This window comes from Mytilus edulis, chromosome 4 (assembly GCF_963676685.1).
Source record: "Mytilus edulis chromosome 4, xbMytEdul2.2, whole genome shotgun sequence".
Classification (NCBI taxonomy): Eukaryota; Metazoa; Mollusca; class Bivalvia; order Mytilida; family Mytilidae; genus Mytilus; species Mytilus edulis.
The window spans coordinates 88,759,360-88,886,484 of record NC_092347.1 but is presented as its reverse complement, the minus strand read 5'-3'; the positions used below and the strand labels follow the sequence as shown (position 1 = coordinate 88,886,484).

General features: G+C 31.6%; 3 protein-coding genes across 4 annotated transcripts; 2 read left to right on the top strand and 1 right to left on the bottom strand.

Moving 5' to 3' along the window:
- Positions 1-9,785: 9,785 nt before the first annotated feature.
- Positions 9,786-56,075, bottom strand: LOC139520933 (alpha-1,6-mannosyl-glycoprotein 2-beta-N-acetylglucosaminyltransferase-like). The gene is made up of 9 exons (XM_071314034.1): positions 55,990-56,075; positions 38,945-39,859; positions 33,224-33,321; positions 32,351-32,450; positions 23,602-23,732; positions 18,954-19,029; positions 17,419-17,508; positions 16,222-16,346; positions 9,786-15,660 (listed from the first exon to the last, which is right to left on the bottom strand). The coding sequence occupies exons 2-9, from the start codon at positions 39,521-39,523 to the stop codon at positions 15,447-15,449; spliced, it is 1,413 nt and encodes a 470-aa protein (XP_071170135.1). The 5' UTR covers positions 39,524-39,859; positions 55,990-56,075; the 3' UTR covers positions 9,786-15,446.
- Positions 56,076-59,250: 3,175 nt separating this feature from the next.
- On the top strand, positions 59,251-59,751 carry LOC139521595 (small proline-rich protein 3-like). The gene has a single exon (XM_071315073.1). It carries the CDS (start codon positions 59,251-59,253, stop codon positions 59,749-59,751), a length of 501 nt encoding a protein of 166 aa, XP_071171174.1.
- A 9,028-nt stretch (positions 59,752-68,779) lies between these two features.
- LOC139520934 (uroporphyrinogen-III synthase-like) lies at positions 68,780-120,249 on the top strand. Of its 2 annotated transcripts, none has more exons than XM_071314036.1 (9): positions 68,780-68,858; positions 71,469-71,585; positions 74,383-74,554; positions 78,277-78,345; positions 80,026-80,100; positions 81,703-81,789; positions 82,863-82,948; positions 83,554-83,643; positions 120,098-120,249. In XM_071314036.1, exons 2-9 carry the CDS (start codon positions 71,502-71,504, stop codon positions 120,209-120,211), a joined length of 777 nt encoding a protein of 258 aa, XP_071170137.1. In that variant the 5' UTR covers positions 68,780-68,858; positions 71,469-71,501; the 3' UTR covers positions 120,212-120,249. The 2 variants fall into 2 exon arrangements, with proteins under 2 accessions (XP_071170137.1, XP_071170136.1); XM_071314035.1 differs by having other exon boundaries at positions 68,794-68,946.
- Positions 120,250-127,125: the final 6,876 nt, after the last annotated feature.

The following is a 127,125-nucleotide window of genomic DNA, read 5'->3' as shown; positions in this document are numbered from 1 at the left end:
GTTTTGGGGTTTTATTCATTAAAAAGGGGGATTTTCCAGTTTTCTGACAATAACTCATAAATAATTTGAACAGTTTTCATGAAATATGCTGAATTGATCTGTTATCTATTGATATAAGCTGCCTTTTGATTATTTTATACTTTAGATTTTACTTTTCTAAGAAATGAGATTTTTTTTTCTAAAACTAGAGGCTCTTACGAGTCGCTCACAATTCTCTACTTTGGTTTCGGAAATCATCTAAAAATTTAAATATAAAAATCATAACAGATACCCAAATAATGATCGAGGCCAAAGGAGTAGGTTCAGTAAGACCCCATTTTGGCCCCAAAATATAGCAGTTTTGCAGAATTGTGAAAATGTAATCTTTTAGATATTCATTGGAAAGTAGAATGTTTCTGCTACACAAATATGGGCTTTTTTTGACAATACAATGCACATTTATCGGGTACTAACATCATTAAATCATGCTAAATTACTGAAACCTTCACAAATTTAGCATTTTAGTTAAATTTTAGACGGTTTCCGTCTTAAATGAAAGTGGCCGCATTCGTGTTCATTCATAATACTAAAATGTAAGTTGCATTTGATAATAATACATAACATATATAAAGGTTGAGGATGAACACGGATGCGGCCACTTTCATTTTTGACAAAAACCATCTGAAATGTGACGATTTTTTACATATTTGGTAGATTTTTCATATTTTAGCTTGAATCGGACGGTTTTTAATGACTTAATCAGTTAAAATCTGTCACATAAAATAATTGAATCAATTGAAATAGACACTTAAGTGTTTAAAAAGTGTCCAAAATCTTTCGTTAGCTGAACCTGAAATTTGAGGCCAAAATCGGCCCTTATCGAACCCACTCCTTTGGATAATATCAGCCCCGTAATTTAATAAAACAAACATGGTGGCCATCTTGAACAGTAAATCGGCTTCAAAGTAGCAATCCTTCACCAAGCCCTCATAAGGAATATTTATGTCACGACAGGTTTCATGTCATTCAGTGGTTCTTTAAATGAAGACATTGAATGTATTGTTCATAGGATCTTATGTTAAAGTATGTCTTCCGCTTGCGCCATCTTAGATTATGGATCGGCTTCAAAGTAACAACACTTGGTCAGCACCTCATAAGGAACAATCATGTCTTATTTGGTTTCATTGCATGTAATGGTTCTTTAAAAGTAGACATTTGTATGTATTTTTCATATGCTGAGATGGTCCTAATTTAAACGGAATCCCCCGTTGGCGGCCTTTTTGGATGGTGGATCGGCTTTAAAGTAACAACACTTGGTCAGCACCTCATAAATCAAGACCTTAAAGGCTGTAAAAGCAATTGCTGCCATGATTATTTGTTGGGAACTTTTCATTCACATATATATAAGAATTAAACCTGACAGGAGAAGTAAGAATATTTAAACTTTATATCAATAAAATACTTTAGCAGAAAGTCATTTTTAATATGTTTTATATTTCACAAGGAGACAACACGTATACCAGGCTAAAGTTTGGGTCAAATATCCATGTGCTTAAACATATTACTCAAAAAGAAATCATTATGGTAGTGTTTGTAACTAGGCAATAATTTCCTTAATTGATTTTCATAATTAATTTAAATCTAACCATTCAGTTAATAGTTATCAAAGGTACCAGGATTATAATTTAGTACGCCAGACGCGCGTTTCGTCTACATAAGACTCATCAGTGACGCTCATATCAAAATATGTATAAAGCCAAACAAGTACGAAGTTGAAGAGCATTGAGGATCCAAAATTCCAAAAAGTTGTGCCACATACGGCTAAGGTAATCTATTCCTGGGATAAGAAAATCCTTAGTTTTTCGAAAATTCAGTTTTATATTCAGGAAATTTATAAAAATGACCACATAATTGATATTCATGTCAACACCGAAGTGCTGACTACTGGGCTGGTGATACCCTCGGGGACGAAACGTCCACCAGCAGTGGCATCGACCCAGTGGTGTAAATGGTTATCAAAGGTACCAGGATTATAATTTAGTACGCCAGACGCGCGTTTCGTCTACATAAGACTCATCAGTGACGCTCATATCAAAATATTTATAAAGCCAAACAAGTACGAAGTTGAAGACCATTGAGGATCCAAAATTCCAAAAAGTTGTGCCAAATACGGCTAAAACATTTCAACTTTCCAGACGCAAATGTTGAAAAACGGAAAAGAAATAAAATATCTTACAAGACATAAAATATTTTCATAACGTTACTTTGTCATCATTTCTTAAAACTAAGTCCCAAACATTACTGCTCAGTTGATATGTGTCATCCTCATGAGGAACGAGATAACTAAAATTATCATGCGATCCCGAAAAGTTGGGGGGGGGGTCATCACAGACAAAAATGGCATTAAATCGTCATTATACGAACAAGAACAAACAGCTCTACGTTGCTTTGATATTTATCAATTTTCAGGAAACTGCGAAAAATGATCTTCAATATTTCGAAACATGTGTAATAAAATTGCAAACACGGTGGACCCTCGAGTGTCAACAAACGTAGTAGACTCGACCACTGGTAAGACGAGGATAATTGTGTCATCATTTGTCATGCATACCCGGTTTTGATTGTGATATCCAAAAGGACGTACTTTTTTTCAATCTATAAAACTAGAAAATTCCAAATAGTAAATATCTACTCATCTGGACTTGGCATCTATTACGTTTGGACGAGTCAATTTTATTAGTAAGGTGATCGATAAATCTCACTGAGTTATGCCAAAAAAGAAAAAAGAACTTATTGTTAAGTTTGTCTATTTTTAGATTACGGGTAATCACTTGACACTACGTATAACCTGTGTAGTGATTTTGATTTTACGATAAATTTATGAATTAACGATAATCTTATCTTAAAGAAACACCAATTAAGCATATAAAACCGTATTTAATTAGGGCTAATTCAGTCAAATTTTCAATACTAAATCAACAACTGAAATGATTACATATTTTTTAAACATCGTACGAACGGAGAACGGAATCGTAGGTATAAAAATGCACTTTTTTTCACTCGGACTTTTATGTTTTTTATAGTCAAACGGTTGTCCCCGTAAATACAAAAATACATCTACAAGAACATATGTTGAAACTTCTTAAATCCACTAACGTTTTTCAAACGTTTCATGAAATATATTGCATTTGAAATCATACATAGGTGTTTAAGAATGACAGACCAGGAGCCTGTTTAACTAAATTATATGGCTTGATCTGGGCGGAGTCTCTGATCTGCGTCACAAAGATGGCCATTCGCGATGGCATAAAAACAATTGCTTTTAAAATGTATATGCCATGTTTGGTATCATTTCATTCAGTGAATCTCTAAAAGAAGACAATTAAGAGATAAATGTATTGTATTTAAAGCTTTAAGGACGTCCATCGGTAATTTTACTGTCGCAAATTTAGTTTACCTGGCGAAGCGTAGCGGAGACAGGTAAAGGGGTATTTGCGACAGTAAAATTACCGATGGACGTCCGCAAAGCTTCAAATACAATACAGTTATCTCTATTCTAATGCAAAACAAGTTCATAATTAAATTCAATCATTATTTCAGTGTTTAATCTTCATTAAAGAAAATTCCGCGAAAAGATGTTATCTTCTTTGGTCCCTACACTAGGTGACGTCATAGGTATGCTTCCGGCGTCAAACATAAACACCGGGCGTTTTCTGGCTTCTGTGCCGCTTCAGAATGTAATATGATTTGATAAAAAGAAGAATGTTAGGTGCAACATGTGAGTTTTTCGGCTTATTATTGTAGAAATTACATGTCAATACATACAGCAATTCAAGATGTCGGCTTCCTTAGTTACAGACAAGAAGATAGAGAATTTTACGCTAAGTGTCATCCAATCAAAACCATTGATACAAAATAATTGCATTAGAATTGTATGTATTTACATAAGGGTACTGTGTTAAACTAAGTCCCACTTGCTTGCAGCTACCTTGGGTGATCGATCGGCCTCAAAGTTACAACACTTGGATCGGCTACAAAGTTACAACACTTGGATCGGCTTCAAAGTTACAACACATGGATCGGCTTCAAATGTATATCGATTGGTCAGCACCTCATATGGATATTTCGCAACATGTTTGGTTCGAATCCATTTAGTGGTTCGTTAAAAGAAGTTCAAAATATACATAGCTAGCTACGATGACGACGACGTACGACAAACGCCAGATGATATGTTGATAGTCCTCAATATAAAGCTTTACTACAACTATCACATACTCTTAACATGATCAAATACAATGAGGTCAAGGTCATATAAAGGGAACAAGAAATACAAGTACAACTTACAATCATTCAAAAAATTCGTAAGGGTTCCACGGAACCCAGTGTCTCGCCTACTTTTGCTGTTAATTGCAGACTCAACAAAAATGAGGAAAAACATCAATAAAAATTTCCCTCTCAATACTGTCTTTTGATTGAAAGAAGCTTCCAAGTTTGGTAAAAAGATCCAGGATAGTTTATGAATCTAATAAATGTTTTATAAACTTTAACTGCAGACTGTATATAATGTTCAACTGGAAGAAAAACTAAGTCCATTTATAAGTAAAATACGGAAAAGTGGAAATTTATTTTACAAAATTTTCTTCTTGATACTATCTTATGATCATAAACAAGCTTCTGTCCAAGTTTGGTACAAATCCAGGATAGTTTATGAAAGTTATTAAAATTTTAAAAACTTTAACCACAGAGTGAATGTAATGTTTCCTCGCAGAAAAACTAAGTCCATTTATAAGTAAAATACGGAAAAAATGGAAATTTATTTTTACAAAATTTTCTTCTGGATACTTTCTTATGATCATAAACAAGCTTCTGTCCAAGTTTGGTAGAAATTCAGTATAGTTTAAGAAAGTTATTAAAATTTCAAAAACTTTAACCACAGAGTGAATATTTGCGGACGCCGCCGCCGACGACGACGACGACGGAATGTAGGATCGCTTAGTCTCGCTTTTTCGACTAAAGTCTAGGCTCGACAATAAACTAAATATAGTTGAAATATTGCTTATAGTTTCTAAGAAACAGACTTAACCAAGAAAACTAAACATTGACCAATGACTTATTAAAATGAGGTAAAAGTCAGATGAACCATACCAGGCAGACATGTACAGCTAACAATATAATCCTTCCATACAACACATATAGTTTACATATTATTGAAAGTTTAAGAAAAACAGTCCAAAACTGTCCAAAACACAAAAACGTAAAACTGAGCAAATGTTAAATAAAACCTGCAAGACTGACATTATCAAATATTTCCATACACCAGATATAGTTGACCTATTGCATAATGTTTCAGAAAACAAGCAGGTTTCCATCGTACACAGATGTCCCATCCGCACTATCATTTTTTGTGTTCAGTGTACTGTTACAATGGGGTAAAAACTTAATTTGGCATTAAAATTAGAAAGACCATATCACAAGGAACATGTGAGCTAACTTTCAAGTTGATTGGACTTCCAACTTCATAAAAAAATACCTCGACCAAAAACTTTAACCTGAAGCGGGACGGACGGACGAACGGACGGACTAACGGAGCACAAACCAGAAAACATGCCTATAAATGAAGCATAAAAAGACCACAACTAAAAACCTAACCTTGACCACTGAACCATTAAAATGAGTTCAAGGTCAGATGACACCTGCCAGCTACACATGTATACCTTACAATCATTCCATACACCAAATATTGTAGAACTATTGCACAGTATAAGAAAATACATAGGGAATGTGTCTATTGAACACAGATGATGCCCCCGCTTACATATATAAAGTTAATCAAAGTGCATGTAAGCACTGAAGAGTAAAAATTGCTTACATTCATCAGTGGAAGGCAAAATTAAAACATTGTATTGTATAAAGCATTGATTGTAGTTGGTTCAACTATAATCACGAACCAAGGAAGATAACTCCAATTCTAATAATTACTTGATTGATATTTGTAGAAAGAAAAAAAAACGTGACCAAAATTTCTATTTGTTAAGGGTATAACTCTAGAACATGAAGTAACAACACCAAAATTCAAACCTGAAGTGTGTATTGTGGTAATAAGCAATGTGTATAAGCTTCATAACATTTGGTTGAGGCAAACTTAAAATGAGAGAACGGAAACAAAAACTTTTTTAAAGAGGAATAATTCTAGATCGGTAAAAGTATCGCCACCAAAATTCAAATTTGATCTGTTATGTGGTAATAAGCATTTTGTATATAAGTGTCATAAAATTTGGTTGAGACAAACTAAAGTTAGAGAACGTAATCTAATTTTTGGAACATACGTACGGACATGGGTAAAACTTAATGCCCCCTCCAGTACGACTGGGACATAAAAAAAACAAACTAAAAAAATTAACTAAAGCCACTGAACCATGAAAATGAGGTCAAAGTCAGATTACACCTTCCAGTTGGACATGTACACCTCACAGTCCTTCCTCACACAAAATATACTAGACCTACTGCTTACAGTATCGAGATATGGACTTGAACACCAAAACTTAAGTTTTTTTACTGATTCATTAAATGAGGTTGTGGTCTAATGAAAGCTGTCTGACTGGCATGATGACTTTGCAAAGTACGCACATACCAAAAATAGTTATCCTATTACTCATAATAAGAAAGAAATTAACATTACAAAAAATCTTAAACTTTTTTTAAGTAGTCAATAAACAATGAAAATGAGGTCAAGGACCATGTACATGTGACAGACCATAACGTTGTAACATAAGGCATCAATATACAAAGTATGCCGCAGCCAGATCACTATCCCTGTGTCGAGCATTCTGAGACAAGAGTTGCAGGCTCCAGAATTAAAAAAAAACTTCTGAAATAACACCACAGACTTCTACAGAAATAATACAATACACGTCCATTGAAATAACAGCATAGATTTCTGATATAACATAGACTTCTTGTGAAATCAACGAGTACTCAGAGTATCGCTCTGTAGTACTGATCTTTTATTACCAAAATGATAATTGACTAATCGGTTTCCTGATGGAATGTTGTTGCTTTCTTAAGAAATAAAGTTAAAAACAATTATTGAGAGCACCTCCTGGAAAATTATATATTTGTCAAAATTTATAAAAATTAAAATACAATTTGAATGTTTGTATTTTTAACTTGTATTTTTTACTGTCATTTAAAACTCCTACAAACAGAGGAATATGTTAGATCTATGACCAAGAGCATTTTTCCAAGTCTTACACTCTTAGCTAAGCTTAGTCACTCCCCCCCCCCCCCCCCCCCCCCCAACCTATGTACTGTCAGAGCATATATTTTCATCAGCCAGACTGATGGCTTACTAAACAAATTTGAGGAAATGCTTTGTCCTCATGATAAAATTTTACATAATGACAAATTTCATGCACCCTATCTGGGGCGTAGCTCCATATACGCTGTCACGCCATGGCGTGCACATCGTGGGGTCTAAAAAACAATTTACGCCGGGGAAAAAAAAATGCAAACGAGTAAAAAATATTAAATCTAACTTAACCAAGCAAAGTAGAAAACGATGCAGTATAACTATTTTAATAACGTCACAAAAATATTTCCGTCTGTAAAATCAACCCTGACCGAAATCGTTTTTAATTCATTTGCGATAATTTTCTTCTGGTACTCGACGTAAAAAGCAGCGTATAAAACAATACATGAACAGTTCATAGCGTGACAAGGACTGACAAGCCTAAAGGGCAAACGTTAGACATTTTTTCTCTCTCACAAAAACACCTACCAACAGTGATAGTCATGCAGGCAGAAACACACCCAGCAACAAATCAGGACAATTTAGACCCCTGAAACGTAAAAAATTGACGATGATTGAACTTAGCTTAAGTGCCACATCAGTGTCATGTCAAAGCCAGTACAAAAAAAATCTGGGACCATCTTATCCAGATATTTCTTTGTTGAAAGATTCGAATTCTTAGGGAAAGATGTAAAGTTACAACTTTTGCCCGACAAATGGAAAGATGTCCACACCTTCAAATTTCCGACAAGGTATATTAACTCAATTTCAATTAAAAAAATATATAATGCGCGTCGTTGAACTAACAGGGCTGCAGGGGTTGTAAACTCATGTTTTTGTTTAGATAAGGGTTGTAAATTTCGTACATTATTTAGGCAAAAAAATGACCAATTGACTTTTGTTCCATTTTTATCTCTCAACTTCGGTTCGGACCCTGAACAATTTAATGAATTACAGTAAACTTTATATGAGTTTGACTGTCCCTTTGGTATCTTTCACCCCTCTTTTATATGTAAATTACGATAACGGTAACTACAAATCTGAATTTCCTCTTTAAATTATTGTTTTGAAGGGCTACTTCATATTGTTCTGTTTTGACACCGTCCTGTCGAAATATTAAGGCGTCAACGCATTAAAAATAAAATAAAATCGCCTTTCAAGACTTCATCAAGTTCCGCAGTACTAGTCCGTTACTGAAATGTTGCGTTCCGAGCAAAATGATGATAATGTTTGGAACGAGCTATACCAAACCACTCTTGATATAGCAGACCTTTTTGGTATAGTTGAAAATGTTCCTAGGTGTTGTGGAAGACAAACCTCGAGAGCCAACCATCCAGCCGAAACACCTAAGGATTACTGGCGAATTTCTCTCTACTATCCGTTTCTGGATCATATGATCACGGAACTTGATTGACTTCTGAAGTCAGAAAACCGTATACATGCACAATATCTTCTTCCGTGTGTGGTCGAACAAACAACTAATGACCAATTGACCAATACTGTGTGTTCTCCTAACAATGCCCTTTGTTAGTGCTACAGCTGAAAGGTCGTTTAGCGTACTGAAACGTTTGAAAACGTACATCCGTTCCACAATGAGAAATGACAGATTATCGGCTTTGGGTTCCACCATGATTTTGAGGTCAATTTAGACAAGGCCATGGACGTTTTTGTTGCAGCTAAAAATACGAAGGGCAGATTTTTGAAAAATATTCAGGATGTTTCTCAATAAAAAATGATCAAATACAGTCTTAATAATTTGCTAATCAAACCAATTTTAGGCCGTCAGAACGCACCATTTTGCGTCTAGCCAAAAACAAAATCTTGGGGGGCAATCCCCCCACAAACCCCCTTAGTTGGTGTACACTTCAAAGGGACCCAGCTACGCCCCAGCCTATATTGATCCTCAGAAAATGACTAATTACATCAGTAAGTTCTAATCATCACCCCGTTGTTGATCATTTTAAAAATAGGGTTTTTTACGGTTCCCAAATAAATTGAAAGAGTAATAATTTTTCTATAGATATTAATCAATTACTTAATTAAATTATTACCTGTTTACATATATAGTACATGTAGTAAATGTTAAAATGAGCTTTTAATTATGGTATAAAATTCCTCGGACTATTATTTAGTCTTAGGTAATAATGTTGAGGGTTATACAATCATATGACAACAACCCACAATACATAAAATGGGTATAACTTTGTGTTTCCATTTTGTAAATGTTTTACCGAGCGAGCACTTGATTACTGCTCGGTAAATCAAATGAGTAATCTATAAGTTAATCTTCACCGAGTTGACATCATGAATATAAAACCATAGACATCCTTAAAGAATTTAAGATATTATCTTAAAAGCCTCCAATGTTTTGAATTCCTTTACAGCAGCAACCTTAACAATGTGGATTGTTTTCCAACTATGACAGAAAATAAACATACTTGTCCAGTAGTTTTATAGAAGAATTATCATTACTGTCGATGTTGCATTCACTGCAAATTATAATAAAAAACAAAGAATATGTCATCCCATATTTAATTTCTTTCTGGGTATAAGAATAGACTTGATTTTTATTAAATTAAATTCACTTTTTAAATAATTAACAACAAAACAATACAAAAAGACAGTGACAAGGCATAAAATATAACAAGTTTACAATAATGTCTTATACAAACCCCAATGGATATTAAAATGAATAGTTCAAAACGTTATCATGTGAAATACTATAATTCTTACCAGATAGTTGTTTACAATAAATAATAACATTATTGCCTCTGCTGTAATCAGCTGATTCTGTTTTATATTGCACAATCAGATAAATAATATACCAGTTAGGTCCTGTTATTTGTCATTACACAATTTTGTGACATGAAATCTCAATAGTTGAACCCCCTTTGGTCTTCTCCTAAGCAATAAACCTGATAACTTTGATGTGTCTTCAAATAAAAGAAAATGACCCACTAATCCCTATATTTCTTAGTGCTCTATACGCAAACAGAAATACACATCTAGTGAAAGTTAAATTGTCTTGTTATATATAGTGTATTTTGAATACAAAGATGGTTATATTTAGTATATTTTTAATACATTAAGTCTATTAATTTTATAAGAAGAATTCAGTGACTCTACAATACATACTCTAATTTTTTTCAAAGAACAGAGACCCTTTTTACAATTTACTCCATAATTATGATGTATACAAATTTTCTTTCTAATGGGACATCATTTATAAAAATGGTGTTAATTTCAATTAAAGCAAACATCCTATATTTGAAAATTCTACATCAAGAACATTAATAACTTTAATTCTGTTTGACTTCGTTTTAAATTTATCATTATCTTGTTTTCAAAACAATAACAAAACATCATACTGACGTTAAACATTCTAAATTAAAATCTCCAATCTTTGGAGTCAGACAAATAATCTTAATAAACCTATAAAAATAGATAGTTTGTGTAATGAAATAAGGCCTACAGAGAACCCACAATAGTAAACTAAATCAATTAAACCCAGACAAAAAAATTTTTTTTTTTTGAAACACTAATATCGAATACAATGTGTGTACTCAAGAGAAAATAAATTATCACATTTCTTCTTTATCTACATATAAATTAAGCAAAGAGTTCACAAAAAAAAATTGTTTTGTTTTGAACAAAATAAATATGAAACAATTAGCTTATGTTAACAAAATGAAAACAAAACGATAACTCCCATTTCTGAAACATGACCTGGAGTTATTTAAAATTTTCTACCATTAGCCCTCAAAAATAAACAAAAGATACTCAGAATCTACTTTACTATAACTTGTAAAAATGATCCTTTCCATGTTAAGAATATGTTACTTTAATCATATTTTTCTAAATACAAAATAATCTGTAGTTATCTCCCTTTGATCAAAAGTAACACAATTAAAAAATTTCTTATTTTCCTTCTCCTCTGAAGAACAAATGTGAATTTAAGACATAAAGCTTTTTTTGATTGTTATAAAATAACAGGATTTCATTGAACTTAAAATTTGAATAAATTAATGTTGACAACTGTATGATGCTGGACTATTGAAACTCTTAAAATTATAATTCTCTTTTTATTTCAAGAGAAATGATTAATTATATTTTCTACCGAACATAAATATTATATAAAACTTATCAGGATATCATTTTGTCTAACATTTAAACACTTCCAAACAAATATCTCATCACATTTAAAGATTCTCGCATATAAATATGTATTAAGTACAATATATACTTACATCTAATTCAATTGAATGTGTACCAAGCATGTTAAATCTTAAGGTTGTTTTTTCCTTCAGTGAACACTGTTGTTTTAGCTATTATAAAACAAAATGGTAAAATTGGTTGTTTCCAAATTTTGTATACTGCAAATTAAGAAATTACTGTTAGGTGTTTATTAATGGGAATTATGCAACTTAGAGAGTATCGCAAAAAAAATAACATTCAGATATCCCATACTTATCTCTGTATGATTTCTAGGAAATGGCAATTAGTTATCTTAAACTCTTCCCTTTCATCAAATACTGCAATGGATTAAATAATGGATGCAAAAATTTCTGAATTGACATATGAATTAATAAATGGATGCAACAATAACTGAATTTATATTAACTAGTAACAACATAGTTTTCCATGGTTATTTTACATGATTTTATTGACCAGGTTCATTGAACAAACAAACACACTGAACATCATTGGTCTTTGTACACATTCAAATAGATCATCTGTAACTATATCTATTATGCAATATTTGTATTAAAGCTTTATGCTTGCTCAAGGCCACTCAACTGGTTGTATAGTTTTTCTGTTTTTCTGTTGTGAGTTTATGATTGGAACCTATCTAAATATATATCTTCAAGCATATAAATCAAATAATACAGTAAATACAGATTCAACTAATATTTTTTTCCAAAATTTGATCCCTAACTATTAGCTCATTAATGACAAGGGACCAGTGACATACTGAATTTAAAGATACAATTGGATAATAATGGGGGAAATCTGGAATATACAAGTTAATATAAGTTCCATATAGGACATATATCAGTAGTGTTTTCTTACATTATTTTTATATTGTGTTCATGCACAATATACCTGTTGTAATTCAATTCAGTTCTTTTATACTAATTTCTGTGACAAGAAAAATTAATAATAAGTATGTCTTTATTCTCCAAAAGTTTGTCTTAAAATTTGTTACTATAAAGTATATGTTTGTTATCAGTGTTTGTGACATTCTAGAGAAGTCAGGTATTGATATGTTTAACATAGTGGTAATAAATGTAAAATCTAAAAAAACAGTGAAATAAAATATGAATGACATTATAACGTGTAATTAATGATACAAAATGCCTCAATACTAAATATGCTATAATTCTCAGTCTATTTATTGTTTTCCCCAAGGAATCGATTACTTTTTTATAATCAAAGTGTGGTGCTCCTGATTTCATTACTTCATTGGTCAAAGTTTAATTATGTTGTCAAATTTTCTTGCTTTCCACTAATTGCAATAGTGTGACCTTATGAAAAAAGATTATCAAGCTTGATGACATCATATTTAAAAGAACACAACTGTTACAGATCATTGAAAAGATTAATTCTTTGGGGAATAAAATATAAATGACCTCATTTAAAGGTTAGTTTCATAATCCTGTTTTAAAATATAATACAATTGTCCTTAAAAGAAGGGTTTTGTCTACCTTTTAAGAGGGACATTTCAAAAGGTTGCAAGTATATAGGATGTGACCAATCTTAAAGTCCAATTACCTTGACAAAGTAAATCACAGACACATTTATAATTACAATACAACTTACCGGTACTCATCATTTACACTTTAGGTAGGAAGATAATCAACAAAGTTTTCTCAAGTTTAACAGGAAAATGAACTTTTTTAATGTTTTATGTACATGTGATCTTTATGCTACAGACATAACCTTTAGAACTGATATCATTAAAAGATGAGAAATCCTGACTAGATTTTGGCACATTCAATACATAGAATTAATAAATGCATGAGCTAAGGGGAACAACTCTATAACAGCTTCTAAAATAACATATTTTTTAAAGATTAGTTATCATTAATTTTCAACAGCTTTTCACAGCTAATTAAAATGAGATTCAAAGTTGGTTAAAAATAAGACAAAATAATATCATTATTTGTATTCATTTAAGGAAGATACTAAGACTTTTGAATGAAATGTCTGAAGTAAATTTATGTCAATTTGATTTCAATTTTAAAGCTTTTAGTTTTAACTTTTAAATCAGTATTGTACAAAAGTGTAAAATAATTTATTTTTATTTACAAATATCTTTATGGAACATTATTTCTAATTTAAAGCCATCTATTAAGAAAGAATAAATAAAGCTATGTCTAATTAATACGGTAAACATCAACATTTATTTTTGCTCACATTTTCTAGCATAATATTTCACTCAAATGTACTTGTTTTCAACATGAAATTTAAAGCAGTATCACCATGAATAAACTATTTCTACCAAAGCAATGGCACTAAAAGAATGTAAACTAAAATTTAAACTATATAACAACATTTCTTTTCCATATTTTTAGACTTATAAAAGATAACTGAACATACATAAATGTTATTTTTTGCTTATCTGTGAAGTCATTAATGTAATTGCATATGGTCCAAACTTTGAAAACAAAAGATATGTCTTTTCTATAAGGATTACAAATGTTGCATGAATCTGTTTATCTTCCTCTTAAACCATTTTTTTTGGTATTTGCTCCCCCTTTTCAGAAGTAATCCTAGTGATTAAAAGGTAGATTTGATGTGACATACTTTTGTTGTTGTTAAATTGATAAATTACCTTTAATATCATCCATTTCTGTTGAAAAAAAAGTAGCAAATGAATGACAAGTGTTTCAGTGTCAAGAAAACAAAACAGAAATCTTAATGCTGAGTATTTTTTCTCACTGTACAAAAAACTTTAAAATTAAGGACTAGGCCAAACATCTTACAACATTTAAAACATAGTCCAATGCATTTGGAACACAATGTTAAAATACCAAGAGTGAGAAAATAATAATATTCATTCTAAACAATCTATTTTACATTGAAACAATGCAGAATTGATAATTCTTTGTTTTACTTTGTTTGGCACAACTTTAAATGTACCCTTAACATCCAATGTCTTTACCAAATAACTAGATTGAACTTATAAAATATCAAAATTAACTGAAACATAGCAAGTTTTCAATTCCAACCAATGCTTAAAGAACAACACAGAAAGTTTTCTCTCAGACTTAAAATTAAAATCTGACAGACAATCCATAATTGGTGATAATGTTACTATTTAAAATTGTAAAACTCATAGGAAGTCAAAATGTAAACCTCTTCACTATGATGTCCATCTTGAAAGAAAATCACTGTATAACTACTGTTGGGTCTTGTATTAATTAAATATCTTATAACATAATAAACTTTTTCATTGCTTCATTATATCAGAAAACAATAATATGCACTTTTACTATATTACTACATCTAAATGTGAACTTTTATGAATAACAATACATTTAACACATACACTGATTTACACATATATATGAGACAATTCACATTTTAAACCTTAACCTTCCCTATCACTAATGGACAAACAAATAAATATTGAGATACAAAAACAAGATTTTTCCTTTCCTTTTTGTTTAAAGTACAGTAAGAGAAAGTATTTTATAAATATGAAAATGCTTAATAACAAACAGTGCAATTTAAAACATGTGAAAAAACTTGTTCTTATTTCGTTGTTATTGATGTTATAAATCTGTACACATACATTAATAGGAATAATATCATCAACTGCACAAAACTGCTATGTTATATAAATTCAATTTATTTTTGGAATATTTTCCTATGGAAATAATTCATAAATATGATTTATTTTCAATTTTCAGGTTGGGCCCCTTTCTTTTTTGAATTTTTTTTTCACCTTTTGCTAAAGAATATTAGGAAAATTAAACTCAGCAACCTAACGAATAAAAGAAGCATGGTGACCTGTGCTATTACTGTCCTTTTCAAAGTATACACAGTAATTGTTTGTCATCTAGCAAAATTTATTTTTCAAGCAATAAAATGAATAGATGATTGTGTACCCCAAATGTTTCATGACAATGATTACAAAATATCCTTGTAAAATGAGTCTACAAATAATGATGTGTTAACCTTGACCTTTGGCAAAACTTAAACATAATTCTCTGTCCCTCTTGTCTCCCCAGCCACCATTAGGTTTGGGGTCCCGTAATTTGAACTTTGATTGTCCTCCCACTGACAGAACGTTGGGAAATAAATGCTGTTTATTAGACTGTAACTGAGTTTCTATCTGCTTCTTTTTATTGTCTGGCTGACAATTCTTCCCTTTGTGATGAACACCACTGAAAATAAAAAAACCAGTTTAAGTAAAACAAAACAGTTATAAACTTTGTCAGTATAATTCTTTATTTAAACAAAAATCAGATATTGACTGAGGATGTTTGAATTTCTTCGCTATTGTCTTAGTTTGGATGATTAAAAGTCTGTCATGTGTATTGTGTAAGATAGTAAGTTGACCTTATGATGTCTTCTTGTGATGACCTCAATATAACCATGATACCCATACAATTTTATTACCACAAATTGTTTAATTTCTATCCAATATGTTACTTTTATTAAAAACCATATATACAATCACCTAAAATATATATAGGTAACACGATATATGATTATGATACACTAAAGAATGTCTGTTGGTCAGTATACGTACCGGTAGTTGGCCGTTTGTGGTACCCTCAAGTTGGCAAAAGAAACATATTTTTTCTTTTTTGGTCATTTAATTTTTTTCTGTTGGCCAGAGCAGTTCACATCTAACATATATACATATTAACTCTGTTCAGTTATTAAAGTAATTTAAAACAAAATAAATAATATTTAATCAATGATAATCCAGTTATAATTACCATTCCCCAATATGAAAGACTCTGGTTGCCTTCATCTTCATAACTTTGACTTTATCTGGGATACACTTCATACTTAAATGTTGTAATGTCCAATCCCAATTGTAATCATCAAAGTTACAAAACTCCTGGAAAATAATCAGCACACCACATTATATACATATCAATATATATATCTTTGAAACATAGGTTAAATTAATACAGTTGTCTGTGATTATGTAATCATCAAAGTTACAAACTCCTGAAAAATAATCAATGCACCATATTATATACCGGTACATATATCTTTTAAACATACTGTGGATTCATTTATTTTCATGGGTACCTTTTTTTTGTGAATTAAGGAAAATTTGCATATTTTGTGGATATTCAATTTCCTGGTTTATCCAAAGTCTGCATACAAACATATATTAAATATATATGTCATTCCTTGAACATTTAATTTCGTGGTTAACCTGTACCCACGAAATCCACGAAAATTGGTATCCAACAAATAATACTGAATCCACAGTTGTCTGTAATTATTTAGTCATCAAAGTTACAATAAATTACATATCACAATGGCTGAGGTAATATTCTAAAAGGAAAAAAAAATATGATTGAAGTCTATAGTCGATACAGTAAAAGAAGTCCTCATTTAAACAAATATCCTTAATCATAATATTCCACTCCTCGACAAAAAACAATTCTAGTAAATTATGCTGAAAATTGTTATAAATTATGGAGAAATTTGACCAAAACTGATCTTAAATGTAACTGCACAAATTATGCATAATTAAGGTGTAATCAAACTATTATTAATATTGGGATGTGCCAAAAAGAAATTATTTTGCATCAATACTGCAATGTCACAACATTCTCTCGTTAATATTTTAACAAGTTTTAAAAAACATTGAAATCTTATGGACCATTTTTATCCTTTGTGAACCTACTCTAGGATCAAATCATCTCCATCAGTATCTCATTTTCTCTGTGAAAATAATTGCATACATAAGAACTGCTCTAAATACAACTGATTTATACCTAACACTGGATAAACTGACAAAAGAACATAAAATTTCACAAATGAAAACTGTATTTGCCCTGTTGACAGACCAAGGATACACCTTTAATACATATATATACTGCTGGCAATTTTTAAAGTAAGGTATAAATATATCATCTTGTCCTAATATCTTTTAAACAAGTTGAATGACTTACTGAAGTACATTTTTTGATATCCTTCCACAGATCTCTAGTAAATGCCATGCCCATATTATGTCTTGATGATATCCAATGTCCTAGTTCAACCTACAAAAGGAATGGTAGAAATTATATACCATCTTAGTTCATTTATATATTTCCGACTTTAGTATTACGTTCATTATCACTGAACTTGTACTCATTTTTGTTTAGGTGCCAACTAAAGCATGCTTCTGGGTGCCGGATTTTCTTACTGTATTGAAGACATATTGGTGGCCTTTGGCTGTTTTCTACTTTTTGGTCGGGTTGCTGTCTCTTTGACACATTTCCTATTTCCATTCTGAATTTTATCATTATCTTTCATCATCTTTTCTTTAAAAATGATATGTATAGTAGGTAAGTTGGCAGTGCACAACAAATTTATGATCCTTTAAAAAAAAACAATGTAACAACTAACAAAAAGGGGCAAAAAATGTACTTAATAAAATGTTCTCTTCATCTTCTGGTCTGGGGTTCTAACATGTTTGTTTGTCTTCGTGAAAAAAGAATAGTACATTGTCCTTTAAATGATTTTATTGAATACAAAAATAAAATATGTTACAACAAGTATTATGTCAAAAAATTAGTGTAAAAAATACTATTTATCATCTTTATGGTAGTACTGCATCATTGAATTTTGTCAATCAGCCATGCTTTTATCCTTCAGCTGTGTAAGAACCTGTTTGCAGATGAAAATTCACATGCCATGTTTACTGGTGATTTCACAACTAGATGAAAACGACACAAGTTCAAAATCTAGCATGTGAGAATAATCTTCAGAGAAAACGTTTTTGATTGGTTGAACACGATTGTCTTACAAGGAACACGTTTTTTTAGAGTTTTTTAACCATACCCTTAATATTAATATTTATTAATAAATGCAACGAATTATTATAAAACATCCTTGATAAGAGTAAAGAGAATGAACACAGGGCTATAAAGGCGAAAGAACTCAGGATGAACAGACCAAGGGTGAACATATAAACAGGATGAGTTGTCCCGATACCCAATTCACGCATGCGTACTACAAATATCTACAGTAAAAACATCCTGTTACAAGTAAACAAATGACGTTCATGTAGATGAGATGAAATCTAGCAATTTACATAAATAAAAGGCTACATATTTACGATAGTGATTGTCTTTCATTCCTTATTTACAAATCAAATGATTCAGATGCTTAATTATGTTAAAAACGGTGTCAGGAATCGAAAGTTGATATGAAATTGTAATACACAGAAACGAATGCGGCATACAGAGAATTTAATTATTTAAAAGTCTGCACCATTGGCCTTCAGAAGACTTGAAGTCTTCTTCCACCAAAAACCCAATCCATTAAAATAAAATATTTAGCGTTCATAACATGTAATTAGGATCTCAATATTTCATGATGTCCTAGATGTCTTTTGCTTGCTTTTAAGTATGGTGGCTATCTAATTGATTTCTTTACCCCAAATGCTTAATTCATATGCAATTGTTTTTAAAAATCCTATGCTGTTGATGTAAATTTTTACCTTTCCTGAATTTATTGAATAACTTTGTGTTTTATCGTAGTTCCCTGCAGTAAGCATTCTACAATCTTTACAATCTCTGAAATAGTAAACAAAAATACATAAATTAATAGACATAATTGAATATCAAAACATCGTAAATGTTAAATCTATCCTCAGATTTGGGTTGAAAAATATTAATACATGTTTTCTTAAATTTCATTTTATCATCAACCCTCAGTCTTAAGTAATGTTCTTAGTTTGTTATGATAATGAAAGCTGTTATATGCTATTAACATTCATTTAAAAAAAAAAAACAACACTGAAAACAGTCTATCAAAATATAATCGCCAATCAAAAAAAGCCCCTTAAAATATGTCTGTTGCCACCCATTGTAAAGGATTCCAAATTATGCAAATCAGTTAAGTACTGTAAATTCAAAAATTATTTGTGTGCATTTAATATTGTGATTTTGTCATTTTAAACTGAGATGCAATTTTAATTTTTGAGATATTGAGAAAAATCTTGTTAAATACATATATAAATTTCAAAATTAAAAATTTAAATTATTGCAATAATAACCTTTTTGCATTTTTCTCAATAATAAAACCACCATAATAATTTCTGAATTTACAGTACCTTATACTGTAGCATATATTTATGAAACACTGGATGTACAGTAAACAACAATCAATCAATGTTTTACTTAACAAACAACAATAGGACAGAGTAACAATATCAAATATTCTTAGTTGAAAACAGTTCCAAACAATTATGAATGTTTACATTTTTTGATTTTAGGTTTGAATAAACAACATGAAAAAGGGGACCATTGGGAATGACAAGAACAACATGGAAACATTAGATGTTCTGTGAAATATATTTCTTAATAATCATGATTATTCCAAAGTTATATTACCATTCTCCTTTCATTGGTAAATGTCATGGAAACCAATAAGTTTATATATGTATTAACTCATTTTATTATGTTTTGATATGATTTACTAAAAATCCTAAATATTTCAATTTAGTTAGTGTGCATTTTATTTGATGTTAAAGTAATAAAGGTTATAACTTTAATTATGTAATGACTAAGCTTTTAACACACAAAGGTAACTTTTGGTCACAGCCATCTTTCAAAAAATAACTTAAGAGACTCTACCAGAAGCCCTCTCGACCAATCATATTAATGTATGCCTTTATATATAAATCATATAAAAATTATCATCAACTACCAACTGATTTAATGTTTAATCCTAAAATAATTTATAATAAGTATCTTACTAAGCACATTCCCCAACAATTCATATTGTGGATTCAAATAATTTTGTGGGTATCAATTTCTGTGGTAATGGAAAACTTTGCATGAATCTTGATTTTTGAATGTAGTGGCTTTACCAAAGTCTCCATACAGGTCTATTAAATATTTTTGAATTCATTGAACATTTAAATTTGTGGTTTAGCTTAACCAACAAATTACATGGAATTGGTATCCAATAAATAATAATGAACCCACAGTAAGCTAGATGTGTAGGAAAGACGGAGATCCAAGTGAGAAATACATTTCAACCATGAAATGGAAACCCATAGGCTGAAAAGCATGACTACCAAATTATATAATGCCCATCATGTTTTGAGAAATTGTAATATCTAAATAGCATTGAAATATCACAATTATTTTGGAAATGTGATTTGGAAATATTTACAAATTAATACATTCATGATCCTCCTATTTTTATACATATATAACAATAAGCTTAAAAGTTATACAAGTTTTATATCTCAAGTGATGTCAATAATATTTGTCCAGGATAATATGTTATTTCTTTTCCTGAGAAGGAAATAATTCCTTTTGACAAATTCTGTTGCTGTTTACCTAGCCATTTAGAATTTTGTCAATTTAATTTGTAAATTGAAACTACAAAAGCTTTTTTTTCTTTGTGGAAAACATTGAATGGCAACTTTATATTTCACCTTAAAAAAAAATCATTGATTAATTAATTTGACTACAAAAAATAAACTCCCAGATGTTAAAACACATATCCCCATATTGTATTCATTTAATCATTGTTAATGGAGCAGTTCTCTATGCAAAAATGACCAGGTAAACAGCAACTGATTCTGAGGAAAAGTTTAATTTCCTTCAGAATAAAATAATAAGCTCAAACATTAAAACTAGGGAATTAACCTTATCTTTATCATAACAGTGATGTTAGTTAGGAAAACTCTTAAAATTAGAAATTTGCATAAAATATGTTAAGTGGATAAGAGAAAATCTTAACTGAGATTCTGATCATAATGATAAAACAGCAGAGATATAAGTGTTTTTATATGTTTATATAACATATTCCTGTTACTGGTTCATGAATACTTATTTTAAAGGATAGACTGTTAATTTTTTTAAATAATTTTTTTTCGTCTCTAAAAACAAGTTTATTGCACTATATACTGTTATAGAAATCTTTAAAAAAATATAGTAAGTAGGAAATATTTATGAATTCAGAATACACTTGCATTTAAAGATTTTTCAATAAAACAGCAGTTAATAAATAAATTCTAAACAGATTAGGCATAAGAAAATAAGTTTTATGTCAGAATAACACAAATATTAAGCAACAGTAATCAGAAGATAGTCAAGGAGTTTTAAAGTTTTTTGAAAGAAGTGAACAGAAGTATTACTGAGAATAGTATCATTTGAAATATGAATTTGTACAATAAAATACTCACTTATCTCTGTAAAATTAATGGAAAAAATAACTCATAATAATTGTATACAAGAGTGCACACGCTGAAATGTCTCGCCTTCTATACTAATCATTGATATTATGTTGATAGTCCTAAGTATAAAGCTAAGCTTTAATACAACTGTCAAATAAACTTAACATTAACCAAGATAACTAAACAAAGACCAATGAACCTTGAAAATGAGGTCAAGGTCAGATGAACCATGCCAGGCAGACATGTACAGCTAACAATGCTTCTATACAACATATACATTTGACCTCTTACTTATAGTTTAAGAAAAATAGACCAAAACACAAAAACTTAACACTGTGCAATGAACCATGAAAATGAGGTCACGGTAAAAAAAAACCTGCGCGACTGACATAAAGATCATAAAATATTTCCATACACCAAATATAGATGACCTATGACATATAGTTTTAGATAAAAAGACCAAAACTCAAAAACTTAACTTTGACCACTGAACCATGAAAATGAGGTCAAGGTCACATGACATCTGCCCGCTAGATAGGTACACCTTACAATCATTCCATACAACAAATATAGTAGACCTATTGCATATAGTATGAGAATAAAAGACCAAAACACAAAAATTTAACTATAACCACTGAACCATGAAAATGAGGTCAAGGTCAGATGACACCTGCCAGTTGGACATGTACACCTTACAGTCCTTCCACACACCGAATATACTAGCCCTATTGCTTGTAGTATCTGAGATATGGACTTGACCACCAAAACTTAACCTTGTTCACTGATCCATGAAATGAGGTCGAGGTCAAGTGAAAACTGTCTGACAGACATGAGGACCTTTCAAAGTACGCACATATCAAATATAGTTATCCTATTACTTATAATAAGAGAGAATTCAACATTACAAAAAATCTGAACTTTTTTTTTTCAAGTGGTCACTGAACCATGAAAATGAGGTCAAGGACATTGGACATGTGACTGACGGAAACTTCGTAACATGAGGCATCTATATACAAAGTATGAAGCATCCAGGTCTCCCACCTTCTAAAATATAAAGCTTTTAAGAAGTTAGCTAACACCGCTGCCGCCTCCGTAGCTGCCGCCACCTGATCACTATCCCTATGTCGAACTTTCTGCAACAAAAGTTGCAGGCTCGACAAAAATGTGTGTAGTGTCCAAGAAATGACAATTAAAAATGTAATACAATTTTGACACTACTGTAGCATGTTTTATTTTAATTTCTTCTGGTTTGAAAGAAACTGTTTTATTATGGATCAATGTAATACATTTATAATACTACTGTAATATGTTGGGTTTTTGTTTTGTTTTCAAGAAAGTGTTTTATTACGGATAGTGGCCCACTTATTTATAACCGTACTGAAGAGTGTGTTTAAGTATGACACAAGCTGTTATATAATGAAAGATAATATTATGTAAATTTGTTTTCACATTGTCTTCATCAAAATACTATTCCCTTTCCCTTCTTTTTCACAGAATTGCAATTTTTATTTTTGTTATTTTGTGGAAATAGAATTTCGGATATTTTCTTTATCATGAAACGCCAATAAAATAAAAAAAAAAATAGCATTGCTGTTGGTCATGGCTTATGAAGAGTTTGAAGTAGAAAAGTATCACAGCAAAAGATTAAACAGAAATTGAGGAAAATAGCAATAAATTTTTGTGTATCAATTTATAGAATTCAAATCTTGAGTTGCCTTTTTAAGTCAGCATCTTTGGAAGATTTTTGAATGCTTATTATATAAAATGGCTAATGTCTTTGGTATATAAAATTGAAATGGGGAACATGTCAAAGAGACAACAAACCGACCAAAGAGCTGATAAGGTTTTGTGGTATTGAGTTTTCATGTCTTGTTGGATTGTCTCACCAATCTATACCCTATATCTCTTTTTTTTCTTTCTCATTCGTATTCTACCATTTAATTCAGATTCTTACTTTTTCTTTAAATGATTCATCATCTGTAATATCGTTATTACATCTGGTGCTACATAATAATCTTCCTCCAATAATAACACCAGACCTGTGTAATTCTTCATCACGGTCAGCTGGTCAAATACATGGAATAACTGGAAATAGCAGTAAACACATACAAATTTATAGCAATAAAATTGATAAAGGATATGCATGATATGGGGGATGTGTCAAAGAGACAGTGTGATAACTGGAAATATATGTCTATAGACACATACAAATTATCAATAAAATAAAATTGAGAAAGAAAATGGGGAATGTGCCAAAGAGGCAGTGAAATAACTGGAAATATAAGTAATATAAAAACATTCAAATTATCAATAAATTTGGAAAGAAAATTGGGGGCTGTGTCAAAGAGACAGTGTGATAACTGGAATATACAATATATGTCTATAGACACATACAAATTGTCAGTAAAATTGAGAAAGAACTAGAGGCTCTAAAGAGCCTGTGTCGCTCAAATTGGTCTATGTGAATATTTTAATCAAAGAGCTAAAGAGCTCTGAGGGAAAAGACGGCCATTGTTTCAATTTTTAGGGGGATATCTTTTGATAGTCTACATACAAAGAATGAGCAAAAGAACAGCTAGAACATATAGAAAGGCTGACAATTATGAAACTAATTGTTGTTTATTGTTATTTCATTTCCTTAGTCAAGAATTCATCATAGAGACAATTTGGACCAATGAGATCTGCACCTTCTAAATCAAAACATTTGATTAAAGTTGGGAGTTATTTATCTAAAATTCAATTGAATTGAACTACTACAATATATTTTAGAATTTTGATTATGTACAACTGAAGGGCAGGCTAAGACCATTCTCGATTTTTAGTGACAGTATTCTCAAGAAAGTGAGGAATGAAAATCTATTCAGTTTTAATTTTCCAATGATAAAGTTCCCAGTTACAACAGTCTCATCACAGGGATACATGTACTTATAAAATCAAATATGATTGATATAAGCTGTGTGAAGTTTGTTTCCAGATCCCACATTTTGATATATCTGTAAAATTCATGAATAAATAGCTTTAAACTACAAAAAGCAATATTTAAAAAAATGAGAAAAAAAAATGACCACTACAATAATTATGTTTGGTACGCAAAATTATTTTTTAATTGATGACTACTTGTCATATATTTACTTAATGTGACATTTTTAGTGTTCAGATACATTAACTTTCATTTTAGTGGGTAATTACTCATCAATTGAGATGCTCCTTAATTGGAGAAAGATTCTAAAAACATAACTTTACAGAAAGAATGAAAACTGCAGTTGCTCTCCCCAATCTCAATAGGTATAAACTACAAAAAGCAACATTTTTTTATTTTTTTTTATTTTTTTTTAACCATTTCAATAATTATGTTGGTTCACAAATTTTTTTTATATAGAAGACTACTTATCATATACTAAATGTCACATTTTAAGTGTTCAGAAACATTTACTTTGATTTAAGTGTATAATTACTCATCAATTGAATGAGGTGCTCCTGAATTGGAGGAAGATTCTAAAATCAGAACTTTACAGAAACAATGAAAACTGCCGTTTCTCTCCCCAATCTCATGTATCCCCATTGACATTGTTTACCGCGAAAGTTGACCTACAAATTATCTGATTATATCCTCAGATTAAAGCATTGCATGTTGGTGTGTGAATCATCTACACTACAGCAAACATCATTAGGTTTACATTCAACAAATACGGATTTTAAATTAGTATACAAATACTGTGAATGATTTTTATAATGAATAAAGGATATCCCTGTGTAGTGTGGCATTCCAACAATGACGTCACTAGGTTAGATATATTTAGAATATTTCGTAATACTGATTTTTCCGGATGGTAAAAGAAACATATATAGTGTAAGGGAAAAATCAATTTACGATAATTTCACGAGAAACAGAAGGGAAATGTGTAAACAATGTATTTAAAGTCAATCTGTTCTCCTTGTCATCAATTTCAGTATGACATTTTGAGGGGGTTTCCAAACTATCAAAACAAAATGATTGACGTGAGGGAATGATACTCTGGCCAACCCCATTAGGGAATTGACGGCCTGAAGCCGTCTTTCCCCAAAAACTAAGGACACAGGTGGATTCATGACAAAATTGTGTTTTGGTGATGGTGATGTGTTTGTAGATCTTACTTTACTGAACACTCTTGCTGCTTACGATTAACTCTATCTATAATTAACTTGGCCCAGTAGTTACAGTGGAAAATGTTAGTAAAAATTTACAAGTTTTATGAAAATTGTTAAAAATTGACTATAAAGGGCAATTACTCCTTGGGGGATCAATTGACCATTTTGGTCATGTACAAATTTTTAGGTCTTACTTTGCTGTACATTATTGCTGTTTACAGGTTATCTCTATCTATACTAAAAGAGGGACGAAAGATACCAAAGGGACAGTCAAACTCATAAATCTAAAACAAACTGACAACGCCATGGCTAAAAATGAAAAAGACAAACAGAAAAACAATAGTACACATGACACAACATAGAAAACTAAAGAAATAAACAACACGAACCCCACCAAAAACTAGGGGTGATCTCAGGTGCTCCGGAAGGGTAAGCAGATCCTGCTCCACATGCGGCACCCGTCGTGTTGCTTATGTGATTACAAATCCGGTAAATAGTCTAATTCGGTAGGTCAAATTCATGAAAGGGAAGGGGATTGTAGTTACGACGTGAGGAACACATCCGATATCATTTGTGAAATGGTTATTCCATAACGGTCAACCAACTCGTGATGGCGTCCGTAAAATTTACGAAGGGATGATTTCAACTTCACCATTTGGAACTCTTGATTTAATAGCTTCCTTGTGAGCAGTAAACCTCTATCAAGAAAATCATGATAGGAAATGCAAGCACGGGAATATCGTATCAATTGAGAGATATATACCCCGTATTCAAGAATTTAAGATAATAACAAAAAACAGCAAAATTTCCTTAAAATTACCAATTCAGGTGCAGAAACCTAACAACAGGTTGTCCGATTCATTTGAAAATTTCAGGGCAGATAAATCTTGACCTGATAAACAATTTTACTCCTTGTCAGATTTGCTCTAAATACTTTGGTTTTTAAGATATAAGCCAAAAACTGCATTTTCCCCCTATGTTCTATTTTTAGCAATGGTGGCCATCTTGATTAGTTGGAAGGTTCACGCCACACATTTTTAAAACTAGATACCCCAATGATGATTGTGGCCAAGTTTGGTAAATTTGGCCCAGTAGTTTCAGAGGAGAAGATTTTTGTAAAAGTTTACAGACAACGGACGACGGACACCAAGTGATGAGAAAAGCTTACTTGACCTTTCAAGTCAGGTGAGCTAAAAATGGGGGCTGTTTCAAAGAGACAATCTGACCACATCAAGCCTCTATATAGTTCTCTATCAAAGTAACTTCATATGGAATATAATTGATTACGTCTGAAGGAAACCCTAAACCTGTTTATATCTTTTTAATTGGTTTGTCAATGACATGCAGATGGAAATCTGATATGTTCTCAATCTATTAACCTTCAAGTTTTTCAAGGGCCAGTATTTTCATTTTTTAATTCATTATAAGAATGTGTCCATAGAACACAGATGTTCCGCTCACACTATCACTTTCCATGTGCAGAGGACTGTGAATTTGGGGTTAAAACTGTAATTTGGCCTCACAATTAGAAAGATCATATCATAGGGAACATATGTATTTATTATCAAGTTGATTGGACTTCAACTTCATCAAAAACTACCTTGAACAAAAACTTTAACCAGAAGTGGAATAGAGGGAAAAACAGCAAGAACACAGATGTATGAATGAACAGATGGACTGACCGTGTTTAAAAACTAAGTCTTGGTATGCATCTACTTTCAGGCTAGGGATGATTTAATTAAATACCTTTGATAATTTAGAATAGATTTTTTTAGATCTTACAGATAGACAGACGTTTTACAATCCCAGGCTTACAGTCCTTGTGACTTAGTTTGAGACAGTTGAAACTACATGCTATCTTCTAGATATATATTCTATGTCATTGAGTTTCTGTATAACTGACATTTATTCCACATCTTTCTTTATAAATACAGAGCATTTATATTATTTCTAATTCACTGTCAATATCATGGAGGGGTACTTCAATAGTTATATAAATAACTAGGAAAGAATGACCTACACTTATATACAAATCAAGACAAATTTCCAGGTTCATTTGGGAGTTTATTTGAAAGGCAAACTGTGAAAGGAATTGATTTAATTTGATATCATAATCGACCTTTAAATAATTTAAGATTCTGAATGGCCTATTTATATATGATATTTAGATCAAATCAACATACAATTAACAAACTGAAATGCATTTTAATAAAGGATGTTATAAAAAAAGGGTAATTTTTAAATAAGTTCTCAAAAAATTATAACCCAAATATTTGGCACATCCCCCGTACACCTAATAATTAATTGGAAGTGACCATCATCCCCAGGCCCCAACCCTGTGGTCAATATCACACCAATGCCACATGGTCATGTCCTAAGATTTTAAATTTTTATTAATAAAGTTTTGAGCAATCTTATATATCTGATTGAAAGACAAAGACAAGCAATCCTCAATCTGGTAAATTGTTAAAAGTTGAAGCAAGTTACCTTGTGAACAGCTGTTCTAAAAAGTAAAAGAATCACTAATTGAAGAAAATATTAACATAAAATGTGATTTTTTTATTATAGCATTACATGTCAAGCTGTTATATAACATGTTTTACTGGTCCACTTTTTGAACAAGAAAATGGACTTTAAAAGCAACATATTGAACTATTGAAGTATACAAATGTATCTGCTTTTGATCTAATGAATAAGACACTCCTTTTTCTATCTGTATTTGTATGCATAATACAAGATATTTCATTCAAAAATGTCATAATATTCATCCTATTTTTCAATGAATTTTATAACTATAAAATTTGAGCTGTTAAACAAAGTGTCTGAGCTAGCTTTGAAGATGTGGCTTTATAGCCTCTTTCTATTCTTCCCTCTGTCCCTTATAAGTTTTCTGAAGATTTAAATTCTTTCAATTATTGGAGAAATATCATTTAAAAATCAAAATTTAGAATAGAAATGGGGAATGCGTCAAAGAGACAACAACCTGACCAAAGAGTAGATAAAATCTAGTAAAAATGATAAAGTAAATTCTTTTTTAAGGTAGATAAGAGTGTCTTCCTCCATCTTGGATTTTGAAATACCAGAAAATAATGGGTCTAGATCTTTAATTAAGAATTGAATGCTCTTTTTTGTAAATTTATTGGGGTGTAAAAGCGTTGACCGAAGTACATTTTTTCCCCGCTTCATACTAAAAATGTGCGCACGGTCAACGCTTTTACAACCCTATAAAGTTACAAAAAAAAGCATTCAACACTTATAATTACATTTTTACCTATAGGATCATAAAAACACGCCTTTTATCAAGTTTTTATTTCATTTACCTGTGCACTTTATTGTGGGACCTCGTGTCATCATGAATGAAAAGTTGCATTGTGTAATGCAATTGATTAAGGAATATCACGAGATTGCTAGTTAGCCAATCAGGATTACGTATTATAATGAAACATACATCTAATGTAATTATTAAAATGTGCAAATTAGAGAGTATTAGGTAATTCATGTGTAAGAATTTTCATTTCAATATAGAAAATGAAATTTTTTATCATATTTGTAGTTGTATATTACAACAAACAGAATACTTGATTCAATTTTTTGCCAAATAAGGGGAGGCAACTCAAATGTAGAGGAAGATAATTCAGTTACTTTTACAATAAAATGTTTTAGGAATTTACATATTTTATTATGTAGCAAAAAATTGGTCCTGTAACTAAGACATAGCACCTCTCTTGTATGACCTTTGAACTTACTTTTAAAAACCAATGATGTTTTGATTGACAGTGTATGAACTCTTAACTTACTTTCCAGAACCAATGATGTTTTGTTTGGCAGTGTATGAACTATGAACTTACTTTCCAGAACCAATGATGTTTTGATTGACAGTGTATGAACTATGAACTTACTTTCTAGAACCAATGATGTTTTGATTGACAGTGCAGGCCTCTACAATAACTTTTTTTTCAACTTGTCCAGTAGGACAAGTACATACCAAAACTTACTTGTCCGAATGAAATTGTAACTTGTCCAAAAAAAATATTGATAATAACCTTTTTTGCATTTTAAGTTGATTCAAGGAACAAAATGAATTAAAGCAATGAAACAGAACTTGATTTAATCTTTTGAAAGACTTTTCAAATATATGAGTCGAGAACAACTGAATCAAGTCATGTCACAGGACTTAGGTTCTAGTTTTCATCAAAGCCAAAGTCTCATCAGACTCTGCAAATGAGGCAAAGTCTGATAGACCTGTCAATGTACACTCATTGGATTTGAATCCTGGTTTTTAAGTTGAAAAAAAATTTATTCAAATACAATTAATAAAAAAAGAAGATGAGGAATGCCAATGAGACAACTCTCTGCGAGAGACCAAATGACACAGATATTAACAACTATATGTCACTGTATTGCAAGTATTTTTTTTCTACATATGATTAAATATGATTTTGTGAATTTTGTGGTAAATGATTTCTTCTTTTTTATTTGAAAAATATTTTTGTTAAAAAATTACTGGTATGGTATTTATTTTGAAGCAACAGAATAAGGTAGGAAAACAAGGTACTGATTTGTCTTGGTCCCTAAATGTCTTCTGGGTTGACAAACTGTCTATTAATCAAGTCTATTAAATATGAATCTCACGGTGCCAAACTGTCTATTAAACCAACAGTACTGGAAGCCAAATGTTTCCAGCTGGTGACAAACTGTCTTGTAAAGTTACCTTATCTACAACATGTACAAAGGGCATCGCTGATTCGGATCAGTAAGACTGGTTTCTGAGAATAGTATGCATTTTACCTGTTAAAAAGTACCTGACAAAGAACCAGTTTTAAATTATCGATTGCAAGTGATGGGGTCTTGAGAAATAAAATGTTTCAAAGTTTCAAAGTAAACAGTCAAATTATTACTTGTTTTTATCTTCTTTCCTTGTTTTTTGTTTATATTTACTTTCATCAAAGTTGGATGAAATTTATTTTCTGCAGAATAATTTTACTTGTCCCGTCGGACAAGCTTGATATAGCTTTTACTTATCCGACCTTTTTTCCCTCTGGTACCGGACAATTGGACAAGCGTTATTGTCGAGGCCTGCAGTGTATGAACTACAGGGTTGGCAAAGTATTACCCACCCGGGTTTTACTGCCAGGTTTTCCCGGGCTGGGCAATACTCCCAGAAACGGGTAATACTGGGCAATACTGGGCAATATGAATTTTTAAGCTTATTTCAACACAAAATAGTAAAGACTTGTTGTAGTTTCATAGTATTATGGCTAAATATATAAATTTTATACAGATAACCATTGAGAGTCATTTCTAGCAGATTAAACATGTTAAAAATTCAAGTTCATTCTCTTCTCCACTTAAACTCTATGTAGGCAAAATGCAAGATTTGCCCAATTCCTTGTTAATTTTAAAGCTTTGTTTCAATAATCTAAACATTTTATTGCAGTGTTTATGAGGATTGTAAATTAAATTGCTATATATGCAATTATGATTGCTAAACAAACACCCTAGAGGGTGTTGTCATTAACTCTTATAGAAATGAAAAGGCTGATTATTGTTATATAAATATATAAGTGTTCTAATCTGAATAATTACTTATTAATGAGTTTTGTACATTTGTACATATAAATTATTTCAAAATAATTTTTATTACATGTAATTATTAAATACTTTATACTTAAGCTATATTTAGTTAATCTCAGAGTTGTTAGAATAATTCTTTCTCAAATGTATACATTTGTACATGCATGTTTTATAAGACTCAAACAAGTAAACTTACGTTCATTATCACTGAACTAGTATATATTTGTTTAGGGGCCAGTTGAAGGACACCTCTGGGTGCGGGAATTTCTCGCTACATTGAAGACCTGTTGGTGACCTTCTGATGTTGTTTTTTTCTATGGTCGGGTTGTTGTCTCTTTGGCACATTCCCCATTTCCATTCTCAATTTTATTATTTATAATTAAAAATAGGTTTATATATATTTTAAATGTATTGTATTTGTGTGTTTGATTACTGAATCCTTTAAAAATTCAGTCCAGTATCTTCTATTACCCAGTAAAACCCTGTAAAACCCGGGTTTTCCCAGTATTTCCCACTGGGCTGGGCAATACTCATAAAACCCAGGTTTTTGCCAACCCTGATGAACTATGAACTTACTTTCCAGAACCAATAATGTTTTGTTTGGCAGAGTATGAACTTACTTTCCAGAACCAATGATGTTTTGTTTGAAGGTGTATGAACTATGAACTTACTTTCTAGAACCAATGATGTTTTGTTTGGCAGTGTATGAACTATGAACTTACTTTCCAGAACCAATGATGTTTTGTTTGGCAGAGTATGAACTTACTTTCCAGAACCAATGATGTTTTGTTTGGCAGAGTATGAACTATAAACTTACTTTCCAGAAACAAGGATGTTTTGTTTGGCCAGAGTATGAACTTACTTTCCAGAACCAATGATGTTTTGTTTGGCAGAGCCAGAGTATGAACTTACTTTCCAGAACCAATGATGTTTTGTTTGGCAGAGTATGAACTTACTTTCCAGAACCAATGATGTTTTTGTTTGGCAGAGTATGAACTTACTTTCCAGAACCAATGATGTTTTGTTTGGCAGTATTTGGCTTCTCTATAATGACCATACTTGTCTGGATGGTTTGCATTGTTACATTTTATTTTTAAAGCTCTGAAATAAAAAAAAAAAGCAAATATCATTAAAAAGTTATAACCACAATATAAATAAATGACAAATGATGAATATTTTAACAATATAACTTTATTCACTCTGAATAAAGGACAGCATTATCAAGAACCTGCTGTTTTAGTATATATGTTCCACTTATCGTGCTTATTATAGCTGAAATCAACATATCGTTGCCACAATTGTATTCACTTATCATAGCCCCAATCATATCCACTTATCAAAGCCACAATCCTATCAACTTTGTCTTGACTATGACAACAATGAATGCAATGTCTAACCAAGCAACAGAACTGGTACCTCTACCATGTCTACTAAGATCTGTATTATTAATGCAACTGCAGAAATGACTCTTATAGTTTGTGTTTTTCTTTATCTTTGACTTGTAGTTTTAAAATTTTACGTGCACAAGTTTGGCGTTTGTAACTTCTTTTTAATAGTACAAAATGTATTTAACACTGCAGTTGCTAAGAACATTAATAAAACATAATGTATCCAGGGTGTTAAAATCTAAAGTAAATTTTTGTGCAAAACTCTTATATTTCACAAATTACCTTTTTGATTAGTTACAAACACTTAATATCTACTTATTTTACTATTATATACAAATTTCAGTGTAAATTATTTGAAAAGTAACACGCCTCTATCGATTATAATGGATTTCGAAGCTACACTTCACTTTCATTAGTCAATGACTACTCATTTTAAAGTAAAGCTTCATGTGCAATAAGAAATAAGTTTTCTAAGTGATATCTTACTGATCTTTTTTAACATTACGTGGACAATCATTGGGGTGTTCACCAGGGAACTCTTTGGGATGAAGTTGAGCTGAGACAGGGAAAAATATCTGCATTACCTGTAAAAAGACAAAAAGTTTTTAAATTACTGTTCACAAACTTAAATATTACAAATTGTTGACATAATCTTTGTTATTATACAAGATAGTAAAGTACATTGTGGACTTTTATGTCCAACACTAAAAGTATTAAGTATCATTTAGCCTTAGAAAACATCTTGATACTCATAATGAATAAAATATAAACCAGGACCACTACGTATATATAGCTTTGGGTTACAGACATGTATTAATAAGGACATTTTAAACTAAATCCATATATTTACATCTGATAATAATCAATTATCTTCCACATCAAGTATTAACCATTAAAATGACAGGATTTCAGTACAAAATCTATGATTTTATCAGTAAATATCTGTAAAAGTATAAGCTTTCCTGTTCCTATTACTTATCATGTCATCTGCAGAAAAAAATCTTTTAATGATGCCATTAAAGGCTTGAATAAATTTACAATTTTTTCAAATCCAGAGACGAAATGTTTCAAACTTCAGTACAAATACACTTCCGATAGACAAAATTATAAATAAACTTTATTATAAACTGCAAAACAATGGATACAAATTTGCTGTTTCTGCAGTCAAGACAGTAATGCAAAAAATAATCATGTAATTTTTCTATTAAATTGACCACAGCATTATATTACACTTCCGATAGACAAAATTATAAATAAACTTTATTATAAACTGCAAAACAATGGATACAAATTTGCTGTTTCTGCAGTCAAGACAGTAATGCAAAAAATAATCATGTAATTTTTCTATTAAATTGACCACAGCATTATATTATCTTTCCTTCACTACTAGATTGCTTTCCAGGAATATCTTAAGATAATGAATATTTATTATTAATTTATTATTTGTACTTCATATTCTATTTATATATCTGCATAGAACATGTAGAATACTTGCCACTGGTCATAATACAACCAACAATTAGTATAATTACTATCATGACTATATATCTTAGATTTAAACAGGATGCTGGCTTACATGCCTTTTTGATAGAAAAAAATATAATATTAAAAAGAATAAAAAGAGACAGTACCTAAACCAAGATGAAAAATCTGAACAACTGTGTGAAGTTCAGAACAACAACAAAATTTGTAATTTATATTGCTCATATATCAATATAACATGTATAACCCATGCAAACTTTAACTTAAAACATTATCAAATATTAATATACCAATTTGGTACTTTAATTTAACACAGCTGTCATCAATCATTTGAAATAATCCATTTGGATGTAAATAACACTGTAATAATTATTATTCAAAACAGATTAATAGTACTTTTTTCATTTTTTTGATTTTTTATTAATTATCATTCGCAATGCAATTGTTCAAATTCAGGAGATAAACCCCCTGAACAATATAAATACAATGTTACTTCGTTTTACAATGTTGTAACCTGCAGCCCCATTAAATTAAAGAACAAAGTTCCTTATTATGTATCCAACGTAACATGAGCACTGTTACTACAATGTGTAGTTGGTCAACAATAATAACACTTAAATTAAGAATTAATAGCCACTTGTAACATAAGTCGGGGTAGAATCTACTAAGGATGTTTGAAGGATGTTTGAAGAAGAGTCCAGGGACTTGTCATTGTCCATGCAACATCAACAGTCAAGAGGAAATTTTTTATTACATATCAGTATACATGACAAAATTGAGCCAGAAAATGACATCAAATTTAGATAATTTTTGATCATGATAATTATGATATCTCATACAACACTGGTGCATCTTTGGACGCATCCATTACAGAATAATTAGTCCAGACATACAGGTTTTCATGAATCCAGGCCAGTTTTGCCTAAGAGAGAATCACTGGACTCAATGACATACCTTTAGTGAGAGCCCCAGGATTCATGGACTCCCCTTGGTAATAATGAGTCCAGGACACATGATATAGGCTTAGTGAGAACCCCATGGCTTGCCTTAGTAATGATGAGTCCACGATTCATGATCTGGCCTTATTACCCTGATGTATACATGTACAAGATGTGCAAAAACATATCTTTAGTTGAAGACTTAAGCTGATCCAAACTTGCTCAAGATGTATTTAGCTTGCAATTGGTGTTTTTCTGTGCAGGCTCTGTTTTCTCAGTTTGAAGTACACTTTATCTTTGTTTACTTATAAAACCTCTATTAGCTATTGAAGCGGGGCAGAAAGTGATTATAAGGCTGTACTTAGGTCAAGTTTAAGTTAATTGAAACATAAAATCATATAAAATACAACTTATTTTTTCTTATTCAATTTGCACTATTATATCATGTGGTACATGTATACCCAGTGTATACATGTATGATAAATATATTCATGTAATAGTGTAATGAAAAATTTTAAATCTTGTATATATATATGGTAATTATGCTTGTAGTTTAACATGTTTAATATATATCAAACATATTAAATTACATCATCAGTTGCAATGAATTACACGTACATGCATTGATTTCACAGTGAAATTAAAACCGATAATTTCACATGTAAAATAAATGTGGTAAATTTACTCCTCTGATGTCATACAACTATACATGCTATAGGCTCTGTCAATGATATTAACACCAGATCAAAACAAATTGAAAGTGCGTAGAAAAAGATACATTTCCTTCATTGTCTTTACATTTTCTACTTTAGTTTCATAAAAAAGACATTTTATCAATGTAATAAAAAGAATAACTAATCACAGAATTCAAATAGCAAAAAAACATTCAACAAGAATATGTCCATAGTACAAAAATGTAGTACATACATGTATGTACAGATGTGCATCTGCACTATAATTTTCAATGTTCAGTGGACCATGATACTTGGGTCAAAACTCTATTATATATTATATTATAGGGAACATAATTTATTGTGTGCTAAGTTTTAAGTTGATTGGACTTCAACTTCATCAAAAACTACCTTGAACAAAACTTTAACTTGGAGCGGAACAGACAGACAGACGAACGGACTAACAATCAAATAAACAGATGCAAAGACTGAAAACATAATGCCCCTAAGTCACTTAGTCTCTTAATCTCTTAATAACTCAAGTTATATTGTGTGATTATTTATAGTTGTGGACTTGTGTTCGTTGATCAAGGCAGATATCTTTCCTGTATGTTTTATAGGTGTATATATTCATGATCAGTTTACAAAATTATTTTTCTTTTCTATTTCTTTAAAAGTGCATGAAATACTCATCATACATTAATGTTTTACGTTTTAGTTTAAAGTAGGTTCAATTAAACAAAATATGTTTACTACCTCTTGAAAATAAAAAATAAACATACATGTAGTTTGAGTTGTCAGGAAAATTATAAATATGACTTAAGGTTCATGGTCATAACATGTACAGGTTGATATAAAAAAAATGATAAAACATTTTAAATGACATTAATATTGTTAGAGCATTGTGTAACAAAGGCCTGAAGCTAATTATAAAAACACTAGTAATTATAATATATATGTGTAAATTCAATCATATGCAAGAACTAAAACATTTCTAGTCAGAAAAAAACATATGCTCTTTTATACCTGACTATGTGAGTGAGTATGGGCTTTGCTCATTTTAGAAGACTGTACCGTGACTTTTAAACCAACTTATTTTCGCTGATAATTTATTTCGCATTAAGCCCTTTCTTAGTTCCAATTTCACAGTGATTCTATTTCTTGATTTTCAATTTTACTTGATGTAGTTAAATGAGGAAAGATCTAAATCATATTTAGACTACATGTACATGTATTTATATATTCTCTATATTTTTCTACTGGCAAAAGTCGCAAAAATAAATCGCTTGCGGAAATTGGTTGATTTACAGTAGTTGTTAATTTCTGTTATTTGGTCTTTGTAAGGAGTTGTCTCATTTGCAATCATACCACATCTTCTTTCTTATATCTAAAAATTTATTTATTTTTCAGAATTTTTGAACTGAAATTGAAATTAAATCAATTTTGTTATGTACAAACATTACAAATAATCCAACAAGTCTCAAGGTGCACTGTTTGCGATTAAAAGCAAATAAAAATAAGATATGAGATCATTAAAATATTATAAATTAGAGTAACCAAATATATATTCCTTATATTATGCCATTTTTGATAATCAATGTTATTATAAATTATGATATTCATTTTTCACTTTCATCAGAAGTCTCTCAATCTGAAAATTTCCAACAAAAGACAAACTGTTTTTGGAAGAAGGTTTAAATATGGCACAGTTCTGTTAATTCACAATCAATAATTTCACACATCTTTGGGAAGTTTTGTTTAAAATGGTGTGAAAACTTCTACTTTATATTGCAGGATCCCAGGATAATAAAGATTTATTACTGCTGACATTTAATGAAATTAGTGCCTTTAAAATCAAATTTCTTTGGCATTAACCCTCTTTACAGCTATGCCCTTTTTAAAGCTTAAGGCAATAAAACTATCTCGGACTGTCATAGTACATGACTAACATCAACATGTAGTGGCATAAATATCTTTTAATTTGATTTTTTATTTCAGCATGTTCAGTAAAGTGATGAGTGAACTCTGATAAAAGACAATCATACATGCAAAGACAAATGCATTTTAAAAGTCCAGTTACAGTAAAATGTTTTAAGAAAATGTGTCATACATGTATCATTTCATACATTTAATTCATTAAAATGGTTACCTCCAGTAATTAAAGGCAATTTTTTTTAATTGAAAGACAACGTCTGTTTTGAGGGAAATCCACCCAAAATATTCTTTTAAAACATTACGATTTACTCCATCTTTTCCTATATATATTTCCTTTTTAATTACTAAGAACTATGCTAACATTATAAAACACAAAGTTCACTAGGGATTTCTATGCATCATCATTTACTTATCTATATTTCACAATCCCCTTATATTAATGGGTCACACAGAGTAACCAATACTTACAGTACAAAAGTCAATGGATAACAAAGGGTGTCCAATACTTACAGCATAAAAGTCAATGGATAACATAGGGTGACCAATACTTACAGGACAAAAGTCAATGGATAACAAAGGGTGACCAATACTTACTGGACAAAAGTCAATGGATAACAAAGGGTGACCAATACTTACAGTACTAAAGTCAATGGATAATAAAGGGTGACCAATACTTACTGGACAAAAGTCAATGGATAACAAAGGGTGACCAATACTTACTGGACAAAAGTCAATGGATAACAAAGGGTGACCAATACTTACTGGACAAAAGTCAATGGATAACATAGGGTAACCAATACTTACTGGACAAAAGTCAATGGATAACAAAGGATGACCAATACTTACAGGACAAAAGTCAATGGATAACAAAGGGTGACCAATACTTACAGTACTAAAGTCAATGGATAACAAAGGGTGACCAATACTTACAGGACAAAAGTCAATGGATAACAAAGGGTGACCAATACTTACAGGACAAAGTCAATGGATAACAAAGGGTGACCAATACTTACTGGACAAAAGTCAATGGATAACAAAGTGTGACCAATACTTACAGGACAAAAGTCGATGGATAACATAGGGTGACCAATACTTACAGTACAAAAGTCAATGGATAACATAGGGTGACCAATACTTACAGGACAAAAGTCAATGGATAACATAGGGTGACCAATACTTACTGGACAAAAGTCAATTGTTTCTACAATGGAATTCAGCTGCTCGGAAAAAACATCATGACTAAAGATTAGTAACGTCTTCTCAATTCCTTTCACTTTTCGTAAAGAGTCTAATAAAATTTTTAAATAGTTTGCTCTATCATGAACTTGTACAACTATTACAACACTTTCTGGTCCTAAGCTTAGACCATATTTTTGAAGATTGTGGACATATTGTTCCGCGTTTCGACGGTCAATTTCTAATTTTATTTGAGTTAAGTTGTGTTCGGGTATATTGTGTCGTGAAACAAATGTTTGATTGTACTGATTGGGCAGTATTAATACTTCTACTTTGGAACTGTTCTCAGGACCATCTGAATCCTGCAGCTGAGATCGGTCAGTTTGGACATGAGCCTTTAAATTGTTTCTGTGACGCAACTTATACAATAAAGTTCGATCATAAGCATCGGAATTGTTAGGTTCAAAGTTCATCAACACGTGAAGATTTAGAAACACAAACAGTATTAAAACTATCATAAACAGAGATCTTATAAGTCTCACAGGACGAAATCTCATGTCTAAAGGTGATGTTAATGTTGGCATTACGTCAAAGATTTGATATGTGTATAAGCAAAATATCACAGCGCCCTCTATACTGATGTCTATATCTCCAAACTGATATCTCCACACATATACCTCTAAACAGATATCTCAACACAGATATCTCTATATCACAGATATATTTAATATTTCAACATCTCCTGATGTTAAGGAAAATGATCACAGTTAATTTTATGGGACTGTCTTTGATACATTACGCCATCATAATGTCTTGAAAGTTACGGATTAAAATTGTCATTTTATCTACAAGTGATATATATCCAACATGATACTAAAGCTGCTGCCATCTCTTTTTTAACTTTCATGGCCAATAATTATCTGTAATAGAACAAAATCAATTATTTACACATACGTACATATATAGGTATATCAATTTTACACTGTATCAAATGGCATGTAATTCACTAAGAATATGATATACTAGTAAGCATTAATGTCTATAAACTATTAGGAATATATCAATGGTTCATTAATAATTTATCTCATACATAAAAGTATAAGTATTTTTACAGTACATTACTCTATAATACATGAACATGTTCTGTATAAACATATGTTTAAAAAATATTCTGCAATTAGAAAACTGTAAAAGACAACATTGCAACTTGAACTGAATCATAAAGATAATAGACTTATTTTTAACAAAAAGCTCAGAGCTTATGTTTATACCATATATGCTGAATTCAAATGAAGATTTCTATGTCTACAGATACTGCCCGCCCTCGGACATGGTATATTAGAGTTTTTAGGTGCATTACCAACACTGAATCAAGAACACTTGTTTTATAAATTATACAAGGCATAATTTAATTTACATGAGTCATTTATATGAATTTGGAAAATTAACCAAGTCTTCAAAACAATATTTTTTTGTACTGTATGATGTGTACATTATGTCATGTATGTATAGTGGACAAACATATACATAGAATTATCAGTATTTAAAAAGAGTCATGTGGAATCACATTTTTGGACTTTCAGGATTTTTTGCATACAATGTAGAATTTTCAGAATCTTTTAATTTGCAGATATATAAAGATTTAAGCACATGATTTTTAATTGCCATTTTCACCTATAGTGTTTATGAAATTTGACAGACTTATTATGCTTATCACACACTTATTATAACATGCTTAATGTATCAAAGATTTCAACAAAGATTATGAAAATCTTATTATTATTGCGAACCCTATCATAGTTTTCCATAGATTCACCTGCAAGTTACCTGTCCATTTAAACTTTTGTAAGTTCTATTGTTCCATTGAACAAATACATCAGGTATTGTTCTCTGTATAGTTTATTTGATGGGACCTTTAAATTTCTTCCAAGAGAAATCTATCAGTATCACTCATTGATTAATTTGCCTGACCAAAAAAATATCTTCTTTGTTCACTGAAATACATGTATAAACTCACATAAACTGCATGTGATACAGTATTTATTCAATATCAATAATATACTTTCAATCTGTTCAATATAAGCACTTATTTAATTATAAAAAGTTTATTTCTAATTTTTTTTAACCACTGCATGCATTTATGTTTTAAAGAATTTGCATGTTTTTTGTGGTTGTTCAGTTATAAAGAATACATTTATGAAGACCTTTATTTAAACATTATCATTTCAAGTTTTCACTTACAATGTATGCATGAACAGACTAAAAAAAAGCAAATTTTAATAGGTAAAATGTTGAAATTTGATCATGTTGATCAGAAATCAACTTTTAATTTTTAAATCAGTGTTTATATCAAACAAATTGAAAATGTGTTATTGATTGAATAAATACAACATCACATGCAGTTTCATAATTACTTTTCTCTAATTTTTGTGCTATTTTCACATTTCCTGACCGGTGTGAGAAAAATATTTCTCCTCACTAGTGAAAAATCTGTTCTCGGCAAATGATTAGTCAAAATTTGATTATGACGTCAAAATGTTTTGTTTTCTTCTCAATTTTCCTATTGTGACGTCATGAAAAAAAGCGACCTTGCCTGATGACGTCGCATATGGGCTATTTCAAAAAAAATGATGCCTTTCCTTTAAACCTTTGTCAGTCTCTTGTATGATACTATATCTGTAATGTTTTTAGGTCAGATAATGTATTATGATTAGTTGGTCCTAACTACCAAAGATAATAGCAGTATGTGCTCTGTTTAAAAAATATTGTCCAAAATTGTACCTCAAAATGTCAGGAGTGTAACGCTTTTAGTGTGACATTTAGAAGAAAGCATGTGCATTCATTGATGATATAGAATAAATAAGGGCAGATACAATACCAAACAACATCTTTCATCCAACTATTATATCTTGACTATGATTTCTTGTTCAATTCTTCCATATATTTACATTTTTATGAGCCTCATAAGGTAAGTCAAATAAGTTTGTGTAAAAAAAAAAATGTTAGTAAAAGTCAATATGCTGCCAGAAAATGTCTTTGTAGGTGAAATAACATGTTTCTGTACATCTTGCACGGTTTATTTTTTTTGTTTAGTATCATAGCTTGGCACAGGTGCATCCAGTTGACCCTGAAGTTCTACTACTGGAATATTATGGTTACAATAAGAGGACTACCAAGGTCTGTCAGGAGTGTAACAACTGGGTTAAGATGTATTTTTTTTAGAAACAATGTTGTTATAGTTGTTGTTTTTTCTTGAATTTCAGTGAACATTACCTGTTACAGTTTATCAGTAACAAACATGCCATTATTATGGCCTTCATTGCTTTTGTATGCTCAATACTTCAATGTCAGGAGTGTAACACAAAAAAATGCCTTATTTCAATCTTATTAGCAAAGGTAAGTTATTGGAAGAAAAACAAGCTGACAATTATTATAAAATGACATTACTACACCTCAGCTTAACACAGAATACAAGTCTACATCATTACTTTTGAAATTTTTGAACTAAAATTGCAATTGAACTAGCTTGTTTAAATGTGTTACAGTCCTGACATACAAATATTGAGCATAAACAAGCAATAAAGGCCATAATAATGGCATGTTTGTTACTGAAAATATGCAACAGATGGTGTTCACACTCAAATTCCAGAAAAGAAAACCAATAATAACAACATTGTTTCTATAAAAAATAACATGAATGTTACACTTAAACATTTTAAAGCGTTACACTCCTGACATTTTTGGGTACATTTTTGGACAATTTTTAATATACAGAGCACATACTGCTACCATCTTTGGTAGTACGAACAAACTTATCATAATACATTATCTGACATAAAAACAGCATATATATAGTATCAAACAAGAGACTGAACAAGGTTTACAGGAAAGCCATCTTTTTTTTTAAATAGACAATTAGCAAAATTTGTAAATATGTAAGAAGTATATAATTTTTTTTAACCTGTTCTTAATTTGCACTAAAATAATACGTGAAATAAAGACTCTACATGATTTCAGGTCAGTTTCAGGTTAAAATATGGTAGCAATAAATTATGGTCAGGAGTGTAACATTTGTTACACTCCTGACAAGTTTCTGATGTAGCTTATCTATAACAAAATTCAACATGATTCTTTATTAAAATAATTGTAACATCTTTACAATGTAATGAGAAAGCCGATCTGTCTTGTAAAAGTGATTTTTCTGCACACTATTCACCAAAGATTCTTAAAAATTAAAGTGTAATTCTCATTAAACATGTTAAAAGTTTGCTCTTTGCTCAGAAATTAAAAAAATATGTAATCAAATATCTAATAAATTTATTTATTTGTGAGATTGTAAATTTAAAATAGATATCATTACTGATTTTCTAAACATTCCATTAAAAAACAGTCTTACAGTTACTGAAAAAATATGTCAGGAGTGTAACAAAAGGATAAAAAAGACATGTTTGTATTTTTTAAATGAAGAAAACTTAGAATTGACTGAAGCAATTGTTGTGAAATTTTCAGAGGATGTAATTAGATCATACATGTTTGCTTCCTTATACTTTTTATATAAAATTAAAGCTTTTGCAAAGAGATATAAAAACTTTTGAAATAAGATATTAAAGAATACACTAAAAATTGGTGAAATTTACATATTTAAAAAAAAAAACTGTTTATAAGTAAAAAAAATTGCAGGAAAATCATTTAGTACCTTTATTGCAACAAACAAAAAAATTACATTGATATTTATATTCTTATTTATGTTTGTCAGTTGATATTATTATTTTGTTGTTTCCTTTGAAAAGTGGATGAATTCTTATGAGTAAAATGTTGTTAAAATTTTTGTTTTTATTATTTTGCATTAACCATTGGTAGTTATGTAAACTTGAATGTCTCTGGATTAAAGAAAAATGATAGAAAAAAGATTAGCAATGACTTAATTTTTTACCATGTTTGTCACACTTTGGCATCATTTTTTTTGAAATAGCCCATATAAAGAGCACAATTTTCTGAAAATCTTTGAAAAAGAACGATAAAAAGCATTAGAGAAACAGATTCTGACACTATAACTCGTGTATTACGATATTTCTCCACTCTCGACAGTTAAATTTTATTATTTAAAGGGCTCGGCAAGCCTCGCGCTTTAAATAATAAAATTTAACTGTCTCGAGTGGAGAAATATCGTAATACACTTGTTGCAGTGTAAGAATCTATATATTTGTACATGTATATCCATCATTGACAGTTCAATTTTTTTGTTCAGGTAAATTAATCAATGAGTGATAGATTTCTCTTGCAAGAAATTTAAAGGTCCTGGTGAATAAACTAAACAGAGAACAATACCTGTTGTATTTGTTAGATGGGACAATAGGACTTACAAAAGTTTAAATGGACAGGTAACTTGCAGGTGAATCTGTGGAAAACTATGATAGGATTCGCAATAATATGAATTTTTAAACAAAAATATAAAAACAATTTTTCATGTATACATGTAGTCTTTCCAAAGTTTTAAAACTTTACAATCTGTATATATATAGAAAGTATGAATAAAACTGAGACCAATACTTTGTAAAGTTTATTAGTATATTACATCAAGCTACATGAACATTTGGTGAGGTACGTATTGAACAATAACATTGAATTGAATTTAAAACCTACCTCACAGCAACATTCATTTCTGAACATTTTTGAAACAGACAACAATATGCCCAAAGTTAATTGCAGAAATGATCAAAATAATCAGAAATAAATTAGGAATGTGTCCATGGGACACAGATCCATGTACAAACAGACGGACAGACGGAGAAGAACAAGGGTATAAATGTAGTGTCACAGGCTATAAATATAATGTGTAAAATCAATAAAGATCCAATAAAAATTTGAATTGAATTGAATAATTCTAGCATAAAGTATGACCTCCCATGTTAGGTTGTTGGTATGAGGTGTCATGTTGAAACAATAATTAGTGTCTCACATTTTTAAACACAAGATCAAATGTGTCAATCTGCTAAACATGATGGCCATGCAGGTACATATATTCTAATGTGAAACTCAAATTTTGATATTTATGAAAGATTCAATTTTCTTGGCAACCATGAAGATGTCTGTGACATTTTAATACAAGAACATTATGACGTTTGGAAGTCCTTAACGAAGGATTTTCCTTCCTGAAATACTGTAAACTGTAGTTACTTTTCCATTCAAAATATTAAGCTATTGACATTTCTAATTTTGTGAGTTCAAAACTTTATAATTGTACATAATATTTGCATTTTGTCTTATGTCAATCTCATATAGGAGGAAATAAAGTATGATGCTGATAAATGTTTCCTCTTGTTTGGCGCAAGACTCTTCTTAGGTATATAATAAAATCTTTAAAAAAAAATATAACCTACCCATGATACAACACTTTATAATTTCTCTTTTTCCATCAGGTTTTATGAATATATATACAAAATGTAATTTTAATCCTGACAATTTGAACAGTAACCTCCAGCAAAAAAACACCTGTGTACAGGGACTTACACCCACTACAGTAAATAATGTCATATGCATTTATTCCTTATAGAACAATTGTCATTATGTATTTTATAAGGTGTCAATCATAATAAAGTGGTAATTCACAGGTAACAGGTCATTACAATGTAACTCTTTGTCAATTTACTACAGATTTATAATGTAGGTCTATCAAATTCTCATAACTTTCACTAGGAGCAATTCTTCTTGTTTATTTATATATATCCAAGTAGCATACAGATGTATGTACATTCATTATTATTTTTATTTCAATCCAATTCTTTCAGTCCATCATTTCACCAGATTTAATACAAAAATAAATAATATTTTCAACTATTAAAATAGTTTAAGTTTTCATACTAATTATTAGTACACATAAATGATGTAGGTCAAACGTAACTTTATTTCTAATATTTTCTGTCAAAATTTTACAATTAAAATAATTTCTGTTAGGTTGCTATTTCATAGGCATAAATTAAAACATCTTATGTTGAGGCCTCAGGGGGATATGTGCACCAATAACAAGAGGAAAAAGTTAACTTTACAATTAAAGGAAAAATGAAGTAATAGCTTATAAATTGATCTTTTACCAATTTGCATGAATAATACACTCATGGGATACAAAAAAATGTGAAGTAAAAATAGCAAACACTAGCATGAAAACACATTACCACCAGCTTTTATAAAATGTTTGTAAGTCTCATTTATCAATTACTCATATTTTACTCTTTTGGCATTACCCTATAGATGTATAGAAACAGAACACATTTTAAAAAACTTATATTATATATAAGCCAATTAGGCTCCATGTTGAAGGCCGTACCTTGACCTATAATGTAGCATATTTACCTGATGATATCAGGATATTGGTATTTAGTCAAATCTTAACTGTAATTTGTGACACAATTAGATTTCTAAAATTTATAAAATGTAAACTTGTCGAAATATTTAGGCTTGAAATAAATATATTTTTGGATAAGTTAAAGAAAGCACACAAGGTGTATAGTGTCTTATACGATTACAGGTTTGTAATGTTTAACAAACATATTATATCAGTGTGTAAACACGTTAATTATGAGCTTTGAAAGTCAAGTAGTTCGAGCATTTTTCTGAGTAAGTGTTAAAAAATTTCAAACAAATATTCTTTACTGTGGTTAGCATTCATTAGTCGTCAGTATCTATAGATTAACAAATTGTGATTATATTGATAATTTAGAATCTTCCTTGAAGGTGGCGCACAAATTTGCAGCTAAAAAATTCGATTGATGTGTCATTTGTATACAAGAGAAAAATATATTTCTTTGAACTATGAGTCTATGTTCAATTTCATAAAGTCAATATATAGATTGTCTACCTTGAACAGGGTTATAATTTTATCTTATACATGTAGTTTTTTTTGTTCAATTTAAAATCGTTACAAAATCTGTAATGTACTAGATACTCGTATGTTTCATTAGTTTATCAAGAAATTTATGTATATTTATAATTTCTTTTATTTGTTTTGAAATGTTTAAAATTAATATACCAATATAAATAATATTTTGTTAACTTATAAATAAGTTTTTGTTATCTGTTAGTATTTATACCATGTTTATATGTCAAAGATGAGCAAGGTCAAATCTGCCTTCATCCGTCTCTAACTTTCTTAGAGCAATAAGACAAACTGCTCTATACTCTAAATTACAGATCACAGACACTCGTTTCAGAATAAAAATGTTACAAAATTAAGCATTCAATACTTATAATTACATTTATTAGCTATGATCATGAAAACATGAATTTTATATTATTTTTATTTAATTCACCTGTGCAAAGAATGAATGTGGTCTAATGAACTTAAAATATTTGTTTTGCCTTTGAGCAATTCACTATGCTGTTGAATATTAATCCTCTCAAAAAAATGTTTGAAGAAATTTTATTTTTATTTATGAAATCTGAAATGAGAAAAATTAACCTCCCCCTCCCCCCCCCCCCATTTTTTTTCACATCCCCCTTTCCCTTTTTCTAAAACTGATCTCAATTCAAATTTCTAATGGAGTTTGCAACAATAACTACTCATTCAAATACATCATAAAATATTGAAATGTAAAATAAAGTGCTTGTTATCACTGAATGGTAAAGATTGTTTTAATTTATCAGTTGGTAGTAAAAGTGAATATACATTGTATATTGTATAAAACAATAATTTAAGTTGATTCAACTACTATTCTGGACAAAGAAAGATAACTCCAATTGAAAATTTCTTGCTATTGAACAATATTGTGCAATTAGATATTTCTTGCTATTGCGCAATACTGTGCAATTGAAAATATTTGCTATTGCACAATACTGTGCAATTGAAGATTTCTTGCTATTGCGCAATACTGTGCAATTGAAAATTTCTTGTTATTGCACAATACTGTGCATTTGAAGATTTCTTGCTATTGCTGAATACTGTGCAATTGAAAATTTGAACCAACTTGAAAACTGGGCCCATAATCAAAAATCTAAGTACATGTTTATATTCAGCATATCAAAAAAGCCCAAGAATTCAATTTTTGTTAAAATCAAACTTAGTTTAAATTTGGACCCTTATGACTTTAATGTAGACCAATTTGAAAACGGGACCAAAAATTAAGAATCTACATACAACACAGTAAGATTTGGCATATCAAAGAACCCCAATTTTTCAATTTTTGATGAAATCAAACAAAGTTTTAAATTTGGACCAACTTGAAAACTGGGCCAATAATCAAAAATCTTAGTACATTTTTAGATTCAGCATATCAAAGAACCCCAAGGATTCAATTTTTGTTAAAATCAAACTAAGTTTAATTTTGGACCCTTTGGACCTTAATGTAGACCAATTTGAAAACGGAACCAAAAATTAAGAATCTACATACACAGTTAGATTCGGCAAATCAAAGAACCCCAATTATTCAATTTTTGATGAAATCAAACAAAGTTCAATTTTGGACCCTTTGGGCCTCTTATTCCTAAACTGTTGGGACCTTAACTCCCAAAATCAATCCCAACCTTCTTTTTGTGGTCATAAACCTTGTGTTTTATTTTCATTGATTTCTATTTACTTATACTAAAGTTATTGTGCGAAAACCAAGAATAATGCTTATTTGGGCCATTTTTTGGCCCCTAATTCCTAAACTGTTGGAACCAAAACACCCAAAATCAATACCAACCTTCCTTTTGTGGTCATAAACCTTGTGTCAAAATTTCATAGATTTCTATTTACTTAAACTAAAGTTAAAGTGCGAAAACCAAGAAAATGCTTATTTGGGCCCTTTTTGGCCCCTAATTCCTAAAATGTTGGGACCAAAACTCCCGAAATCAATCCCAACCTTCCTTTTATGGTCATAAACATTGTGTTAAAATTTCATAGATTTCTATTCACTTTTACTAAAGTTAGAGTGCGAAAACTAAAAGTATTCGGACGACGACGACGTCAACGTGATAGCAATATACGACGAAAAATTAAAATTTTTGCGGTCGTATAAAAAGATTGATTTGTCTATGTTTTTATAAAAGTGCATGTATCATTTCAATTTTAAGTCTTTTGAAATTGCAGAAAATGTAACTTGTTTTTATGTTTTCTGTCTTTGTGTCAGATTTAATTCCATATATTCACATTAAATATTTACTCTGTCATATTGATTTATATAACCATATTTTATTATTAAAAGGACTCTGACCCATTAATGAAGGCACACATATTAATTTGTTTTAATTAAAATCTATTTGTATGTGAAAAATATGTATACAATATATATATATATGTGTATGTAGTTTGGAAAAGAAAATAATCAAATCAAAACATTACACTTTGCCACAAACTATATATAGACACAAAGTTTTATAATTTTAATTTTAATTATGTACATGTACATATGTAAGTACAAATGTAGGTTATTATTTAAATTTGTGGTTATAAAATTAATTTGTATAAAATGTATTGATCACATGCGCTCAATACTTTTAAAGGAAACATTGTGAGATAAGATATATACATTGTATATTGTATATATATATATTGTGTTGCACAGTGTTCTGCCATCAGACGTTTGGAATACAGAACATTACCAATGGTGAATTCTATTAGTAATGGAATGAAGGTCAAATATTATACTCTAGTTATGAAGGTAACATAACAATTTTTAATATTTACCACATCATTATAAATTAAAAAAATCATTACTGAGTCAGCTGTTTTCTAGTCTTTCATGTCATAAAAGAAGATGAGCAAGTATATTTTGTCATTAATAATTTTTTTAGTAGACAAAGCCTAATTAATTACACACACAAAATTAAAAGACAAATAATAGACAAAGTGAAATGTGAAATGATGCCAACAGCATTCTATTTTAAATTTTAATAACACTTCAAAATATATCACCAGTAAAGAATGAAAATAGATTGATAAAATGACCACTGCTCAATATTGGTCATCAAGGACATGTTCAAATAATATCTATATACATGTACATGTATAGACGAGATGTATGTTGTCAATCTTTACAACTCTTTTTAAAAAAAAATTAGAAATTAAGTTAAAAATTTTAATAAAACAAAACAATGTTTTAATATTTTATAACAATGGTATAGGTATGATTAAAAAAATATTTATCTAATGTTGCCACACCACTATTTTATCATTTAAATCCTTTACTTACCTGAGATCAATGAACACAAGTAATCAATGTTTGAATGGCTATCCCAATGTACATGATGTAGCTTATTAACCATTCTAGGTCAATGAAATTCATGTTTATAATTAGATAGATATGACAGCCTGGAGTTAATAAGCTTCAAGTTAATTTTCATTTAATTTTATCTACAAAACATGAACCAAGGTTATTATAACAATAACATGGACATGCAGATAACTTGGTCTGTGTTGCCTAAGTTATAAAATGAAGATAACATTTTGTAAATCACACTATAGTCTCGAAACCATTTATCCTACATATGATCACATATGAGTTAGAGATTCCCAATCCTTGAAATTAGCACAGGACTGATGGGACATGTCCTGTAAAAAGTATATTTGGTCCCGTCTACTTATGGTTATTTTGTAATACATCCCTAAGAAAAAATTGAAGAATCATCAATTTGGTACTGCAAATGACAAACCCCAATATCTATGTCTGAACTATATATATATATGGCTACTCCACACACCTTTCATGAACTAGTGACTCCACCCAGCTTTCTAACTCACCCCTTAATTGCTTAATGACAAATTAAAGGATAAGGATAAAAAAAAATGCCTTAATTTTAATTTTTGGGCAAATATTTGTGTATAGAAAAAATTACAATCTACTGAACCATAGCAACATAACACATGTAACATGTCTAAAATTGAAATTTTCCATACAATTTCTCAACTTCTCTAGCTTTACATACACTTTTTGTTACTTTTTGAATTGGAAAAGGACATTAAAATAAAAATCACATTTGATGAGATGATGTTTTAGACATAAATATCAATTTTTTTCTTAAATAATTCTATTGATTCTTGAAGGAATGGAAGACCACTCTTTGGAAACAAAAAATAGTTACATGTTTACATGAAAAACTCCTTTCAGTGTCTTAAAATGTCTGATGTTAATATTTGATGCTGAAAAAATGCATTTACGACATGGTGCTGATTAGGTGCAAAAGACAAGGAGTATCTCTGCTAGAACTCAATTTGTGACAGTAAAATCAATGCAATACATTTCATCTTACCTCCTATACATGATAGACCGTGTATATTCCATATTAGGTTAGTAGGGAGGCTGGGCTTATTTCAATACACGGTTAGTAGAGGGGGATGGACTTTATCAGGACTCCAGGATTGGGTGTTTTTAAGCTTGGGATTGATCCTTCCGGGATCCGGGAATTCTTTTTTCGAATTTCGGGCTGTCAGGATTTAAATTTCTTTAAATTCGGGACCTCAGGATTTCATGTTTTTAAGCCCAGGATTTGTTACATCTAGTGTGCTAGTGACCTAATATGACATACATGTATACAGGGTCAGTAAGTTCCAATGGGGTTCAAATGTAGCTCACCCCATATGGAATTTACTGGCCCCGTATATATCATTTTTGGTCACTTACCCACTATGTAACTAATAGTACTTCAGACAATCTTAAAATGCATTACAGTTATCTCCTAAATTAAACATGTGGCTTATTAGTAAATGCAGTTTCAGCCAGAAAATGGCTGTTATTTTCAATGGCACCAATAATTATTAATGCCATCCATCAACAATACAAAAAACGTACTTTATGAAAAGTGATAAAAAATCACTAGCATCTTTTTATGTCTGGAATAAGATGTCAGATTTTTTTATGGGACCACAAACTATTGACTGAAGTCAATTTTATGAGAGAGATCCGTTTGCGCCAAAAATGCGTCCTTTTGCGCCACAACTTTTTTTCTCCAATGCTACGTTTGCGCCACCTGTTTTAAAATTAGATGGTATCATTTGCGCCAAAAATAAATCATACGATTGCGCCAATTAGAAGAAAAATGACTTCCCTCCTCCTTTATTCGGACTTAGAAACGGCAGTTTACACGGCAAATGTTTCCTTTTCTGAAACATACTTTCTTCTTACTGCTGCTGCATGGGTACTTCCTAATTTAATGTATGTAGTAGCTTGTAACTTCACTTCATTGTCCAAAAAGACAAACATTGAAGGATGAAATACATAAAACAGTTCATAATTATTCCCGTGGAATGCTTCTGCTCCATTACTAGTACGCCTTGTGGTAGATAGAGTTTCCGCCCATACGGATGGTGGGAGCAAAGCAAAACATAATCAGCAAAAGTTTATATTTTCTTCTCTTTTGACATATCCTATATTAAATGTTCAGCAAAGCAGTACGTTTTCTTCTCTCTCTGTACATGGACTGTCTACTGCATTTCAAGTCATTTCTCTTCAGATGCTCATCTTCATGGTGAAATATCTCCGATCATATGATACTTTTTAAGCCAAAAATAAGAACAACTAATAATCATTAATATATTTAGGATTGATATATGTACAGGTAACTTGGCGCAAATGAGTTCCGATTATTGGCGCAAATGATACATTTTGAAAATAAAATTTGGCGCAAATGATACCCCTGAAAAACAGTAATTGGCGCAAAAGGACTGCTGCCATTTTATCTACCTACCTACAGGGTTAATTAACAAGTTGTCATGCAGGTGTGAAATACACTATCATAAGTTGACAGTTATGCTTTATATTTGTACCTGCAAAGTTACTTTACAGCACAGTGTGACTTGAGCATGTTGAGTAAAATTGCTTAAAGTAGAACATTAAATATCCAAACTGACAAACACATGCATATTTATTTTCAAGGTGACATTCAGATAAGAAAAATCAGTAAAACAGAAATTTAATGAAAACAATCACAAATTTAATTAATTAAATTACCATGATTATACTTATTTAGGAAGGCTTGAGGTTAATGCTTATAAGAAATTAAAGACATCATAAATTACAAATAAAAGTACAAGTGCATAAAATTAAAACAAAGCACAAGAGTACATGTACATAGGAAAAATTGCAACATATGCTTTCATGTTTAACATAAATTTGATTTCCTGAGGTATTTTTTTTACATTTTTAACATGTTTTCTTGGTTTTAAACATTTTCAAAATAATATTTTTACCTTATCCATATTTATTTGCTATCTTATTCAATAAAAAATTAATACTGAAGGATGTGTATTAGATTAAGAACCCTCAAACATTGATTTGCTACATTGTTTTACACAAGGATGGAACTTTCAAAGCCGTTTTCTATTGATATATATATTGCATATAAAAATGTACATGTCCCTACACGCTCACCTTATCTATTTTCTTTTTATTTACACATGCTATTCAAACTTCCAGGTTTTTCTAATTTTAACAATCCTGAAGTGTTCTAGAATTATTTTCAAATTTTGTTCAGGCGCGTAGCTCCGCGTTAATGGCTTGTAATTGCAAATAAAAAGTGATGAAATTTACTTTTCAACCAAATGATTATATATATTATATATTTGTTTTGTCAAAGTAGGAATCTACTGTTAATTATACTTTCTTTCCTTTGTTTAAAGCAATTCATTATCTGCTGAGATTCGATATGTGGTTTGCATTTTTGTCGAGCCTGTGACATATCAATCCTAAATTTCGTCGGCGGCGTCAATATTTAGTTCAGTATGTGAAAATTAATATCACAAAAATACTGAACTCTGTGGAAAATTCAAAACAGAAAGTCCCTATGACTGTTTATGATCAAAAGAGTATCCAGAGCGAACTGATGGAATTTTAAACAAATATATCATGCTTACAATTGGTCTTGTATAATTAGATTGTATGCATAAAAAATTCCCAATTGCCTTTGGCATAAAAAATTTCCAATTTGATTTTCAAGGGACCCCGGATGATTTGAAAACACATGGAATCATCCCTGACTAAACATTTACTAAAGTATGTTACTATAGTTTTTAATGACCGGAAAGGTATCTCATTCTGAATAACTTGTTAAGTTTTTGGGGGCTTTGGCCCCTTGGACCCACTACCAGCCGTTGCTTTGACCTGGACCCACTTGGGGTCTTACGAACCATTGCTGAGGTTAGGGCGTACACGTTAAAATGTCCTAGCTACGCCACTGCTGTTTGAAGATTTAAAACAGATTTTTCCTGAAATTCACTATACAAGCATGATAACAGTAATCAATTAAGTCAAGTCAGAATCAGGTACACTCAGTCAAACAGAAAGGCAAACCTTACATTTTATACCCAAAATACAGCTGATTCACTGAAAAAAGAGTGAATCACTGAAAATTTGGGAATTTCTGGTCCTGTCTTGAATAAAATATAGTAAGCTATACCAATTATGCTTACTTCCTTAAGATCTTGCTCTGATCATGAGCTGATAGACAAGTTGTCTAACTTCTAATTAATTTTATGTTTTTTTGGATTAACAATAGCAATCAGTATACTGGACAATTGTGAATTGATCTGTCAAATTAATTACCTTTGACGATAATTTTTAAATAGAACAAAATCATTCAATGATTTCAAAAAACATTTATATCAAATCTATGAAAATTAAAAAAAGGCCAGTTAACTGGTTAACTGACGGAAGGACCAAATATCGAATACCAAAAATGCTAACCAGTTAATTAAACATATTTAAACTGACCTTATCACAAACTAATACATGTACAAAATGTACATGTTAACTACAGCTCTAAGGAAAAGTTGAAAAGTGAATAGACCATGTATCTGTTAGTGGCACATCTCAATTAATCCCAATAGAAAGTGTACACGGCTTCCACTATACCCTCACTGCCCTTGAGGGGTGCTTAGAATAACAGTGGAATCTACATACATGTATCAGTACACTGATTTGATGACGTGTGTAAGACATATCTCAGGAACAGGTTGAGGGTCTCATCTGTCAACACTCTTCTCAAGATCTGTCTCCATCCTTCTGACTTGAGGTCTTTTAGGTTTAGAAGGGCTTTTGAGTTGTGGTGCAAGGCTAAGGACAGGAGGATTTTGTTTTACTAGTGGACTCTAGTGTAAACTTTGATGTAGTTTGATCTAGTTGTCAGAGAATGTTAAGCAACTCTTTTTTTATGCTAAAAGTAGCTTTAATGTAGGTCAAATAGTAACTATTTTTATGTGATAGTGTAATAGTAGCTTTTATGTAGATCAAATAGTAACTATTTTTATGTAGATCAAATAGTAACTATTTTTATGTATTGTGTAATATATATATGTTGTTTATTCATTAATACTGTTTTATTTCAGGATTTATTGTTATATCTGTATCTGTTTACTTATGAAATACTGAAATAGAAAATAAAATACTAAACATGAAATAATGATGTGGTTTTTATTTATTTATACGCTTATGAATTTATTGCCTTTGTCCTAAGCTGGTTTCAACTTAAAAAAAAAAGAGGTAAGTTTTTGTCTTTCCGAAAAAAGTGACTAAAGGTTTCAAAATCCTAGCTAAAACCCTGGACGTGTGTTTAATCTTTGTAGAGATATTTAAACTTCACCACTTGGAATTATTGGTTTAAAAGATTTCTTGTGAGCAGTTACCCTTTGAACAGTTTGAAATGATTAGAAACGCGTAAAGAAGACCATAAGTTAAAACAGGGACTGAGGATTGAGGGAAAGTCTATACTAGTTAGTTTTATTTATAATTAATTTATATTGGAAGTCCATGGTTGACAGAATGACAAAGTCGACATGAAATAAGTCTTCAATGAAAATTTTTAGCCGCATCCAGTCACCAGGTCGTGACAGTGGTTCGATTTGGAGGTCAGATGAGGATTTACTTTCAATGTAGTTCGTTTTCCTAAATAGAATATATTGTGATCGCGACTTCCACTGACAGTAAACATTATCGGGAACCCCTGAGACTGAGTTCCAGAATTTACTCCGGTCTGATAGATCATGGTTAGTCGGAAGCAGAAGCATGCCAAAAGCATCTGAATTGTGCAAAGATGAAACTGATGATTTTCTAAACTACAACATTTCAAGTGAGTGTGTCATACTTACAGTACCCGTCTACGTTCTTTACTAAGCCTCAACATTTTGTTAAACTTTTAGTATGAAACCGGATGTCAATGTCACGTGACTGCTATTTTGGGTGAAACTAATGACCTGAACGGATTTTTTTTCTGTTTTTTGTGGTTACTTTCTTTAAATTGTGATCATGTTCATATAGAAAAGCCTTTTAGGTTAGAATTGTTCTCTGAAATAAACCTTATCTGGAAAACATTGATTTTTCGATGTTTATATGACATTTTTTATCGCTGTTGTGTGACAATTTTGATCGTTTTACACGGAGCTCCGCCATTCTAAGGAAAACGTTTGGATGCATATATCTTTCTTATTATTTTATTGGTTCATATTTACATAAAGAATGTTTTAGCTATCAAAACTTTAGCTAAGCAGAAACGTTATATAGGAACATAAGAGTTCGTCAAAGTTCGTCAAAGTTTCCACCAAGCAACTTATTATTTTAGAATGTCGGAGCCCCACTTGACAGTCTCCCGAATGACCAAATTATTAGAAAACCGTACAGTTCCGTTCCCACACTGTGATTATGTTTACAATTGAAAAACAGACTTGTATTTCACAAGCGAATTTAATTCAAACAATTTTTTTTTTAATTTTTGAAGTTATGTAATTGATTTTTATATCGGTTTAATGTGTTATTGGGGGGTCTCATTGGGGGGGGGGGGGGGGGGGGTTCGGATCCCGGATCCCGCTTACTGTTTTTGTCAGATTCCCGGTCTAGTGGTTAAGACCGATGGCTACAGTACTGAAGGTCCCGAGTTCGATTCTCACTCGGGGTGCTAAAAATATCAGTACATCAGAAGGGTAATTTTCACCCTCTCACACACATCTCTGGTACCCAGACCGGAGTTTAAACTAGAATGGGTACTTTGGGGGCCTCGGTTGGTCAAAGTTGTCCCCTACTTTGACCTGGAGATCAATCTTCTGATATCTCTCTGGTTTGTCTGTTTCCACCGAGTGGCCCGGTGGTTCTCTCCGAGTACTTCGGCTTCCTTCACCATAATAACAGACTTCCCGGTGTCCTACACGCTCCCTTGGGCGGTGTTGGGTGGGGATTGTTCTGGTGGTGGGATAATATTGTAAAGGACACATCTCCATTAATCCTTAGGGAGTGTACATGGATCCGCTGTACCCTTGCAGTCAATCAAGGGGTGCGTCTTAATTGAATGCGTTCTCAACTAAAATTTCAAATTCTCATGTACAGTTTTTTTCATACATTCCGTGAAATAACTAGGAAATAGCATATGCAGGGCCGTAACTGCCTATGAGGCAGGGGAGGCAGTTGCCCTGAATTTTCGACACCAAATTTTTTTTTTTATAAAATGAAATATTGACAATGTGTTCACGAAGAACTTGAATTTATATTATAAACAACACAAGTTTACAGTTTTAACAGTGTCATCATGATACATGATATATCTGTCATTTTCCGGATTTTTTACCGAAAGTGAACCGTTTCAGTATTTTATTTTTCGTGTGGCCGTCCGTCTGTTATTCAGTATTCGTACGAGAACACATATGAAACTTTGCTTTCGACAACTTTGAATAAAACGTAACTATTCACATTTATTTAGGGGCTCCATTAAGCAGAGGAAGTTCCCTTTGTATTGTGAATCTTTTATGAAATTGGAAATTCGTTACCGGATGAATCAGCTGTTGTGTCATTTTTTTAACGTCTCCCGGCCGATCGTACGAGAACATTATGGTCAATGCCTTAGTAGTAAAACACTCCTATTTGTTGAAGCAGAGACTTTCTAAACTAAGTATATACTAGTTTAGAAAGTCCCTGGTTGTAGTTATATACATGTCTGTTCAGCTTTCAACAATATTAAAATTCAAGGTCCTCGACAAAAAAATATCTGGCTTTCTATGATCTTGCTTTATATATTTTTTTTTTCAACTTACCAGTTCGATTTCTAACAAAAACATCTTTAAATACAGATAATAATTGTTTGTATAAAAAATTGCTTCAAGGATCCAGCAATACTGATGTTTCTTAAAGTAAGGAAATCGAAGGAAAACGGATGATTTTTAGCCATATTGAGAACAAAATCCGCGATCACAATGTATTTAATGTTAATACTTATAGGTCTTCATAATAATTACGGCCTTCAAGACGGAGCCTTGGCTTACCCCGAACAGCAATCTGAGTTTGTTTTTGCATAAAAATTGCTTCCAGGTTCAAGCAATACTGATGTTTCTTAAACGGTAAGTAAATCGAAGGAAAACGGGTCATTTTTAGCCATTCTACCTCGAGAAAAAAATCGGCGGGGGCTGTGCCCCAAACCCCCTCTCTCTAAGGGGCTTCAATCGGTGGCCCAAACCCCTGCCTCCCCTGAATTCGAACCCTAGTTACGGCCCTGATATGTCAATGAAAAGATGCTAATTTTGAATAATTTGTCAAAGTATTTCTCAATTTTTTAATTGCTTTCATATTTTGTATAAGGTAGCATCTTTTTATAGTACATATGCTGTCTGTTTGATTTTATATTCTTCCAGCATTAAAATTTGATGTAGATGCTGTTGTTAAAATAATAATGTACTGGAGCATCTTACTTTTACTAGGATGCTAGTTTTGCATATATTTTTCCTGGATGACTTAGTTAATCAGACATTCCCAAGGTTGATGGTCATTGGGCAAATTCATTTGATTGATAAAATGCCATACAAAATGAGCAGCATTTTTTAAAAATTTTGTCCAGTTGATTTCTGAAAGCCTTGGGAACTACTAAACTTGATATGATTTCAGCTGGCAATTGCATTAAGCTTATTAAAAAAAATAATTCTATGAACATTCGAAACATGAGCATATCAGATTTGAAAATTATAGTCCTGATGTCATCATATATAAATGTATTGTCTTGAGACCACAATAGTCAATAAAATGTATACATCATGTCTTACATAATGGTACTCAAATTCATAAAAATAACATTAAAATTGGCTAATTATTGGAAACGTACCGGTAGAACATTGACATAGTTTTATAAATATCAAATTGTTGACATCAGCATTCACATGGTCAACTAGCACTTTACAATTCAGACTCAGTTTGTTGGTCAAGTATACATTTCACACTCTTACCTATGATGTCACATTCTCAATATGCATTAAACTGGAAATGTACTTAGGTGTTATATTGGTGGATTAATACTAAAATCCAATTGATTAGGAAGCAGCATTTAAATTCGTATGTCATAATGAAAACTGGTACATGTACATGTCTGCAAGGTTGTGATGCCAGAATCCCTATATTTTGGGAAGCCAGCATCCGGATATTTTGGTATGTCATCATCCAGATATATTGAGATGCCAGCATCCCGATATTTTGGGATGCCAGCATCCAGATATATTGGGATGCCAGTATCCAGATATATTGGGATGCCAGCATCCAGATATTTTGGGATGCCAGCATCCAGATATATTGAGATGCCAGCATCACGATATTTTGGGATGCCAGCAGCCAGATATTTTGGGATGCCAGCATCCGGATATATTGGGATGCCGGCATCCGGATATTTTGGGATGCCAGCATCCAGATATATTGAGATGCCAGCATCCCGATATTTTGGGATGCCAGCATCCGGATATTCTGGGATGCCAGCATCCAGATATATTGGGATGCCAGCATCCGGATATTTTGGGATGCCAGCATCCAGATATGTTGGGATGTCAGTTTTCGGATATGTTGGGATGCCAGAATCTATAAATAATTGGAAGCCAGCATCCAAACGTTGAGGTATTCAATATGAAATTAAAAGAATTATATCAGCATCTATCAAAGGTGAAGATGCAATTTTAATCTTTTTCTTCATTATCCGCAGACACTTTTTTGAAATATGCTATGTACAGAAATAAGAAGTGCTTTTTATACAAAACAATTTCACAACTGCAAAAGTTATTAATATAATCGAGAGAGCATCCATAATCTTTTAGACCCAATAAAATTCATTATGTAGCATCTACTATTCATAGAAATAAATGAATCAGTATGATTTTTGGTAAAATGAGCATATATTGATACTTAAACAAATGCAATATAGTAGAAATATTCCGAATATGGAACATGGCCGTAAAATTTTCTCTGGACATTGAAAAATTTAGTAGAATACAACATAATTTTACCTTAAAAATTCAAAAATTGTCAAAAAATTCTCTTTAAGCATATGATAATTACAAATTTTAGTTGAGAACACATTATTGGCGGAATCTCAGTACATACATACATACATACATACATTCCCGTATCCCGCTTACTGTTTTGTCAGATTCCCGTATCCCGCTTACCCTATACATGTATGTAAGCAATTCTCAATTTCTTGTAATTTCCCGTGTCCCGCAAGACTTCATTTCCCGTTTCACGACACAATAATTCGACTTTCACGTGTCACGCTTACAAAAAATCGGCAATCTGGCGTCACGCTTAGACCCCAATGAGACCCACTTATTCATGATGCAATGAGATTTTTAACTTTTATTTTTTTAGGCACTGGCTACGGTTACATGGAAATGTAACAATAATAAAAATATTATTGTTACATTGGAGACTAATTGCCGGAATGCAAAGTTGGGTGAGGAACCGATCAATTACAAATGGAACAATAATTACTAAGGCTACGGTTACATTACGTTATTTTTAAATGAAAAACAGCAATGTACGCTAGATTGATTAAACTTAAGTCTTCTATAGTTGTATTGCTTCATTCTTTCATATGTACTAAACAATACTTGTAATTTAATACTGATAAATTATAAAATATTATTATTCAACAAATGGTGTACAACTTGAATAGTTTTACTACGTATTAATGGTTTTTATGTTCTTAAAGATACTACTCAAGATTAGGAGTGTGACTGTCAAAGGCGAAAAATATAGTTCAATGGTTTCACTTTTTTAAAGTATTTAACTGCAAACCTACGTATACTCTTATTACTGTCATTATACTTTGGACCAATTTTGTTTATGGTGAAAAAAAATAAAACTTGGGATGCGTTTTAAACGAAACTGAAACAATATCAAGACATATACATTTCATAAAGCATAAGCATAAAGGATAAAAGATTTATTTAAAGTCGGTTATACATATAACAATACAACATAAGCTCTGTAGAGCTTTTATCCGACATACATACAGCTTTATAACTTGACGCAAATTGATAATTAAAAGCAAATTTTGCTAACTGTAACTTAAATACTAAGAAATTCTGTATGTACACGTATCCGTGGAGGACGTAATTTCGTTCAACAAAAATGTGTCGGACTTTGAAAACAACTTACTGGATTTGTAGAAATTGTCATTGTAAATAAAAATTTACAGTAAATAAATTGTATGCTATAAATGTATGTAATAAATGTCCTCAACTTTTATTATTTAGTACATATTACTAGTCCCATCGTACATTGCTTTTTTTTCTTCATGTAACAATAACGCAATGTAACCGTAGCCTCAATAATTATTGTTACATTCGTAATTAAACAGGTCCTTACCCAACCATGCATTCCGGCATTTAGTCTCCAATGTAACAATAATATTTTTATTATTGTTACATTTCCATGTAACCGTAGCCAGTGCCTTTTTTTTTTATAACATACCGTTAGAAAATCTGACGTTGTCTGACTTTTGTATTCCTTATTGATATGCAAACATGTATCATAAGACTGTGTAATTGGTTTTAGACATTTTTACAATTACAACAGATGGAATTTTTTATTCATACATTGTAAGTAAATTCCTATTTTCACTTTGAATGATAAATGTGTTTCGCAAATATTGTTATCTGTTTTGTTGTTTAACTGCATATTATCGACTAAGTCAGTAAGATAATCAGAGCCGGCAAAATAGCATATTTTCGACTAAGTCAGTAAGATATTCATTTTTAGTTAATCAGAGCCGGCAAAATAGCATATTTTCTGCATTTTAATACACACCTTTTAAAGCCCTTCAAAATATAGAAAAAGTTGACATGGATGTTTATTATTTTTATTTTTGCTACTGAATGCAAAACATGAAAAAAACCTGATACACCCATTCACTCGCGATTAAAGTTTGATAGACTATCTGGTAAGTATAATAGTTCCATGTACAGAAGACCGATTATTTCAAATTACTACAGTGACAGATCCAAAAGGGGGGGGGTTCCGGGGGTTGGAACCCCCTTTTTTGGACGATCAATGCATTTGAATGGGAGCATATAGTTGGACCCCCCCTTTTTACTCTGGGTTGCAAGCCACCCCCTTTTTAAAATGGCTGGATCCGCCCCTGTACTAATATATATGAAAACGAGGATTAAGAGGTTATCTAAAAACCAAACATGCAAACATAAATATTGAAGAAAACTGAAAAATGTACTTACTCTTCAAGTAAGAATGTAAACAAGGTACATATTATAGTAGTCTCACAACGAAAAGACAATCTGAATTCCGAATTAACCTGTGAAATGATTTCTACGTATTATGTAAGAACTACTTATTTGGCGGAACATGTTTTTAATCCGTCATCCATTATCTTCTAAGTTGTTATTCATTTAAGATCTAATTGTATATTATTATTAAATGGTCATTCAATTTCTGTAATCCCATTTCTATTGTAAAATTGTAACCAGGCAAACTTAATAGGTTCTTAATCTAACATGTTTAAGTATGCCAGTTTTTCTGAAATTGTTACTTTACGCACGAGTCAGATAGCCCTAGATAGATATAGGAAGATGTGGTGTGAGTGCCAATGAGACAACTCTCCATACAAATTACAATTTAAAAAGTAAACCATTATAGGTTAAAGTACGGCCTTCAACACGGAGCCTTAGCTCACACCGAACAACAAGCTATAAAGGGCCCCAAAATTACTAGTGTAAAATCATTCAAACGGGAAAACCAACGGTCTAATCTATATAAACAAAACGAGAAACGAGAAACACGTATATATTACATAAACAAACGACAACTACTGTACATCAGATTCCTGACTTAGGACAGGTGCAAACATTTGCAGCGGGATTAAACGTTTTAATGGATCCAAACCTTCTCCCTTTTTCTGAAACAATAGCATAACATCACAACAAAGAAAAACATAAGATAAAATATCAATTGGCAGACTTAACTCAATCAAAAAACGTATGATTAAACAATGAACGAATAAATTTGATCTGCGATATCTGAATACAAATGCACAGTCAATTAAATATTAGAGACAAACATTCATGACCAAAAAGCTAACAAACAAATTCAAAAACAGGACATGACTGAGAAATATTTAACCAATCAATGTTGAAGTTTATACAAATGTTGTAAGAATAAGTGAAAAATTGAAGATATTACAAATAATCAAAGCTGGTGTACAGACAAGATCCATATAAATAAAAAATAACAAAAAAGCATTATAAACAGTATCAACAGGTCGATATATAACTGACAACATCAGCCATATACTTATAAAAAACACGTACGGATTCCAAATTATAAACGATTTTCATTGTACCCATGTTATAACTTCATGTTTAAGGTTTGTCTCAATATCCATGCACATTTCTTTCTAATATTTTCATAGCATTTTTACAGTATTTTGTTTGCCAAAGGCTGATCGAGAGAGTCATAATTATTCCAGAACTACTCAAAGTCCATATTTAGTTACTATATATATATATAGTCTAATGTTTAGTCGTTCAAAATTCGGAAAATATGGTAGATTGATAAAAACGAGACCGGTACATCAACTTATAACAGTTTAAGGAAATATGGCCATAGAAGTCAGTGGGGAATAAAATCGACGATCCAAGAAAAGAGTTAAATTCTTTAAAGCGGAGAAAATGGTAGCATAGGTATGGAACTACTTATTTTGGGTCCGGTCATAAAGAACAGTTTTTACTTTTTTGGGCAGAATCAATTTGCTCTTTATTTTTCTGATGATATCAATTACACCAAAAAATGAAATTAATTTGCGCCGCATTTTTTTTTACCTATAGTATACATGTAACAATGTTATTTAAGTGTAACATGTACTATGAAAAACCTATCAACTTTAGATTAAACTCAACACTCACCAAAATTGAAGATAAATCACCAAGAAATAATAGTTGTAATAGACGTAAATATGTCTGATATATCGTTCAAGAAAATAATGTCTGATAGACGAAAACCTGTCATCGTTTTTGAAGAGCACACATTTCGTATTTTTAGCATTTATTAAGGAAAATGGAAAAATTAGAAGAATCTGTAGTTAGGAAAAAATGTTAGGTGTGTGTTAGGATTTTTTAGGATGAATCTTTTACGGTAATTTTTAGTTGGGGTATTAGATATAGGAAGATGTGGAATGAGTGCCAAGGAGACAACTCTCCATCCAAGTAGATTTTTTTTTAATTTAAAAGTAAACCATTTTTAGATTATTTACATGAAAGTAATTCTCAGAAACTAGAAAAAAAAACAGATTCTGAGAAGAGCATGCAGACGAAAAGCATGTTAATAATTAATTCTGAGCACTTCAAAATTGACAAAGAAGATTAAGAAAAAGATTTGGAATATTTGTGTCAATCCATTACTGAGAAAGAAGGAGGTTGCATTCATTTCAACTTACAAATCAAGCCGATTCCACAGAAGTCTTGATGATATTGGTGTTGTAGCTATATAGCAAACGAAGATTAGGACAGTGTTTTGTGTAAAAATGATTATAAATAAATACATTCATAAAATTGGCGCAATAAGATGATTTTTCAATAAACGCAAATGATACCAACAGTTTTTAAAATCAAGTGGCACAGAAGTAGCATTGGCGCAAATAATTTGTAGCGCAATTAAGGTCATTTTCGGCGCAAAACGATATCGCCCACTTTTTTACAATCTTGATAGCAATCACAACAATAAGTTAACTTTACTTTTATAAATGCAGATTGGGCATGTACAGAATAATGAGAAATAACTAAACATAAATCTAAAAACTATGTTTCCGTTATATATAATTGAGGAATGCGTGGAAGGGGAGACAACTCTAACCTATATGCTTCAATCTTCAACGTTTCCTGGTATTCCTGTATTCATAAAAGTTATGATATTGTAATATTGTAATTGTTTTATGAAATAATTATCCAAAGTTAACTAAATAATTTATTGTTAACATTTTGTATGTGTTTATATTAGTTCGCATATATACACTGACCTGTATGAAAACAATTTGGTATTCCAGAAATTCATATTTCAAAAGACAATGCTATCTGATCTGAATTCAACGCAAATATGGCTTCATTTTTAACCACACGTTTTAAGTGGTATAAAAAAATAGTAGTGCTACACTAAAAATCTGTACTTATTAAGTTACTTATTTTAATGGGAAGGAAATTTTGGTTAGTAGAAACATCCTATATAATATGCCGATCAAAAACTTTCATTATACATGAAGCATTTTGCATGTTAAGAATATCTTCAAAAAATATTTTGAGGAAAATGTAAGATTTGAAAAAACACAGTTGTTTAAAAAAATAAAACTAGAGGCTCTAAAGAGCCTGTGTCGCTCACCTTGGTCTATGTGAATATTATACAAAGGACGCAGATGGATTTATCACAAAATTGTGTTTTGATGATGGTGATGTGTTTGTACATCTTACTTTACTGAACATTCTTGCTGCTTACAATTATCTCTATCTATAATGAACTTGGCCCAGTAGTTTCAGTGGAAAATTGTTAAAAATTGACTGTAAAGGACAATAACTCCTTAGGAGGTCAAGTGACCATTTCGGTCATGTTGACTTATTTGTAAATCTTACTTTGCTGAACATAATTGCTGTTTACATTTTATCTCTATCTATAATAATATTCTAGATAATAACCAAAAACAGCAAAATTTCCTTAAAATTACCAATTCAGGTGCAACAACCCAACATCGGGTTGTCCGATATACCTGAAAATTTCGGGCAGATAGATCTTGACCTTATTAACAATTTTACCCCATGTCAGATTTGCTCTTAATGCTTTGGTTTTTGAGTTATAAGCCAAAAACTGCATTTTACCCCTATGTTCTATTTCTAGCCGTGGCGGCCATCTTGGTTGGATGGCCGGGTCACTGGACACATTTTTTAAACAAGATACCCTAAAGATAATTGTGACCAAGTTTGGATTAATTTGGCCTAGTAGTTTCAGAGGAGAAGATTTTCGTAATTTTAGATAACTAATATTTTCGAAAAATTGTGAAAAATTGACTATAAAGAGCAATAACTCCTAAAGGGGTCAACTGACCATTTCGGTCATGTTGACTTATTTGTAGAAATTGACAATGAGTGTCGGTTGAAAACAAAACTTTACGACAAAAGAGATGATTTCAGCTTCCCAATTGTGAACCTTCCATTTCTATATAGCAACATTCCAGCAGCGCCTGCATACGGAGTATATAATATATCCCAATTGAAACGATTTTCCCGGGCGTGTATTTCCTATCATGATAAGCTATTAAACCAAGAGTTCCAAATGGTGAAGTTGAAATCATCCCTTCGTGAATTTTACGGACACCATCACGAGTTGGTTGACCGTTTCACAGATGATTTGAATATGTTCCTTATGTCGTAACTACAATATCCTTCCCTTTTCACAAATGTGACCTACCGAATTAGAATATTTACAGGATTTGTAATAACATAAGCCACACGATGGGTGCCACATGTGGAGCAGGATCTGCTTACCCTTCCGGAGCACATGAGATCACCCTAATTTTTGGGTGGGTTCGTGTTGCTTAGTCTTTAGTTTTCTATATTGTGTCTTCTGTAATATTATTTGTCTGCTTGTCTTTTTATTTTAAGCCATGGCGTCGTCAGTTTATATTCAATCTTTGAGTTTGACTGTCCCTCTGGTATCTTTCGTCTCTCCTTTGTGAAACAGATAATATTCGATAACGGTCAACCAATTTGTGAAGGAGTCTAGAAATTTTCGAAGGGATGATATTAACTTAACCACTTTGAACACTTGCTTAAATATATTCCTGGATTTGTAAGCAGTAACCCTTTATTAAGGAAAAGATGATAGGATATGCAAGCTCTGGAAAACTGCATGCGGGGATGTTGGCTATATAGTTACATATACAGAAATTGAAAGTGCACAATTGGAAGGCTAAAATCATCTCTTTTATCCTAAAGTTTTGTTCTCAACTAACCCTTCTTGTCAATTATTAGATGCAGGTCAATATATGAGAGAGACTTTCATTGTATTTGTTGTATCCTATATTTAAAGTTCGATGCAATAGATGCCTTCATCATAGTCACCAATAGCAAACTTTAATTTATTTATTTAAAGGATATCATTTATGTAGCAATAGATACTGTCTTTGATCTTCTATGATTCTGATATATATGAATGAAGTAATCCTCATATGAATAAGGGGAGGTTCATAATAAGTGGAGCACAGTTGATTCCCATAAAGATGCCGATTATTTGTTGAAAAACACGTAATCCAAACGCAACACATATGTTTGTCAATTAAGATAACCAATTTAATTAAAATATTGATCTCTGATTACGTATACGTATATAATAGTACATATTGATCTCTGATTACGTATACGTATATAATAGTACATATTGATCTCTGATTACGTTATGTAGTATAACGTAATCAGAGATCAAATATTTTAATTAGATTGTCAAGATAACAAACATCTTGATAATGTCAGTTTCTGAGAATTTTCTGTTTGAATCCGAGTGAATTTTTTTACAATTTTTACAAAGTACGATTTATCCCTCCCTAAGACAAGATACTAGTGTTTACGTTGGGTTTTTTTTTTTTTGTTAAACTAAGCAGGGTCAATTCTATGGGGGGGGGGGGGGGGGGGGGAATCTGTTTAAAGAGTAGAAAAGTCAAATGTCTTAATACTATTGCTGGAGGAAAGATACCAAGAAAGTATTTTCTCTAACAGAAGTATCCACATCTGATTCACGCTGCCGCCCACGAGTGGGTAGTTTCACTATATCTTTTAAGTTCGACTTCAAATGCTGATAAATTTGATTTAATAATAATTTATGAAGAGTTTTCGTGGAGTACTTGGAAGACCCAACGTGGCAAGCAATATATCGTTTCATGGGACATAGCATTATGTACTTTTGATATCTAATACAGACTCGGAAGGAAGATCCAGTTATCTTTGGTTGAATCTTTAAAAAGGAATACATAGCAAATCTGGGAACAATATTTATGTTCCCCGGCGCTGAGCAGACCTATAATAATTCAGGGTTTCTCTCAGTTGGTAAGTTTCTATGGGGCTTTGTCTGCAGGGACAACAACATATTTGTTATAGAGGTAGACTATAATGTGCTATGCAAAATTAGGATCTTTTAAGGTAGATGTAGCTTGTGTATTTATAGACTCAGAGGCGGATTTAGGGGGGGCAGGGGGCCCGGCCCCCCCTTTTTGGGAAAAAATTGGTTGCTTATATAGGGAATCATTGAAGCGTGACTGGAGCGGGCCCCCTCTTAGGTCAGCCAGTGGGCCCCCACTTATGGAAATTTCTGGATCCGCCACTGAGACTCATTCCACAGGCCTGAATATTAAGGTAAATTAGGGGGGATGGCGGGGTCACAGACACCGAAGAGCCGCCTAATCATAGTAGTCTGAGAATAAGTTAGATTTATGTGAAAATGAAAAATAAAAATTTTGGATTTGACTTTCAAATTATTGAAATAAAAGAACTTTCACTCTCAAAATAATTTAAGATCTAAAAACGTATTTTAAAACAGAGAGACGTCATGTAAAAATTCAAAAGTAAAATGCGGAAACTGTCTACCATCGTCCGGAAATGTCTTCGGTTTAGAATATTGGTTTCCTGATTTGTCACTTTGACACTTGCCACCTGTCCTTTACCAACTCCACATTCAATGGGTAATTGTGAAACCCCACGGCACGTAGATTCGAAATGAATAATGTTTTTGTCGCGTTCCTCCGTCAGTCCGTCTGTCCTCAGCTTAAGGTAGCACTTCACAGTTCATATTCAATTTTTCAGTGTCGGTCAGTTTGTCCGTGAGTGCTAATTAACGGTCTCACTAATTAGCGACAACAAGAATTTTAGCGACAACAAGCGTCAACAAGCGACAAGAAGCGACAACAAGAATTATTTTAGCGACAACAATCGACAAGAAACTATTTAGCGACAAGAAAACATTTTTTTTAATTAAAATTAATTATTGCAATAAATATTAAAAGAATATATATATATGCAAAAGAAAATAATTTTAGCGACAAGAAAGTTAAAGTTGATAGAAAAAAATGAAACATTATTTACATAATATATTATCATCTATTATGAATAACAGCCAGTATTACGTTTAATTATTGTATTATCACTCTAAGACATAAGCCCAGATTTACCAATATATTTCTACAATTTTATCTCAGCATGTTATCATTAATCTGTTATAGATAAATTATGTGGTCACACTTTCTTTACGGTTCACTAATTCTTCTTGTCGCTTGTTGACGCTTGTTATCGCTTCTTGACGCTTGTTGTCGCTAATTAGTTAGACCCCTAATTAAAAATGAACCACAAAAAGTCAAAATGTTTTATCATCTCCTATTCCTGGATTTCTAATACATTAACCTAACTGTTTGTGTTGTACATGTGCATATGTATGTTATCAGTACCTTCCATAGATTTGATTTTCAAAAGTTAAAAGAGTGAAATATAATTCCTTTTATGTGTATCTGCATTTATTTACCATAAAATATTGCAAAAAGGGTTGTCAAAATGTCACATATATATCCCTCCAAAATTTGGATCAAACAAGAATTTCAATGCCTTTGAATGATACCTTTTTAGAAACTGTTGACAGTAATCTTCCTAATGATCTAATAAAAAATGGGTGTGTTTCTCCTTATATTTTCGTAAAATTTAATCACAAAGTTCGTGCAACAAAAACTTAGAAAAAAACATTACAATAACATACCTGCCAACTTTTCAAAATGCCCATGGGGGATTTGCGTGCAAGATGGCTTTCATAATTCTAAAAAACCTTCAAGGGGGCCTCAAATACATTTTAATGTTGTTTTTTTGGCTTCTTCATACTTTTATAAGCATAAAGTTATTGTAAAATCAATTGTTTTGTTTTAAATTGTGGACAAAATTGCTCTTTCAAAATTTCAATTTTGGAGTCTCCATGGGGGAAATCCCCCGCAAATAGTGACAGTTGGCAGGTATGCAATAATTGCTGGACAAATGTATGGTATGGATATGCAAATACGGACTGTCATACAGAAAACAGCCTATATTGCATACATGATTACATAATCTTGATGTTCATATAAACCCAATAATGAAGGCTATTTTAATCCTCAACTACATACATGTATGTATCCAAAACTGAATTTTATTGCACACTAGCTCTCATATTTGAAAAATCCACAGGGGCCAAAATGCGAAACTACACACCTAACTTTGGAGTGCTATCTTATGTCACTATGTCTGTCTTCTTCTTCCCGCAAATCACAGGAATCTGGGTCTGTTCGGCGTTTTGCCCTGATTCACCATTAGACTGAATTATCTGTCATTCAAAAGCTTTATCTGTCATATTTCCTCTTCATGCCTTATATATCATGTACTGTGTTACAACGCTAGATAAAACTGACAATGAGAGGTAACACCTGGCCACCGGAAGCTTAATATTTCATTAGTTGGTCGAGTGGTCTAGCGCTGGTCATAGTGCAAGAAGATTTGTTGCCACAGTATCTCAGTATCATTAGTTTGAATCCTGGCCAGGGAAGAACAAAATTTGCTTCCGCAAATTAACAGATTTGATATGAGCTATTATATACACTTAAACAGTTTATTTCAAGAAATGAACATGCATGGAATATGTCACCAAACAAGTTAAAGTTGTTGTCTTAACATTGTGAGGATAAAAAAAAAATGATTTTCTTAAAGTTATTGTTATTATAAATTTAATGTTATAATTTGCATAAAACAAAAGATGCTGATTAGAAAATTCTAGGTGTACCAGGATGTTACATGAAATTCACAAACAGAACATGTGTACACTACATCCAAATCCATGAAACAGCAACCCAACAACACAAAAAACAGTCATCTAAATGTCTACTTTAATAATAAAATACCTCTGTTTGTCTAACATCAGGGAAAGTTATAATCATGATCATAATTATGATTATAGCCAGAAATACAAATGTATATATATGTATGTATGTATGAGGCATTACTTTTCTGGTTGTGAAATTAGCAAAATTAACAATATGGAGATCATTATCTTCTGACCAGGATATAACTGTTTCCAAGTTTTTTAAGTAAGTTTGATATATATAATATATATTTGTCAACATACTATATCTAGCATGTATTTGAGGTAGAAAGGTAACTGTTTGATTATGTTGATATATTTCAGGAAGACATTGATTGAAATAATAATTGACCTATAAATTATATTACAGTTATTGTTTTCAATGTCATATGAGTGTTGTATTATATACATGGTATATTTTTAGACAAGAAGATATGAAAAAGATATTCTGTATGGAATGGCACTAGAAGAAGAGGGGAAAAGAAAGTTTATATTATTGTTGAAATCACCAACTGAAGGAGGCATAGACCAATATCATAAGGTAGACATTTTTTTTCATATTAATTAACTTGTATTCTGTATTATTAGTTACATGGTGTGTTAGTGACCTAATACGATATGGGGTCAGTAAATTTCATATGGGGTGAAAGCGAAGCTCTAATCCTCATATGGAATTTACTGACCCCATGTAAATCGTATTAGGTCAATAGCACATTGTGTAACGAATTTATCTTACCGACTACCTTCACATGTGGTATTTTGACTAGCGGCCTATCAAAGTGATCAAGTCTTTAATACTTCCAATTGTCTATACAGAAAACAAATGCCATCAATATAAAAAAGAAGATGTGGTATGATTGCCAATGAGACAACTGTCCACAAGAGACCAAAATGACACAGACATTAACAACTATAGGTCACTGTACTGGACACCCTATATCAAATATACATATTTACCAAGTGTAGTCCTTTAACCAATCATATCTCTATAAATCTATAGGAGGTAAGATAATGTTTCTTATTCTTAGAAAGAATTCAAAAGTGGAATTCATACAATTGTTTGCTATCTCAAATAGAATCATATAAAAATAAGACCAATTTTTACTGTGGGATTTCAAATATTTTTTACTCTTTTCATAGATCTTTATAGATTGGCTTATACTCTGTATAACTTGCCCTTCAAACTGTCTTATCAAACTGTGACTGAGCTACCACATTCAAAATCAAACTCTGTGTCCATGTCAAGTACAAATAAAACAATTTCACTTGAAATTCACATGTTTTGGTCTTAAATATCTAACATATGAAATAAATGCTTCTTGATGTTAAAAATCCATCATTACCAAGTTACCTAGGGGAGACAATTTGAGGTGTCTCCCATATAGGTTTTTAGCTACATAAGATATTTAATATAATTTCATGCATGAATGTCTTTTGTTAAGTTTTACTATAAGGTTTAGGTATGTAATACCCCTGTAGTACTGTGGTTAATTGTTGGATAACCAACTATTGACTATCATGGATGTAAGGAATTATTGATTGATATATGTCATTGGATGATACAAAATACCAATAATAAGGCAAGGCATCCAAAGGTTATTGTATGCTCTTCAACAGGGAAAAAGTGTATATATGTACATGTATGATAAGTTATAAATCTCAAATAGAAAAAGTTATAAACGAATCAAATTCAAAGATAACAGACTTCCCATACCAGTAGCCAGGGGGGTTCGGGGGGTTCGAAACCAAATAAGCACTATTAAAGTCAATGTTCTGTTCAAATTGTGACTGTTAAAGTCGAGTTCATGAGTCCAAATAACCCCCCCTTGGAAATTCCTGGCTACGGGCCTGCTTACAACAAAGATTCTTATAGATCTACCACTGAAAAAAAGACAAATTGTGGTCCTTGTCCCTTTAAAGTATCACCGCATCTTATTGCCATTTCTCTAATTCATTTATAATTTCCCTGACTGGCTGATTATTTTATTTCATAATAAAAATATCTATCAAATATGCCATTCAACGCCACTCTTCTGATGGTATTGTCTAAAATGTAAGTGGCTGCCTTTATGTTCAGTCTCAACCTTTATATATGTTATGTATTATCATCAAATACAACTTATGTCTAAATAATAGTGTTGTCAACGGTTAACCGGTTAATTGCTGAAAGGACTGTATATCGAATACCAAAAACACTAACAGGTTAACTGGACTTTTTTTCAATTTTAGTAGATTTGATATAGATGCATATGTGTATTGAAATCATTAATAAATTTATTCTTTTTGAAAATTATTGTCCTGGTAATAAATTTGAAAGTTCACTTGTCCAGTATATTGATTGCTATTTTAAAATTAATTAGATCTGATCTTAGACAACTTGTCTATCAGCTGAGGCAAAAAACCTTATTAGTACCATGTTTTTTTAAACTGTAACTTTAAATAAGTAATCCGATTAAATTTTATGATTTACTTCACTATTTTATTTTTGATCTAATATTGCGTAGACCTACATCTTAATGTGCAACTTCCACTGTGCAAGGCTTTGTCATACTTCAACTATGACGAATTTCCAACTCAAAAATTGGGAATGCAAATCAACGTGAATGTTATCAACGTATACTTGATGGTACAAGTACTAGTAACAAGCTTAATCATTTCTAATTGAAACCCTCCACATTGTTTTCTGAGACATTAAGAAAAAATAAAGAATCATTGGTTTCAAACATTTTCAATTTGACGAATTCAATAAAGTTTTTTATTTTTCAATCTGAAGTTATTACACACAAAATAGTAGATACAGAGTACTTGATTATTAAAAGTCAAACTTCGCCAGGAAACCTCACATTTTTATCAGAGTTACCGGTTAGACAAAACTGTACGATTTCACAACACTACTATAAAATATAAAGACTGAACACATGTGATTAAGTGAAGCCACTTCCATTTTCGACAAAAATGTGGAGATATCAATAACTTTTCAAGAATTAATGATGCAAGTACCTGATGCATGTGCATTGAATTGTAAAAAAAAATATAGCTTATGTTTGCATATCAAAAGTATTCTACCTTACAATAAATAGCTAAAAATTTATGTTTTTAACAAATTTGTAATAAAAAATACTATATTTGTAGGCCAAAAAGGTGTCTTACTGGGCCTACTCCTTTATCTGACTTAAGTCGAGAAATATTATATGACCAGGTGCAGTGATAGATCATGAACATGTGGTATGATTGACAACTCAGACTCTATATTTATGAGAGTAATGTTTAAGTGTTTTTAAAATAAGAGAAACACTGTAAAAAGTTTAATAAAACATAATGTTTACCTTTATTTGCAGACATTGGAAAGTGAAGGTTACAACCCTGTAAGTGTTCCAGTACTGAAGTTTAATTTTATCAACATTGATGAATATAGTGACAGACTGTCAAACTACACCAGTTACTGTTCCATAGTGTTTACTAGTCAACAGGCTGTTAAAGCCACACAGGAAGTCATACAGTCATGGAAAGGTTTGTTTCATTAAAAGAAATTGAAATGAATAGTGGATTTAATTATAACTGTGTCTACCGATTGTTTGTGGATTAAAATGTTTCCAATAAATATAAATACTTTGATAATGTGGTTTTAAAGATTTCTGAGATCTGAACACACACCTTTTAGAAATTTGTCTTATGATGAAAGCTTGAATTGGTGTTAATTTACATGTATACAGTACAGCCTGTGACTTCCTCTTAGTTATGTCCACCCTCTTGCATGGTCAACATCCAATGGTGAACATTTATTGGGGTATTCAATCTTGAGATGTTGGCCATTTATTGGGGGTCATAAATCATGGGCAGATTTTTTATCTTATTATGTTACCTGTTAAAATGGGCGTATGACATTTGCGCCGATTTTGAAAATTTTCATTCTTTCATTTGCACCGATTTCATTTTTTCATTTGCGCCGATTTTATATTTGCTCCTAATTAGATTTACAGGTAAGTTAATACTTGTACATATACTGTACTATACCATTGATAAAATCTGGTTATAATTGTTGTTCATTTATGTTTAAATTACTTTTGATTCATATTGTTCTGGAACTTCGATGTAACATGATGGACATATTACACACTGAAACGAGCCAGTCAATTCTTTAGTCATCGAGGGCTGTACATATCGGAAGGTTAGTGTCCTGAAACATAACAACATATCTTACAAAATTAATGTACCATAAATCGTGTAAAGCCATAGTTACCACGGATTCTAGTGTCAAAACACTGATCGAGCATAAACATGTGGCAGATGTCCGAAAGACAGAGGTTAAAGAACTACGGGTACTGTCAAGGCAAAGGTCTGGAGGTGTATCTTCTAGGCCTTCTTCCATCTCCCCGTAGTGAGCAGGGGACAACAGGTTTCCCGTTTGAATGGTTTTACACTAGTTATTTCTGACCCTTTATAGCTTGTTGTTCGGTGTGAGCCAAGGCTCCATGTTGAAGGTCGTACATTGACCTATAATGGTTTACTTTTATTAATTGTTATTTGGATGGAGAGTTGTCTCATTAGCACTCACACCACATCTTCCTATATCTATATTATGATTGACAATTCATTACATTTATACAAATGGCTAATTGAAGAGGTCTAAAATGATAAAATAAAAATTACATGACTTGGAAGGAGATTTGTCTCATTTGCACTCATACCACATCTTCTTATATCTATTCACCTGTAATTTACCTGTAAAAAAATCGGCGCAAATGAAAAAAATAATCGGCACAAATGAAAAAAAAAATCGGCGCAAATGAAATGCAGATCGGCGCAAATGCAAAACGCCGGTTAAAATCAATCAGGGTTGAAGTTTTCAGCTGGTATGTTTCATTAAAATTTACCTGTACAGGTGTCAGACTTGGGTTTCTATTAAAATTGACATTTCACTTTTTTTTGAAAATGTAGAATAAAATATTGTTTTACTCTGTTAATTTATTATTATTTTTTTGTCTTTAATGTTATTCAAATTTTTTATTTTTTAATTGTTTTTTTTTTCATTTTTGTTTGTTTTGTTTCTTATTCTTTTAATTTCTTCTTGGTAAGAATCTTGAGTCGAAATGGCAAAAAGTCAAAGCTAAAGTTATTGACTAGCATTTGAAATAAACAGACTTTTAATAATTGTTTTTTAAGTAAAAGGTTTATATAAATACACATGATGTACATTGTATTCAATTGTTTGTTAACATTATTAAATGAGTTATTACTATTAATAATAACTAATAATCATGCAAGTGATATTTTAAATAAAAAAAATGAAAGTAATTAAACAATTTGGTTTCTTAACAAAATAAGATGATCAATATCAATCCTTTTACAATAGATTTTGATAACATCTAATATTATTCAGGAAAACTACAAGTACCATTATATGGTTTAGGAAAAAACTAATTTTGTTTATCTAAATTTTCTTCAAATCTCAAAACAAGAGTTGTGCACAAACAATCACCGAAAAGACTTATTTTCCAAATGTCCACCTAGTTATCATCAAATTTTGATAAATGTTCATTAAAAATGCTAATCATAATGAAAAATGTTCTTATATATCTGAATCAAGTGAATCTTATGAAAAGAAATTATTTAAAGAAATTGTCTTGAAACTTATTATTATTCCAATCAACCTAGGCCTTTTAGATAAAGTTAATAATTGCAGGGACTTTAATGAATTAAGACTTTTAAAGTCCTTAATGAAAAATGAATTTAAAGAAAAATCTAAAAATAATAACTTATGATAAAAACTGTAAACTTGATTGTGTCAATTAAGGTAGAGAATTTTTGGTCATAATTTAGAAATAGAAAATAGTGGACAATATAAAATTCCTAGAAAGGATAGAATGTGTAAACTGTGCCTCTTGTAGGTCAATGAAGAACACCTATTCCTTGATTGTAAAATTAACAAAACATCTTTGAGATATAAATCCATTTGAAAATTATTTACCTTCTATTTATAATGTCTCTAACCCAAGAACAAAAAGTAAAAGAAATGCTTAACCTCTAAAACATGGATCATGTTTAAAATATCATATGACAATAAAAATATTATCAAATTTTGCTGTACTGAATATTTCTAATACTTATAAAAAATATTTTATTCAATAAAGAAATAATGAATTGCCTAAATTTTATTAAGCTTAAGTCCTAAAGACAATCTTAATCATATGTTAGGATCAGTCTATCTACAATAAAAAACCATTTTGATTTTAGAAAATTAATTTGAGAAACACCTTGTCAATAGAAAAAGGCAGGCATTGTAAATATTTGCAGTATATTTGAAAATGAGATTCATTTATTCTTCACTACCAAAAAATAGACTTAATATAAAAGGTATAATATCAAAGCTAATAGTCAGGAGACAATTATTTTTTAATTAAGCTGTTTGTTCAACTAGTTTTATTGTTTCATTTTATTTTTGAATTTCTTGTCATAATCACAGTCATTAAATTTGACAAACACATACATGTATATTTTACCTGAGACACCTGACCTGTAAGTTATATAATTTTAACACTTCAATGCATTCAAGATTTCCCTTTATCCTTGACTAGTTTTTGAGTAATACCTTGTGTATTAAAAAAGCAACAGGGGGTATGATGATGAACATATAGGGCCACCATGGTGAACATATTTTTTATGGCCACCATTTATAAGATAAAGTCACAGGTAGTACTGTACCATGAAATCCATCATAGTACCCCATAACTGGGAACAGAGTGAGTGAGTAATGGTTTTTGTGTAAATTTGGTCTAAACAATACATGTAGGTTAACTATATTTGTTGTATGGAAGGATTGGAAGTGAACATTTCTGCTTGTCATGGTTCATCTGACCTTGACCTCATTTTCATGGTTCGTTGGTCAATGTTTAGTTTTCTTGGTTAAGTCTGTTTCTTATAAGCTATAAGCAATAGGTCAACTATATTTAGTGTATTTAATGATTGTAAGGTGCAAATGTATTTCTGTTACAAATTATATTTTGTTTAATAATGTTTAGCAATTATAATTTTTATTTTATATATTTTACAAATTTTGATGTATATGCCAAACAATTGATTGTTATGATATTTGTATAAATCTTAGTAGTAGGTTTACCTAAAAGTACAATTTATCTGACCTTGCTTATAGCACACAATGCCTTTCCATATGATTGCAGTGATTATATGTGTACATATATATGTATATTTATTACCTCTTATTTTTATTTCAGAAGGCAAGCAATCAGAGCTAGTCAAAAGTCTTACTTGTTATGTAGTTGGCAAGGCAACAGCAAAGACAGGTACATAAGTTTTATTATTTCTTATACGTTCAGGTATTTCACATCCAATTTTTTATGGAAATATTCTTTATAAAGCACAAAGGTGTCAGTATTCACCTCAAAAACTAACAAAACCTTTGAATAGACTTATTAAGAAGGGATATAGTTACGATACTGTTGTCAGGTCATTAAAGATTGCATATTTTGGCGTTAATATTGATTCACTTATAGGGTCTTTGCATCGGAACTAAACACATTTATTAAAAAAAACAGTTGTTGGCATGACACGGGTTATGTTCTTCTCATATATGTTATGATGGTATGATACTAAACCCCTAACGGGAAGGATTGTGCCTGATATTCATATGATGAAATCATAATCTTTCAGTCAGTTTAATTGAAGTCTGGAGCTGGCATGTCAGTTAACTGCTAGTAGTCTGTTGTTATTTATGTATTATTGTCATTTTGTTTATTTTCTTTGGTTAGATCTTCTGACATCAGACTCGGACCTCTCTTGAACTGAATTTTTATGTGCGTATTGTTATGCGTTTACTTTTCTACATTGGGTAGAGGTATAGGGGAGGGTTGAGATATCATAAACATGTTTAACCCCGCTGCATTTTTGCGCCTGTCCCAAATCAGGAGCCTCTGGCCTTTGTTAGTCTTGTATTATTTTAATTTTAGTTTCTTGTGTACAATTTGGAAATTAGTATGGCGTTCATTATCACTGGACTAGTATATATTTGTTTAGGGGCCAGCTGAAGGACGCCTCCGGGTGCGGGAATTTCTCACTACATTGAAGACCTGTTGGTGACCCTCTGCTGTTGTTTTTTATTTGGTCGGGTTGTTGTCTCTTTGACACATTCCCCATTTCCATTCTCAATTTTATCCTTAAGCCCATTTTATGCCTTGACAGACTATGTATCTGGTGAAGCAATATTACTACCCCTTAAGTCATATTGAAAGATTTATATAAACAATATTTCTGATTTGGGTTTTAAAATGGGTACAAGCTTAAAGTAACTTTAATGAAACTATTTATGAATAATTCTTCAATTTTGGACGAAGGGAAATAACTCAATTCAAAATATTGCCTAAACATTTCTTGCTTTCAAACTACAATGTAATGATACAATAAGAAGATGTGGTATGATTGACAATGAGACAACTCTCCACTAGGAACCAAATGATAATGAAGTTAACAGCTATATATGCATCACCTTAGGTTTCTTTGTTTACTGTGGAATACCAATTTTCGTGGATTTCGTGGATATAGGTGAACCACGAAATTAAATGTTCAACAAATAACAAATTTTTCCATAGACTCGTATGCAGACTTCGTCAAAACCACGAAATCAAATATCAACGAACATGTTAGTTTACCTTAATCCACGAAAATAAATGAATCCACAGTATTACAAAAGTTGCAGAAAAAAGAAGACCCTCTGTTCTGCTCTCTAATTTAATTTTAATGGACAAAAAGAGATAACTCAATTCAAATTATTATGATTAAATTGCTTTAATTAAAGTTTACAATGCATGATTATGTATAATGAAAAGCAATCCTTTACCCCTTAGTGCTCTAACACTAGCATTCTGATTAAATTACTTTAGTCAATAAAACAGATCTGTGACTGAAAATTAGATATGATAAAAAATTTCCATGTTAAGAAATGTAACATATTCTGGGTATTTTTTTAGCTAGACAGCTAGGATTCAGTCCTAATGGTGAAGAGTCTGGTAATGCTGATAATCTATGTGATTGTATACTGTTAGGTAAGTAAATTTAACACAGTATGTTATCGGTTGTAAGATTCATTGTATGTTTTTAAGTGTTGTAAATTTAGGCAACATTAATTTATTGCTGTTCAAAAGTCATAAATTGATTGAGAGAAAGCGATTTCAGGTTACAAACTAAAATGGATGGAAATACATCAATTATAATAGAAAAACAACAGAACAACAGGAACACTGAAGTGCTACAAAAACAAATGCTGACATACATAGAAACTAACTATAAGATAACAACTTCCATATTCCACACACTTGGTACAGGACATTTTAAGAAATAAATGGTGGGTTAAACCTGGTTCTATGGCTATCCCCCCCCCCCCTACTTATATGACAAAGATAAAAAAAAAAATATTGCTAAAATGACAACACTTTGTGACAGAAATACAGCACAAACACACACAAGAAAATCATTACAGAGAAACGCACAGACAGATAATATAATAGTCGACACATCATGCAAACCCAAAGCAACAAGGACAGACATCTCAACCAGTGGCACCCTTTTGTAACCAACATGCAATATCGAACTTTATACAATTATTTTCACAATACAAGTCAAAACTATTTTCATGACAATTATGGTACATATTTTGACGTACAAAGGATATGACATAACACATTATCCAATCAAAACCATTACAGAATATCAAAAATATATACATAAATGTTGTAAGATTGCTGGTTTATTGGCTTATATCCCACAACTTCTATTATTCAAATTAAGAAATACATTTGCACCAATCAAATGCTTTATTTTCATAATTAGCTGTTATTTTTTAGTTTAAGACTTCTTGATGAGTTAAATCCAGAAAAAAATGTCTGGGATGCACTAAATTTATGAAATAATTGTAATATTTATAGATTAACTAATCGAAGAATTCAAATAGAGAAAAATATTCAACACGTGACCGAACAACACATTAATTCATGAATGTACATAGCGCATGAGTATTTTTCAATATTTTTCAATATTTGAATTCTTTGACTAGTTATTCTTTTTATTACATTGGAAAATGGTTTTGTCATGAAATTAAAGTAGAAAATGTTAGGAACTATATCCTTTTCTATATGCATTCTCAATTTCCAACATTAAGTATATATTATGTAACAGAAAAGGGTTAAAACTGAGTAAATGACTAGTTGAAGATAGGGACTGACTGTGTGCATGTTTCCTGATTTCACCAAAACATGATAATTTTATTTGACCCATAGATCCTATGCATAGCAAATATCATGATCTCAGGCTATATCTTAATACTGTATGGAAACATGTTAACCCTGTTACATTCTATGATGGATTTAAAAAATTACAGGTTTTCTGCATTAAAAGATACACTTTGTGTATAATGAATAAACATGTTATGGTGTTTTTTGTTGTTTTTATTGTTTTTATTTCAAAAGAATGATTATTTGACAGCTTTCATATTTTTGCTAAAGAGTAGTGAATGGATTTCAATATTGTTTTTTGTATGAATGAAATTATTTAAATAAACTGTTTTGTATATAGTAAATCACATTTTATGATAAGATGAAGCTTGATATGTTTAAAATGTCTTTTTATAATTGTTGTACCGTTTATATCAGAAAGGGATGAATCAGAAGAGCGGACAATTTTATTTCCTTGTAGTAATATCAGAAAAGATACCATTATAGAAAGACTATGTTCTAAAGGTACTGAAGATATAAGTTTGATTATTATTCTGTATATATATATTGTAAACTGATCTATATAAGATGTTTGTTGATTTATTTATTTGTTAAATTTAATCATACAAGTTTTAAAAATATCATATTCCTGAAATAACGACATGGGAATAGAAATCACTGTTAAATAATTCTGTAAATTGGTAATGCCTCATGAGAGATATACATTATTAAAATAAAGATGACAAAAAAAATTGATTCCTTTTATTTCTTTTTAAACACGAAAAAGCAGATATACTTAGTGACGTCATGAAATGCATTTCCTGATATTGTTAAAAGTTTTATATAAAAATACCTATGATCGATTATTTGAAGAAAAAAATCTTCAAATTCTTAAGATGTAACAAATAAAAAAGTAAATGAAATAACAACTAACATGTTGTTTTTGTGTAAGAGACAATGGACAATGTGATATCTATAAAATTCCAACAAAATCAAATGACCATTTTGATATAAATATGGTTGGAAATTAATAATATAACAAATACAGCCTTTGTATGAGGTCAATACAGGATACATTGACCCAAAGAAGTATATCGACCTCAGACTTCGTCCTCAGTCAATATACTTCTTTTAGGTCAATATATCCTTGTATCGACCTCATACAAAGGCTATAATTGTATAATAATCTTGATGCAGTCTTTTTGTATATTGCCTATGTGACTTGAAATGTTTTCGGGAGACCAGTAGAGGAACTAAATATGTTAGAGGTTATGTTATGTTTAAAGGATATACAAGAAAAGGAACAAATGTGTATGAGACAGTACATAGAGATGACATTACTAATGTGACTTGTTATGTTTTAGGGATACCAGTAGAGGAACTAAATGTTTATGAGACTGTACATAGAGATGATATTACATATGTGACTTGTTTTATTTAAGGGATACCAGTAGAGGAACTAAATGTTTATGAGACTGTACATAGAGATGATATTACATATGTGACTTGTTTTATTTAAGGGATACCAGTAGAGGAACTAAATGTTTATGAGACTGTACATAGAGATGATATTACATATGTGACTTGTTTTATTTAAGGGATACCAGTAGAGGAACTAAATGTTTATAAGACCGTACATAGAGATGATATTACATATGAAGTTAAACAATTGGTTGAAAAATATGTAAGTTGTTGTATGAATATGATCAGGTAAAAAAGATTAAAATAATAAGACTGCAAAATTTAATAAGTTTATTAGACAAAAAACTTACAAAATCCTTCAAATACAACATGTTAATATCAATTAAACAACACAATGAATCAAAAGACAAAATGCTAACACACAAACAGTTTAAAAGAAGAACACTATATAATTGGTTGCTTATAGAAGGTATAGTATTGCAAAAGAAGTTTGGAGGTATTACCATACATCCATATAGTCCATTGGTTTTGACATTATAACATTTTTTGATATTCTAAATGGGTTGAGAATATGAAATACTTTGAAAGTTATATTTTTCAAAGTTTATTATTTTATGAGGTTTATAGGTCTCTAAATATAGTGTGCAAGGTTGTCTTTTCATTTTGGTGTAAAGCAGGTGAGACATAGCTGATTGTCAATGATGTATGATATAGTTTGCTATTAACAGTGGCCTTAATTTTTCAGTTTTACTCTAGATTCTTAAATGATTTTAAAACAAATGCATCTTGATAAAGACAATTTTAAATTAGTTTACTTTTTCTATTCCTTATATACCATAACTAAGATGCACTTTTGTTTGTTTGTAGGGTAAACCATTTGCAGTAGTGTTCTTTAGTCCATCTGGAGTTCAGGCCTTAAAGAAGAATAATCTGTTAGAGATATTGAAATCATCAAAGGTAGGCTTTTAACAAGTAATTGACGAAAACACTCAAGATACTAATTAGGTGTTATTGCATGAAGCTTGATTCTTTGGTTGTTTTGCATGCTTCCAGTCTGCAAAGTATCAAGACAAGTTATTTTCTGCGATATTTAAACTTCTTTCTCTGAATAATTGGTAAAATTGCAGTTGGTGCAATTGTACATGATCTGTTTTAAAAAAAGGAATTCTTTCACATGGTAATAATTGATATTGCCTACTGTATGGTAACAAATAGTTTCGTCACTTTGAAAACTTTGGTTTAAGTCTGCAAGACTAGACTGATAATGTATGATCAGGTCTGTGTAGTAATTAACATAATTAACATAAGAGATGTCAAATAACTGTGTTAGTAGATATTTAATAAATGAAGAGCTGTATTAGAGACTTATAATTTCTCATAGCTTTCTTACTTTATAATTACTTATCAAAGATACCATGCTTATTATTTGTAAGTGTATTTCATCTACATAAGATGCTAAAATTTATTGGCTTTGTTAAAAGAGACCAAACAAGAAGTGTCCCTCCAAAAGCATGATAATTTAAAGAATAAAGGTTAGATACATGTATTGGTATGGCATAAAGCAATGACGACATCATAGCGTCATGCAAATCTTCCTATGATACATGCAATGCACAGAAAATTCAACATTTTCCAATAATTATACGATCAAAACAAGAAAGAGTTTTTACAAATGAAGAAATCAGGAGTATGTAGATTTTATGTAATATCTCCATTAAGTGAATAAAATTGCAGGTAACGATAACTGGTAAACAATGTTAAAATGTGATTACCCTCGATATTATTGAATGGACAAATGTTTCAGATAGTCTTTAAATAATGTAAAATAACCATTTTTTCCATCTGTGGCATGCAATAGACATGAAATAAGATTTCTCCCGTATATAGGTTCTAATATTTTCTGTTGGGTGAGACTGAGATAATTTGAAATTTCTGTTTAAATTCCTACCTTGCTGTAACTTAAATCAATTATTAGGATTACACAAATATACAATGTAGTTTGTTCATTATTTTGAATAGAGTTATTTCTCTTTCACTATTAGAAAGTTCTCTATGTTCAAAAATGATAAGATGAGCATTAATGGGGTTCGTGTTGCTTATTCTTTAGTTTTCTATGTTGTGTCATGTGTTCTATTAATTGTTTTTTTGGTTGTCTTCTTTCATTTTTAGCCAGGCGTTGTCAGTTTATTTTCGATTTATGAGTTTGACTGTCTCTGGTATCTTTCGTCCCTCTTTGAAACACAAATGTCTTTTACATTTGTATGTATATGTATATGAATAATTGAACAGATTTGATTAAATGTAATATAAATATCATTGGCATAAAGAAATGAAATAAGTTTGTTCTAATCCTAGCAATAAATTAAAACAACACTTTTATAAATTTCTTGCGTCCAAAGCACTTTTCTGGATTTAGTGTCATCAGAAAATCTCAAAGCTGAATATTTGAAAGCAAAAAAAGTTTAAGAACTGAAACAGCTGAAGAGCGATATGACCACTAGGATGCTAGCCAAATACATCTTTTAAGACCACTTTGCTGGAGGGAATCTTTTTGATAATGAAAAAATTTATAAAAAAAAAAATGTTTTAGAAAGGTTTGTTCTAAATATATAACCTGAGGGACTGATAATCCAAATGTTATTTGATATATATTTCCTTATGCACCAGGCGCGTAGCTCCCTATACGCTAACACGCAGTTGCGTGCACATCGGTTCGGCATGCAAAAAAATTATTGCAAAATTAAAAATTTATAAAGGAAATTTTAAAGGAAACACATATGTTGTCACTTTTTTAATTGATGAAATGTCATTAAATAACGGCATTTGGTTTCAAAATAGAAGTTTTATTGGAGATCATGCATGACAAAATCGGACAATAACTTGTATCTTTCACAAGATTTGAATTTGTTATACTCAGTCTAATACGTGTAGTTTCGGTGCACATTTTACAGAGTACGGTTTATCTGTTTGGAATGAGATGTACCAATCGGCATTAGATTTATCTGAACCCTTCGATATCGTTGAAATTATGCCACGGCGATGTGTTCGACGGACTACCAGAGCCACTCATCCTGCAAACACGCCAAAACAGTTTTGGAAAGTCTCATTATATTTTGCGTTTATAGACCATATGATAATGGAACTGGAGAGTGGAGTCGCATCTGGTATTATCAGAAAATCGCTTCTTTGTGCCGTATCTGCTTCCTCGTGTTGTAGGAAATATAACAAACGAACAAATCTCAACATTGTCTGAGACATACGAAACTGACCTGGTATGTAATTTTGACGAATTCAATTGGGAGGTCGCTCGATGGCGAACACGTACACTGGTTTATAACATCTCGCGAGTGTTACCGTGGAGATCTATCAGTGTACTACGTCTGTTCAAATCAAATGTACGATCAACAATGAACAATGACAGGTTATCATCGCTAGCATTACTGCATATTTATCGGGATTGCAGTGTGAATATTGACAAATGAATAGAGAAGCTCGTTTCTGCCTAGACTCGAAGAGCAGATTTTGGACAATTTTGAGTAAATTCTGTATCAGAAAAATGTGTAGTTTATGTTTTCAATTAACCATGATTTACTCTATTCAGAAGCTTTATGAATAGTTTTACATTTATAAATTGTTTATAAGTCCTATCTACATGAAGCTCCTCTTTCAACTGTCCTATGACCAAAAACCGAAAAAAAAACATTTTCCTGCATAAAAAGGTCCCAAAAAATTTTGCCTCGCTCCGCAAGGCGGTAGTTGCTTGCATATTGTTTCTTTCTAGCTACGCCCCTGTGCACAAATATAAATCTTGGTATGTTTCAGGACACATACCAATCATGTGTACCTCTTTTGTAATGTTATATGTGAGACCCTATTAATATTAAGTAATGGAATACTTCCATGGGCTAACTGAAATGTATATGGAAAAAGTAAAATGACAAAAACACCTAACACTGAGGAATAATCTAAACGAAGAGTCCATACACAAATGACCAATCAAAAGCTCAAACAGATCAAACGAATGGATAACAACTGTCATATTCCTGACTTGGTACAGGAATTTTCTTATGTAGAAAATTATGGATTATAGCTAGCTAAACAGCACACTTGTATGACAGTTGCATTAAATTTCAGAGAGAGTTGGTTATAAATACCTTATAGAACAAGAGATGAAGTGTAATTAAGTCTCCCAAACAAAGTTTGGAGACTTATTGTTTTTGGTCAGTTCTTATTATTTTTATTATGTCACCCGATCGACAATGTCGGGTGACATATTGCTTTTCCTCTGTTTCTTTTTCTGTATTATTATTATTATTATACTTCCACCTAATTTTGTCCGCCCGCTTTCTCAGAACCAAAAGTACCAATCAGAATGATGGTGCACTATAACAAGGAACCCTGACTCCCCAGAGTCTGTGCAACTTTGGAACTAAAAAATGGCTGCCATCACCATGGAAACGGAAAAATGGTGAAAAAATATAATTTTGGAGTTCCTTGAATTATTTGAGAATGCTTAAGCTTAAAATCTTTAGATTTTAATACAATGTAGGTGCCCTCTATATACTGTTTTTGGATGATTTTGGCACATTTTGGAACTGCTATGTTGCCATGGCAACTACACCAAAAATTTCAAAAATATGGAAATGCTCCAATTTTTTTGAAACTTTAGTATAACGATGAGCAACTTTGATGGATGTGGAATTTGGCGTTGGAATTTCCAAAATGTCTGCCGTTTCCATGGAAACAATGCAAAAAGGTCAAAATGCTCCAAAAACTTCCGGGTTTGGTGAATAACTTTGGTATGCTTGAACTTAAAATCATCAAATTTTTATGCAATATAGTTGTCCACTATATACAGGTTTTGAATGATTTTGATAATCATTGGAACTACTATGTTACCATGGATACAGGAGCAAAAATTTCAGAATGCTTCAAAATTGATGAAACTTGATATGATTGTTAACTATCAAGTCTAGATATGACTTTTGAAGTTGGAATTTCCAAAATGTCCACGGTTGCCATGGAAACTGCAAAAATGTCAAAAATTCTCAAAATGGTTTTAACTTAATGAAATTTGATATAATTGGTAACTGACAAGATAAGATGAGATTTTTGACTTTGAAATTTTCAAAATGGCTGCCGTTGCCATGGAAACGGTATAAATGTGAAATACTTTAAAATGCTCTGAATATACTGAAAATTTACAAAAAGATGAATAGCCATGCATATTTGTGCATTTACTGTTAAACAAGTTTGAAATGGCTGCCGCTAAGTGGCAATAGGGGGAAGGGTGACATCCGCTATTGCTTGCAATGGCAATTCTAGTTATTCTTCCTCTTCCTCTTCTTCTTCTTCCGCCACTTTAAAAATGAACTTGTCCGCAGTGGTTCTCCTAAACGGCTTGTCAGATTTACTTAGGATTTTACAATATGTTAGACTAACATGTCTAGGTGAGCCATCAATGTTTCGTTTGTGCATTGGGGTCTATTAAGGGGTATTTTGGGGGGTAGAAAGGAGGGAGGGGTTTACTATAGAACCCTATGGGATTTTATTTTCTAAAATTTTCAAATGAATATAACTTAAAAACTGTAAGTGATAGATACATGCAGTCTTCAGAAATGATTATAGGACAATAAAACAAATCACATTAAATATAGGGGGAGTCCCTGGGGGGTCATCTCCACCCCCTTCAATTTGAGAATATGCTTTTATCTTGTAAACGGTCCAGATCCCCACCCCTAAACCATATATATTCTTGAATGGTACGATAAAACAAATCAAATGAAATTAAAGGGAAGTCCCCGGGGGTCATCCCCACCCCGTTCAATTTGAGAATGTGCTATTATCTTGTAAATGGTCCAGATCCCCACCCCTAAACCATATTTATTCTTGTAGGGGACAATAAAACAAATGAAATGAAATAAAAGGGAAGTCCCGAGGAGGTCACCCCACCCCCTCTTGTTTGAAAACTTGTAAACGGTCAACATCCCCACCCCTAAACCACATATATTCTTGTATGGGACAATAAAACAAATCAAATGAAATGTAGGTAAAGTCTCTGGGGGTTACCACCACCCCCTCCTATTTGAATACTTGTAAATGGTGGAGATCCCCACCCGTAAGCCATATATATTCTTGTATTGGACAAAAAATCAAATCAAATGAACATGGGACCATATAAATGGCGAGTTATGGGAACTTTGTTTGGGAGACTTCGTAACAGCATCCTGTTACAATTACTTCTTGTTACCAACAAGACAACTCTCCAACAAAATCCAAGTGACGTAGATGTAAGCAACAATCGGTAACAGTACAAACTCCCACAATGAGCAAAACCAATATAGTAAGGAACACATAATAAGACATCTTAAACTCTTGTTTCCTTCCAGTTGTCTCGACAAGTGTTTCAATTTTAGTCTCATGTAACTGTGCTGGAGTTTTGAGTAGAGAATCCTGTGACAAACGAGACTTGTTTTATTTAGAAATTATCAATTTCCCCCACCTAGTAGCAATATACCAACTTAACCTGCGTATGGGATATGATGAGTCTTATGTAGACGAAACGCGCGTCTGGCGTACTAAATTATAATCCTGGTACCTTTGATAACTATTTACACCACTGGGTCGATGCCACTGCTGGTGGACGATTCGTCCCCGAGGGTATCACCAGCTCAGTAGTCAACACTTCGGTTTTGACATGAATATATCATTAATGTGGTCATTTTATACAAACTTCCTGTTTATAAAACTTTGAATTTTTTGAAAAACTAAGGATTTTCTTATAGCAGGCATAGATTCCCTTAGCAGTATTTGGCACAACTTTTTGGAATTTTGGATCCTAATTGCTTTTCAACATTTTACTTGTTTGGCTTAATTAATATTTTGATATGAGCATCACTGATGAGTCTTATGTAGACGAAACGCGCGTCTGGCGTACTAAATTATAATCCTGGTACCTTTGATAACTATTTACACCACTGGGTCGATGCCACTGCTGGTGGACGTTTCGTCCCCGAGGGTATCACCAGCCCAGTAGTCAACACTTCGGTGTTGGCATGAATATCATTAATGTGGTCATTTTATACAAACTTCCTGTTTATAAAACTTTGAATTTTTTGAAAAACTAAGGATTTTCTTATACCAGGCATAGATTACCTTAGCCGTATTTGGCACAACTTTTTGGAATTTTGGATCCTAATTGCTTTTCAACATTTTACTTGTTTGGCTTAATTAATATTTTGATATGAGCGTCACTGATGAGTCTTATGTAGACGAAACGCGCGTCTGGCGTACTAAATTATAATTCTGGTACCTTTGATAACTATTTACACCACTGGGTCGATGCCACTGCTGGTGGACGTTTCTTCCTAGAGGGTATCACCAGCCCAGTAGTCAACACTTCGGTGTTGACATGAATATCATTAATGTGGTCATTTTATACAAACTTCCTGTTTATAAAACTTTGAATTTTTTGAAAAACTAAGGATTTTCTTATACCAGTCATAGATTACCTTAGCCGTATTTGGCACAACTTTTTGGAATTTTGGATCCTAATTGCTTTTCAACATTTTACTTGTTTGGCTTAATTAATATTTTGATATGAGCGTCACTGATGAGTCTTATGTAGACGAAACGCGCGTCTGGCGTACTAAATTATAATCCTGGTACCTTTGATAACTATTTACACCACTGGGTCGATGCCACTGCTGGTGGACGTTTTGTCCCCGAGGGTATCACCAGCCCAGTAGTCAACACTTCGGTGTTGACATGAATATCATTAATGTGGTCATTTTATACAAACTTCCTGTTTATAAAACTTTGAATTTTTTGAAACACTAAGGATTTTCTTATACCAGGCATAGATTACCTTAGCTGTATTTGTCACAACTTTTTGGAATTTTGGATCCTAATTGCTTTTCAACATTTTACTTGTTTGGCTTAATTAATATTTTGATATGAGCGTCACTGATGAGTTTTATGTAGACGAAACGCGCGTCTGGCGTACTAAATTATAATCCTGGTACCTTTGATAACTATTTACATCACTGGGTCGATGCCATTGCGGGTGGACGTTTCGTCCCCGAGGGTATCACCAGCCCAGTAGTCAACACTTCGGTGTTGACATGAATATTATTAATGTGGTCATTTTATACAAACTTCCTGTTTATAAAACTTTGAATTTTTTGAAAAACTAAGGATTTTCTTATACCAGGCGTAGATTACCTTAGCCGTATTTGGCACAACTTTTTGGAATTTTGGATCCTAATTGCTTTTCAACATTTTACTTGTTTGGCTTAACTAATATTTTGATATGAGCGTCACTGATGAGTTTTATGTAGACGAAACGCGCGTCTGGCGTACTAAATTATAATCCTGGTACCTTTGATAACTATTTACACCACTGGGTCGATGCCACTGCTGGTGGACGTTTTGTCCCCGAGGGTATCACCAGCCCAGTAGTCAACACTTCGGTGTTGACATGAATATCATTAATGTGGTCATTTTATACAAACTTCCTGTTTATAAAACTTTGAATTTTTTGAAAAACTAAGGATTTTCTTATACCAGGCATAGATTACCTTAGCAGTATTTGGCACAACTTTTTGGAATTTTGGATCCCAATTTCCTTTTCAACATTTTATTTGTTTGGCTTAATTAATATTTTGATATGAGCGTCACTGATGAGTCTTATGTAGACGAAACGCGCGTCTGGCGTACTAAATTATAATCCTGGTACCTTTGATAACTATATACATTTACAAAACCATTCGGTATTCAAGAGCTTGCAGCTGCTACTCAGCCTTTGTAAAACATCATCAGTGTCCCAGCAGAGAGTTGACGAACCAGTGGGATTTCAAAGAACATGTCATCCTTTTTCTAAAAAAGTTCATCGAAAGATACCAAGACCTTGTTGATAAATATTGTGTATTAAAGTCACAAATAATACACAAGAGTCTTGAAGGATAGATTCTAGGTACTGACGTTGTTTATTAAACTTTATGATGTGTTAAAGTATTCTTTTATTTGTCTTTGTAAATTATTCCTTTAACTGTTTAGACTACCTTTTGGCAATATCCATTTTATGTGGCTCGGTACTTATACATCCTGTCTTTGTTATATTGTGCTATGGTAAATTTTTGTATATTTGTCTTTCGATTTTGCTTATGTGTTTTGTCTATATGCCTTATATGCCATCATATATTGGTATCATATCGTCTTCCGAAGACATTTAGTTTCTGGACAATAAGTATAAGTATATAGAAATATATGAAATTTAAACACAAGGTTTATAACCACAAAAGGAAGGTTTGGATTGATTTTGGAAGTTATGGTCCCAACAGTTTTGGAATTAGGGTCCAACAACAAGCATTTTTTTTAGTTTCCATACAATAACTTGTGTAATTGTATGGATCGAATTTGTACCACAAGGTTCCATATGACAAAGGGAATGCTGGGATTGAATTTGGGTGTAATTGAGTTAAACGTTCACGAATTAGGGGCCAAAAACAAGTATTTTTCTAGTTTTCAGACAATAATTTGCGTTTTAATGTATGGATCCCTCTGAAATTGTACTGCAAGGTACCATACAACTAAGGGAACGATGGGATTGAGTTTGGAGGTATAACTCTAAGGGGGTTCCCAAAAAATGGGGGCATTTTATCCTAATTTATTGTTTTTAATTTCCTTAATTTTTTTAATATTGTGCAATAGCAAGAAATGTTCAATTGCATAGTATTGCCCAACAGCAAGAAATCTTCAATTGCATAGTATTGCCCAATAGCAAGAAATTGTCAATTGCAAAGTATTGTGCAATAGCACAATATTGCGCAATATCATGAAATCTTCAATTGCACAGTATATGGTGATAGCAAAATTATCTTCAATTGCACAGTATTGCGCAATAGCAACAAATATCAAATAGCACAGTATTGCACAATATAAAAAAATCTTCAATTGCACAGTATTGTGCAATAGAAAGAAATCTTCTATTTCACAGTATTTGCAATATCACAGTATTGGGCAATAGCAAAATATCTTCAATTGAAAATTGATACAAATATTTTAACCAATTTTAAATTTTTAAGATCTTTCACCACATATCTTTAGTGTCAGAAACCTAAATAATGTAAAAAATTTGACCAAAATTCAAATGCAGACAGTATCAAACTTGAATATTGTGTCCAAACTTGCACCAACTGTTCAGGGGTCGACATCTGTGGTCTTATCCGGCCGAGCTCTGCAAAGCATTTGATTGTTTACCTTGGTTGACATATTTGCCTGTTTTTTTAAACTGATTAAGATTAACACAATGATGACTGACCTCTGTACCTGTATTTTTTTTACTTTTTTAACGATAATGTCTGTTTGTTTTTTTCAAACATCGTTGTCAATATATTAGAATTGTATGCAACTGTCATACTTGTGAGAGGTTTAGCTAGCTATAAAACCAGTTCTAAAACACCATATTCTACACACAAAAAAAGCTTGACCAAGTCAGGAGAACGACCGTTGTAATCCATTCGTTTGACGTGTTTGATCTTTTAATTTTGCCATTTGCATGGGGACTTTCCGTTTCAAATTTTTCTTGGACCTCGTTTTTTGGTTATTTTTCTTTCTACAGATAATTTACGCCTTTTATTATAATTTTATAGTCCAGTTATTCGAGCAATTGTTTATAAATTGAATTATAAACAATTGCTCGAAATAAATTAGAATTGTTTGTCAGTAGCTGTAATAGACATTTCAATAATATTTGAATCAATGTATTTGAACGATAGATACCAAATAACCTTATCATTATTTGCATATTCCAATTGTCAATTTCTTGTATGAGGTTTATACATATTTTTAACGCTTTAAACTAGTTTCTGGAGGTACCCTTAAAATATAATTGGTACAGCCGAAATATAAAGTTGTAGTCACGAAAAACTATATTAATCCCTGAATAAAGCATAATTCTCTTTAAATATTAAAGCTTTACCCGAAGGAGTAATTACATAAGTTTTAAAATGAGTAGGTTCATTATAAGGCTATTTTTTAGGCACCATTTATTTGAAAATCTGAAAGTATTAAAAATCTATCAACTTTCAATTCAATGGCTACAAAACTTGCATTTCATTTGAAACTTTAAAAAATTTCGTTCAAAATAGCCCTATTTAGTTATCATTATGCCATAGCTGGATTCTAAAAAATATTACTGTTAATTATTTTTGTAATCCATAAGATCATGACTCACAGTTATTGTAACGAAAACTATAATGTCCATTTTGGGTCAAATACGCCAACTGCAACATGTAAGGGTGTAACAAGATTGCTCTTAAACATGCAGTCTATTTTTTGTCGTTTTGTCAGAGCGTTAGGGTGCACTTTGTGTAAAAACATCTTTCCCAATAATGGGCATCGATTTGCAGTCTCGAAAAGAAATACACAAATAAACTGCTGTTTAGATACAGAGACATATAATCAGAGACATATCTATAATGTATTATATGTCTCTGTTAGATACCAGGAATCAACCTTTGTACGAGCGTTTTGTCAGGAAACTACTCATCAGTGATGCGGCTGAATATATAAATGCCAAATAACATAGACTGAAACGGTATATAATAATAAAAAAAAAGTAAGTGAAACTAGTTTGTTAAAAAAATTTCTGCTTTTTAAATTTCCACAATTTACTGTTACTTATTGCATTCGGTAAATCAATTTTGAATTTACATTCTTCATTTCAAAATGTGATATGAGAATCTTGGTTAAGAACGTTTGCACTTATACTACATCATTTGTAAAAGGATAAGGAAAAGATGAGAATAAACTGGTAGCCTTTTAAGTTGTTTTACAAATGAATTATCTGATTCTTTTACATTATTATATAATGTTTCTTTGTTTTGTCAGATATGTATCCTTTATTTACTGCTGATAAATCTTTATAATGTATTTTGTTTAGAATTTAAAGAACAAATTACGTAACTGTCCACTGTGTCAGTTGGTGCAAAGAATAAGTATAATGCTCATACTACCATATTATAGAAATATATCTTGAAAGGTTATTAACTTATTACCCTAGTTGTTATTCATTTCTTTGATGTGTTTGAGCTTTTGATTTCGGCATTTGATTAAGGACTTTCCGTTTTGAATTTAACTCAGGAGGATAGCATTTTTGTGATTTCACCTTTTACATCAAACAATCTTTGATTTTCAGTAGGTTTGATCTACAATCCGGTTTTAATCTGATTTGAGACGAGGAATAAATATAATAAAAAACTGTCCACCAGAATTTATCCTTATCCCAAACTCCTGTTTGCATGCTTTTACACATTTTATCATCGTTTATTTGTATGATATTAATTCGTAAATGGCTAAATATTTTCCCCAATGGGAGACAAACAAAAACGAAAAACGGTACACAGAACACTTAGGACTCTGACAAACACCACTAGAACTTTGGTTAACTCAAATGCTGAAAAAGTAAAAGCAGATCCTGCTCGTCTTGTAGGTATACACGTCATTTTGCTCATGGCAAGTAAACCTCTTGTGACAAATTGCCTTTGGAGATTGAAGATTTTACAAAAAGCTATGACGAATGAGTTTACAAACACGATGACGTTTCTTTAAAAAAACGGGGGGGGGGACGAAAGATATCAAATTGACAGTCAAACTCATTAATCCATAATAATCTGACAACGCTATGGCTAAAAATGAAAAAGACAAAAAACAAACAATAGCACGCATGACACAACATAGAAAACTAAAGAATTAGCAACACGAACCCCACCAAAAGCTTGGGGTGATCTCAGGTGCTCAGGAAGGATAAGCAGATCCTCTCCACATGTGGCACCCTGTTTTGTTTAACTTTCAAAGAGATGATCATTAAGAACACTTGGTCTAAAAACTTTCACATCAGCCACCATTAAATACAGGAAATCATTAGAAAACGTCATGTAAATGAATATTGTATCAGTGGGAGAACTACAAATTACAGTCCATATATCGCTGGTGCTAAAATGACGCTACATTGAAAACTTAACAATAGAAAATGGAAATCATCGCTTTTGTCTTCTTTAACTTTATTCGGAGAACTGTTACAAGTAACACAAGAGAACATTTTGTCTAACACATTTACAGAAGATGATTGTTATTTTTTTATGATTGTTTTAACTTTGGTGCGGATATCAAAAATCATTGTATGGTTATATTTAACAAATATGTAAGTGATGATAATTCATGTTCGATTCACGTAATCAATATGTGAATTTTGAAGTTTTGCAACTTTTCTAATGGATATATGCGGATCGAAAATATTTTAAGAATACTGTGACGAAAAAGTGTTTAGTTGGTTAGTTTGCTTGATGCAACTTGAACTCAAGTGTGTATTCTTGTGTAACTTTGTGCTGTGTTGTTGGGTGTCTAAGTTTCACTCGTACACGGACGACAAATACCAAGTATACTCTTAACAGGGTTACCCTAAAAATCTCTGGTAGCGTGATTAAGAGAATCCTGGTCACATAAATAAATAAATCGATCCTGGTGTAGTCTGAACGAAGTCTTGCAAGTTAACATAAACACAAAGTAGATTAAAAAAACAATTAATACTGTGTTATTCAAAATCCAAAGTACATGTAACAGTTATACAAGTTTACAACATCTAAACTGCAGGCTCAACAATACGGTGACATAATCCTAAATATCCTACGTACACTACTCTCGTACACAATATCGTATCACCCCGTATATCGTATATATCTCTCTATTGCTATTTCTCTCTTTTTATACTCTCTAATAACCTGATTATAATATGGTTAAATGACTTTAAACAAAGAAATATTCTACAGGAGCTATATTACAGGAGACCGGAGCTAAGGTCAACCGAGGCCCCTGTATAAACATAGCAACGGGGTACCAGCTGATTAACATGATTGATTTGACATTTAACAAGTACAATCTGATTGAAGGCGATAAACATAGATTGTAAGGAATTACTTGATGACGGTTAATGAGAATAAGTAATCTGATTATACCATGATAATAAAACCCAGTGATACATGTAATAAACGAAAAATGTCACAATACTTTGATACATTTTAGATATCAAATGTGAAAAGGCTTATTTTTAAGGCTTAAATTTAATATTTTGGAATAATACACTTCATACTCAATAATAAACGATGGTTAAATGAGTACTTTTTTTTCTTCAATAATATCAGTTTCACTAAAATTTGTTTTGGGCGATGTATTTTTAGAAAATAAAATACATAAGTTGCTCTATTGACAGCATTACGGACTATATTTAGAAGATGTTTGATTTTCCTATCAGGTTTTGTTTGGACTTGGAAGCAGACAATTACTGTACGTGTTATAACAATACAGATTATATGAGTCATTTTGAATATCTTTCTAATATTGGCATACATCAAGCAGACATGGCGACACATGTCTCCTGTAAATTGTAACATTGATTGATCAACAAGTCTTTACCGAATTGTTTTCTGATATTTGGCATCTGCTTTTATTATTTTAAAATGTACTGAAGCACGAAAGCAAACTTGATGATATGCCCAAGACATAAAATAATAAAAGCCAATAAACGAATTTGCTTAATCTTCAAATTAATGCATATATATTGACCGGTATCCATGATGATTTGAAGTAGCAATCACTAGTGCCTGACTTGTAATTCTTTTAATAGGGATTTAGTTCTTAGATGCTTTATATATTTTTACGATTGATAAAAATTTACTTATCAATTATAATATTATATATAGTTTCTCGCTGCATTGAAGACCTATTGGTGACCTTCATCGATACAATACTAGGTTGAGTTCGTCCATTTTTACTTTCAAATTTAAAGCGTTTTTCTTAACTCAAAAGGAATCATATTCCTCCTCATTAGAAGTTGCTATGTGGTGTTTTATATTTTAAAATGGTTTATGTAATAATATTTTGTATGTTTTCTCCAGTCATTTTACCTTTGATAAATTGTTAATAGGGTCCCACAACGAACAACATTAAATGAGCGATATGGCTGACAGCAGCTGGTGACTCCTGTGATTTCCGTGCAATGAACTGAGCACCGTTTAAGGTGGCACATAACACTACAGGGAGATAACTCTGTAAGATACTGTAGATCATTCAGGTAGTCTTGACCTATTTATTTGTACACAAAAAAAACCAGCCAGTAGTCAATGGACACTGTAGATCATGCAGGTAGTCTTGACTTTTGATCTGTTCATTTGTATTTAAAAAAAAACAGTCAGTTGTCATCTTCACTTCACACCCGCATATACGAATATCAATTATATGCTTATGAGACATGTTGCAATGTTAAACTTATTACGGTATGTGAAAATCAAGACTTGAATAAAAAATATCCCATTATTAGAGGCAGTGGCGTCATTTTTCCTCAGAGCTTTCAGTTCTTTGATTATATTTTTGTCAAAGGGTCAAAGTAAATACTTTGTCAAAATTTTAAGAAAATTAAACGAGCCAAATAAGATTTAGTTAAGGTGTTAGGTACCACCTAAACAATATATACCGATGACATTATTATTCGTTTATTGATTTTCAATAGTCCATTTGCCAATTACCGATTTGATTCTATTAATACACACTTTTTAAACAAATTACTTCCCTTTGTCAATCGTAGAATTGAGAATGGAAATGGGGAATGTGCCAAAGAGACAACAACCCGACCATAGAAAAAAACAACAGCAGAAGGTCACCAACAGGTCTTCGATGTAGCGAGAAATTCCCGCACCCCGAGGCGTCCTTCGGCTGGCCCCTAAACAAATATACACTGGTTCAGTGATAATGAACGCCATACTTATTTCCAAATTGTACACAAGAAACTAAAATTAAAATAATACAAGACTAACAAAGGCCAGAGGCTCCTGACTTGGGACAGGCGCAAAAATGCGGCGGGGTTAAACATGTTTATGATATCTCAACCCTCCCCTATACCTCTAGCCAATGTAGAAAAGTAAACGTGTAACAATACGCACATAAAAATTCAGTTCAAGAGAGGTCCGAGTCTGATGTCAGAAGATCTAACCAAAGAAAATAAACAAAATGACAATAATACATAAATAACAGCAGACTACTAGCAGTTAACTGACATGCCAGCTCCAGACTTCAATTAAACTGACTGAAAGATTATGATTTCATCATATGAATATCAGGCACAATCCTTCCCGTTAGGGGTTTAGTATCATACCATCATAACATATATGAGAAGAACATAACCCGTTTCATGCCAACAACTGTTTTTTTAATAAATGTGTTTAGTTCCGATGCAAAGACCCTATAAGTGAATCAATATTAACGCCAAAATATGCAATCTTTAATGACCTGACAACAATATCGTAACTATATCCCTTCTTAATAAGTCTATTTAAAGGTTTTGTTAGTTTTTGAGGTGAATACTGACACCTTTGTGCTTTATAAAGAATATTTCCATAAAAAAATAAATGTAAGTACCTGAACGTATAAGAAGTCTGCATGTTGAGCTATATTTACGAATGATGTCCTTATACCGATGATAAAATTTAGTAAATGTTTTGACTAGTTTGAGATATCGAAAACCCTGGTGTAATAATTTGTCAGTACACATGTATTACATAAATTTCTCTCGTTAAAATCTAAAACATTGTTACATACACGTAGACTGGTTCCATACCGGACAAAATTGGCTTTTGCCAATGCAAAGCATGATGAATTGAAAGTGATGCATCGGCGGTTAAACTGATTTTTCATGAGAAATAATTTCTGATGTCAAAAGTATTTAGCTAAAGAACAAATTAATGTTATTAAAAGATTTAAAAACCTTATAGATTACTCACATTACGCACAGGTAAATTTGCTCTTTCTGCTAGCTCTCCATTGTAAATAAAAATTAATGTCCCTCATAAAGGGAGACAACAAAAATAAAGGTCTCTATATTATAGGGTCAATTACGGGAATTGGCAAATAGCCTATTGGCACGTGATGTCGGTTATATGCGTTTAATATCTTGAATCTAGCCTTTTCGTATATAACTTTGAATTACAAATGGGGCTCAGTATAAAATAAAATGTAATAGGATTACCAAGAATCCACCAGGGACTAAAAATCGTAGATTTTAAAATTGTTTCGTATTTTTAAACACAGCAGTGTTATTAACATGATTAAATTAAGGCAAAAGTAATGTCCACAATGTTCCAAATCTCGTTAATTGACTGAGACGCAAATCAATGTATCAAACAGAATACGATGGAATCGGAAGGGCTCAAAATTGAGACTGTGTCCATGGACAAGTAAAGCAATCAGACGCAATGTGGATCAACACATGTTTATAATGTCACAATCTGGTATCGAACAATCGGCATAATACAGCTAAGACCGTCAAAGCTAGTCAGTAGACAACTTTCGAGTTCGATTCATTTCCGTCCAAAACTCTGGTTTTAGAGAACATCATTCGTGCGTTTAGGGGAGTCGTCACTTCCGTTCCAATGTAGAGCGTTTGGTTGGAAAACTATAAAGGCTATATTGCACGAATTATTCGGAAAATTGAATTCTCATAATTGTCTTTCAGCACAGCTGTCATTAAGGAATTGTGATTAAGTACCTACAGAACAAATATTATTTCTAGTTTATTCTGCACAATGACAATCACTAAGACGCTTGATTAACTTTGATAGTGCAGGGATACAGGCGATCACTTCTACCTTGTAAATGACGTCACAAACGCGCGCATAATTGACGATTTTTTTTCCGGTGATGGACAAACTCGAAAGTGGTCTGTTGAGACACAGACAAATCGTATTGATCAACTAAATCGTGATAAGAGAATGCCCTTTTGAATTGATATTTGAGGAAAATAATATGGCAATTTAACAAATATGTTTTAATGTAAGTAATGATAACTTTTAATTACTATACATATTGCAATAAACAGGTTCCCCCAGGATATCACGTACTGATAGGCGCCAACAAATATGTTTTATAAGAATATAAAAAAAGTGTGAACATACCATAATTTGGCAGTTTCATATGAAATTTTTAATTAGGTCTGTAAGTACATTTTACTTGGAAGGAGTGAAAATGACTTAATTTGCTTTATTACCGTCATAGTTTAAGATTCTTAATTTTTGGCAAAACAAAAAAAAACTGCACAAAAATCTGTATCAAAAAGATATTGGTCTTGTGCTGCAAATACGTGTTAAACAATATTTTCATAACATGCACATTGAAGATTTTTTCTGGCATCACTCATCGATACTGTATACGCCGTTAAAACAATGCAATTGCATCAGTTGATATGTTTGCTGAGAGCTATGTACTTTTGAAATAAAATTTGAAATATTCCAATGTTGTTTCTCTTTCTATCACCAAAGTATAATGATCTGCCAAGTCTAGAATGAGATGCTTTGATGAAAGTATGATGTATATTAGTGACAAGTTCCTCTTGTCTTATTGTATTGTTTATGCAATCTGTTCTCTTTGCTTTATATAATTTACTGTTTGTTTACAGTTGATGAAGGACTCGTGACAGTACAAACACCGCCTACGTCTCCACATATCTTGGTTCAATTTTTTATATAGGTGACGAATAAACTGAATAAGATAATTCCATTAATTTGGGTTTTTTTTCTAAAACAAAGTGCTACTAAATTCATTTATTCATTATATTTTTTTTGCAAACAAAGTAGAGTCTTGCATGCGATTAAATAGACAGAAAAGATTTACAGATCGAACATACGCTTAGTTCTAATCTATTTTGTCGTTTCGTTTTTTATAATTTTTGGGGAAAAAACATAAGGTTATTTCAAATACGGCACTTGACCCAACATAGTCCGTTTCTCCGATGCATGCAGAAGTCACATGATCGCCTCAGATAGTTAAGCTTCTTTCGGGTCAACATAATGTTTACATTTGTTTTTATGGGTTGTTCGAGTATATCAATTAAGCTCATTCATTTATAAAAAAAAAATTAAAAAAATCATGAAAGTATAATTTTGATGTTAAAGAATGTAGTCGTTACATGCTAAATGCTGCTTGTGAATGTCTATATATACTAATAAAATAGGATAAACACAGTTCATTCCAAGATTTCATTTATAAGTTAAGTTAACCTTGAATTTTTTGAAAATTCCTTGAATCCACTTGTATTTTTGTCAATCTGATGAGTTAAGCCTTTTTCAACTGATTTTTATAGTTCGTTCTTATGTTGTACTGTTATACCACTGTCCCAGGTTAGGAAGGGTTGGGATCCCGCTAACATGTTTAGCCCCGCCACATTATTTAAGTATGTGCCTGTCCCAAGTCAGGAGCCTGTATTTCAGTGGTTATCGTTTGTTTATGTGTTTCATATTTGTTTTTCTTTCATTTGTTTTATATGAATAAGGCCGTTAGTTTTTGAATTGTTTTACATTGTCTTATCGGGGCCTTTTATAGCTGACTATGCGGTATGGGCTTTGCTCATTGTTGAAGGCCGTACGGTGACCTATAGTTGTTAATGTCTGTGTCATTTTGGTCTTTTGTGGATAGTTGTCTCATTGGCAATCATACCACATCTTCTTTTTTATACTTGAATGCTTTTACGATGTCAAGTTGTAATATGTGTTAATGTTCAAATGTTTCGCCAGTTAACTCGGTGTATGAACCAGTTTTATTATTATTACGATAATGCTATTTATAGTCATACGTTCGTGTTGTAAGTGTATTTCGCACATGACTTTTTCCCAACTTGATTTCATCTATATCATTCATAACTGTTAAAATAAATAAAGTGCTGTCTTTCTTGTTGAACCAAACACTTTTTAAATGTTGTTAACTAACAATTCCTTGTACTATGTAAGAATGGTGCTGTAAAATATGATTCTAATGCCAAAGAATTAAAAAAAATACTTTGTTTAGCTACCCTCGTCAGTAAGTACTCCAATTTTCCTGTCTTTTAAGGTGAAAGAAGACGAATGTTTGTGGTTTTTTGTTTGTTTTATGTCATTTCTGTTAACATTTTTATGTATTAGGAGTGCTGAATTGACATCTTTGTGTTTTTTGTTTGTTTCAAACGTATCACTAATTTGAAACATGTATCTGCCATTCCATACATTCTTACCATGTTTACTGGAATAAATGCATATTTATTGTCCTATGTTACCTTTTCATATGAGGCATGTTCAATGACATAAATTGGTTAAGATATGTCTGATGACATACATTCTGTACTTTTTGTTTGACAGACATACCAATTTTAGTTCTCAGTAGAGCCATTAAAAAAAAATGCAATATTCCTCTTGTGAATTTAACACTTATCCCGATTATTCTATTTGTTTTAAGGATTGGTGCAATTACCATTGTTATATAACAAGTACTTAGTGCAACATGATTTTATTGTAACATTAGCAATCTGTTATATTGTCTCAGTAATAGATCATTCTTTTAATTTCCAGTAATGTTGAATCAGGAATACAATTTACATTCTCAACAAGTGTTTTGGGCTAGACGGAGAGTTTATATAACTATTTTAACCAAATGATCACACTTATTCACCTATTCTGACAGGTCATTGCTCTTGGTTATGCACTTTTCCCATGACTATATCCTTATATTATTAGATTACATGAACGAAAAAAAAAGTTTCTTCACGCGACTAAATTTCGTTGGGCAATCTTTCTTCAAATATTCTCAAAATGCCAGGTAATGGATTTATCACTTTTTTTTTACTCCGAATAGAATTATAAGATTCATCATCATACATGGTGTTAAATTTATAACGACCGCATAGATTTCGCGGTCATATAATTGCATGTCGGTGGTTGTCATCGTCCGAAGACATTTGATTTTCAGATAATAACTTGAGTATAAGTGTACTCATCTCTATGAAATTTTACATCAGGTTTCCACACCAACAAAGGATGGTTCGGATTGATATTTAGGGGTTACGGCCCTAACCTATTAGGAAAAAGGTGAACACATTGCTTTTCTGATACCGGGGTTCCTCGATATGCTGAATATAACCGTATTAAGATTTTGGATTTTATCTTCTAAGTTTGAATTTAACAAATAATTGATTTCATGGTCTTAATGATATGCTAAATTTAAAAAAAAAATGTATTTAATTTTTAGATTTTTTTGTTTTCAAGTTCAAATCAGGGACACACATTTATTTTTGTTTGATTTCAATAATCAAAAAATGAATGTGATAACTATTTAATCATATTTTCGATTTTTGGACCCTGTGATCAAATTGGCTTACATAGGCAAAAAAGAAAAATTCATATGCAAACTGATTTAATTTCACTTTCAGAGAACATTATGATGGTCTGTCACTTAGTATTATAAATTTAACTGAGTGCATACATCTCATACATCCTATGGAACTATTTTGGATTTCATCTTCTAAGTTTGAATTTGACAAATAGTGGAATTCATGATCTTTATGATATGCTGACTTTTAAACACAATATGTTTAAATATTTGATTTTTAGCTCACCTGTCCCGAAGGGACAAGTGAGCTTATGCCATCACTTGGCGTCCGTCGTCGTCCGTCGTCTGTCGTCTGTCGTGTGTCGTCGTAAACTATTTCAAGAATCTTCTCCTCTGAAACTACTGGGCCAAATACTTTCAAACTTTAACTGAATGTTCCTTAGGGTATCTAGTTTGTAAATTGTATCCGAAGTTTTGATCTATCAACAAACATGGTCGCCATTGCTAAAAATAGAACATAGGGGTCAAATGCAGTTTTTGGCTTATAACTCTAAAAAAAAAGCATTTAGAGCAAATCTGACATGGGGTAATATTGTTTATCAGGTCAAGATCTATCTGCCCTGAAATTTTCAGATGAATCAGACAACCCGTTGTTGGGTTGCTGCCCTGGATTTGGTAATTTTAAGGAAATTTTGCTGTTTTTGGTTATTATCTTGAATATTATTATAGATAGAGATAAACTGTAAACAGGAATAATGTTCAGCAAAGTAAGATTTACAAATAAGTCAACATGACGGAAATGGTCAATTGACCCTTTAGGAGTTATTGCCCTTTATAGTCAATTTTTAGCCATTTTTCGTAAATCTTAGTAATCTTTTACAAAAATCTTCTCCTCTGAAACTACTGGGCCAAATACTTCCAAACTTTAATTGAATGTTCCTTAGGGTATCTAGTTTGTAAATTGTATCCGAAGTTATGATCTATCAACAAACATGGTCGCCATTGCTAAAAATAGAACATAGGGGTCAAATGCAGTTTTTGTCTTATAACTCAAAAACCAAAGCATTTAGAGCAAATCTGACATGGGGGTAATATTGATCTATCTGCCCTGAAATTTTCAGATGAATCAGACAACCTGTTGTTGGGTTGCTGCCCCTGAATTGGTAATTTTAAGGAAATTTTGCTGTTTTTGGTTATTATCTTGAATATTATTATAGATAGAGATAAACTGTAAACAGGAATAATGTTCAGCAAAGTAAGATTTACAAATAAGTCAACATGACGGAAATGGTCAGTTGACCCCTTTAGGAGTTATTGCCCTTTATAGTCAATTTTTAACCATTTTTCGTAAATCTTAGTAATCTTTTACAAAAATCTTCTCCTCTGAAACTACTGGGCCAAATACTTCCAAACTTTAACTGAATGTTCCTTAGGGTATCTAGTTTGTAAATTGTATCCGAAGTTGTGATCTATCAACAAACATGGTCGCCATTGCTAAAAATAGAACATAGGGGTCAAATGCAGTTTTTGGCTTATAACTCAAAAACCAAAGCATTTAGAGCAAATCTGACATGGATAATTTTATTTATCAGGTCAAGATCTATCTGCCCTGAAATTTTCAGATGAATCAGACAACCTGTTGTTGGGTTACTGCCCCTGAATTGGTAATTTTAAAGAAATTTTGCTGTTTTTGGTTATTATCTTGAATATTATTATAGATAGAGATAAACTGTAAACAGCAATAATGTTCAGCAAAATAAGATTTACAAATAAGTCAACATGACGGAAATGGTCAGTTGACCCCTTTATGAGTTATTGCCCTTTATAGTCAATTTTTAACCATTTTTCGTAAATCTTAGTAATCTTTTACAAAAATCTTCTCCTCCGAAACTACTGGGCCAAATACTTCCAAACTTTAACTGAATGTTCCTTAGGGTATCTAGTTTGTAAATTGTATCCGAAGTTATGATCTATCAACAAACATGGTCGCCATTGCTAAAAATAGAACATAGGGGTCAAATGCAGTTTTTGGCTTATAACTCAAAAACCAAAGCATTTAGAGCAAATCTGACATGGGGTAATATTGTTTATCAGGTCAAGATCTATCTGCCCTGAAATTTTCAGATGAATTAGACAACCTGTTGCTGGGTTGCTGCCCCTGAATTGATAATTTTAAGGAAATTTTGCTGTTTTTGTTTATTATCATGAATATTATTATAGATAGAAATAAACTGTAAACAGCAATAATGTTCAGCAAAGTAAGATCTTCAATTAAGTCAATTTGACCAAAATTGTCAATTGACCCCTTAAGGAATTATTGCCCTTTAAAGACTTTTTTCACAATTTGTTCATCATGTTGACTTACTTTAAAAAATCTTCTCCTTTGAAACTGCTGTATCAATTTCAGCCAAACTTAGGCTAAATGAGTTTCAGAGTATCTAGTATAAATTTTATATTTTATTTCCTTGTATGTCAAGAAACATAGCTCCTATGGCTAAAATAGAACATAGGAGAAAATGATTATTTTTTTTTTGGCTTTTGAAGAAAATAGGACGATCCAAAAAACATTTGAATAAATTGAAAAGCCAAAATAATCATTGATGAGAGATTTAACCAAAAGAATTAAGGTGAGCGATTCAGGCTCTTGAGAGCCTCTTGTTTTTTTTCCAGTTCAAATCAAGTACCCAAATTTTTTACCTTTGTTTGATTTAAAGAACAATGCTGAATCTAACGATGTAATCAGAATTTTGATTTTTGGACCCCGTGTTCACATTGACAAATAGGAAACATCATGTTGCAAAGTAATTTAAATTCACTATCAGAAAATGTTCGATTTTCGGTCACTTAATAACAAAAATTTTGATGAGTGCATACATCTCATACATATTAGTGAACTGAGATTCTTATCTGGATCTTTTCCTCGATGTTGAAACAGATGGATAACTTCTTACTAGAATCTATGACAAATTTTACTATTTTCAACTTCACATTTCTCAGCAGTAACAAACACTCTGCTCCATGGTATAGCGTTAACATTTTTAGGCAGTTAAGCTGCCTTATGCGAGCACCCTAGATTTGTGTTCTACCCAATAAATGTTGAAATATGTGCCATTGTTATTATCTAGCTGGATGTTATGTTATTCATAACTAATTGGACAGTTTTTTCATACTTTTTCTTGATTACAAAAAATATGATCAGAAAAACCTTAAATGATCGTCGATTTATCCGAAAGTTTTGAAGTTGCACATAGGAAGAAGGGCACATTAGGAATCTTTATGTGGTTTACTATCTCCTGAGATTTTGGCTAACATGTCAAAGAACAAATGTATGAAATGTTTAATCGCCGAAAATTTCTAAAGACAAGTAGTTTAGATTTCCCAAATGGCTAAAGTCGTAAGAATATTGTTTGTCGTCAATACGTAGTCAACTACGTCAGTAGTCTTAAAATAGGTTCCACTGTTCATGCTGTTGGCGGCAATTTTAAATCATAAGACGACATTTTTGTATCTTTTCAATTTGGAGGCAGGGGTTCAATTAGCGGTTGTCCGAGGTCTGCGAACTTCCACTTTTGCAGTCGGACTTTCGACTTGGTTACTAGCTACGCTCGACATGCACGACTTGAGAGCGGAAATAAAGAAATAACTTTGCAAACCTTTTTACCAAAGTCTCCTAATAAACGATCTCAAAACTTGTTTTTGGCATTATTATTCATGACAGCGATGTTCATTTTATTCAACCGCTAGCTTTATACAGAAAACGCCGACAAATAATGTGTAAATTCGAGTAAAATCGTATCTGACAAAAACAACATTGAAAACAAAATGGCTGACATGAGAAGAAAATTATAAAATCGGATCCGATTCCGGAAGCGGATATGGGTAATTCCGGGTTTTGGCGATCTTTGAACTTTTAAAAAAATCAGACAGATGACAAAATACATCTTTGCATGGTAAATAAATATAAACACTAGAATTGAAAACCAAAAGATATATGTAAAAGAATTAAAAAACAGAAAATATTTTGTACTGAAAATGTGGGAAACGTACAATTAAATACAATGATGATGAAGTAGAGCAGAATATAATAGTGCAACAGTGCCAGCTTTCTGAAGATCCATAGGTATCCATAGGAATCTCAAAATCACTTTTTGACAAATTTTGAAGTCAAAATCCAATACAATGTGAGTCTTTGTGACAGCTGGGAACAGTATAAATGGTCCTGGTGACAGTTTAAATTTTCTTTATCAGTAATAAATGTTGGTAAAGCAAGTTAGATGCTTTAAAGTGTAAACATATTACTAAATGGGTATTTTTGTTCTCAATTTTGATGGGTCAGTTAAAATAGCTGGAAGTTTCTTATTTTACACATATAGTGCAAATAGATTATATGATACCTGAATGTAAGCAATGTGGAGTCCTTTTGGGCACTCTACCCCCTCCTGTTTAATAACTTTGAAACGGATGAGATCCCCACCTCTCAACCATATACATTCATGTATTGGACTATATAAAAAAATCCCTAGAGTCACCCACCACTCCTGTTTGGGAACTTTGAAACAGTCGAGATCCCCACCCCTAAACCATATATATTCATGTATGGGACAATATAAAAAAATCAAATGAAAAATGGGGGTAGTCCCTAGGGTCACTCACACCCTCTTGTGTGTGTTTTGAGAATTTGTAAAAGATTGAGATACCAACTCCTAAACCATATTCATTCCTGTTTGTCATTTCAAAAAGATTGAATGACATAAAAGGTCAATCTCATAGGCGTCACATATGCATATCACTTTGCTAGACCTAACACCTGTCATTTTATTCCAAACTTAGACATCATGGACTTGGGTTGAAGGTGGGAGTCATTTAAATTTACCATGGACAGGTCAGTCAGACCTCACTATTGATCCCTGTAGTAGTAAACATTTGTCTGATTTGTGTCTCATAACTTTTTTACTGTAGAACACAAACTCAGTTTTCTTTCCAGGGAAGCAAGTCCATTCATACTTTTACAAGCTCGTACTAACGTCAACTTGAAATACTAACAGTCAACTAATACGAACAATTACGATCAACTAGAAGAACTGCAATCATTGCGAATTTGTACCACTGCTGACTCGAGACTAATGACCATGAAAAAAAAATATACTTGATATATAAGTTGCTATTGAAAACCTTGATAAAATATGAATTATTTGCCTTAATGATTAATACATTATATGAACATAAATGTACAATTATATATGAATGTTTAATGTTTGTTCTTTTAAAATTAAAAAAAAAAAAATTGAAGCAACATTGCCACAGTTTTCATAATTATGTTTGCCTTAGTTTTTGGTTAACTGCCTACAGTGCTTACAGCGCTTTGATTCAATTATTCATTATTCTGACTTCATAAGCAGAGGTGTGTTTCTTGCACAAAAGCTTCCCCAATAGGGTTTTTAGTAATGTCAACTGAAACCGACACGCGATAACTTTAATGGTCAGCATCTAGAACTGGCTGACCAAGACCATGTGTCGGAGTCTTACCTTACGATATGCATGTTTTGTCCTCTTAGAACTTTAGAAAACCAGTATAGTTGTCTGATCTTTATTTTTTTTCTGATAATGACTTATTCCGAATGTGATATTTTGGCATAAAGGAGACTCATCCAGTCTCGCACCTTTTGGAGTTCATGCGATTTTCTCACATTTTCTGATTTACCGAAATTTGTCACCTCTTACTTTTGATGCCCTAATTAAGGTAAACTTTTTATTCATTTTGCTTCTATCAGTTCTTCAATTTTTTAATGATTTTAAAATTTTAATAACGAGCATCAATAAAGAGACATGTCTTGTCGAAAGGCGCATCTTGATGTCATTTGACATCTAGGGTAATACATGTGTGGATTTCGTCCCTTTATAAAAGAAAATTTTGTCTCTTTATTTCTGCAACTTATTCTCACATTGCCACCTTATTTATATTGTTTTTATCGAAGATGATACATATTTTCTACTGTTAAACAACTTTTCATAATGTTCAAAAGGGAACCATATCTATCGTAGAAAGATAAAACACATATTGCTTATTTTATGTAATTCTTGATGAGAGTCAAAATAAATACAAATTTTTTGATTTACGAAGCCCTGTATCAGGTCAGTTAACTTTTTCTGTCCAGACACTGACCAACCCATTAGCTGATCTGTTTCATGTTAGACATTATTGGCAGACAGTCTGGTAATTAGATCATATACAACATAAGTTATATCAATGTACTAGAAACAAGGCAATTCAATTGTTACATTTCATATGTCTGTTTGGTGTTTCACAGGTTCCGAAATACATCCCATACTTCAGTAAGCTCATTACGGACAAAAAGGCTGAATAAGTTAATAAAAGTACAAATATTGTACAGTTAAATAATAATACAGTTGGGTAAAAAGAAGAAAAAAACTAAATCCAACTTGAAATGATTTAATAAATTGTGAACATTTATAATTCATCGGTTACACTTGATTACACATTGTATGGCGGATAATTTAGTTTCGACATATTTATTTATAGTCGAGCATGTGACTTTTAGCGCAGAAAGGTGGACATAGGGATAGTGATCCTGCGGTGGTGTTAGTGACATAGGGATAGTGATCCTGCGGTGGTGTTAGTTCACCTCTAACAAACTAATTATTTCAGAAGGTGTAAGACATGGATCCTTCATACTTTGCATAAAGATGCCATAGGATAATTAGTTTCCGTCTGTTATATGGCCATTTTCCTTTTTTAGTATTCTTAATTTCTCTTATTCTGACTAATAGAATAACTATACTTGGAATTTGCATACCTTACAAGGTGTTCATGCCCATCAGACAGTTTTTAGTTGACCTCGACCTCATTTCATGGATCGGTGAACAAGGATTTCGCGGTTATCTCAGATACTGTAAGCAATAAGTCTCCTATGATTGGTGTATGAATTGATTCTAAGGTGTACATGTCCAAATAGCAGGTGTCATCTGATCTTGGCCTCATTGTCATGGTTCAGTTGCTACAATCAAGTTGGTTTTTTTTTTTAGCTTTGGTCCATGTTTTAACACTATGCAATAGGTCAACTATATTTGGTGTATGAAAAAAAGTCAACGAGATACATGTCATTTTGGCGTGTTTTATTTGACCTTGACCACATTTTTAAAAGTTCATTGCTCCATGTTAAGTTTAAGTTTTTGGACTTTTTTTCTTGTTAATAAAGGCAACAGTAACATCCCGCTGTTCGATATTCAGAAATCGATTGAGAAAAAAACAAATCCCGGTTACAAACCAAAACTGCGGTAAAAGCATCAAATATAAGAGGAGAACTACGACACAACAGAAACACAACACTAAAAAGTAACACACACAGAAACGAATTATAATATAACATATGAATAGCCATTTCCCTGACTCTGTACATGACATTTTAAGAAAAAAAATGGTGGGTTGAACCTGGTTTTGTGACTAGCCAAACCTCGCACTTTTATGGCGATGTTAAATATAACAGTAACATGACACCATTACATTATAGGAATACAATACAAATAAATGCAAGAACATTCAGGACAGAGAATTGTTCACCTATATTTCCGGTAGGGAATGATTGTAAGGTGTATATGTCTGTCTGGAAATTATCATCTAACCATGTATCGGTTGTGTTTGAAATCGTGGATAATTTTAGAATTAAAAAAAAACACCGTCTGATTGACACTTCATCACGATATATTTTTTTTGTATTTTTTTCTGAATTATTGATAAAATCGTAGAAAGACATGCAGGGATATATCAGACATTTGCTTTACTTAATTCGTTATGTGGAGGTTTATGAAAGAAGTAAAAAGTCAAACACAAAAATACCGACCGCCGAGGAATATTTAAAACGGAAATTCCCTATTTAAATGGCGAAATCAAAAGCTCAAACACAATGACATCAAACGAAATTTCATATTCCTGACTTGGTATATGCATTTTCGTATTTAATTTTTTTTTATAGCTAGGTATGTTCGTTTTACTTTAAACTAAAAAGATAAATAAGTCTTTAGTTCGTGAAAGTAATACACCTTAAAATTTGACGTCATAATAGAAATTACCTTACGCCACAATGGAAATGAACACTCAAGCCAATTATAGCAGCGTGTTACAAATTAGGAAGTCGATGTAAATGTACTCCCAAGACACCTGTATTTGTCATAACCTCTCGCAACTTTTGGTCTTTATAGCTTTCCAACTTCGTACCTTTTATATTAATAGGTCAGTGGCGGATCCAGAAATTTTCATAAGTGGGGGCCCACTGACTGACCTAAGAGGGGGCCCGCTCCAGTCACGCTTCACTGATTCCCTATATAAGCAACCAAATTTTTTCCCAAAAAGAGGGGGCCGGGCCCCCTCCCCCCCCCTAAATCCGCCTCTGTAGGTCATTACTTTTTTATTCAAGCGTCACTGATGATATTTGTGTAATCTAAAATAAACTCATCATAGATACCAGGATTGAAATTTTATATTAACGCCAGACGAAACACAAGTCTAGCATACCCAGTTAGAAGCCTGATATCTTGTTTTGCAATTTCGCATCGATTGTGACTACGAACTATAATGATTTGCAAGTAAAATAGGATTGTACTTCAATGAAACTATAGAAAACCTGGTTTTGGATTGTATTGCAAATATTACACTCAATAATGTTTATAAACCCTTATAGAATCTAGTCCAAAAAGTAAACGTTAGTTGGAATTAGAAAGTTGGTTGTAGGTGGAAACTATTTTTGTCAAGTAGAAAGGTGTAACATTTGGGCAATTATGTCTTTTCAACGGTTAATCGACCAGCTTTGAGTTTTCCAACTACCATCCCTTTCTCATTAGATTCGTTGTTGAGCTTGCAGTTAGTGTTGGATTAGCCTTGACCTTTAATACTCTTAACATATTTAGTCATAATCAGTTAAACAGAATAATAAGAATGTCATAAAATGTCATAAAAGGTTAAATGTTTGTTATTTCTATAATTTTATCGTAATTGTAGCATCTTTGCAATAAATCTTGAGCGTCCTAGACTGACGAGCAATGTAGTGCAACCATGTCAATTTATAAACCCGACTATAAGAAGCGAAATAGAATGTCAAGATATTATTGCATAATTAAACTGTCGTGGACATTGCAATCTGATGCTGATGATCATTGTTTATAGAAATGAACATGGCGGTATTATGAATTGGAATGTCTAGACGATGTACTCAGTAAGATAAGAATAAATTTGTTTAGTATAATTGGAGTCACGTCTTCAGACAAAAACAATCAAGAGCTTAAAGAAGAAATAAACGAACTCGAAATATAGAGATATATTAAATAACTTGGTTTTCATTTATAGTTATGGAATAATTGCGACCTAAAGACAATCGAAGGAACCTCCTTTGAAATGTCTGAAAAAAAAATTCGTAAACCACGTCACGAAGTTGGACCCTGGGATAGGGTGCCTCTGTTGTAAGTACCATCCATCTTTGGACTACATGATCCTTTAAGCAATATCAATTGTATTCAGTATGTATTCCGTACAGTGGAGTTACATGCCTGATTGCAAAAGATTTATTATCTAAGCAAGCCGTCCCCTTACCTGGGCGTTTTTCAATATAAACGTGAATTTTAGACCTTACAAAAATTGAAAATCAACTTGTCTAAAATTTTATTTCAAAACTTATTTTGAATATCTCTATAATAGACCTGTTTGTATTTAAAAATCGCAACCTTAAATACTCTTTAGAATGATATTATTTTCATGATTTATGTACTGTTTCGTAGGGGACATTTGTCCACCACGAAAGTGCTTATAAACGCACATCTTTTGCCATTTAACTTTATATACTATAAAGATCTCAATTTTTTCTGAATTGGAGAATCATTTTTTATCGATAAAGACTAGACAGTACTTCACATATGAAGGTACAACTCATGTTACATAATGGACATTTAGATGAGTTTTGTAGTTGACAAAACCGTTTTGTAGTGGACAAAAAGTTTCGATGTTGACATCAACCCTATTCTATGTTGATAAAAACATACTGAAAAAAAATACATGAAAAAACCCTTGTTATTTGTTTTGCAGGAGTATGATTGAAAAAAGAGCAAATAGTTATCAAAGGTACTACGACTGCATGGTAGTGGTTGTGTCCACTACGAAACGTTTTTCACCCATACTTGTTTCGTAGGTGACCGATTTTTGGTGGACATATTCACATGTTTTATTTTCCCCCACAATCCGTATATTGCAAAAGTAACAAGAATGATCCAATTCATCCAAGCACATACTAAAAATACGGTAGATTTCTGGTCCATTTGATGTGCTAAATTTTTTTGGACAACAATTTAACTGCCGTTCTAAAAGCATTTCTTCTTTTGTAAGACTATTATGTTTATATCTCTTGCAAACATTGATTTTATAAAACTATTTATTAGCAAAACTAAATGACTTTGCTTCGTAGTGGACATTTTGTCAGGAATGCAAGGGACATACCTTCTAAAATTGAAAATTCTTTTTCAAAAGCTGTTAATTAAAATATGTTGGCTCTGAACATACTTTTGAATAATTAAAAAAAATTATATTAAGTAAAAATAACATTTATCTCTACCTTTTTTTTACAATATTTTAGAGTGTGGATGTTGAACAGAAGGTCTAGGGACAACCCATTTTGGTTATTTTAAACCATTCAGGAATCAATATCTGAATAATCCTTCTAAAAATAGTATATTTTTTTTGCTTAAAAATGTTAAAATTAATTCAATGTACTGGCTAAACAAAAAATCACTTGTAAAGATCAAACACATTATTTTTAAATGGTTGGGACAAGAAATCACGTTTTTATTGACACCTACACTTTTAATTAATACTTTCTCTAAATGTTTGTTGTTTGTTTTCTTTGAGTGTGTCAAATGAGTCTATATATATTGCATAATATCAAAAGTAGAATAGAACAAACAAACCACGAATGAAGAGGATGCTTGCTGATTGGTGCAGTATCTCCTTACATTAAACAATGTGGCCACTGCAATTAGGTTGTAATGTTCACTCTTGAATTATAGTCTGTAATCACTATTATAAAGGTTCACTCTTATGTCGTTTTTAGCTTTTTAAAAGTACCATGTTCTTCATAAAGAAAATGACTGTACCAAATCAGGAATATGACAGTTGTTATCCATTCGTTTGATGTGTTTGAGCTTTTGATTTTGCTATTTATTACAGACTTTCCGTGTTGAATTTTTCTCGGGGTTCAGTATTTTTGTGATTTTACTTTTTGGTGGCCTCCGGCTGTTTTCTGCTTTGTGGTTTGGTTGTTCTATTTTATCTGATGTTACAACCCTTTCATATCTCTTTCATTTTGATTAGTAACTACTGATAATTAACCGATTACGGCTTCTTTTTGAATTAATTGTAATGTAAATACGTTCGAGTCAATACAGTTAACCAAACCAAATAAGAATAGCACACAGAAGGAGATGATATAGCAACTCGTGTTGTCGAGTTCCGGCTATTGTTTCAGAAGACGCTATCGGCTTCAGATGATAATATCGCCTTCAGAAGTAATACAGTTACTTGTATATGAAAATAAAAGTATAATTTGAATAACAAAAAAACAAATTCAACAAAATCCAAGGCAAATTTAAAAAGAGGAAGTCCATAAAAAAACTGACAAATTCAAACGATGTCAATCAACAGGACAAGTGAAGAACAACTGCCTTATTTTTACTTGGAACGGGCAATTTCAGAAGAAAATGTTTGGTTTAACCTGGTTTTATAGCTAGCTAAACCTCACAAAGGTGAGAAGTCAAGTATTCGGAAGATGTATCGTTGCGTGGTCATCTCTTAATGACTTTGCGAAATATCAGAATATACAAGAAAATCGGTACATAGTATTCAATGTTTACTGTATACAAAGCGTTTGTACTACTAAGTTCTAGTGCAAATATTCAACATATAGAATACATGCTATTTATTGAATTAGGATAAAATTATTTTATATAGCAATTTGCTTGATTGGTTCTGCTTTCATGTGGTTAGATTTGTTTATTTATCTGAGGAGTTAAAACGAATTTCTATGTGAAAACGTAGTATCGTAGTGCCCTTGACCAATTTTTTTTCACAGTTAATATTATTGATAGCTAGACGATCTTATATCAGGTAAATTGGTTCAACAAATTTTTCTGTTTGAAATGCAGCCAAATCAATGAGGATTCAATGTCTGGGAATATATGTAGAGCTATCTGCTGATATGTAGAATTAACGTAATTGGCAACAAAACATATTTAGTTGTAGTTCAAAATGTAGAATGGCTGCTGATGACCTATTACATGTATTAAAGGGGCACTAGCTACGAGATATATATAAAAAAAATTAAAATATGATAATTTTTTTTGGTTCAATCATTAATGAAAGTGAAATAGTGAAATAATAATTTGCTTTTAGCAGCCAGTATGGTTCAATTTTGTCAAAATTCTAGTAAGCCAAGGAACATTGATGATGAATTATTCACTTGCAAGTGAATAATTCGACCTCATTGAATCCATATTCATGCGAAATTCAATTTGACCTTTTAGCTAGAGATGGATAACGCATGAATTGTACGTGTTAATTTATTTAAAAGAAAAGAATGTCAACATTGAAGGTGAAACAAAGGTAATCATTTGATTGACTGATTCGATGGACAAAAAAATCATTCTTATACAGGTAAAAAACGATATTTAACAAATGTTTTTAATCTATAATATCAAATTGAACAGACCTAACAAAATTCAAGGGCACGAGTTCGCATATCTATTTATATTTATATTTATGTTTATATCGCTTATATGACCAGCGGATGTCTTTGGATGTCAACTCGATAGTTAATTAGATGGCAACTAAACTAAAGTACACATGAAACGAAGCTACATTATATCGAGCACCTGCTTGTAAATTGTTTATTTTAGACAATTTTTTTTAATAATTTGGATAAATGGATAGATGTTTCATATTGTCATGAATCAAGTACTAACATTTGGTTTATGACACTAATCGGTTACCATGAATTTGACAGCTAGTGCCCCTTTAACAAATTTTACCAACAGTTTATAAAAAAAAAATACAACGAAAGTTCAAGGGAACACCTCAATATATTAAGCGCCATTCGATAAAATAGTTATCAAAAGTACCAGTATTATAATTTAGTACGCCAGACGCGCGTTTTGTAGATAGAAACTGCATCCTATCCTTAACGAACCCAAGTTATATATTCCATTTTCATTTAATATATTAACCTAAATCTAAAATTTGAATTTGTTGGGTGTGTTCTTGTTTCATCTGCAACTTAAATTGTTATAGACAAGTTGCATATACTAAAGTCTAGAAAAAACGTTGAAACACAATATAAGATAATCTGTTATCAGAACAGCGCTGCCAGGATTATCCCAAGATTTCGTGTTTTGTAGAGAAAAAAAGTATGATGTTGACTAGTAAAAACCATAAAATAGATGAATTTTACGTGAAATGTACTTATGTATGAAATGAAGCCAATATATTGTTCTTTTTAACATTGTTATTTGAAGATTACATTCCATAGCATTAAAGTAAACATCAGCTATTTAGCCGTTATGGATCTGAAATTCTTAATTATGTTTTTCATTTAAAAATATTTGTTATCATTTTTCTAAAATGTTCTATCTACACTATATAATGCAAACAAAATCGACAAATGTATTGATATGTTATATTTTGATTTCAACGCCTTTGCAATGATTTTTGTTTGGGCACTTGTTTTTTAAAATCTTGCGATTCGAGATCTAAATTTATTGCACAGCATGACAATTTTTCAGAGTCTCTTTAAAATTAACTTAGTAGGTCAGCTTCATGTGTTTGAGTTCTAACGACAATGTCGGACTTTATGGCGTTTTTTCGAGCTAGAAACTTTGTTATTTGATTTTGCCATGTGATTATGGACTTTCCCAATTGATCTTCCTCTAAGTTCAGTATTTTTGTGATTTTACTTTTTGTATAATAAAAGATCGTCCAAAAATATTTTTTTAGCAAATTTTGGTCATTATGTTATTCGGTTTGTGTGTTCGCTCGTTCGTCCGTCTGTCACGCTTCACGTTAAAGTTTTCAGTCAAGATAGATTTTGATGAAGTTGAAGTCTAGTCAGTTTGAAACTGAATTCACATATTCTCGATGAAATGATCTTTCTAATTTTAATACCAAATTCAAGTTTTGACCCAAATTTCACGGTCAACTCAAAATTAATGATAGTACGACTGGAGCATTCATGTTCTATGGACACATTCTTGTGTTTCGCTCTTGCAGATGTCCTTCAATGCGTATATAGCATATCATATGCAACTATTCCCGTCATAATTACGTTCGATAACTCTGCATATTACTGGTTTTATTAGGATTATGTAAAATTTACTGGTTACCCGATGAATGATTTAAATAAAATTGAAAAATAAAGTTATTTCACTTCGGTTAATTTTCATTCCAGGTCTTCTTTTATAAATATAAAAATAATATCGTAATGAATTTCATTGAGAATCGGACAACATTAATCTACAGAATGTAGGACAGAAAGTCACAGGACAAAAAGTCACAGACAAAAAGTCACAGGACAAAAAGTCACAATTTTTTTTTCAGATTTTTTTCTTCGAATAAAAATTGCTTATTTAAAAAATATTTTTGTATTTTGCTTGAACTATTGTAAATAAACCAACTTTGTAGACAAAAACTATCAAAAAAATATCAAAGATGATCAAATAATTGTTAAGAAAACATAATGTCAAAGTGGTTTGGCACTTAATTGGCTTCATGGTGCCAAGACATATACCCTTTGCGTGCTTAAAATTTAATAAATCTTAATTTTTCAAGTATAATGACAAATTTCCTTAACTTTAATATAAATATATGTCACAAAAAGTAAATATTTCAAGATATATCTCTTATATATTCAAACAATTGTCAACAAATTATTAATGACTTTTTGTCCTGTGAGACTGTTTGTCCTATCAAATTTGTGACTTTATGTCCTGTGACTTTCTGTCCATTTACCTAATCTACATAGCTATTGTAAAAACTTTCATCTACGTAGGTATTTCAAAACAGAAATCGTGATTAAGTGCCATGTTTTTTTCTTTAATCACCTTGAAGTTATAACTTGATATCTCCTTAATCTAGCTATGTTCTTGGCTATAATTATAGTGACAATAACGTGTCATATCTAATTGCAATATACACAGTGAAATTATATTGAATGATGTGCATGGACAAAATAAGTGTCGAACATCGTCTACGTTTGAAAATTATTTGGTTGCCATTTTTTAAGAAATTTTATAAAACAAAACCCAGCATGTATCAATTTTACCAAAAGGAACCTATGTCATTCTATGCTGTTTAAGGTCAGACAATGTCTGAAAACGCGAGCATCCCACAGTTATTTGATTTTCATTGTAACAATCTTACAAAATATATTTTTACCAAGTTGTCCCACGCTGTCAATGTGGTCGCCATCTTGAAAAATAATACCAGATTTTTTGAACATAGCTAATTTTCAAATCAATTTGGAAGGGACATAATAAAAAATTAAACTATTGCATATATGATTTTATATTTATGAATAGAGTAATGAGCACATATTTCCACAATTTTTCCAGCTGTTTTGTTTAAATCGCAATTTTAGGTTTTACACGACGGAAATCTAATATTATCGGAGTTGTCTGATTTAACAGTATGGACTTATCAAGGCAACAGGGCAAATTTTCAAAGCATTTGGAAGAGAGAAGATCAAAATTTAAACTATTCTCAAAGGCATGAATACATTTCTAAATATATGAGGAATTACAATACATTTCCACACTTTTTGTATCATGAAGTTAAAGTAATTTATTTTATCGATTCCTAAAAGCCCCTGTGCATTTCTATGCATTTTATTTGGGCTTGATACGGGTGGTGTGTGACGTCGCCAAAGTGACGCGATGACTGCTATAGTTTGATATGTAAAATATGCGGTGTTGAAAAATGTCTCCAATAACATTGTAACTATTATAGCGCTGAATAGAAAATGAAATATTTGATGTATGTTAATCATATTAATGAGACTGAAAGTTTCAAATTTTTGTTGATTTTAAAATTTCCTAGTTACACCCTGTGAATTTCAGGGATTATTATTTTTCGATATTTTGGTTTCATATGTTCCAGTTGATAATATAATTTGTTTTATATGCATTTCAGATAGTAGCTCTCGGACCTTCTACACATTCAGAGTTGGAAAAAGAGTCCATGGAAGTTTTTGGAACCGCAGAAAAACCAGATCCTCGGTCTTTGCTTGAGGTCATCAGAAGATAAAACCGAGTTTTACATATATTAAATTATTATGTTTTTCAGTTTTCTTTTATCAAGTTATTATGAAGAACGAATGTAAGAAATTAAAAAGGAATGATGATTCGGGAAATGTTTTTAATATCTTCAATATAAGACAGACTTATACAAGTGTCTACCCTATTATATGTCAAACCCGGCTTCAACAAAATCCAAGAGTCTAAGTCATATATAAAACTCTGTAGCGACAAAAGGCAAGTGTCAACCTTATATGTCAAACTCTGTATCAACAATAGACAAGTGTCAACCTCATATGTTAAATTCTGTAGCAACAATAGACTAGCGTCAACCTTATATATTTAACTCTGTAGCAACAAAAGACAAGTGTCAACCTTATATGTTTAACCCTGTAGCAACAAAAGACAAGTGTCAACCTTATATGTTTAACTCTGTAGCAACAAAAGAAAAGTGTCAACCTTATATGTTTAACTCTGTAGCAACCAAAGGCAAGTGTCAACCTTATATGTTAAACCCTGTAGCAACAATAGACAAGTGTCAATATACAAGTGTCAGCCTCATATGTTTAACTCTGTAGCAACAATAGACAAGTGTCTAACTTACATGTTGAACTCTGTAGCAACAATAGACAAGTGCATGCCTCTTATATCAAACTCGATATGAACAGTAGCCATATATCTACTTTATATGTCAAACTCGGAATAAACCATTATCAAATATTTACTTTATATGTCAAACTCGGCATAACAACAATAGACAAATATCTACTTTATATATCAAGCTCGGAATAAACAATTAGACACATGTATACTTTACATGTCAAACTCGGCATAAAAAATAGACAAATGTCTACTTTATATGTCAAACTTGGCATAAAAAATAGACAATTGTCTATCCGTAATTCAACACTCGCAATAACTATCTTCAACAATAGACAGGTGTCTAGCTTATATGCCACACTCGACATAACTTTTTAACGATGATAGACAAGTGTCTACCCTATATGTCACACTCGACATAACTATCTTTAACAATAGACAAGAGACTACCCATATATAATCACTCGACATAACTTTCTTTAACAAATATAGACAAGTATCTACCCTGTATGTCGAACTCGACATAGCTATCTTAACAATAGATAATTGTCTAACCTATATGTCACACTTGACATATCGGTAGCTACCTACAACAAAAAGGCAAGTGTATACCCTTCGAATTAAGTGATTCGTACATCAGTATTTTAAATTGCATCAAGTTATCTCTAGAAAATGTTACCAGTTCAAAAATTGACGTTTTCACACGGAACGTCAACATAACGTTACAATTTTATTTACAGAGACCGAAATTGTCGCATGTTTATGAATTTTGAATAGTAAATTATAATCCTGGTACCTTTGATAATATGACGTTTTGAATCATAATATGATTTTAAGAAATATTTTTAGGATAATTTCTTACAACAAATGATAAATGAAAGTCATATAAGGAAAAAGGAGTTTGGTAACCTATATGCTGATCTCGAAAGCATTTCAAATGTGGGATAAAACCTGAAAATATCAGGTGAAAAGTTTTTGGGTAAAGCCAGAAAGGCCATCAAAACCCTATGGTACTTACATGATATCTCAATCTTCCAAGGGGTGTCACTAATTTTGAGATACATGAAATATAGCGCATTGATCATAACATTCTTCACAACCAATGAATGAACATTTTTAGAATTTTTTCAATGAAATATGTGCTTACATATACAAGTTATAATGAGATGTAAAACTTTTCAAGAAAAATTACACAACTTTTGCAAGGTGCCGGAATCTTATATCTGTTAACATTATCAATGATGTCATTGTTGGTGTCATCTTTTAAAAATGGAGTTATCGTCATTGTCCACAGCTTTTGTTTTCGGAACTTAGCAACAGATATTATAATCATTCGTGTTACTGCGAGAACAAGTAAACACTCATTTCCATGCAAAAAGTAAAATCCCCAAATACCTGAACTTCGAGGAAAATTCAAAAAGTAAAGTCACTAATCAAATGGCAAAATCAAAAGCTCAAACACATCAAACGAATGGACAACAACTGTCATATTCCTGAATCGGAACAAGCATTTTCTTATGCAGAAAATGGATGGTGGATTAAACCTGATCTTATATAATAGCTAGCTAAACCTCTTTCTTCTATGACAGTTGCATCAAATTCCATCAAACGATATGTAAACAAACAAACAGACATAATAGGTAAAGAAATTCCAAATCTAAGGTACAGCAGTTTACATTGTGTTATAATATTAATCAATATAAAAACAAAGAAGCACAAAAAGCCATATAGACAAAGCACATTAGCAAAAATGAAATACAAGAATACAAAAATTTTCATAGAACAATGACGGGATGTATAAGTGCAGATTCACGTCAAATGGATAACACAAAAACAGACTAAACAGTAAAAGTGATATAAGTCAAATAAAGGAATAATATAACACGTTATTAAGAAGATAAACAACGTCATGCAGTACCCAGAATCTATACTTCAAGACCATCGTGTTTAATTTGTGAAATTAATACGGAATATTTATCAACAAGGGTTTGGTACCTTCCGTTAATTTTTTTTTAGAAAAAAGGACGGAATGTTCTTTGACATACATCTGGTCCAACAACTTTCTGCTCAGACAATGGTGACGTTTTACAAATCTTTAGTAGGAGCTGCAAGCTCATGAATACCGAAAAAGTTGGCAAATGTATATTCCATATATAGCGTTGGTATAAGCTGTTTCCACTCGGTATTATGCCGAGACTGAGACTTATATATTTGTGATGATAAATTCTTGGTCCTTCAAAAAGATATGCAATTCGCAATAATCGACAGTCTTTGTCATTGACTAATAGGTGACATATATATACTCCAAATAAGTTAATATTAAGTGGAGAAAAAAGTTTTATTTGGAAACAAAAAGATAATTAGTCATTTTAATAGACTATTTGTCCATTTTTAGATGAATATTTAAAAATCAGAATGTAATCGGTGAAAGAATCGTTCTGACATTTCGTACAGGAGACGATCGCATTTATAACGCTATCGATGATTCCTGAACGTCCAGTTTAAAGAAAATAGTGCAAGATGGTACAGTTGTCAAATACCCTCTTAGTCATTTATATTAAAGTTGTTTGTCTTTATTATCTACTCGAGTTATTTCTGCATATATAGACATTTGTAATCCTGGTGTGGATCTTACAGTTGTCAAAGTTTTTTTCATTCATACACAGGAGTGAAACAATTGTTAAAAAAAAAATGAATTATAACTTTTTCGAATCTCGTGAAAACATTAATTTAACATACGAGTATATCGCTTTGAATAGACTTTCATTCTAAGTATAATAAAACAAAAACATAGGCATATTATTCCAAAAAACAGTACTTGGTTATTTGAGTCGTTGAGTTATTGTATCCTTGACAAATACCCGGCATTTTTTTTTTTGTTCACTTCAGTTTTCATGTTGTTCCTTTTTTATTCTATCATAGTTGATGTGTTGACTTTCCATCGGTTTTAGTTTTTAACACGGATTTGATTTCTGACAATCGATTTATAATTTTTCTAAACACCGGTATACTACTTTTGCCTTTATTCACTCATTTTGAATTATTATGCCAGCTTTTGATTTTAAACCAAAATGGGGTGCATTTATTTCAAAACCGAGGACAAATTTCTAACTGAAAGACCTAGTCTAAACAAACATATGCACATCTTATCAAAATTTATACCGCCGATTAACCAAGAAATTTTGTTTTGAACTGATCGTTGTACTTTTAATAGCAATTCGGTTCGGCAGAATAATTTAACTTATCGTACTTTAAATTTGATTTTAGAAAAGTAATTCCAAGCTATTACGCATCGTAAATTTTAAATAAATGATGTAATTTTCAAGTATTGGTTCCAGAATAATGAAATATATCAATTTATTTGGTTTGAGCGACATGCAAAATAAACGAGCCAGCATATTGCTTGTCTACAATCCGACTGGAAATTCCATGTCAGTCGCAAATATCGTCTAGAATATATAGATTATAATAACTTGTCAAATTTTTATACAAATATGGTCAATTTATTCTCTATTACTCACCAATCAATAAGACCGACAATTTGGAAATACTTCCAGTCTGTCTTGACCGTTAGTGTTTGACCTATTGGAGCTTCTAGCATGGCGATTAGATAGATATGTTCAAAAAGTAATTATTACATTATACAAAATCTATTGGATCTTAAACGATGCTAAAGAAGATTTTATTTCATCCAATGGCATGATAGATCAGATATTTGGACACATTGATAAACGCGGAGAATTGTAAAAAACATCCTCCGAACGAGATGTAATTTGTCTCTTAAGACCAATAAACAATTTCCTTGCATAATCTGTGATTGTTTGTAGGATATATATATGATTTATGAAAGTTCTACAGACTCCGCGGTCATTGATTTATTATGAAGTTGTAAATATGAATATATCATCAAGAAAAACAAAAAGCGATTTGTTTGATGTATACAGACCATTCGACTACAAGAGAAATAGAAACAAATTTATCATGTATAATTTTGATCAAATCCCCAGGAATGAACTAAGAAATCATTAGAATCAAGCTCTTAATGATGTTGAACGAATTAAATTTTATTTGTTGAATTGAAAGCAATCTATCTGAAGTGGCTTTTTTCTATTTAATTTTGGCAAATGATTTGGTACATTTTTGATAGTAGTAATTTGTAATAGTGCAGACATTTACAAGGAAAACACTGAAAGATAGAAGAAGACAAATTTAACTGCATATGCATGATTTATGTGATTAGAATTACTATACTCATGATTTAGGTTCATTGTGCTCTTCTGAATGTTATAGTTGCCTTGCAATAAATTTTCAACAACAACCAGAATTGCTTAGGCACTATAAATAATATAAAAAAAACCGCTTAGGTTTTAGAAAATAATAAATACTGACGTAATAGCAATCCAAAATAAAGTTAAAAAAAAAACGTTGAGGCACCACAAAAAAATAGTTTTTGCTGAACAAAATTAACAAAAACTGCACCGCCACTACAAAACAGACCAAATCTGCCAAGGCAATTAATAGACAGAATTGCCTAGACAGTATATAATACACCAAAACACAATAGGCTATTCCAAAAATAAGTAATATACTAATACATTAGATGCCTGGTACATAAATTGTTTTATTAACAGGGGAGAAGCTACGTCAACAGAATGCCGAAGTTACTTAAAAACACGTCCTCCAAGCGGTTCAAATTTCTGATTATTTCTAATTTGATTCAGATGAGGCTCAAAGTGTTATAAAGTGTCAGAATAAAACAAAATATTGATATTTTTGTTGGGCATTCTTTTTAGAAGACACAGCTTGAGTAGTTATTTATGTTTAGAACGAGGAATATTTGTGAGGAGGGCGAAGGCCGTTTGATGTTTTTATGGATATTCCCTTTTTTGAATTTGTCTTGTAGTTCGGTAGTTTTGTTATACTTTTAGATTGCTGATACAAAAAAAATTGAGAATAGATTAAAAAGATGTTTCGTGAAGCATTAGAAAGAAACCTCAACACAATCAGAACTTTGTGAGTTAGTCATTGGATGTTTTTTCTATGTTGTTGATGGTCGATTTGAAATGGAACGGTTTCAAACGATTCAATTGACAGATGTGTGATATGTTATCCCAAAAGATGTTCAATAAAGGTCCCAAATCAAGATATGTCCTTAAGGTTTTCTTCCATTTTATTTTTAAAATAAAAGACAAAACCATAAAAGGTCAAGTAAGTACGAGCATGTAAGGTCATTATACACAATCAGAAAGATATAACAAACCAAAATTAAAATAAATCGTATGGTAAGCACCTATATGTTAACACTTACTTGAAAAAATGATTGACATATTAATTGTTAGAGTTCGCGGCATCAGTGGATTTGACAAAATAATTGGTAACCATTTATAAAACACGAAATAAGCATTTGGATTTTGATATTCTGTCTCATTATATTAACGTGAAAAGATTAATAAAAAGATAATCTGGTTCTGTAATTTTTTCTTAAATAAATCATTTTTTTCTCCAGAAACAATTATTGATTTGTTAAAAAACAAAGGTTTCCCCCACAATTCCAAAAGCTGCTTTTTAAACTAGACTTCCCTGCATTGCATACATCAATGTTCGTGTAACTCCAGGCACTAAGTCCACAAAAGTCACACTAAAACAAATATGCTTTAAAATTATTTAAGTTGAGTTTCTTCCCCTCATACGGTGTCAAAATAAATAAAATTTTGACTCATGTTTTCTGAATACGACTACCGCAGAAAATGTACAAATTTTGCATGGTCTGTGGACAGTTATAAATAACTCATCCTAGATACCAGGATTGATTAAGTGCAGAACGTTACTACTCAGAAACACCTTTGATTTAACAACACAAATTCAACCCCCGAAAAACTAAAATCGCATGATCTTGAAAGTCAATCTTGTTTGTCGAATGTTCTAATGTTCTATTTGTATTTTTTCCTGTAGCCGTAGTAATCAAAAACTATACACCCAATCAAAACATGAAATGTCCTAAAATGTTGTTAATATAAAGTGATATCTCATAGATAAACTCATCGTAGATACCAGGAATGAAATATTGTATTTGGGCCAGACGCGCGTTTCGTCTACAAAAGACTTATCAGTGGCTCTCGAATCAAAGTTTAAAAAGCCAAATAAAGATGAAAGCATTGAGGACAAAAAAATCCTGAAAGTTTTGCAAAATACAGCCTTAGTATTTCAAAATTTCAAAATTTTGTAAAATAGTTAATTTATAATAACGACCAATGAACACAGGTAGAAGACTGTTGGCTCTTTAACTTTAATAGCATTGCCATTACCGAATCTTTTTAATATGTT

Excerpts from the sequence above, each read along its gene's own strand:
- LOC139521595 (XM_071315073.1), top strand. The coding sequence starts at position 59,251 with ATGCCAGAATCCCTATATTTTGGGAAGCCAGCATCCGGATATTTTGGT.
- LOC139520933 (XM_071314034.1), bottom strand. The coding sequence starts at position 39,523 with ATGCCAACATTAACATCACCTTTAGACATGAGATTTCGTCCTGTGAGA. Across the intron at positions 33,322-38,944 it reads AAACAATTGACTTTTGTCCA|GTAATGCAGATATTTTTCCC; the intron begins GTAAGTATTGGT and ends GTCTTTTTACAG. Across the intron at positions 15,661-16,221 it reads GTCTTTCATATTGGGGAATG|TGGTGTTCATCACAAAGGGA; the intron begins GTAATTATAACT and ends TTTTATTTTCAG.
- LOC139520934 (XM_071314035.1), top strand. The coding sequence starts at position 68,893 with ATGAATAATGTTTTTGTCGCGTTCCTCCGTCAGTCCGTCTGTCCTCAG. Across the intron at positions 78,346-80,025 it reads CAAGGCAACAGCAAAGACAG|CTAGACAGCTAGGATTCAGT; the intron begins GTACATAAGTTT and ends GTATTTTTTTAG. Across the intron at positions 82,949-83,553 it reads AACAATTGGTTGAAAAATAT|GGTAAACCATTTGCAGTAGT; the intron begins GTAAGTTGTTGT and ends GTTTGTTTGTAG.